Consider the following 129,739-nt stretch of genomic DNA (forward strand, 5'->3'; position numbering starts at 1 on the left):
TTTACTGAAAACTGGACTGTCAGCTGAAAGCTGAAAGTTAAAGTCAATTTTTACTAAAAACTTATTTTGCATAGACTGCTTAAAAATGTGCAAGACTGCTTGAACTTTTGTTCGTTTCAAGTTTAAACTTCGCTCTTTACTTCCGTAAAAAAACTTGATTTTCTAAACCGATTTTCGCAGGTTTTTAGGTTTTTGAAAACTATACACGTTTTTACACCATAAACCTTACAACCAAATTCTTGCTTAACTTAAGCGGAGAAACTAAAGAAATTAACATAAGTTTATTTTTTAATTAGGCGTTAAATGTATTCTTTTTCTTTACACCTCTCTTGAACTTTTTAACAACAAAATGTGAAAAATTGTTCACATAAAAGAGTCCAAGGGGACTATTGAATATTATTAAAAAAAAAAAAAATGTCAGTATATCATCATTGGTATTTTGAAGAATTGTACATAAGAAAATTTACTTATTTACGAAATATTGTCCCATCCGAAATATATATATATCGAGACTTTAGAAAGCTGAAGAATATTAAAGGAATCTTTCATAAAAACAATATAATTTACATGTGTTCGTTTTATAATTGTTGCTGTTTCTCTGTCACAATGCTGCAAAGAATTTTGCAATCGTCATAAGAAAGTATACTTTTGCTAATTTTGCTTCTTGGACTAAAAAACGCAGCGCTACCTCGTGATTTTCCCTGCTTAAGTGATTTTCCTTTTTGTTCAAGGTGGGGGGGGGGTTCATTTCCCTGTATAGGATATTCAGTCATTATGATTTTAATTGTGCATTTTCTTGTTTGTGTTTTCAAAATCCTCGTATTGTTTTTGCAGTAAACACTTACTGCAATGATTCAGTGAAATAGTAGTTAACATTTCTGAATCAATATCAAATGCCAATTTTTCTCACTAGACACATTGTTGCAAAACCTTTTTTTTTTATTTTGGTTACCATGGGCTGTGATTCGCTATTTACTAGGGTGTAGCCATCACTGTAACCATTATGGGTCGATTTCCCATTTGGAAGCTAGATTTGAAGTCCTTGATAATGCGAATGTCGCCAGAGGGGTGAGCAACGGGTTTGCTTCTGGTTTACATCGGAGTAGGTAAAACTACTTCCCCCCCCCCTCATATATTTCTGCCCCTCCACCCTCGATCCTGGATAATACTTATTGTGGGATATTTTCATTTATACTTTCCTTTTTTGATACGAATATAAAAAATTTTTTAACAAAATAAATTTTACATAAAAAATTAAAGAGCTGCATTAAACCAAAGACGAGCGGAAATTAATGCAACAATCATTCAAGCCTTAGATGAACATAAATCACTATTAACTAATAAATGAAATCCGAAACGAGCAAAAAATAAAATGATAAGTTATGTCAAACCTAAAGGAACACTACTACAAACAGGAGTTGGGTTAAACTGTCCCCCCCCCTCCTATAAATAGCCCAAATTATATATTTCCCATCTATTCTGTCAATTATCTTTGTCTTTTCTCACGCTAAGTTGAAATAAACAAGCGAAAGAAACCGATTTACAGTACGTCAATGCATGAACAACTTGAGCTACAAGGGGTATATCATACAAGTACCGATCTAACAGCTATGTCTTTAAAAATGACTTGACCCTCCCAAAGCCCCTGGGGGAAGGGCTGCAAGCTATGAACTTTGCCAATTATTGACGTATAGGAAGTATACAGATATTTTTCGGAGAGAGGAGATTATTCTGGTGGGGGGAGGGGCATTTACGTTGAAGGATCTTTCCATGGACCGATTTTTCCAGAAGTGAAAGGAATTTTCCGTAGAGGGGGAGCTAGATTTCCCGATAATATTTAACAAAAGATCAGAAATTAAATTTTTAAAAACAAGTGTTTTTCCAACTGAAAGTGAGGAGTAACACAAGAATTAATACTAGCAGAAATTATTACGTATATGAAGGGAGGTCACCCCTGCTTATTACATCGCTCTTTACAATAATTTTTTTTCTAACTTTTAAAAAAGCTAATGATTTTAACTAAAACTTCCCTTGTGTTTCAAGAGTCATTCTTAAATAATTGGAACAAAAAATAAAATTTTAGTGTAAATATTGAGGTATTGAGGAGGGGGCAATCCCACTCACTTGCGTATTAATTGCTGTTTACTTTAAGTTTTATTTTGATCCTTGCTTTTGGTTGAAAAAGCACGTTTTTTTTATAAAAAGATCTAAATTGTGTAGTCTATATGAATGCTTTTCGGTGTATCACGGCAGTTTTAAAATGTAGATATAGAGATTGCTTTGTTTCTCACACTTTTTTTTCAATGTTAGTTTTAGATTTTATTTTAATTTCATAGATTGTTTTAGATTTTATCTTTACTTTTTTAATTAGTTTCTTCCTAATTTAGCGTTGAAGACAGTTATATAAGCGAAATATCTGTCGGTTAGTTTGTCTTTTGCTTTCCTTTCTACTGGCCGTAGACCCGTTGTTTTTTCTTTATTCTGAAATTTTTCTCTCCTTGTTTCCTATACAATAGTACAAAAACGGTACAACGCTTTTAATATGGACAGTCAAGTATGAATGCATAGCGGCTTAGCAAATTTTTTTGAAAAAAATTCAAATATTCACTATCTATTACCCTTTTATCACGGTAGTTTGGATCAAAATATGCGTGGCCATGGGGCTATTTGCATCTTATTTTGCAAAAACTATCTTTCAGAGTAAGAATTTTTTCAAGGATCTCTGTTTGGAGCTAGCAGTGTGGCCCAGGCTAGAGGATTTGGAATAGAATTTTTGCCAGGAGAAAATTAGCTCACACAGGAAGATTTTAAAGCAGACTGTTTAATGCCATCTATTTGATTTTTTTCGAAATTACTTTGATGTCCTAAGAGGACTCACGGGAATGAGTCGTACATGGTTATTTGGGGTTGGTTTGGACATTTCTATGTCTGTCCGGACAAGCACTCGTCAGTACTGCTTGGCAGCAAGTAATTTACACTAAGTAGAAAGGAAACAAGTTCCCTTTTAACATCATTGCACCTGTGCAACATGATTGCATACTGTTTCTTTTGTGCAATCACATATATCCCACTCAGCTATGGCTATTTTTTTTACTGAGAATACATAAAGTCACATCATATAATTTTTTATCTGTTGCTGGAACATCAAGCGTTACCCACGGAAAAAGAAATCCTATTTTTTTTAGTTCAAAAGTTGATTTCTGGTTGTGATGCTATGAAATATTGAAGTTTAAGAGACTCCAATAAGATAAAATATATTTCAACCCAGAAATAACAAGGATCATTCAATAATACGAACAGAAATCCCCACAAAGGCTCCATGGTCTGTAAAGGAGGGGAGGCTGCAACAAAACTTTTAAATATTAAACTATTAATCATTTAAACACATAATACGTAAAATATTCACTCGTAAAAATAGTGAAAAGAAAAAAAAGAAGAAAAAAAGAAATAAAGGAAGAAAAACAATAAATAAAACAATTCCTCTTTCGGTCTAAATCCTTACTGAAGATTTAATATACAACAAAATAAGCTGTTTAAACTATAACGAAGGAGCGAAATCAAAACTTAAAATGAACAGAAATTATTCGTTATATAAAGCCCACCCCCTCCCTCATCTCTCACTCTTTACGCTACAGTCTTAAAGTACTTTAAAAATTCTTCTCATTCAAATTCAAAGTCCCTTGTACTTCAGGAGTCAGTAAAACCTTAACTTAAAGAGGGGGGATGATAGACAGGCAGCAAAAGATTCCCCCAGAAAAACTTCTGCATATTCCCCAATAACAAATACTATACGTAAACAACGGACGAATTTCGTAACTTACAGCCCTTTCCCCAAGGACCGTGAGGGCTCTTGTCTTGTCGTTCCCAGATGCATAGATATTGGACTTTTCAACTATGCTGAATCAAATTGTTATAATGAGATGTATTTCAAGAAGAAGGGATGTGGGTGAGGTATTTCGAGAAAAAGGAACGTGGGAGAGAGGGCTACTTGCCCTTCAATATTTTAGGTCACTTAAAAAAGGCACTAGTTCTTTTTATTTTCCTTCGAATGTGTCCTCTCCCAATCCAGGACTATTGATCACCCCTGGGGAAAACAAAAAATAAACAGATATCCATGATCTTTCTTCTGGCAGAAAATACAAAATTCCCCATTTTGTAAAAAAAAGGAACCTGAAATAAGTACAGTAGGCTTCATGTGTTGAATCTTACAAATCGGTTCTAGCTCTTGTATTTTCTTCTTTTAATCTCGTTTTTTTTTAATATTACATTCACAATTTGTACCAAAAGACCAAATTTACCCAAAAAATAATTGCTTAGTCAAACAGTGTCAATTTAGGAGAGTTTGCGGAAGGAAGCTGAGCGTAATTCAACTTTTACTTTCCTCCAATTGCATATTTGACACGTAAGGCGTCATTGTTTGACAAATAATATTACGTATTAAAAGACGTAAAAGGAATATGATTAATATTTACGCGTATTTGCAAACAATTGGAGCTTCACAAAATAAAAAAATGTACTTCTTCTTATAACAAAATTGTTCAAATGTCTTAAAAAGAAATAGATTTCAAAAGTTGGGAATTTATGGGGCTCTTCTACTTGAATATTGCACAAAAAAGAACTAACACACCCACACGCAAAAACATACAGCTACTCTGCTAGACTAACAACGCGAAAAAAGGATAATGTGTGGCAAAAGAAACAACAATTTTGGAGATCCAGTCCGAAATGAGTGGACTAGGGAGCTAGTTTGACCTTTAAGTAGCTCCTGTCAGGTAACGAACAACGAACTGTAAGTAAGGAGTGACTCGACTCAATAGTAACAGAAAATAGATATCAATAGATACATAGAAAAAAATTCAGCTTATTCAGCTGAATCCAAATGTATAAAATTTATCAAGTTTTTTGAATTATGAAATTTACCTGATTTTTTAAAATAGGGGGGAAACCTCCCCTAAAAGTCAAGGAATCCTAATGAAAATCACACTACCAGAATCAGTGTATCAGAGAACCGAACTGTAGCAGTTTCAAAATCCTATATACAAAAATGTGGAATTTTGCATTTTTTGCCAGAAGAAAAATCACGGATGCGTGTTTAAGCTATTTATTTTTTTTTTCCCAAGAGTGATCGTATCCATATAATGATCCTAGAAGATCGAGAGAGGTTGCATTCAAACATAAATTAAAAATTCTAGTGGCCTTTTTAAGTGACCGAAAAGATTGGAGGGTATCTAGCCCCCCCCCCCCCCACGTCACTTTTCCCCCTGAAGTTATCCAATCAAAATTTGAAGATAGTCACTTTGTTCAGTATAGTTGAAAGATCCAGCAACTATGGCTTTAGGGGTGAAATGACTCCCCACAGTCCGTGGGGAGAGGCCTGTAAGTTAATTATCTAATTTGCTCATTGTTTACGTACAGTATTTGTTATCGGGAAGTATACAAACCTTTTTTTTGGGGGGGGGGGGGTATTTTGTGCTCTGGGTGGGTTTCCATAGGGAGAATTTTTCTTGGGGAGGGAAATTTCTAGGGGGGGGGGCAAATTTTTCAGGAAAAATTTTACATTCTGGGGGATTTGATAAAATTCCTACACGAAATGCTTTTTAATTGTCTTACTTTCTCTTTGCCAACTCAATTCTGCATGTGAAGAGGCTCTGGGGGTGTTATCCCTGGAAAAGATATCCTCTCAAGGGGGAGATTTTCGGAGTGATCGAGAAAAAGATTACAAATTAAAGTATTTTTAAATGAAAATAAGCTAAGGAGAACTTTTCAGGCTGAATCGACCTCAAGAAAGTTTACAGGGGAGGGAGGGGGGAGATTTTCGGTGAGGATAGAACGGTCTGAAGGGAATTTTAAGAGGGGTTGTATTCTACGTGGGAGTGGTGGTGGATCCAGGGAGGTGAGGGGGTCGCGGACCATCCTAACGTAGTCTAAAGTAGTGTAATTTACTTAATTAACGCAAGATTCCGTTAATTAAAGTTGCTCCTAACGCAAGTTTGTCGGATCAACCCTATTTTCCACCCCCCCCCCCTAAAAAATCCTGGATCCACCCCTGCGTGGTAGGACATTTCCACGGAGGAGTTTCCCATGAGGAACATATTTCAGGGAGGATGAGCCACATTTACCGGCGTTATTTGAAAAACGATCAGAAAATAAATTAAGAAAACAAGTTTTTTTTAACTGAAAGTAACGTCAAATGAACATCAAATTAAACCTAAAAATGAACATAAATTATTCCGTATACGAAGGTGTTACCCCCCTCCTCAATACGCTGCTCTTTATGCTAAAGTTTGACTGTTTATCCCAATGTTTTAAAGAACGGCTAGTGAAACACAGTACTTATACCGAAAAGTACTTATGCCATATGTTTACCTTTCCACTTTGACACTTGGCGTTGATTGTGTGCCATAAAGTAATTTATGCAAGGATTGATACTGTTAATGGTCAGTCTATCATTACCTTCAGGCTGAACCTGGTTACTTCAGTTTCAATTCCAAACAATTGAATTTTGTTTTAACATATTTTTGGAAAAGACAACAGTTCTGACAGTATTGTCTTACTAAATTAATATTCGGCTTTGATCAAGCAGTTCGTTGTAGCGAACTGTAAGTAAGTACCGACTCGGCCCAGTAGTGACCGAAACTGTAAAAAAAAAGAATTTTGATAACAACTAATACATCATTAGAATTGGCTTCTATACTGATTCCAAATATATAAAATATATTAAGTTTAATGAGTTGCATGAAAAAAGTCACCGGAATTCCCAAAAAAGTGGCAAACAACTCCAAAAATGCCTTTAGGGATGACATGACCCTCCATAGTCAATGGGAAAAGGGCTTTATGCTACGCAATTTCCCATGTTCCGCATATAGTTGCCTATTCGTTATTGAGAAACATATTGAAATTTTTTGGGGGAATTTTCTGCGGGAGGAGGAATTCTCTGATAGGAGAATTTTCCTTGGAGAAAAAGTCTCATAGGGAAACTTTCGAGGGAAAATTTTAAGTACTATGATTTCCTGGGACAATTTGAATAACGGCCACAAAATAAATGAAGAAAACATGGTTTTCCAACTGTAAGTAAGGAGTGCATTAAAGTTTAAAATGAACAGAATAATTTCGTGAATGAGGGGGCTGTCTCTTCCTCAATCCTTACTCTTTAAGCAAAGGTTTAACTTTATGTCACTTTATGTTCATATACGGAATAATTCTGTTCTTTTTAAATTTTAATTTAAACGACCTCCGGAAAGGAGGTCGCCCTCTTCTGGGGTGGGAGGACGTCATAAAGAAAGATATAAAGGAAATCAGTACTTCGTGGGAGGGTGTAAAAAGGGAGGCTTTGAATAGATTGGGATGGAGGAGGAGCGTCGGTGGCTGTGTTGGCCTCAGGCGGCTTGGTGCTGCGGTGAGTTGTTAGTAGTAGTAGATTAAATCTTAATTTTTTCCTTACTTTCAGTTGAAACAAAAACTTGTTTGTTTTTTATTTGATATCAGAAAAGAATTAAAATTTGTGTTCGTATCTTCCAAAAACATAAAATTTGTGGGAGTATTTTAAAAGTCAAAAAATATGTATCCAGCAAATGCCCCTCCCATGAAAATTTTTATTTTGTCAATTGTTGCAAACATATTGCTATCTATTCTGGGAGTGTAGAAATTCAACTAAGTGAATTTTTCAAATATTTCAAGAAAAAGACTTTTTTGCATCAATAATTTCCTTTTTGACGATGTTTATTAAATATTCACACAGGAAACACTTCACTTTGAATTATTATATCTTGATGAATTTAGATGTTAAAAAATAATAAAAAGGAAGAAGATATGGTTTTGACAGCATATTTCACAGTTTATTAAAATGTTGCGAAGGCTACGTCAACAGGGGTTGAAGATTTGTACATCCACTAGTCTAATTATTTATGTTGGAACATAACCCCGCATTACCTTGCTATACCTACAGAGACACAATACCACCGCTTTAGATTAACTGACCTTCAAGGTAAGCTTGCATCCAGGGCTGGGGCCTTGACCCCATATCTTCCCCCATAAATACCATAAAGATTTGTGCTAAACATTTCTTGACTGATTCTGTTATTCACTGATATCTGTTTTTTTTTCTAATTATTCCCCCTCACCAGTTTAATTCGAAACAAAATCATACGTGCAAGTATGCTGTAAGGTCCTCTAAAGAGGAAAAAAAGTAACTACAGTGATGGATACTAATTACTGGGAAATAGAAGCGTCACTTGCCAAAACGTTTGGGGTGGGGAGTCAATGGATTTTGCGACTGATTTGAGTGCTATTGCTGTCTTTTTTTTTGTACCAAATAAGATCGATCTTTTTTCACTTATCTTACGACATTTATTTACATAAGCCCATTTACTAAGCATAAAAATGAGTGAGTAAAATAGCGGAGCTTTGCACCGCTGTTTTACTCTTTCAGTTTTTTTACAAACAGGCTAAAAACATTGTGGGACGTCTCCCTCCCCCCACGCGTGGCGCCGCAGTAAGATGAGTAGTTTTTCTAAGATTAGAATCGAAACCTAGTTTTTGTGCAACCTTGTTACTACCCAAAATACAATCCAAACTATTATGCTGGTCGGTTGCATCAGTTCGAATTTTTTTTTTTTGGGGGGGGGGGGGTGTATTTTCCAAATGTAAGGCTTTTCTGGTCGATTTTTTCCACAGAAAACACGAAAAAGGATATTTTCAAATGAAAACACGAAAAAAGCTTTTTTCAAACTAGGAGGACTGTCCCATCCCAATTTGTATCATTGCTGTTGGTTTTATTGCTAAGAAAACGTAGCCACAGCATTGGGGGGGGGGGAGAGTTTTGTTAGTAGGATACTAAATCCAAATGAAGGAAATTCCCGGCTTTTCCTTCTTTTCTCTTTTAGCGAGGGCAAGGCCGTACCAAGGGGAAGGGGGTTTAGCCCCCCGGTACTTATGTGTTATATGGTACACAACGCTATATACTGTATAGGGAAATGCTACAGGAAACCAGTCAAATGGGTATTTGTAATAGAAAAATGGAACGCAAAGCGTGGTTTGTCATACCGTTTACAATATCTAATTGAAACTATTGTTTTTGAGGGCTTAGGGGGAAAAAGGCACCTAGGCTAGGTATTTGATATATGCTATGATTTACCCCCCCCCCCCAACGTGCAAATATAGAGGCCAAATTAGTTTCTAAACTACTATATTTTCATCCTATTTTATTTTTTTGTTAGCATTAACCAAACTTGAATTCTTTTGTGTGTACCATATAATGCATAAGTACCCCCCCCCCCGAAATGTTTGTCTGACTCGCAAAAACGTGACAGAAATGGATATAAACAAATGGTACTCCTATGTTAAACGCAGTCTTTTATATATTACTAGTTTGGTTAATGCTAATGAAATAAAATAAAATAGGATGAATATATAATAGTTTAGAAACAAATTTGGGCTATATATTTGTACATTAGAAGGAGAGTAAGGGGATAAAGTACAGTAGATATTATTACGTAACCTAACCTAACCTAGGTACCTCCCCCCCCCTAAACCCCAAAAAACAACAGTTTAAATATCGTATACGCAATGAAAACCACGCCATACATTGTATTACCCTATAGTGGTGTCTTAAATTAACCCGTCAAAAACACGTTTTTGGTGACTGGTTTCCATTGCAGTATACAAAAGAGTGCGTTTAACATAGGAGTACCAAACAAATTTTTTATGCTTTTTTTTGTGTAGCCCCCTCCCCTCCCCCGAAAAAATCCCTGCGTAGAACACCGCCCCCCCCAAAAAAAAAAAAAAAAAATTCTGGATATGGCCCTCAGTGAGGGATTGGTTTAAAAGATCAAAAGTGCACTTATAAGTACAAAAAAAAGAAACAACCTCAATTCCTGCTGCCTCATCCAATCCTATCCAACTCTCTAAGATTAGCGTTATTTATCTAAGTTTTTTGTTGTAAAGCTGGTTTTTAAGCTCGATTCCATAAAGAACAAAGGGCGAACGAAGTATATGGTCAGGCCTGGGGTCCTTGCATTTCTTCCTAAGGTGACTTCTTCAATTAAATGTCGGCATATTTCTTGATAGCCAGGAAAGGCACAAGCCCCCCTACAATCACGCACCTGTTTTATCTAAATCAACATAGTTAACATTGACTCATTTTTCAAGGAAATTTAGGCTCCCGCGTATTTTATTAACATGGGGTAGCATTGCCATCAAGGTGAAGTTTGAACAAATGAGTCATCACGACCCTGTTTTTGATATCCCATGAGACCTTCCCAATATAAAACTTGAGAGCCTAACTTAATGTTCGGTAGACCCATTGCAGGATAAATTATAAAACAGTATGAGACAAAAAAGTGGGTAGCTACCAACAACTTTTTGACTTTCAAATTGTTTCTCAATTGGTGATTGGTTCCTTTTATAGTTGTGTCCCGCCCTCTGCCTAAAACCACAAACCCGCATAGGAAAACCTTTGAAGAATATGGATAAAACTAAGCACAGTTGTGCTGATAAGTGTTTGTAGATAAGTTACGAATCAATTATCGATAAAAAGTGTTATCAATCAATTATGGCCGAGGTTAATGAAACCACTTGTACGCCACTACCAAGTCTCAATAGGTATGAATTTAATGTAAACAAACATGGTTAATGAAGGGCAATTGCTATTATCTTACTAACCATATAAATGATATCAATAAGTACACAAAGCAGTATTTGGTTATCAATGTTGTAATTTATTTAAATGAATGCTGTTATTGAATTTAGCTACGAAATATATGTTAAGTTAAGGGAAAGACCTAGTACTCAATACGTGGGCTTTCGAATTGTGAATCGCAAGTTTTGGTATATCTTTTTGGAGATTTGATCAGCTTATTAGTAAACAGATACCATGTAATTCATCTTTGAATGTTCTTGCAGAATATGACGTATGCCACCATGGCAATCGAGTCACATCTCCCTCCCTCTCTCCTGTATAGGGGTCTAAGTCTATACTAAACGGGCCAATAAGTTTACTTCTTGTTTTGGATTGCATATTCCATCGTTTTAACTTGTTTTAACTAGTTTTCACATGAAAATGTAAAGAGTGAAACCAAAACTTAAAAAGAACGAAAACATGTTGCTTCCAATTCTAGGCAACATAGGCCTATATATACACAACTAGCTAAAATAAGCTGACTCGTTATGTTTCCCAATATCTGTGAAACTATAAAAGATACTTGTCTGTTAAACGAAACACACCCAAGAAGTAAAGTTGGATTAATCTTAATTAAATATACCAAAATATGATGATAACATGATACTGTGGAAACAAAATTATAGCAACTACAACAAAGAATTGTGGAAAGCAGGCCGCACAACACGCATTATATTAAATATCTAACTTAACCTAACCCCTAACCACCTTTAAATTTTAGATATTTAATTAAGATATACCCATATCCTAGTTTTCTCACTCAGAATAAGCAAACCGTAACCGATTCCAGAGAGGCAAACCGTCAAATCTTAGACAGCGTAATTCTTAAGTGTGTTTTGTTTAACAGACAAATGGCTAATAAAAAACTGGCTCTTCACTGAAAACCCAAACCCCCATCCACTGAAAAACTGTTAATTTGACTGGGAATTCAGCTGTTCAACAATTGGACAAACAGATGTTTGTCCAATGGTTTGTTTTTTTATCATTATTAGCTGAGTACCGGTACACCATGGACAGCAATTCTAAAGCCCATTTGAAAGAAAATTTTTGTATCTACATGCTTTATAAAATTTTACTTGATAACGCCAAGATAAGCACCTGAAAAGTGCACTTTTGCTGCCATTTCTGGCATAGAAAGGCTTCAAAGAATAAAAAGCTACCACCTCCACCATAGTCGCATGGTTGAAATCCCTGCTCTTGTATACTCCACCTCCCAGCCCTCCTAATTTTTTTCATGAATTTCCAGGTGACTAGGTAAAACTACGCTAGTTCTAGTGTCTAAACTAGGCTACTGGTCTTAATTAGCGAAATGTTAGTAGGGGAGAAACAATTTATTTGTAATATCGTGATGGGTCAAATTTGTTGTTTGCAAGTTAAATATTGAAAACAATTTTCAAATAAACTATCTTGTAATATTTCCCTATATTTGTAGAATTTTTAAAAACTAGTGTTTTACTGAAAATACAAAACTGACGCAGCAAAATAGGATTAGAAGCATAAAAATCCGTAAGTGACTTGAAGAAAGTAAAATAACAATTACAATTTTAGTTCTCTAAAAAAATTCAAGTAAGCGTAGTTTTCAGTAAAGTGTCAGTTTTTCAGTATTCTACAAAGACAGTGAAATATTCGCAAGGCAGTTAATTTTAAACAGTTTTAAAGAAATATGTGGTCCAAACGGCGAAGCCGTAATTCTTGTTCATTTTAATTTTCAATTTCGCTCTTTACTTTCATTGGAAAAATGTTTTTTCTTTTTAATAAATCCTTTTAAAGCTCCTTCAGAGGGTCTCCTAATCCAATCTTTTGCTACAAAAAATAACGCAGCTCATACGTATGAATTTGAATGCAAAGACTATAGTGATAATTTTATGTGGTTTAAGTTTCCTTTGTGCCAGAAATGTCATTTGGCTAACAAGTTTTATTATGATTTAATTATAATTAATCTACAAATACTACGTTCATTTAAAGATGTAACCACCCGATTTCGTTATTTTTGAAAAGTGGATTTGAAGCAGTGTTGCCATATTGATTTTTTAAAGTCAAACTAGCTTATTGTGATGGCAACTGGCTTGAACTTTTTTATAACTGGGTTGCGGCTTAAAACTTGGTTTAAATTTGCGAAAATTTGCTGTGAAAGTAGTTTTATCAACTAAGCAGGGTTAATTTTTATTGTAGGCATATTGTAAGATATATGGGCGCGCATAAGCTGAATTTTAGGGGATGGGGGGCTATGAAAAGTACTGTTAGTCCTTGAATATCCATGGTCGTGTTTTCAGGCACCGGGTTTGAAGTGTGTTTTGAGTATTTTCCACAAATATCGTTTTCAGGTTCTCCGTGTTCAACCCAGCAAAACTTCCAAGCGTGTTGGACATGGGTTCTTAAAAATTGTAATGCACTAGAATAGCATAGTTGAACATGGGTTCTGAGAAGACATTTGCCGTGTTGAATACCGAACTCAAAACGATAATCTGCAAAACCTGTGTCGAAATCCGTGTTGGGGCCTGAAATCATTCACACGATTTTCCCTTTAAAAATGTAAATGGCAGGGGGCTGGGGCCACCCTGCACCCCTCTTATGGACGCCCATGATGAGATAGCTAAGAAATAAACATAGGCTACCATTTGGTGCATAATTCAATCATCTAATGGACTGTTCTGATCAAACAGTTCGTGGTAACGAACTGTAAGTAAGGAGCGACCCGGCTCAATAGTAACCGAAACTCTAAAAACCGGAATTTTGATACCCATAGATACATCAATAGAATCAGATTTTTATGCTGATTTCAACTATATAAGTTTCATTAAGTTTAGTTTTACCCATCAAAAGCTACGCGCCTGAGAAAATTTGCCTTATTTTTGAAAAAATGGGGAAACACTCCCAAAAAGTTATAAGAATTTAATGAAAATCACACCATCGGATTCAGCGTATCAGAAAACCCTATTGCGGAAGTTTCAAGCTCCTATCTGCAAAAATGTGGAATTTTGAATTTTTATTTTTTGTCAGAAGAAAGATCACGGATGCGTGTTTAGTTGTTTTTTTTTTTTTTTTTGATTTCCCCAGGGGTGATCCCCATAATTCCCGAGGGAAGGGCTGGAAGTTATGAACTTTGCCCATTGTTTACATATAGTATTGGTTAATGGGAAGTATAAAGACGTTTCAGGAGGAATTTTTCTGATGGGCGGGGGGTTACGGGGGAGGAGGCTTCCTTGGGGGAAGGGACATTTCTATGGAGGTGGCGCCGGATTTCCCAGCATTATTCAAAAAACGATCAGAAATTAAATAAAAAAAAACTAGCTTTTCGAACTGAAAGTAAGGAGCAACATTAAACCTTAAGACAAACAAAAATTATTACGTATGTTAGGGGGTTCGTTCCTTGTCAATACCTCGCCCTTTTTGCTAAAGTTTTTTTTAGTAGTTTCAAAAGAGATATCTATTCTAATTAACCGGCCTTTGTGATTCCTGGGTTTGTGATTCGAACAAAACTCGAACTTTAGCGTAAAGAGCAAGGTATCGACTAGGGGGCAAACTCCCTAATAATTTTTTTTAACTGAAAGTAAGGAGCGACATTAAAAATTAAAATGAACAGAAATTATTCTGTAGATGAAAGGGGCTGTCCCCTCCTCAATACCTCGCTCTTTACGCTAAAGTTTGAATCTGTCACACAACTTTATTTTTTAAAACAATAAAAAACTTTAGCGTAAAGAGCGAGGTATTGAGGTGGCGACAGCCCTTTTCATATACGCAATAATTTCTGTTCGTTTTAACTTTAAATGTCGCTCCTTACTTTCAGTTAAAAATGCAAAAAGGAACCAATACATTAGGGTAATCACGAAAAGTTAAAGTTGTGTTGGATTTGGAACTAAAGATTGTCTTATTTTTGGCTTATTTTCTGGGTTACTTTTTAGTTCCTAATCTGGCAACACTGGCCTAAGCACTGTGAAAATTTCGGAAACTGTACCAAAAGTCTCAAATCTGAGCCGACTATGCCATGGAATCCTGATTCTCTTTTTGGCGGGGGGGGGGTATGCTTTTTCTTATGTTTCTCTTAAAATATTTATAATCTTCAATGGGGCGTCATATTTTTAGATAAAACAAAAACTTGGCATTTCATACATGTACTAATTTTGACTACAAGTTTAGCCATTTCTCTGTTAAGAAGGACCGGGAATATACAGCCTGTATAATACAGGTACATTTACATGTGAGTTACACAAACATACTGTTTCTAATTTTCTCGTCAAGTTCTTCATAATAAATAAAATGAAAGCCGAGATTTTCCTAACATAGGAAGGCTATTTGAAAGAAGTAGTTCAATTTTAATCAGCTAAATTAAAATTGAATCGTGGTTGCAGGCCTGTATAAGTGGTAAATGAAAGATTACACTACATAAAACATAAAATATAGTTTGTAGTATGTAACTCTGGTACAATTCTCAGCAAATAAGACCTCGTTCCGCCACTGGGTGTGATTGTGAGAGGGTTTGCAGGGAATAATTGCCCCATCTAGCTGTTCTAACACCTTTTGGTTTTGAATAATGCCTGTTTTCGACATTTTCGGAGAACAATATCTCTTTCATCTATTTTCGTAGAAGAAATAAAGTAATCGCAAGTGGCACATTTTAAAATTTTTATAAATATATTTTGATCCCCTCTCCAAATTCCCATGAATTGGTATCTTTACTTTCCGATATGGCTTTCGCCATGTAAAATTGAATATGTAGTTACTACAGAAACTATGATTTACTTATTGTAATTTTCTGAGCATTTGTTATTGTCATAGACTGTAATATAATTTTTGTTTTAGCATAAAACTTTAAATCCGGCCTGTACAAAAGATCATGATAAAGTTCTCAGCAAATAAAGCCTTTTCCGCTGTGGTTTTCTAATCTAAATTGAACTTCCTCACCATTCCTAAGGATGTGGAAAGTAGATAAAGGTTTTTGTACATAATTCAGACAACCCAGGGTTGAGTCTAATCTATAGTTTGTTCCTGACCAAATAGAAAGATGATAAAGTACGTATTATCAGAAACAAATAAGAACTAAATTCTAATAAAGGTTATCAGTTGTATATCCTTCCTTTCTCTGTTCTGTTGTTCCATTTCTCTTCTAGAAAATTGTTCTTGGGATTCTAATATATACGTATTTATACTTTTAGAAATGTGAGGAATATGTAAACTTGAAATGCATCAGGTATACTATTCTAATTCAAGTTATGTATGAAGGATATGTTCGAAAGTTTGAATTACACTAGTCATGTTATTCTTATTGAAACTCTATATATAAATAAAAAACATGTTTTGTAAAGCTTTAAATTAGTCAGGTGTATTACGTTTCTTCAAGTTTTGTGTCAAAAACAGCCTGTAATGTTTAAAATAAATCAGGCAGGCTGTTTTAAGCTACGTATCAAAACTATTTTCTAAAGTTTGAAATATCTTAAGATTTAAAGCCTGTTTTGAGCCACCGAAGCTCTGTTTTGAGCCACCGAAGCTGTTTTGAGCCACGCTCCTCAACGCCTCGCTCTTTACGCTAAAGTTTTTTTATTGTTTAAAAAAAATAGAGTTGTGAGAAAGTTAAACTTTAGCGTAAAGAGTGAGGGGTTGAGGAGGGGACAGCCCCCTTCATAAACGGAATAATTTCTGTTCGTTTTAAGTTTTAACGTTGTTCCTTACATTCAGTTTAAAAATCTTGTTTTTTTATTTAATTTTTGAACGTTTTTGAATTTATGCAGGTTTTGATTTTGGCTCACCGTACATGAATAATTAAAACAAAATTTGCATATTAATTTTACTTTTATTTGGTTAAATGGCTTTCTCAAAACTTGTTTAATTTTATTTACGAACGTTTTTATTAATAATATATATACATAACTTACGAATTAACTTACGTAACGAACTTCTATATTCATAGATTTTTAATACGTATATTAGGAGGTTCGCCTCTGAGTCAATACCTTGCTCTTTAAGCTAAAGTTCGAATTTTATTCCAATTCTTTAAAAATGACCCCTTAATCACAATCAGTTGAAATCAGTTGAAAAACTTGTTGTTTTTTTACTTAATTTCTGATCTTTTTCTTTAATAATGCTGGGAATCCGTTGCCCCCTTCATAGCTATGTCCCTTGCCCCATGAAAACTTCCTTCATGGAAAGGTCCTCCCATATAGCCCCCCCCCAACACCTAACAGAAAAAATCCCCCCTGAAAACGTCTGTATAGTTCCCAATAACCAATACTATATGTTAACACTGGGTCAAGTTCATAACTTTCAACCCTCCCCCCAGGGACTTCGGGGGATTAAGTCATCCTAAAAGACATTTTTACCATATTTTTGACCATGCTGAACGAAATGACTATCTCAAAATTTTGATCGGGTGACTTTGGGAAAAAAATGAGCGCGGGAGGGGGCGTAGTTGCGCTCCATTTTTTTGGTCACTTAAAAAGGCCACTAAAACTTTCAATTTCCCTTACAATGAGCCCTCCCACGATATTCTAGGACCATTGGGTCAATACGATCACCCCTGGGAAAAAAAAAACAAACAAACACGCATCCGTGATCTTTCTTCTGGCAAAAAATGCAATATTCCAAATTTTTGTAGATAGGAGCTTGAAACCTCTACAGTAGGGTTCTCTGATACGCTGAATATAATGGTGTGATTTTCATTAAGGTTCTATAGCTTTTAGAGGGTCTTTTCCCCTTTTTTCTAAAATCAGCAAAATTTTCTCAGGCGCGTAACTTTTGATGGGTAAGACTAAACTTGATGAAATCTATGTATTTGAAATCAGCATTAAAATCTGACTCTTTTGATGTATCTATTGGTATCAAAGTCGCGTTTTTTAGAGTTTCGGTTACCATTGAGCCGGGTCGCTCCTTACTTACAGTTCGTTACCACGAACTGTTTGATAGGTTATTACTCGTATATCCCTGATTTTTGATTAAGCGGCACATTAAAAAATATAACTTGCTTTTTCAAACCCAAGGAAAGGGCGAGACTAAAAACCTAAATAGGCAAAAATTATCTTGGACAGGAGGGAGGGCAACACTGAACAAGAAGGGGTTGTTTCCTTCCTCAAACACAACTCGTAACTTCTTAGTGTTAGCTTGTGCTTTACTAAGACAAAACACATCCGATGTTTTCATTGAAATCAGGTACCTCTATTTCTTTTAAAAATTCATTGAATATTTTTGTAGTTTCGAACTGGACATTAATTTTCTTACAGTAAGTTTTCAGTAAACCCTTATCATCCACTTGATTATTATTGATAGGAATTGAGGGCGGCAAGAGTCCCGATCCCGTTACGAGTAGATTTTACCCGTTGTAAAATATATCATTTTTATTGCATTAAAAAATTGTTTTATTTTTATTTTTCATAAAAACATAGTTTTTTGTTGCTTTCATAAGGGAAGGGGCAGCTGTTCAATTTTAATGCTAAAACATCATTTTTCCTGAAGTGAAATCAAGAAATAATAGCAATAATATTAATTTTATTATTAGTTTCTAATGTTAGAAGAAAACAAGGGAATGCTGCTGCACAATAAAAATTCAGATAAAAGAAATAATTCAGGTTTCACACACTTTACTCACTTATTCACATATTAAAAAAGCAATTTTGAACTTGCAGAGTTCAAAATAAAGGTCCCCAAAACAGCAATTGCACCTTTGTAAAACTGCCCCAAGGTCTAAGTGCAAGAGGGTTTTCTGCCTCCTGGCTCCACCACCGATGCTACTATTAAATATTTTTATTGACATTCAAAAGCTTAAGTAACAACGTTCGAGAAGTGGAATTGTCCCAAGTAAAGGATGGGATATGATTAAATCATGGTTGCAGCGACAGCTGCAAGCAAGGAAAGAGCTAACCACGAAGTCCATGGCCCATACTAACCAAAAGTTTAAAGATGCATTTGATAAAAAAAAATTGCCTGGTGAGAAGAAATTGTTATTCAAAGCTTAGTTAGAGATGGCAACTGTTATTTCTATTAGTCTTAATAATAGAATATTGTTTAGAAAGCAAATTTACAGGCATTTTGAAAAAGAGTCCAAAATCCCTCCAAAATGACATCGGATTGAAATTAATTTACAGAAAATTAGTTTTCTTTTTTTGTCGCCGCTAGCGAAGCTCTATAACATCGTAGAAAGCTCTTTAGGGGATCATCTAAAAGCTAGTTTTTATATATAATGTTTTTGTTTTAAATTCAACTTGATAAATCCATTGCAAAGTGCCATCTGACACTCAAAAAGTGCACTTCAGGAGCCATTTCTGGAATCAAAGCTCGGAAGAATAGAAAAGGGTCTGGCCATAATCTCCATGAGTTGCTGAAGGCATTTAAAAACTAATTTTTACATCTATGTGTATTTCTATAAATTTATTTTCATAACGCCGTCGTAGACTACCACATGCCACGAAAAAGACAATTTTTGGTGCCATATCCTGTTCGGAAAGGTTAGGAAGTATGAAGTGGGTACCGACATATTCTTCATGAAAAAAAACTTAAGCCTTTTTACAGTCCTCACTCTTGTACATTTTCCCTCATCCCCCCAGTGAGTTTTCTATATTGTGGGCTCACTAGCAGAAGTAATAGGCTTTTGATCATATATACGTACTCTTTGTAAATTCGTCTAGGTAAATCTATCATGTCCCACATGGCTTCAGAAGTGGTGTTTTTTGGTGCAACTTCTGGAGTAGAAATACTGGGAAGAATGAAAAGAGTACCACACAAATCTGCATGGCCGAAAACCAATAATCAGAATACCGAAAAACCAATATATATATATATATATATATATATATATATATATATATATATATATATATATATATATATATATATATATATATATATATATATATATATATATATATATATATATATATATATATATATTTGAGTTTCTTTAATTTGAAGGAGTATCCTTTAAGTAACTATGTGTTAAGCATAGTATAAATATATAAATTTAATATTTATACTGTGGTAATAACCAGAGGCTCCATGGCCGCAGAGTTTTGAGGCGTTTAGAGGAAATTGAAAGGAGTATACCCAAGGCCGTATCCAGGGGGGGGGCTTAGGGAATTTGGACCCACCCCATCCCCGAAACGTTTGTCTGACTCGTAAAAACGTAACAAAAATGGACATAAACAAGTTTTGTATGCGTTTTTTGTTGTTTTTTTGTGTAACCCCCCGCCCCCCCAAACAAAAATTCGTAAAACCCCCTCCGAAACAAAATCCTGGGTTTGGCCTTGAGTATACTTTAAGTAACTATATGTTAACCAGAGGCTCCATGGTTACAGAGTTTCAAGGCTGTTTTGACAATATTTACAGAAGTATAATTTAGGTAACTATATGTGTTATCTAGAGGCTCCATGGCCAAAGAGTTTCAAGGCCGCCCCAATATTAAACTCTATCGAAAAACTCCTTTTCCTAAAATATAAGGAGCAGCAAAATAAAAAAGGGGATATATCCAACTGGCCATTCCCGATAAAAAAAAAAAAAAAAAAAAAAAAAAAAAAAAAAAATTAGAGATTTAATGACTAGGCTAGAAGAGCAAGAGATCCAAAATTGGGGTGATAGCGCAAGTGCATCGACTGGTTTATTTTTCAATAAAAGTGTTAGAAAGAGTTTACATGAAGAATATCATTTCAAATTAAATTTATCAATTAAATATACAAAGAATTTGGATTCCGATGCAAGGTAATCTACCACTTCTAAAAAATTGGAGGGACCTTACTTTTCCAAATAGATAACGAATTTGCCAACTATGCGATATTTTGGGTAGACTGTGACATTTTCTTTCTAGGTTCAATGACTTGGCAAATCTAAGGGAAGATTTATTTAATAGTAAAAAAAGTAAGTAAGTATGACGGGACTAGACCCTTAAGGTCCAAACCAGCGGTGCTGATCTCCGTTTCGTAGCCCTTCAGCCAGGAAGTGCAATAGGTGGCTGGGGGCCAGCCATCCTGTGCTTACGCACACCCTTCCTGCTTACCTTCCCCAGACTTCTTCAGTGTAAATGATATTTATTAAATAGTGGAAATGATGAGCTGCTACAAGGGTTCCTTAAATCAACGTCTCCTAGATATATAGTGGCAATAGATAATTTTAATTTAAAATTATCATATTTTAAAATTATTTTACGTTTTTTAATAATTAATAATTAAATTTATATTTTTAGATTATTTAAAATTATTTAAATTACTTAAATATATCTTATTAAAAATTGTAAATTTATATTAAATTAAATTATTATTTAAATTTATATTATTAAAAATAATAAATTTATATTAAATTAAATTATTTATGATTAAATTTATTAATAATTTATTAATGTTTTAGTAATTTTATTTTAAATTATTTAAAATTTTTAAATTTTATTTAAAAATTTTAAAATATTTATTTAAAGGCTCGAAAAAAGGATTTTCTTGCATAAGCAAGCTGTATGGTTTCTAGATTCCTAGAATTATTCTAGAGCTGAATAAGTTTCTAGAATTATTCTATAATTATTTTCCCTTTGATCTCAGTATCTGGAAATATTAGGATTACCAATGTGAAACGTGGAATGTTTTATTTCTATTTACCACATATAATTTATTTCAAGGCTTAGTTATTGTTTTCAAGCATTCAAGCTTCATGTTTAGTGGGCAATAAAATTTATCTACATCTCAAGAAGGTCGAAACTTGAAATACGGCTGCAAAAGCAGTGTAGTATGCAGAGTTTTAATTTCTGTCAAACATGTCCACATTATTTGCAGGGAGTAAGGTGGAGCCCCCCCCCCCCCTGTGAATTTTCTCATTCCAGCTTGCTGATCACTAACGTTAATGAATTATTTTCCCTAAGTCATCTCTAAGGATTCTTGTATTTATTCTCTCGTTTCATAGTTTCTTGAATTTTTGGTGTTCAACTAAAATTAACATAAAAATGTTTTTCTTGTGGAAACAAAGAACGAAGTTGAAACTTAAAATGGATAAAAGATATTGCCTTGCAGATTAAATAAAAGATACCTACAAAACGAAATTAATTAAACTGACTCGCGACATTTCCCTAGTATTTGTAGTTTGCTGTTTCTAACAATTTTTCTTGGAACTAAACTTATCTTTAGACGCGTGGAAATATATATCGACAAAATCATAGTCTTTCAAAACCAGTGGTAATTGAATGATATATTAAGTACTACTTTATATTCATCTCTTTATCCTGTCGGCATTTTCTCAGATTACGATCTATTATTTTACCGCAAATTCATCTATGTAGGCTATTCTGTCATAAAATATAACTGACATTGATGAAAACATTAATTTAATTGTTATCGGAAATTACAACACATACACTTCTCTAAAAGAAGGGGGTGTTACACAATAAATCGTGCAAGGGCGAATGGTAAATCATGGTCACACATCATACGTTGGATTTTACATCAAATAGCATCCAATGTGACTAGCACGAATAACATATAAAAAGACTAGTAGACACATAAGGTCTTGGTCTATAGATGTCGATTTATCTTATATTTAATTCTCAAGCTTTATTTCTTCTCTTAGAGTGGTTCGACCAACTGAAAATATTTAGCTCTATCTGTAAAACATATCCGAAAGTTTACTTAATTACCTTTCGACAGCCTTCATTCATTATTATGAATAATAACTTTTATTCTCTGAAACATTGTATGCAGGGGGGGAGGGGGGTTGTCAACAAATATAAAACAGGAAAAACAAAAGGAATTCGGGCACGATTTTAAAATGTCCTTCCGTACGGACGTGCCTCTTTTTAAGCTTCATAATTACCGTAGCTGCCGTTTTACTCAAGCACTAAGTTTTTTATTGTAATATGTATATTTATATATTTTTTTTTAGCATACCCGGAAATTGGAACAGAAACACACCTTACTTGAATCACGAAAGCTTACCTTCAATACAATGTACATTACCATCACAAAAGCTACCTCCTTGGGAAGATCCAATATTGCAAGCCGCTTGGGGCTCCATCCAAACTTCAATGTGTAAGTCTTATTTTCGTTGGGAGACTGCAGGGAAAGAGGGATAAGCTGTCTTTTTGCTCTTACGGCAAAAAGACAGTATAAGACTATATACAATTAATTTACCTTATTTTAATTTAGTTATATATTAATTTAGTTTCTTTTTTAAAATTTAATTTTCCAGGAGTTTTTTTTAATGGGTGAAACAAAGGGTAAAGTGCCTTCCAATACAGAGCAGGCAAAGGTATTTAGAGAAATATTATGATTCCTAAAGGGTGTATGCTTGTCCCCTCTGTAACGAGGAGGAAGTAGATATGGAAGAACTCTTAGAGTGCCTGGTGTTTTCTGATTTTAGCGAAGACATATAGATGGCATTGATTTTTTATTTCCTGACATTCTTCAAAATAGAAAATAGTCGATACTAGCTCGAGTTGGTACATACGAGCATATAGATAAATACCTGGAAAGAATGAAAAGTTTAGGCGATTAGGTCATTTTGTTTGTATATGATGTATTTTTCGCTTTGCATTTTGTTTTTGTAACTTGTTTTTTGATGTATTACTGTTTTGTATAAATTTTTTTGTGAACATAGCCCCTGGGCTTTTGAAATACACATCTATACATCGATTTGCAGGATTGACAGTCCGACATTTTGTATTATTGAAACGAAATGTGACACTCTTCTGGTAAACAGTTCCTTTCCGGCGCTCCCCCCCCCCCAAGAAAGAATTTATGGGTTTGTATGTACCTCTGGGAACCTTAGAAGGATACCCATGTTTATTATAGGTTGTGAATGTCTTATTACCTTGTTATATATTTGTAAGTCTTGATATTGACTAATTACTGCAGTTTCAGAAAGATATTTTTTTCGGTTTTACTTTTAATCCTTGTTTTAACAGCCTTTCTAAACCTCTTAGTATATTCATTTCTCTGACCATTTGAATTATGCCATTCCAATAAGGAAAGAAATGGGGACTAGCAGAATTCTTTCTACTGGAACTCAAAGACTAAGGCACGATGCCATGGCAGGCATGCATAAAGTTACGGGGGCTATTTTCCTCAAAAGTTTGAAATGTCTACGGCTACGATAAAGGGAGTATCAAGCGGCGATATTTGTGTATAATTGTGTGCATAATGTAGTGCCAGAAACTTTTAGAGTTTTACAGTTTCAGAAGTATAGTTTATGATCATGATGCAAAAAGATCCGATAACTTGGTTGTGCAGATTGATCATAAAAAATTTTATACTGAAAGTAAGGAGCAATATTAAAGCTCAAAACGAACAGAAATTATTCTGTATATGAGGGGGCTTGCCTGCTCCTCAATACCTCGCTCTTTACGCAAAACTTTTTTTAGAACTTTAAAAAAAAGCTTGTTGTTCTCAGTAAACGGCACTTGTGCTTCAGGACTCGTTTTTAAGGAATTGGGACAAAAAGTCAAGCTTTAGCGTAAAGAGCGAGGTATTGAGGAGGGGGCAACCCCCCTCATGCACGGAATAGTTTCTGTTCGTTTTGAGTTTTAATGTTGCTCCTTACTTCCAGTTGAAAAAACTTTTCTTTTATTTAATTTCTGATCGTTTTTCAAATAGTGCCGGTAAATCTAGCTCACCCCCATGAAAAATCCCTTCCCCTCACAGGAAATTCCTCCGTTCCTAACGCGTAAAACACAACACCCCCCCCCCCATAAAATTCCCTCCGGGCAATTTCCTTTTAAAATCCCCTCTGGACAATTCCGCCCTCGCTTAAAATCCCCTCTTCCGCCTTAAAAATTCTTTTGGACGATTCAGCCTGAAGAATTCTCCTTGACATACTTTTTTTCCTGTAAATCCAAACACGCTAAAAATAGCCTCCTGATAATTCCCCCGGAACTTCTCCAAATGCAAAATTGAGTTAGCAAAGAGAAAGTAAAACAAATAAAATTAATTTCGAATAGGAATTCTGTCAATCCCCCCAGCGTAAAATTTCCTCTGGAAAGTCCTCCCCCCCCCGCGGAAACTTGCGTCCTCACGAAAAATGTTCCCTATGGAAACCTACCCCAAACAAAAAATCCCCCCCCCCAAAATGTCTGTATACTTCCCAATAACAAATATTATACGTAAACAATGGGTAAATTTAATAACTTACAGGCCTCTCCCCACGGGCTTTGAGGGGTCATGTTACCCCTAAAAAAATGGTTATTGGATGTTTCAACCATGCTGAACAAAATGACTATCTCAAAATTTTCATCGGACAACTTTGAGGAAAAAAAAGATATGAAAGGGGGGATATTTGCCCTCCAATCTTTTTGGTCACTTAATAAGGGCTCTAGAACTACTAATTTCCGTTCAAATGGACCCTCTCCTGATGTTCTAGGACCACTGTTTTGATACGGTCACCTCAAGGGGAGGGGACAAATAAAGACGCATCCATGATATTTCTTCTGGCAGAAATAGAAAATTTCACATTTTTGTATATAGGAGCTTGAAACGTCTGCAGTAGGGTTCTCTGACACGCTGAATCTGATAATGTGATTTTGATTTTTTATGAATTTTAGGGTCGTTTCTGCCTTTTTCAAAAATGAGGCAAATTTTTAAGACTCGTAACTTTTAATGAGCAACACGAAAGTTGATAAATCTTATATATTTTGAATCAGCATAATAAGCTGACTCTTTTGATGCATCTACTGATTTCAAAATTTTCCATTTTTTACATTTCGTTACCAAGAATTGTTTGATACAAGAAGCTGTGATAACTTGGGGGGATGGGAGGGGTTCCTTCTTATTTTTTTTTTCAAACCTGCTCTCATCCATCCCCCCTAAAAGATTATTTTAGGTGACTGTATCCTGGGCATCTAAAGTATTGAGCAGCCCTCCTCATTTTGAGGCACTTGTCCAACCCAAGGTCATATATGCTGCTTTCAAACTTCTGAAATAGTTACCTAAAACAGTTTGCTAAGTTGCTTTCGAGGGGACGGTCAGAGGGGCAATGTTCGACAGGAGGATGAAAATTTGATTGAACATAAATTGCCGAGCTGGTTCTCCCCTTAGGAACAGCTTAGAAAACTGTTTTTGACAAATATATCAGAAATGTGAAAATTCAGATATAATCTTTAGGTATGAAAATGATATTGTGCTATTTACAGCACCTCGACGGTTTTTGTTCGACGCAGCAGCCCAAATCGTTATAAAATTGAATTTTTATTTTAAACACCTGGTATTGATTGACGGGGGGCGGCTGTTTTAGCTGAATGAACTTTAGTTCTATGCTGATTTTACTTTTCGTGGATCCACTGGTAGTTTCTCTACTGAGATGTCAAGTGGGTCTTAAAATTCACAAATACGTCTAAAGCTCGCATTTTCCTTAGCAGCCTTTAAGCTTAATAAAACTTAGACAATTTCATTTTCGACGCGGTCACAGTAGAGCAGACTAAGAAAAATACCAAAGCCTGAAATAGAGTAACTTCAAAAATCTTCGACAATTTGCATTATCAAAACAATATTTCCAAATCTTGGGATGTTACGATGTGATCCAACCGAAATTACTTTAAGGAGAGCCTCATGGTCCTAGGAAATAAATATCCCCTGTCACCAGCCCCTTCTATCATCTATGTGTAGATATATACAAATACGTGAGGTGTCGGACAATCTGTAATATATGCATTCTGTCTTACAAGAAGGCTTATTTAAGTTTTTTGTAGCATATCCAATGTCAAATGAAGCAGCCAATTTCAGTTCTTCTTTTCTCCGTCAAAGAGGGTCTCAACCTCTTTCAAATATAGAACAGCTTTCAAAGCCAGAAATGATACAGCCAACGTGGAGTGCCACTACGGGTTGGTCTTCTCCTCAGCTATCAGCAATGTATTCGGGAAAATTCCACGCCGGAATCACCCCAGGTATGTGCGTGTTCTTTATGGGTTCATTACGACCATCCTGGGTAAACTATGAATGATTCCGTAAAGTCCTGACCTATTTAGATCGTTCTTTTGACCTGAAATGTCAAAGATGTAATATATATTATAATTATTAATCGTTTAATTAATTTTAAAAAAAGAACTATCACTCTAACAATAAGACGTTTCGTTGGTAGTTGTCAGGGCTTCCTTTCACACTCTGTTATATGTTCTTCGTTCATTTTCAGGTGGTAGCAGAACTTTTAAGCTACGTTGTCTTTTCACACGAGAAAATGCAACGTATAACACTCCATGATTAACAAATTGGAGCTTTTAAGGTCGGCGCCAATAAATTCAAAAGTTTGCCCTTGCGACTTATGTATTATCATGGCAAATTCGGGTTGAAGTGGAAATTGATGTCGTTGAACAGTATACCCAAGTTAACCTTTACTAGAATCCACTGTAATTTCAGGATATGTGATCTTATTTTCCTGATTTTTCCCCAGTAATTATATTCGTCTTACTTATGTTGTTACATAATTTAGTAACAATAAGGCGGTCCTATTACACATCCATTCTGAATAGCTAAGTTACGCAAAAGCGAAACTATATATTTTCTTAATTTTTAAGTCATGCGGTGGTAAATCTGCTGTCTCAATTGAATTGAGGAATTTTGGAGGGAATTGAATTCCTCTTATTTCTTTATCTTTTACAGAATCGTAGCTTTTATACGATTTTTGTTCTTCCGGAGAGCGTTTGACAATTTTCGCATTTATTTTACTAGCTTCTTTCTTGATTGAAGCTCAGATAACTCGATCCTTCATTAAACGGAAGATATCTTAGACAAAGATTCTCTAAATACTTCCTCAATTAAATTGCCACTGGAAATTATGTCTTCCGGTAATTTAATTTTATTAAGTTCATTTTTAGGAAGATTTCCATTTCCCAGTTCGAGGATGTAGAAAAAATACATACATACCTACATTCCAAGGCCGTATCCAGGCGGGGGGGGTTACCCGGTTTAACCCCCCCCCCCCCAAATTTTTGACCGACTCGAAAATAAGTCGAAAATTAGTAAAACCTAGGTAAAAATCAGTAAAATTAGTCGAAAACTGAGTCAAAAATTAGTAACCCCCCCCCCAAAAAAAAAGTCAAAAATTAGTACCCCCCCCCCCTGAACAAAAATCCTGGATACGGCCCTGCTAAATTCCCTTGTATATTTTTTCTAACAAAAAAAAATTAATTTTCAAATTTTCAGGCATATTTTTAGCTTGAATTAAAACATTAAAACCTTTGCTCAAGCACCGTAAATGTTTTTGCGGTTTATATAATCAATCAATCAATTTATTCAACCAATAAATTTACGACAAAACACCTCAACATAGAATCCCCCGTAAAGCTCTATGCCCAGGAAAAAAAACAGGGAAAAACAGAAATGGCAGAAATACTAAAAAAAAAGAGAAGAAAAGTATTTTCAATATAATGCGTTTCAACCTTTCCAAGACTCAACATACACACACAAAACAAAACAAAGAAGAAAAAATATTTAAAAGATATAAACAAAATATAATTTTAAGAGACCCCCCCCCCAAATAAAAATGAAGATGTAGGACAATTCAATAAATTAAACCAAATTCCAAATATATATTTGAAACCAAGCCACAAAGAAAATTAGACAAACTGAGTATCCCTCAAAACAAACGTTTCTAACTCAGGCTAGGGTCACCCCCCTAAACAATAATAATAAAATTAAAAGAAATATATATATAAACATAAAAAATCAAGGCATTAAAAAATTTCTTAAAATTCTTGTGAAACTACCAAACGAGTGACATTCTTGAGCTGACTCAGGTATGCTATTCCAAACGATATGACAAGCAGTTAATGGATTGAAGTCAGACCTCAGCGATCGAGTAAATACAATAATAATATTCCTTGAATTGCGGGAATGATGCGAAGACCTATCAGTGACGAAAGAAGGAGTAGTTTGAAGGGCTGTGGGAACGTCACCATGAATTTGATGAAAGACCCACACGAAAGAATCTAGAGAGACTGCAAATAAAGTAATAGGCTAGTTGGGTTAGTTGTAGAACAATTTGTTTCCTGTATAAGCCTTCTTGCCTTATCATATAACTTAGAAAGCGGTTTAAAAAAAGACGAGAAAGTTGACATCCATATTGTAGGGTAATAAGTGACGTAAGACTGAACTAATCAATGGAACAGAATTTTTAAAATTGATCCAGGAAAAATGTGTTTAGCTTCCTCAAAATTCCAAGACTCTTTGAGATCTTCATATTTAATTAGTCCAATATGATGCTTGAATGAAAGGTTTTCATCAAGAAGAATACATAGAAATCGGACATATCGTTCCTTAGGTCTACTGAGAGAGCCCCTTGATAGCTGGATATTAGTTAACTCAGGGCACGCCAGAGAAACACGGGGAAAAAAAAATAAAAAACTTGACTTAGCGACATTTAGGGCAAGGCAATTTGCATCAAACCAAAGAACGACTCTCTCAAAAAGGTCGACTAATTTGGGAATCATCTCAGACTCAGTTCCTACTGAGAAATAATCTCAGACTCAGTACCTCGGACTCAGTACTCAGACTCAGTACCATAGTTGGAATAGTCAGGGCCAGACGGCGAAGAACCCTTCAAGCTATTTACAATCCTGGCTACTTCAACATCAGAAGCAGGATATAACACCATCGATTCGAGACAAGGTGGGTCAGGATAAGATTTGTAATCTGGTTGTGACTGTGAAGACCTGACTGAAGAAGCAGTGGTTTTCCCAATATTGGCAAAATATGATGTAAATGCTTCTTGAACAGATGGAATTCCCTCAACAACCACATCACCAACTACAAGACTTGGAGGGATAGAAGGAGCCGGAGAAGAACGTTTGAGGACGGAATTGATCACTTGCCAAATTTTTCGAATGTCTTTCCCAAAATCCGAGAATTTTCTGGAATAATAAAGGAATTTAGTCTTCCGGAATAAAGAACTGAAAACATTCCTGTAGAGTTTGAATTGCTGAAGACGTGCAGCGTTCAAAAATGGCTTTGCTGGCTTAAAAGCTTTCCAAAGATTGTTTTTTCTTCTCCAACTCTTTAGAAGGCCAGGGGTCATCCATGGGTTAAGAGGAATAGATCTTTTTGACCTTGAAGTAGAGGGGGACAGAGCACATACGTCAAAAATAGACTCCTTCACTGACTCATAAAAGGAATCGAACTTTGAACAAAAATCATTATCCTCATCAAAAATGTTCCTTGTCTTCTCAGCTAAATGGAATCTAAGGCGGATCAATTCATTCAAACCAAACCTAAAAGAAGCTGAAGCAGGTGCTAGAGTGTCCCTACTCAATATTTTTCAAGAATAAAACTGGAAAATACAGGAAAATGGTCTGAAATATCACTCACTACAACAGAATTCCGAAACAAATTCAGAGACGAAAAAATTTTATCAATTAAAGACGCTGATGTATCAGTTACACGTATCGGAGTACAGGTTGTTGGTAGAACCCCAGCAGCGAGCATATCTGAGAGAAACTTCACCGTAGTAGAGGAAACCATGAGAATTAGATTCAAGTTAAAGTTTCCCATTATTACAAGTTCACATGGACGTCTGCCTATTAAATCCAAAACCTCAGTAAGCACCTGAAGAAAAGAAGGGACAGATCCACTGGAAGATATATAAACATTACCAATTATCAAAGCCTTATTTTTTAATTTGATTTCAAATAAACTGGGATTCAAAAACCCCTTCGTTGTTCCTTGACAGATCGCTTCAAATAGTATATGGAAAAACATCAGAAATATACATTACTAGACCACCCTTTGCCATCCTTCTGAGATTTAGTCACTCCATTTTGTAACCGGGTATGTCTAAAAGCATTTCATTGCTAGAATTAAGAAAAGTCTAACATAATCCGATAACATCGGGTCGCCCACCATACACCATCTGCCTCAACTGATCAATCGATGAACATAGACCCTGAATATTGGGTTGAAGGACCGAAAAGTGATCATTTCGTCTAGTATCCCAATTTAAATCGGAAACATGCCTACTAGTAATTGATTTTTTATAAATCAATTATAATTGAAGTAATTGATACAAATATTTTGGGAATTTCTTTTAATTTGACCAATAGAATTAGTAATAATACTCAAAACATCTAATGGGTTACTTTGCAATTAAAGTAAACGCCCATCAAGGGATTAAACATCCGCAGAGCCTGAGATAGAAAAATTCATAAAACTTAAGGAGACTGTGTATCAAACCTGCGCCACAACACACACAAAGAAAATAAATAAAAAAATAACTAAGAGGCTATAAATGACAACAAAAAATAGAAATAAATAGATAAATAAAATCACAATAATCATACCAATAAGTAAGAGACATATACATTTTGTATTATTGAACAAATTAATAATAATAATTTAAGATAGATTTAAGTGACTTCCTTAAATCATTAATCATACTACTCAGTTCCTGAAACCAAAAAAAAAAAATATATATATATATAACGCTTAAGCTCCAGTGCATTAATATACCCATGAGACCAATACAAGTAAAATCAGGTTCAAGATAACAAAGGATTAAAATCCCAAACTGACGCCATGTCAGGTGAGAAGAACAGGCATGTAACAAAAAAGAATAATTATTGAAATCCATAAATTTCATTGAAGTTACTTGGAACAAAAGTAAATCATTAGACAGATACGCACAAAGAAAAAAAATAAGCAAAAGTTCTGAAGTTCTGATATCTACAACAACACTAGGATATCGAGAGAAATTGTATAAATATCTATAGTAAAAATAAATGTCTATAAACATCTATATGTCGTAAATATATATATTGATGTGTCGGCCCTCGTGAGTTTTTTTTTTTTTTTTTTTTTTTTTTTTTTAGGGACCTAGTGTAAGGGACTGAGTGTAACAAACCCACATTTCTATTTTAATAATAAACGTATTAATATTTTGGTGGCTAATTAAAGCGAATTTTATCAGACCAATCCTCCCCGCAATAATATCCTGTTTGCTTCATCTGTTAAAAAGAGATAAGAACGTGTCTCATGGAAGGTCCTTATCTTAGTTTACCAAACAACGAAGTTTACCGCAAACCAATTTCACCCTGCAGCAGGTGAGCTTTCCAGGATCAACTAGAAGGATCCTGATAACATATAGGTTGTTAAAAGTCAAAACGTTTTTTACGCGTATGTATTGTGTTTTGATTTGGGACAGCCTATGGAAGAAGGTGAAAATCTAATCAATAGTGTAAATTTTCCCTACTAAAAGAAAAGAAATACTGGAAAAGCTGTAAAGATATGGACTTATTTGGATGGGGCAGAATGAAAAAAAGAAATGGTCTTTCTTTTCGAGCCATTCGAGGTGCCGTTTCTCGCGATAAGTAGTTTCGTTATTGCTAATGAAATAAAACAAAATAGGATAAAAATATTATAGTTTATTAACAAAATTGGGCTATATATTTACACATTAGGCGGTGGGGGGGGGGGAGGTTAAAGCATAGCATATATTAAATACGTAACCTAACCCAACCTAGGTAGCTTTTATTCTCCCTAAACCCCAAAAAACTAAAGTTTAAATATAATTCCCGGAGTGAGAAACCCTTTGTTTATACAGCATCTAGGCATTGCCCGGTAAAATGCCTATCTGATCTTCAATACAATTGTCTCATACTTACCGGATTCTAGACAACTACCGATTATTTTTTTGAAATAAAGAAATGTTTTTATACTTAAAAACGTTATAAAACTTAAATCTTCTGTTAACAAAAGAACTAAAAAAGCACAAATAAAATCATTGTCTTGGCAAACGATTTTTTTCTGGTTAGTGATATCCAAAAATGCTTTTCAATGAGAGGAGGGGGGATCAGTCGATTGCGCAGTCAATACCCTAATTTATCCTTCTTTTTTCCGAATTATTTATGTCAAACATGACTTTCAAAATTATTTTAAGGATTCTCTAGAGTCTAGAATGTTGGAAGGGTTTAGCCCGTCCACCACCCTTTCAGGAGGCCCATGTCTCCGGAATGAAGATGGTATTTAGTTCAAAAATGTTTGTATCTGTGTTTTTTCTGCAATTCTTAGGTAAATTTTAAAGGACGCGATTAGAGGCCAGGCCAATATTGTTCAATCCCTTCGACAAGGCCTTCAAACTTCATCAAATCTTAATTATCTTGTCAATGTACAGATACAGGGGCAGATCCAGGAGTTTTTTAGGGGGGGGGGGGGCCAAAATAGGTTGATCCAACAAACTTGCGTTAGGAGCAAGTTTAATTAACGCAAACTTGCGTTAATTAAGTAAATTACACTACTTTAGACTAACGTTAGGGGCCCCCTGGATCTGCCACTGTACAGATATGCCTTCACATTGCAGGAGGATAGTGGAAGTCCTCCTGAGATCGGTCTGAACTGTTGAAAGAGACTCCTTGTAAAAGATTCCCTGTAAAACATGTAAAGATTCTGCAATTTTAGGTCCAGATATTGGCAATTATGCATGTTTAAGAAATTTAGTCTGGGAAATTAAAAAGAACTTGACCGAATAGTGCTTTTTTGCCATATCAGAGGATGGACGTAAAAAAGGGTTTTTGGGGCCAGAGCCCCTCCCCTGAGATCTTTCCTGGATTTGCGGGCATTTTTTCTTTAAATTACCAAATATAATTTTTTTTTTCTTTTTATTGGACCCTTCCAAAAAAAAAACAAAAAAAACAGCGTACTCCTCTGCGACAGATCCCAAACTCAAGGATTGGCTAATCTTCTAATCTCTTAAAAAGGTAGACCTGAGTGTATTAGTGTAGATATAGAGTCTAGTCTAGTGGTACAGACTGGCAAACTGCTGGAAGAGGGCCCTGTTGCGGTCTGATTCTGCAATTTTAAGTCCAGATATTGGAATTTATTCATGTTTAAGAAATTTCACCTGAATTTACTAGGGGTGGATTCATCCAAAGTTTTGAGGCCCTGCTTCTTGTAGGTTATTTACTTGTGCCTAATTTTGGTTTAAGTTACAAGAGAAGACCATATTTTTTTATTTCGTGGGCCAATACCCAACTATGTTCTTAATCGGGCAAGACCCAAGTAAACTATTTCCTGCCAACAAATGGCATGCCTAGTTACAATGCCAGGTGAAATAACTCTTCTTTGCTCTGAATTGCAAGAAAATGTGTTAGCCATTGTGTAATAGATCAGTTGATATAAAATGTTTTCTTGGAAATCTTACACTCTTGAGAAACTTGGTCTTAAAGGTCGTCCAAATCTTCTCTCCGTTAGAAGAAATTTCTTCACTATTTACAATTGTTGTCAAAGCTAAAGTAAATCTGACATGCATTACATCTAAAGTAAATAAAACATTTTGAGAAGAACAAAATAAGCAATTAGACAATTCATCCAGGCGTCGTCAGGTCGCACTCGTTTGAATGTCATTCATTTTTTGTTCAATGTGGGTCAACACAGCATGTCATCTTAGTTGACGCTTTCATATGTCAAAACTTGAGTTAATATACTTTGTTGCCGGGCACGTAAAGCAAGTGAACAAGTGGTTAATTTTAATGCTTAGATAATAATGAAATTGATCGTTTTCCCAGAATTTCCATAGCTACTCGAATTCAGCTATAGGGTACTGAAAAGCTGCCTTGCCGCACTCTTATCATGGATTAAGTCAAGGCCGTACCTACGATTTTTTTTTCGGATGGGGTTTTACTCAAAGATTTTTTCGGGGGGGGGGTTTACACGCAAAAACGCATACAAAATTTGTTTATATTCATTTTTGTTACGTTTTTATGAGTTAAAAAACATTTCGCGAGGGGCTCAACCCCCCCCCCCCCCTAACCCACCCCTGGGAATGGCCTTGAATTAAGTAAAGCATTAATAAATTCATTAGTCGTTATCAATATCAAGCATTGATTAGTTCAACAGAGTTTGTTTGAAATTTAATAAAGATGTGTTAACCTTTAGGCACATGGTTATTTGATATTAGGGTAAATTTAGAAAGATTTCAGTTGTCGTTTTTAAGCGTATATTAGGCCTTGATAATAAGTTTAATGGGTTTATGCTGAGAGGGGATATACAAATAAAGTGTATGAGACATAGTAGGCTAATTAGTATGATTAAACATTGTGAAACGGGATAATAGGCTAGGTAAGCAAGCTTTTTTAATGATGCTTCAGGATAGGATAGGAAGGATTCGTGGCCAAACCAGGTGAAACATATATTAGACGTGCAGGGTGAGGTAATTGTTGAAATGAGTGGAAGGGGATCATACGAGGGTTGGTAAGGACTGTATTTAGGTTAGTTGCTACTAGGCTAGAGTCTCAAGAAGTTCAGTTTTGGCAATCTGAGAAGGCCGCCTCGCCGTCCCTAGGGCTATTATTGGAGATCAGGGAGAACTGGAACGAAGTTTAAAGTGGGCAATGTCTGTAAGCGGAATTTCATACCTCTTAGAAAAGGAAGGAAATATTTAGGGAGGGCTATAATGAGGGATGGTCCTTATAGTTACCCTATGTGTGGAGGGATGGATGAGTCTTTGTTTCATTTTTAGGGGAATGTAAGGAATTGGGGCTGAACATTTGTGGCAGGAGGTCGGGGGAGAGATTGGGATTTGGAAATTAAGAAAAGTAGGTTTTATTTAGATATAAATAATATTGGAAGATTCGCCTGACTAGATATGAAGTATCATGAAGATTTTCTTGAATATTTAGTTCTAGTGTTTTGCCAGTTTAGTTTTGATGTTGTATTTTTTGCTTTTTTTGGTATCACCATGGCCCAATAGGGCTTTAGTGTGAATAAATCTGTCTATCTATTGTTAATACCCGGTGAAAACATGCTGTGCATAATATTTTCTAAGTATGAAGATTTAAACATGGTCCCGATATAAGGGAAACAGTAATCATTAGAAGCCACATTTTAACAGGAGACATAACACCAATTTAATCTGTTATCTATTAGTCAGAAATCTTGGTGTAGATTTATGAAGTTATTCCTTTCAGCATGTTCTTGGTATTACTCTCAGAAAATACTTTCATTCAGACACCGTTTACGAGTTTGGCTGACTCTATTCCAATCCAGCATGATTTGAAGCTTAAATATTTGAAGGGGCCTTAAGAAAGAGCATTAAAAACTACCCTTTCCTCGCTATGTATTAGGCTCCAAGGCAGGGATTGATTCATGCATAGGGAACGGGGAGCACATTTAGTTTTGACGAAGTTTTTGGCCCGACAAAGTGCAATTTCAATTGCATGGATCCGTAATTTCTACCAGATTTATCATTAAAGTACCCTTTAGGCATTTTTTCCTAAAAAAAACCTAAAAAGTTGAATGTGTCACATAAAGAAAAACTTATTTGAAATAAGAAAAAGCATCATGCAAATATTTTCGAACATTTCAGTTAAATACCAGGACTTGGAATATCCACAAGAGGAAATAGCGTTTCCTTTTAAGGACTAAATGAACCTAATAAGGTCAATTTTTACTTTTGAGATATCATTGATGCTTAATTCTCCCCTCCTCCAACTGAAAAAAGTACTACAAGCCTGCCTCTCGTCCAGGAATATTATCGCCAGGTTATCACAAATATCCAGGCACAATCTGGGTTATTTGCATTATTTGGAACTAGATCTTATGACATCAACGGTATTTTTTGGATCCTAGATGTTAAATTATTCGTTCAGTGCAAGGATTTGCGTCATATCCTTGTATTTTAGACTGGACGAAATAGCAAATATATCGTTATAGGAAATATATTTTTCAAAACTACGTAAGAAGAAAACACCAGCCGATACTTTTTTCGTGGGGAGGGGGGATACATCGAGAATGGCAGAGCTTTTGAATTGTAAACTTAATTAGTTTTTCAGTTGCGTAATATATATATATATATATATATATATATATATATATATATATATATATATATATATATATATATATATATATATATATATATATATATATATATATATATATATATATATATATATATATATATATATATATATATATATATACATACAGGAGCGGATCCAGGATTATTTTTTCGGGGGGGGGGGGTTACTAATTTTTGACTCAGTTTTCGACTAATTTTACTGATTTATACCAAGGTTTTACTAATTTTCGACTTATTTTCGACTCGGTCAAAAATTTCCGGGGGGGGGGGTTCAAACCGGGTCACCCCCCTGGATACGGCCTTGCGTATATATATATATATATATATATATATATATATATATATATATATATATATATATATATATATATATATATATATATATATATATATATACTGTCTATTAAAAAGGATTTTATCCCTGTTTTGAACTTTTATTTTATAGCTCAAATTATATATTTCCCGCCTATTCTGTTACTTTTCGCTGTCTTCTCTCACGCTAAGCTGAAAGAAAGGAACTAAGAAACCGGTTTGTCCTTGAGTTTTACACAGCATAAACTTGAGTGATTGGCGTATAATGCATAACTAGCAAAATTCCTTCCCCCTTCGGAAAAAACTCAAATAAAATTCTCAAATTTGGAAAGCCTTATTCTCCACGGAAGAGGGGCGTGTTTTCCGCGAGGTTGTTTTTCGGGGGGTAAACGCTGGGGGGAGGGGGTTTCCCGGGGGAAACGCCGGCCACCATATATGTGATATATCTCTTGCATGAAGGAATAAAAGAAAACTAATTGTTCATTTCTTACGGAAAAAATTAACTGCTAACACCATCTGCAATGACCAGTAAAACAAAAATCAACCATAAAAAAAAGAATTTTTTCTGTAATTTTTGTTTTCTACTGTCTAAATTTAGGTCACATTAATTTAAAAATAAAAGAACCACTTTTGTCAGAAAAGGTGAAATAGGTTTATCTGTATACATTTAAAAAGAAAACTCGCCTGCTAGATGGGTTTTATCCATGGGGATGGGGGGGTAGGGATGGCCAGTTTGAACACCCGCCTCCTACAAAATATTTTTTCAGCTCGTGAACTGGCCTTAAAATTCCAGCTAGAAAATATATCTTCTTCTTAAAAATCTCTGACTCGTAATTTGGTCTTAAACATGCACGTACAAAAGGCCCTCATATGAGACACTTAGACAAAGTACACCGGATATAAACCCCTTTTTCTTTGTTCTTTTTGTATACCCATCCCCGAAATTTTTTGGTAGCCCCCCCCCCCCCAGGAAATCCTGGACACGGTTCATCCTTGTAGATACGCTCTGCACAATTTCTAATTTTAATGCCAAAATAACTCATATTTTAGTCGCTTATAAGTTAATGTATTAGTATTATAAGAAATTTGAAACTCTATATGATTTAGAGATTAAAATATATTATTTTCAGTTTAATATCAACATGTCTTAAAAAAAATCTATCGTACACTGTTTCTCAGTAGCTTTTAAATCATAATAGTTTTTCCAGGGCACGTTCACTTTCAAGGGATTCCAAAGTTTTTACAAACTGAAGAACATCTATAAAAAAAAAAGGTGCGACAATGTAAATCTTTTATAATTTATACATAGTATTGACAAAAAATATCTAAGATTTTAAGAAACATATAGAACATTTAGAACAGCTGTGTGTTGTCAAGTACTTTTTTGGAGTTCTGTTGTAATATTTTCTTGCTTCTGAATAAGTCAACATAGGTCACAAGAGCAAGGGTTATAAATTTCAGAGCGTCAAGCCGTCCACTGAAGAAAAATGGATATAATTACATTATTGGGATGAAACCATTTACCTCCATAGAAGTTTTGAATTTAAGAATACATTTATTGCTTGTGTTGTTGTATATGGGTCGTAAATTCTCAATGGATTGTTGTACTTGAGCATATGGAATATTTCTAGTACGCATGAATCAATTGGAAATTATTGAAATCCCCATGTGATCAATTAAGTAATGCAATTTCTGTAGTTTTATGGGCTTTTATGATTTTAATTGCTTTGATCTCAATCCTATAAGAAAATAAAACTTTAAAGGGTTGTTTCAACTCTCAATCATAACGGTTAAACAGAGTGATTGAAGAGGTTTGTACATTTGGTCAGGCTTGTGGATGGGCTAAAAAGTGGCAGATAAAACTTCTGAAGTATTGATACATTTTTATGGGCTCCCGGATAACTCAACGCAAACCTCTCTGCCCCATTCAACTCAACTTCTGTCAACTCAAGTCCGATTGATCTCAACCCCCAGGCAACTCAACCATTATTCAGATCATCCCCCCCCCCCATGCAAATCTATCCTCGTTTAGTTAAATCATTTAACTCAAACCCCATGCAGCACAACCCCAATTCAATTCAAGTCCTGCATCAGGTTAGATTTAGTTGAATGGGGCAGAGTCGAATGTGGTTTAGCACTGTCGGATCCAGGGAAGCCGGGGAACCCACCCCTTCTAAAGAAAGATTTTTTTCTGTTACCCTCTTATCCTGTTTTTTTACTCCTTTTTTTAGAATAAATTTGTCAATTCGGTCAATTATTAGCCCCCCTTCCCCCAAGATTTTGCTAAATGGTGCCTTTGTCACATTATGCCTTCCCCAAGATTTTGCTTTAGACCCGTTCATGTGGTTTAGGTTGCATGGGGTTGAATTGAATGGAGGTTGACTTGTATGAGGGTTGAGACCTGAGTTAAATGAGTAGATTTTATTGGTTTTGAATTAGCCGCACACTTTTATGGTTCATTTCAGGCCATTGATTTCTTTTGTGATAGGGGGAGTAATTTGCCCTTCTCTTTAGCGCTCGTCTGCAAATACGGCCTTAAAAATTTTACAGCTATCTTCATAATATGAAATTAATATTGACTGGAAAACCAAAAAAAAGGAAACCAAGGTTTTGCTTTACCCAGGGGCGTTGTTTGGGGGTGGCAAGGGGGCATTTGCCCACCTATAATGTGGAGGGAAAAATATTATACATCCCATGCCCTTTGACTATCCAGACATGGACCCATATTCCCCCCCCCCCCCCAATAAAATGCTGATGATTCTCCCCTGGCTTTGCCCATCAAGATATGAAGACCAGACTTCTGGTTTTCAACTATGAGTAAACATATTGTGTGGGACGTTTACTTATTGACTTACACACTATTTGCTTGTTAATTGGAATATTTGATTCAAACAGATCCAAACATGCATGGTGTGGTGTTTTATCACGCCATTCTGTTAGATCCTAATTCTTTCACTAACAGTTTTATTTTTTTTACATTTAATTTAGAAGCAAACATAGTTGTATTATAATTATAAGTAGGTGTAGTAGCACATGTACTAATATTCATTTTGTTTATTTTTTAATTATTAGCTCACATGAGACTGAGTAATAAAGACAATTCCGAACATAAATGTTTCTTTATACTACATGCAGCAAACTCTTTTATTTTAACCATAATACATTCCAAAATCAAAATTAGGCCTTACTATTTTTGAATAAGTAACGTATAAAATTACGCTTAGAGTAAGTAATAACAACAGAATCAAAATACAGAGCCATCAGTTGTACTATCGCAAGCCAAAATGCGGTCATAAATCAAATTAAAAAAATTACATATCACACGATTTCTGCGTAGGCGAAATAATCTAACGCTGGACCCCTTTGATGCTAGAGTTGGGGGGGATATTGTAATTGGGGATGTGATCAGTATTTTGTTTCAGGACGGATCTGAACTGCTACGGGAGGAAGAGCAACCACAATAAAATATGTATTTTCATATACTAAGTTTTATATTACTTTTTACTTTTGTGGGGAGGGGTGTCTGAACCTTCTTTGGGATTTTTATCCTGTTACTAGCATTTTTTTTTATCCTGTTACTGAAAGCGATGGCCAAATGAACAAATTCATACCTTTGAGGCTATTAAATATAAAAACAAGTTTTTTCAACTGAAATTAAGGAACAACATTAAGCTTGAAAATGAACAGATACTATTCTGTATATGAGGGGGTTTGCCCCCTCATCAGTCCCTTGCTCTTTACACAGTACTTTTCAAAAAGCTTCTTACTCTAATTAAACGGCCGTTGTCTTTCAGGGGTCGTCTTAAAAAATTGGGACACAAAGTCAAGCTTTAGTGTAAAGAGCGAGGTATTGAGGATGGGGCCACCATTCATATATTAAGAATAATTTATATTTGTTTTAAGTTCTGGTCGTGTTTCAAATAATCTCCAGGAATCCAATTTCCCTTCCATGGAAAATTCCCTCTCCCTCACGGAAAATTAATCCTTGGAAATGTCCTCCCACGTAAAATGCTCCCCCGGGAAATTCCATCCTCCTGATTCCTGAAAATTCCCCCCAGAAAGTTTCTTGTGTGCCATTCCTCCTTAAAAATTCTCCTTAGCATAATTTCATTTGAAAAAAAAAATCATGCAGGAAATCCCCCTTCCGTGGAAAATTGTTTCCGAAAATCTCCTCTTCCCCTGCAGAAAAATTCGGAATGCTACCATTTTGACTAACCGTCACAAGCACTAAACGTCATAACATCTAAAAGGAAAATCCGTCACAACCACTAACCGTCATAACATATAAAAAAATTATAAGTTATAGTCATAAATATACAATAGTTTAGAAACAAATTTCGGCTATATATTTGCACATCAGGGGGGTTGGAGTAAAGCATAGCATGTATTAAATACGTATTCTAATCTGGCCTAGGTACCTTTTCCCCCTAAACCCCAAAAAACTCAAGTTTTAAAATTTTTGATGTTATGACGTTCTGACGGATTTTTTTTTGTCGATGTTATGATGGATTTTGTAGACGAAATGACGTTGGTGCTCCGGACGGTTAGATGTTACGACGCCTTCCTGAAAAATTCTCCATACAGGTTCCAACCCTGCTAACAATTTCCCCGGGCAATTGCCCGGGACAATTCCCAAATATATATCTCCATATGTAAAATTGAGTCGGCAGAGAGAAAGCAAGATAAATTAAAGAATTTCGTATCGGTATTCTGACAAATTTCCCAGTAAAAAATTTCCCCTGGAAAGTTCACCCCCGGAAACCTCCCTCTCCAAGGAAATTTCTCCCCTCGAAAAATGTCTCTATACTTCACAATAAAAAATGCTATTCGTAAACCATGGACAAATTTCGTAACTTAAATCCCTTTCCCCAGGAAATGGGAGGGGGGATGTTGTTATCCCAAAAAGTATAGTTAGTGGACTTCGATTTATGCTGAACAAAATGGCTATCTCAAAATTATGATTGAACGACTTTTGAGGAAAAAGGGTAATGTCAGGGGGGCTAGTTGTCCTCCAATCTTTTTTGTCACTTAAAAAGGACATTAGTGGTTTCAGTTTGCGTTCGAATGGACCCTCTCCAATTCTTCCAGGACTATTGGTTCGAAAAGATCACCCCTGAGAGAAAAAAACAACAAATAAACCCGCTTCCATGATCTTTCTTCTGGCAAAAAAAAAAAATACAAACTTCCTCATTTTAGGAGATGGGACCTTGCAGCCTTTTTCAGTAGGGTTCGCTATTACATTGAATCTGATATTGCGATTTTCATTAAGATTCCTTGACTTGTTTGGGGTATTTCCCCTCTTTTCGAAAATCAGGCAAATTTTCTCAGGCTTTTCGCTTTTGATGGGCAACACTAAACTTAATGAATCTTATATATTTGGAATCAACATAAAAAGCCAATTGATGTATCTATTGATATCACAGTTCCGTTTTTTAAACTCTCGGTTATTATTAAGCTTTCCTTACATACAGTTCGTTGTCAAGAACTGTTTGATTATAACGGGCATCGATTCTTGAAACATGCTAAATAAAAAAAAAAACAAGTTTTTTTTACTGAAAGTAAGGAGCGACATTAAAACTTAAAACGAACAGAAATTACTCCGTATATGAAAGGGGCTGTCCCCTCCTCAACGCCTTGCTCTTTATGCTAAAGTTTTTTATTGTTTAAAAAAATAAAGTTGAGACAGAGTCAAACTTAGCGTAATGAGCGAGGCGTTGAGGAGGGAACAGCCCCTTTCATATACGGAGTAACTTCTGTTCGTTTTAAGTTTTAATATCGCTCCTTACTTTCAGTTTTTTTTTCTGAACGTTTTTGAATTAATGCAGCTTTGATTTTGGCTCACCGTACATGAATAATTACAAGAAAATTTGCATATTAATTTTACATTTTTGGCTAAATAGCTTCCTCGAAATTTTGTTCTGACGTAACTTGGGAATTAACTTACGTAACGAACTTCTATATTCGTCTATTTTTATTACGTATATTAGGGGATTTGCCCCCTAGTCAATACCACACTCTTTACGCTTAAGTTTAAATTTTGTTCCAGTTCTGTAAGAATTACCCCTTACTCACAAAGGCCGCTAATTAGCATAAATAGATCTGATGAAAGCACAAAAAAAAAACTTTAGCGTAAAGAGCGAGGTAATGACTAGGGAGCGAACCCGATCATATACGTAATAATTTCTGATCGTTTTGAGTTTTAATGTTGCTCCTTACTTTCAGTTGAATTTTTTTTTATATTTAATTTCTGATTTTTTTTTTAATAATGCTGGAAAATCCGGCGCCCCCTTCATAGCAGTGTCCCTTCCCCCATGAAAACTTCCTTCATGGAAAGATATTCCCGCATAGGCCCAGCCCCTCCCCCCGAAACTACCAGAAAAATCCCCGTGAAAACTTCTGTATACTTCCCAATAACCAATACTATATGTAAACATTGGGCAAAGTTCATAACTTGCAGCCCTTCCCTTGGGGAATGTGGGGGATTAAGTTGTCCTCAGAGGCATAGCTATTGTATTTTTCGACCATGCTGAACAAAACGGCTATCTCAAAATTTTAAACAGGTGACTTTGGGAGAAAATGAGCGTGAGAGGGGGCCTAGTTACCCTCCATTTTTTGTTCACTTAAAAAGGGCACTAGAACCTTTAATTTCCGTTCGAATCAGCCCTCCCACAATTTTCTAGGACGACTGGGTTGATATGATCACCCCTGGGGAAAAAAGGAAAAAAAACAAATAAACACGCATCCCTGATCTTTCTTCTGGCAAAAAATACAAAATTCCACATTTTTGCAAATAGGAGCTTGAAACTTCATGAAACTTATATATTTGCTCCTTACTTACAGTTCGTTACCACGAACTGATTGATTTCCTTAAGAGAAAGCTAAGTAAAATTTATTGTATATTTTTATTGAGCCATTTTGCACCGATTAAAACGCATTAGAAATCACTAGACAGCTTCTATAAGGTTTATTTTTGTTTAAAACATAATATTTACTATTGGCTCCTTTGAAGGTTAGTAACTTTGAAATGTAATTATTCAAGTCTAGATTTTTGCAGAGAATGGATTTTTACTTTTACGGTTGCTGCCCTCTTCTAGATTTTTAGTGATAGAAGCAATAGTAAGTTATGATACTGAGTAAAACTGTCGAGGATTGTGTTACTAAGTTGAATCAAAGCAAAAATCAATTCAAGGTCAAGCACCTGTTCATACTGTGGACCCGTGTTAGACAAAAGCAAGTTCATAAGAGTTTTTCTCAGTTTGATTGGTAAATACTCAAAAGGGGATCAGAAACTGTCAACATTACTAGTTTGTTTGGAGGCACACTGACCCCCCACCAAAATGTTTGTTTAGGGATTTTTAGTGGTGATTTTTCGGTTTGTGATTGATCGTGTGACATTATTTTTGCGCTAAAAATAAAGAGATCAAGCATTTAGGTCTCTATTGCAACAAAAGCTAGAGTGATAAATACTTAGCTGTCATATTTGAAACTTAGGATGTAAAAGAGTAGAAAAAAAAACAGGGTTTTCTTTTACAATAGCAAAAACAGTAGCAAGACATATTTTAAAGTATATTATTTGTTGAACTCGTTTCAGAGTTTTTATAGACTAGAAGAGGGGCTCGTTTGACATCTTGGCCAAGTCCACAGAGATACAATCGTAATATAGTTCGATTTAAATTCGTAAGTTTTAAAACGTCTTCAAACTACAATTGTCTGTGCAAAAGATCTGTATTCACATGTAATTTGCTAGAATTTGGGGGGATGGCCCTTGACACAAGAAGTTGGCAAAACGAAGTATTTAGGTCGAGACCCCTGCTTAACCCTCCTCAGTGCAGGAATAAGAATAATGTAGTTAAAAGTCCACAAGAGAATATAAAAAGACAAACAAGGTTATCAAACAGTTCGTAGTAACGAACTGTAAGTAAGGAGCAACCAGGCTCAATAGTAACCGAAACTCTAAAAAAACGAAATTTTGATATCAGTAGATACATCAAAAGAATCAGATTTTTATTCTGATTTCAAATGTGTAATTTTCATCAAGTTTAGTGTTACCATACCCATTAAAAGTTGCGCGCCTGAGAAAATTTGCCTTTTTTTCGAAAACTGGGGGAGCTATCCCCTAAAAGCGACATCAGGGAAATACACAGGAAGCATCTTTTTGGTATTCCCCCCCCCCCCTTCCCAAATAAAACTAAAGATACAGCCCTATCTGGCATGTAGTCAAATTAAAAAAAAAAACCTGCTGTAATGTTTATCTTTATGCTCTGTTTGAGCATTCAGTATCAAACAGTTCATGGTAACGAACTGTACGTAAGGAGCGGCCCGGCTCAATGGTAGCCGAAACTGTAGAAAACGGAATTTTGATACCAATAGATACATCAAAAGAATCAGATTTTAATGCTGATTTCAAATATATAAGTTTTATCAAGTTTAGTCCTCCCTATCAAGTTACGCGCCTGAAAAAATGTGGCTGATTTTCAAAAAAAGGGAGAAAGGCCCCCTAAAAGTTATAGAACCTTAATAAAAATCACACCATCATATTCAGCGTATCAGAGAACCCCACTGCAGAGGTTTCAAGCTCCTATCTACAAAAATGTGGAATTTTGCATTTTTGCCAGAAGAAAGATCACGGATGCGTATTTATTTGTTTTTTTGTTGTTTTTTTTCAGGGCTGATTATATCGAACCAATAATCGTACAAAATCGCGGGAGGGCTCATTCAAACAGAAATTAAAAGTTCTAGTGCCCTTTTTAAGTGACCAAAAAAATGGAGAGCAACTAGGCCCCCTCCCACGCTCATTTTTTCCCAAAGTCATCCTATCAAAATTTTAAGATAGCCAATTCGTTCAGCATGGTCGATAAATACAATAACTATGTCTTTGAGAATGACTTAATCCCCCCATATTCCCAGGGGGAAGGTCTGCAAGTTATGAACTTTGCCCAATGTTTACGTATAGTATTGGTTATTGGGAAGTATACATAAGTTTTCAGGTGTTTTTTTTTGGTAGTTGGGGGGTGGGAAGGGGGGGGGTCGTGTGTTACGTGGGAAAATCTTTCCATATAGGAATTTTTCGTGGGAGACGGGACATTGCTATGAAGGGGGCGCCGTACTTCCCAGCATTATTTTAAAAAAAGATCAGAAATTAAATAAATAATAAAAAAAATATTTTTTTCAACTGAAAGTAAGGAGCAACATCAAAATTTAAAACAAACAGAAATTAATTTCTTAAACCACATTGGCCTGACATCACATAAAGAAAGAAAAACGAGCAAAAATGGGGTTTTTATAGGCCAAATGAAAATACTGAAAAAACAAAGCAAATATTTTGAGAGGACAAACGCCTCTCTTCTTCAGCGTGAAACGAAACGATGTATCAATAAAAGCCAAAAATTAAAAGAATTAAAACCAAATACCTAACAACCATAAAAGCGAGTTATTCGCCAATATCCGCGATTTGCACAAAATCCAAAAAATATAAACTGCCATTAACAGATACTAGCGAACAACTGAACAAAGGAAAGGAATCAATTCATTCACTCGAAAAACAAAACGAACCAGCAATTACATAAGTTCGAAAACTATGTCATTTGATTTTGGATTTTAATTAAGGCATTTCTTGCAGACACCCTTTGAGACCTAAGGGGTTGTTCACGTGTTTGATTAGATGAGCGGGAAAGTGGTTCAAGGCTTATTTCAGGGATCACTAAAGTATCGACTTCTCTTTTCAGAAAACTGAAATATGACTCGTTTATTCTTAAATAACCGGAATCTCTGTTTAAAGCTAGACCTAAATGTTGGAATTTATAAATTTAAACAGCTTCTCTGTAGTGCTGGACAATACCTTTATCATTCGAAATAAGACTAGCTTGATTAAACAAAATAGTATGGTCTGGTTTTTCAAAAATGTGCTCTGCAAGGGCAGAGTCAAAATTTTCTGTTTTTTTCCGCTTTTTAAGTGTATTATTAATTGAACTAGAGTGCTGTGTTAATCTATCTGTTAGTCGCTGATTAGTTCTTCCAATATACCAAAGACCACACGAACAAGGAATTCTGTAGACACCGGAGTTTTCACCTATCGGGATAGGGTCTTTTCCTTGATAAATTTGGGACCTGATAGTTTTTCTGGGTCTATAATAAGTGTAAATGTTATTTTTTCTTAGATTTTTTGAAATGTGGTCTGAAATCCCTTTAATGTATGGGAGACCAAGATAAACTGAATTTTCCCTTTGATTTGTGTTTTCTGTGGAACTATCTGATAATCTTTTAATGCGTTTTGTAATTACAGAATTGATTAAACTAATTGGATAACCATTCCCAAATAAAATATCTCTAAGGTGGTTGAGTTCTAAATCCAAGAAACGTGTTGAAGAAACTTTCAATGCTCTATCAACTAGAGAAGTGACAACTCCTCTTTTCACAGCAGGAGAATGATTAGAGGAATAACTTAAGTAACGGTCATTATGTGTGGGTTTTCTATAGACACTAAACTCGAAACATGAATCATTTCGGTGCACCAGAACATCTAAGAAAGGAAGACGCCTCTCTATCTCTGATTCTTGAGTAAATTTCAGTTTTGGATCAAAGGAGTTGAGCAAGTGAAGAAAAGAACCCAGAGACTCGTCACCATGCTCCCATAAATAAAAAATGTCATCTTTAAAACGAACCCAAAGCTCAGGCTTACAAGAACTTTGCAAAATAGCCCTTTCTTCAAGGTCTTCCATAAAGATATCAGCCTGTATTGGAGAAAGGGGGCACCCATGGAAAGCCCATATTTCTGTCTATAAAAAATGCCTCTATAATGGAAGTAAAAAGAAGTTCTGTTACAAAGGGCTGTAAGCGAAAGAAATTTCTGATTCAAAAGAGTCGATTTATCTGATATAGATGGGCTAGAATTAAGTTTATTCTACAAAAACAGTTCAGCCATTTGAGGATCACAATTTGTATACAATTAATATGCATCAAAACTGCCAATTCTTGAATTTGGTTTAACCGAAACTTGCTTTACCTTGTCAACAAAATCAGCGGAATTTTTAATATAGGATTTTTGAGCCTGAATTAGTGGGCGAAATATCACTGATAAGAATTTCCCTATTTTTGCTGTAGGAGAATTAAAAGAAGAAACAATGGTTTTCCAACTTATTTAATTGCTGGTTCGTTTTGTTTTTCGAGTGAATGAATTGATTCCTTTCCTTTGTTCAGTTGTTCGCTAGTATCTGTTGATGGCAGTTTATATTTTTTGGATTTTGTGCAAATCGCGGATATTGGCGAATAACTCGCTTTTATGGTTGTTAGGTAGTTGTTTTTAATTCTTTTAATTTTTGACTTTTATTGATACATCGTTTCGTTTCGCGCTGAAGAAGAGAGGCGTTTGTCCTCTCGAAATATTCGCTTCGTTTTTTCAGTATCTTCATTTGGCCTATAAAAACCCCATTTTTGCTCGTTTTTCTTTCTTTATGAAACAGAAATTAATACGTATATGCAGGAGCGTCCAGAGAGGGAAGGGGCGCTCCCCAACTTTGTGGGCATTCGGTATAATTTTCGCCTTCGGTGAAAATTTCGGCAGAAATTTAGCAAAATTCTTGATTTCTGCAGAAAATTCGGCATAAATCAGGTAGCGATTCGGTAAACCCTACGAAGACCGCCCCTCCTCCCAATAAAATGAGCCTCAGGACGCCCCTGCGTATGTGATTGGGCTAGCCCCCTAATCATTACCTCGCTGTTTACACTAATTTTTTTGTACTTTCACCAGAGCTATTTATTCTAACTAACGGCCTTTGTGATTAAGGGGTCAGTCACTCTTAAAGAATTGAAACGAAATTTGAAGTTAGCGTAAAGAGCGAGGTATTAAATAGGGGGCGAACCTCCTAATGCATGTAATAAAAATACCCGAACGTATAAGCTCGTTACCTAAATTAATACGCAAGTTAATGCAGATCAAAATTTCGAGAAAGTCATTTAGCCAAAAAAAAAGTAAAATCAATGCGCAAATTTTGTTTTGATTATTCATGTACGGTGAGCCAAAATAAAATCTGTATTGATTTAAAAACGTTCAGAAATTAAATAAAAAAAATAAGTTTGTTTAACTGAAAGTAAGGAGCGACATTAAAAGTTAAAACGAACAGAAATTACTCCGTACATGAATTGGGCTGCCCTCTCCTCAATCCCTCGCTCTTTGCGCTAAATTTTGACTCTGTATCACATTTTTATTTTTTAAAACAATAAAAAAATTTAGCGTAAAGAGCGTGGCGTTGAGGAGGGGACAGCCCCTTTCATATACGGAATAATCTTTGTTCGTGTTAAGTTTTAATGTCGCTCCTTACTTTCAGTTAAAAAAACTTGTTTTTTATTTAATATAAAAAGAAACCAAAACTGAACTATAGATGAGGTGCTTCCTTAAGCAGCTGTGTAAAGGCAGTTAAAGGCCTATGGCGTTACACGTTTTTGTTGCTACAAAAAGAAACTTGAGCTAAGAATTTTAATATTTCGTATTAAATATGTCATTTTGATGGTCCGATATTAGGTATCAAGCCCCGTATGTTAATATTTAATACTTTTCAAGACAAGAACACAACTGTTGTCATATCTATGCATAGGCACACCCATCGTTTAGGGTAATGGGGATGCATCGTCCCTAGAAGAACAAATTTGCTTTGACCTTAAATACAGGTATTTTGACTTTATTTTCTATTGAAATTACAAAAACTGTATAGGCTTCCATTCTGAAGTTGCCTTCACTGGCAATTTTGAAAGTTCACGATTTACCACCTAATTTTTAATTTATCCGAAGTAGATGTTCTCATTGAACCCCCTACAGGCCAAAAACCAAAAGAAAAACAAAACAAAAATAACTGGTGAAGAGGTAGTCATCCGATATTAGACACTTTACCTTGTAGAGCGTAAAAATACTACTAGCGCCATAGAAGTATAACGGCAGGTGAGTTCCTTGAAAAATGAGAAAATTCAAAACATAGTTGGATATTTGCAAGGGGGTGCCCACTTCTTACCATCTGGTGTACGTATTGGAACGCCAAAGCTCTACCACGCTTGGTACAGCCCCATCACCCAGTGTGCCCCCATCTTGGCACACTTTCGTTGCGCTTGGTGTGTGCCACCGGGTGTACACAATTTCGAAAAGCGAGCGCCACCTTGGATATTTGATATGATTAATCTACAATGCAATAGTGTTTAAAAGCTGAAAATTCTCTGTATTTGATAATCAATCGCCTTTTTTATTTCAAGAATTATTTTAAGTCAAAATCCAGTCGGCAATTTGCCTGGGGAAAGCTTAGCAGGTGGAAAAATGCTTGTCATGCATTTTGAAATTTCTAAAGAGACAAATATGTAGCAGAATTTGGTCGAACAAAGTTGCTAAACGCTAGATGGCGTTACTAGTTTTTTTTCTTAGACTCCAGTGCCAGTTTCCACTCTCAAAAGTTTCCTATATCCTTTGCTCTGGTTTATGGTTTTTTCTCGTATTCTTCGAAAAGTGAAAAGAATTAAATTGACTTTATAGCGAAAACTGAGAAAACTTTATGACAGTTTCTATATTAATTATAAAAAAATGAATAATCTAGATATGAAATCAACAATTAAATTAGCTCTGATAAAATAAATAGGAAAACATTGCAAGTTCGAAAAAAAGTCCTGTCATCATAAACTGCACATGAAATATAAACTGCGCTTTAACCTTTTGAGGGGTCACCGAAATTTGTTTTCAGTCCAGCGCACACTTGGCAAAATAGCACATGAAAAATATGCAACGGATAAAGTGTTGTGTTTGTACATTGGAAACAAAAGCGTAAAAATCAGATTCATGAGCCTATAAACACCTCTTCTGATCCCCTTCTTATATTTGAAAACAAGTTAAAAAACATTATTTTGGAAAAATTTCCAAAATAAATCTTCAGAGGTTCAATAAAAGTTATGTTTTCTCAAAAAAAGACTTTTCAGGCTCAGGAAGGCGGAAAAAGAGAAAAGTGGCACCGAAATTGGATAGGATCTGAGAATTATTCTTGTTTTTGAAATACATACCTTTTGCTATTTTTAAGAAGTGCTTCATTAAAATTCTAATTATGGAAAATTAGTATTTATGCCTGAAAAAGACGTAGGAATTTAACTACAGGATCTGGTATTTCCAGGGGGGAGTGTACTAATCAAAGTATCAAGAAAAAGGCGAATTATGTTAATTTTTGGGAAAAATTGTAAGCATTTGCAAAATTAACACGGTTAAAGGATGGGGGCTGAGAATGGAAATTAATCTCCCCTCCCCCTAAGATCCTGGCCCTGCATACCAGACTGAGCCATATTCACGGTCTTTAGTGAGCATTCTAAAGAGCTCTAAATCGTAACACCACTCTATCTCCCAACTCCAAACCCACTGGATGTTCTCAGTTTCAACTTGAAATTTTATCTTGTTCTAAATTGTACTACAAAGGTTCATAGCCAGGGAACTATTAATATATTTTTAAAATTTCTACGAAATTTGGTTGTTTTATTAACAGAACCGGAATCAGACTTGCAGACGACATTCCACTTGCAGACGACATGGGTCACCCACATTCCACTACCAAGTGGTGTCGACTGCCACGTGGGTCATACAGTTCAGCCACTCTTGGCACAGTCCCCACAACACTGGACCCACCAACGCCACCTGGTGTAAGGGACTTTTGAAAGTTGGCTCTTTAAGGAGGCCACTCATATATAGACATAAGTTTGTTTGATGGGGATGTATTTCAGGAAACCCTAAGGGTGGAAAACGACAAAACACAGGAGAGTTATACAACAACCGTTGGACATTTATTAAAATAATCATAAAGCCAAAATTTGTTGTTGAGACTGGTTTAAGTGTTTATCCCCTGTGTGTACATTATTTTTCTGTAATCATTTAAAGATCTATCATATTCACTCTAAAATCACATTGAAAACAAAGGGTTTCCTCAATCTAAGGTCAAAGTAACCTAGTTACTACAACCTTAGATCTTTCTCGGAATTTTGTTTTGAGATTATTCCAGTATTTATGTCCATTATACAATATCAATCATATTATGATTAAATTGATTTTTATTTGCAGAAGAATTTGAAGCAATGGATGGCCGCGAGTGTGTAAACTGTGGCTCTATTGAAACGCCTCTTTGGCGTAGGGACGGTACTGGTCATTACTTGTGCAACGCCTGTGGCCTCTACCACCGCATGAACGGAATAAATCGCCCACTGGTGAGGCCGAAAAGAAATCTGGTAAGTGTCTGGAGAATTTACTTTTTTTTATCAGTGCAGACTTGAGATTTTCTTCTTTTTTTGCATATCAAAATGCGGTTACATTCAGCAAAATTTTATTTTCAAACAGTTCGTGGTAACGAACTGTAAGTAAGGAGCGACCCAGCTCAATAGTAACCGAGACTCTAAAAAACGGAATATTGATACCAATAGATAAATCAAAAGGATCAAATTTTTATTCTGAGTTCAAGTATATAAATTTCATCAAATTTAGTCTTACCCGTCAAAAGATACGAGCCTGAGAATATTTGCCTTATTTTCGAAAAAAGGGGGAAACGCCTCCTAAAAGTCATTGAACTTTAATGAAAACCACATCATCAGATTCTGCGTATCAGTAATCCCTACTATAGAAGTTTCAAGCTCCTATCTGCAAAAATGTGGAATTTCGTTGTTTTTTTTGCCAGAAGAAATTTTAAGATAGCCATTTTGTTCAACATGGTCGAAAAATACAATAACTATGTCTTTGAGGATGACTTATCTCCCACAGTCCCCTGGGAAAGGTCTGCAACTTATGAACTTTGCCCAATGTTTACATATAGTATTGGCTACTAGGAAGTATACAGAAGTTTTCAGGGGTGATTTTTTCTGGTAGTTGGGAGGGGGTGGGTCGGGGGTTACGTGGGAGGATCTTTCCATAGAGGAAGTTTTCGTGGGGGAAGGAATATTGCTATGAAGGGGGCAATAGATTTCCCACCAGTATTTAAAAAAACGATTAGAAATTAAATAATAAAAAAAACAATTTTTTCGCCTGGAATTGAAGAGCAACAGCGAATCTTTAGGCAAAGAAAAAGGAATACGTGTATGTACGGGCTTGCCTCCTAGCTAGTGATTTATACGTAGCGCTAAAGTTTTTTTTTGTGCTTACGGCAGAGGCGTTTATTGTAATTAGTGACTTTTGTCAGTGTGAGGCCATTCTTACATTACCTGAACAAAATCGTTACTGAATCATAAAGAACATGGCACTAAATAAGAGGCGAACCCCCTAATATACGTAATAAAAATATACGAATATAGAAGTTCGGTACGTAAGTTAATTCGTAAGTTACGTCAGAACAAAATTTTGAGAAAGCCATTTAGCCAAATATAAGGAAATTAATATGCAAATTTTGTTTTAATTATTCATGTACGGTGAGCCAAAATCAAAGCTGCATTAATTCAAAAACGTTTAGAAATTAAATGAAAAAACAAGTTTTTTTGACTGAAAGTAAGGAGCGATCTTAAAACTTAAAACGAACAGAAATTATTCCGTATATGAAAGGGGCTGTCCCCTCCTCAACCCATCGCTCTTTACGCTAAAGTTTGACTCTTTCTCAGAACTTTATTTTTAAAACAATAAAGAACTTTAGCGTAAAGAGCGAGGCGTTGAGGAGGGAACAGCCCATTTCATGTACGGAATAATTTCTGTTCGTTCTGAGTTTTAATATCGCTCCTTACTTTCTGTTAAAAAAAACATGTTTTTTTTATTTAATCAGTCAAAAGAATGTGTTGGAATCTAATAAGCTTATAGAGCTTACAAAACGAACCAAATTTTATCAATCCTTCTTAATGCAAGATTGACAAACACCATTGTCAACAACATACATATTGATAATGTATTTCGCTTTCAGAAAACAAGGACTGGTTCTCTAGCCTTTTAGGGGGGTAGAGGGGGAGTAGTTCCCCCTCTATTTGTAAGCCCCAATTAGCATTCTGATGTATTGTTCTTATGACAAATGAAAAAACTTTGAAATGTAACTCGTTTCCAGTAAAGCTAAAACCACGTTCCAGCCGCCAGAAAGTTTCAGGGGACAGTAGCCCCATGTCTAATTGTGGTAGACTATGTTGGTTATTTCAAGTTGGTTATTTGTTAGTTCACTTGGTTATTTCTTTTAATATATTTTTGGCTTCAGGTATTCATTCATAGCAACCTCTGTTCGTTTTACTCGTAAGTTTGACTTATTGTAGGACTATTTCTACTCGTTTTAGGTGTTAATACAGCTGTTTACTTTTTTCTGTTAAAACATTTTCTCTTTTTGTAAACTAATGATCTAAGACGGGAGATGTTTCCCTTGTGCTGAGGGCTGTGGGGGGGGGGGGTAATTTCATCCTCAAAGACATAGCTTCAGACCTTTCAACTCCGTTGAACAAAATGGATATCTCAAAATTTTGATTAGATGTGTTTTTGGAATTAATGGGCGCGGGGGAGAAGGGGATATTGTTGCCCTCTAACCACTTTTGACTATTAAAAAAGGTCCTTTTAGTTTCCAATCGAATGAGTCTTTTTTGAAGTTTCTACGACAACAAATGGCCATCTCAAAATTTCTATCAGATGCATTTCGGGAAAATAAGGTTCGGGGAGGTTATCCGCCTTCCGATCACTTTGAATCTTAAAAGAGTAATCAGGGGGAATTCTGATTACCAATCCAATGAGCCCTCTCCAAAGTTTATACGATCACCCTTTCTATATGAACCTTATATGTCCCCAGTGCATGACTTACAACCCTTGCCCTGAGGGCTCTGAGGGGAGGGATGTCATCCTCAAAGGCACAATTTTTGGACTTTTCAACTACGTTGAACAAAATGGCTATCTCAAAATTTTGATTGGATGCGTTTGAGGAAATAGTCGGCATGGGAGGGGATGAGTTGCCATCAAATCACTTTCGACTATTAAAAAGGGCACTAACGCTTTCAATTTCCAATCGAATGAGCCCTTTTCGAAGTTTCTACGACGACTCCTTCTATACAAAGTGCCCTGGCTTAAAACAAATAAAAATAAATAATACATTGTGCCCATATCCCTCTTTACTTAGGCAGCGCTGTTGCAGCCTGTGATAAATAATTTTTAATACTTTTTTTCCTTTTCTTCTACTCTAACTTCAAAATTTGTCGTGTAACATAACATCTTCCGTTCCAAAACATTACAGCAATGAATTTTAAGGAGCTCCAAGCTCAGAGACGGTTTTGCAGAGGGGGGCAGAGGGGGCTTGCCTCGGGTGCAGAAAATTTAGGGGCGCAAATTTTCAAATAGATAGTATACCCGTTATAGTTATTTTGTAAAAAAAATCTATTAAAATAAAGTAGAGGGTGTTATTGGCAGTAAGTATAAGCAAATTGAATGCGAAGTTTTCCTGTTTCCCACATCTTTTCCAATGTAAGTTTTGTTAATCTTAAAATTTTGTTAATGAATGAAACTATTATTAAAATTTGGCCTGAAAATTTTTAGGAGACAGGAGGGTTGGGGGGCTGATCAAGACATTGCCACGGGCACAAGAGGCCAGTACCGCCACTGTCCAAGCCCGGTACTCTAAACGGCATACCGCTTGTTTGGGGAAGTTAATATAATTTTCATAGAATTTACCGGTTTTTGTTGTTCTGAAAAATCCCCCCCCCAAAAAAAAAAATAATCCCAGAAAATAGATTCTTGTATACGTGCGTTAAAACTCTGGCTATATTTTATATGTCAGGTTGTCAAAATTTAAGAGTAATGCCTTGGTTCTGTTGTCATAAAGCCAGGCTCAAATTTTGTCACCTTTGGTACGCAACAAGGAAAAGCAGGAGACGTTAAAGGCGTTATCATATGAACAACCTTTCTTTTTTCTCTTTTGTCTGGTTTAGTCTCATCTTCTTATCTGTTTTCGTTGCGACCTTAGAACTCCAAAACAGAAACAGCCCATAAAACTCCCGTCACATAGAAGGCTTATCTACGCAATTGAACGTATTTTTATGATGCATAAATATTAAAGTTGAATTGGTGAAATGAGTTATCTAAGGGAATTACGATAAAATGGCATGCGCCATCATGTTAATTCATTTTAATCAAGTGTAATTTCTATTCCGTCCGATATAGTTTTGGACAAATTTCTCAGGTTAAAAAGGAAGGCAATAAAAAGTATTTTTAGTCTCGGACTAAAATCAACATTTCAATCTTTGAGTTGAATAAGTTTGTTTATAAAGGCATCATCTACGCTTATGAGTTTTTTGTAGGTAGCTTTAAACTTAATTACTTTAAATTGTTTTTAGAATCATCATAAAAAGCCGATTTCTTTTGACGTATATATTGTTATTATCAAACTCCAATGTTATATATTATATATGCTATCAAAACTCCTTTTGTAGAGTTTTTGTCACTATTAGAACAAGCCATTCCTTATTTACAGTTTATTACCACAAACTATGTGACTATTTTTACCCGTTTTATGTTTGACATCGCTGCTTACTTTTCTTCTGAAGTATATTTTGGAAAACACGTTTTTCTAAATCAATTATCTAGAAGAGTTTTTTTTATTGAAAAAAGGGAGCTCTGCCTAGGTATTTTACTTCTTTTTTCTGACTGTTATATTAAGAAAAACGTGATTCCGCCTAAGAATCTAAATTGGTACATGTGCATTTTATGGTACACACCGCTATATACTGTACAAGGAACTACTAATGGAAACCCGTCAAACGGGTATTTGCAAGAGAAAAATGAATGGCAAAGCGTGACTTAAAATTGCGTTTACAATATGATTTAAAACTGTTGTTTTTTGGGGGTTTAGGGGGAGGAAAGGTACCTAGATTAGGTTACCTATTTAATATATGCTAGTCTATACCCCCCACCCCCACCCCTAATGTGCAAATATATAGCCCAAATTTATTTCTAAACTGTTATATATTCATCCTATTTTATTTTATTTCATTAGCATTAACCAAACTTGACTTCTTTCGCGTGTACCATAAAATTCATAAGTACCTCTAACATTCTACTAAATAATTTTCTTTCTTGTATTGGGGGGGGGAGGGTGTTAGATCTATATTGAAGGGTCCGTGTTGGGATAAAGCTTTGAAATTTACGGTTTCTGATAAGACACCATGGATCAGAAACTGTTTTTCTAGTTCTAATTGCATTCAAGGGTGGATCCAGGACTTTTTAGGGGGTGGGGCAAAATAGGTTGATCCGATAGACTTGTGTTATGTGCAAGTTTAATTAACGCAAATTGCGTTAATTAAGTAAATTACACTACTTTAAACTACGTTGGGGGGCGCCCCTCCCCCTGGATCCACCACTGATTGCATTCAGTTGTATCTCTGTCATATTTGATAATTACCCTTTGGAATGGTTTTGGTAATTGAAATAAGCATTTAATGGCAGGAACTATAGCCTAATCAACGTAACTATCTTTGGTTTAATGGTTACCTATCCATTCACCAACCCAGAATCATGTATTTTTATACTTTTTATTAGAGAGCAGGACTATATCCATTTCAGGTTACGGGGTTTAACCCCCCCCCCCCCCCTGAAATTTTTGTTCGATCAGTAAAAACGTAAAAAAATTGCATATAAACAAGTTTTTTATGTGTTTTTCAAATTTTGTTCCATGTATCCCCCCCCCCTCCGAACAAAACCCTTGATACGACCTTGTTGTAGAGTGATTTAAATTTTCTTGGAAGTATTCCATTTTTATCTGATATATTTTTCAACTTATTTCTCAATCAAAAAGAAACAATTTTCGAAAATAATTATGTTCGGTAATTTAATGAAGCTACTTCTCAGCTACCGCATGGTAGCAAAATCTCGCCTTACAATGAAACATTAAAACCGCAGAAAGGTAGAAAAATCACATACAAAAGTAAACCGAACACAAGAAAATTAAACGTTAAAAAGGCTATTTATAAAGGCATATACGCATATAAACTGAAGTGTTTTGTGTGCCATCGCTTTTTGCGTGCACTCAAAAATAAGCTGTACTAACCAAGCTATTAAATAAAAAAAACAAGTTTTTTTAACTGAAAGTAAGGAACGACGTTAACACTTAAAGAAATTATTCCGTATATGAAAGGGCCCTCCTCAACGCCTCGCTCTTTACGCTAAAGTTTTTTATTGTTTAAAAAAATAGAATTGTGAGAAAGTAAAACTTTAACGTAAAGAGCGAGGCGTTGAGGAGGGGACAGCCCCTTTCATATACGAAATGATTTCTGTTCGTTACGTCGTCCCTTACTTTCAGTTAAAAAAATTGTTTTTTTTTATTTAATTTTTGAAGGTTTTTGAATTAATGCAGGTTTTGATTTTGCCTCACCGTACATAAATAATTAAAACAAAATTTACATATTAATTTTAGTTTTATTTGGTTAAATGGCTTTCTCGAAACTTGTTTAATTTTATTTATTTTATTAGTAATATATATACATAACTTACGAATTAACTTACGTAACGAACTTCTATAATCATAGATTTTTAATATGTATATTAGGGGGTTCGCCCCCTAGTCAATACTATGCTGTTTAAGCTAAATTTCGAATTTTGTTCCAATTCTATAAAAATGACCTCTTAATCACAAAGGCCGTTAATTAGAATAAATAGCTCTTATGAAAGTACTAAAAAATCTTTGGCTTAAAGAGCGAGGTATTGACTAGGGGGTGAACCCAATCATATACGTTATAATTTCTATTAGTTTTAAGTTTTGATGTTGCTCCTTACTTTCAGCTAAAAAACTTGTTTTTTTATTTAATTTCTGATCTTTTTTTAAATAATGCTGGGAAATCCGGTGCCCCCTTTATAACAAAGTCCCTTTCTCCATGAAAACTTCCTTCGTGGAAAGATCCTCCCACATAACCCCGACCCACCCACCCCCCACTACCAGAAAAAATCCCCCCTGAAAATATCTGTATATTTCTCAGTTTAAAATACTATGAGTAAGTATTTGGTAAAATTCATAACTATCAGTCCCTTCCCCCGAGACTATGGGGGATTAAGTCATCCTAAAAGATATAGTTCTCATATTTTCGACTATGCTGAAGAAAATGGCTATCTCAAAATTTCGATCTGATGACTTTGGGAAAAAATTAGCGTTGGAGGGGGCCTAGTTGCCCTCCATTTTTTTGGTCACTTAAAAAGGGCACTAGAATTTTTAATTTCCGTTCGAATGATCCCTCTCACGATATTCTAGGGCCACTGGGTCGATACGATCACCCCTGGGAAAAAAAACAAAACAAATAAACACGCATCCGTGATCTTTCTTCTGGCAAAAAATGCAAAATTCCACATTTTTGTAGATAGGAGTTTGAAACCTCTACAGTAGGGTTCTCTGATACGCTGATTATGATGGTGTGATTTTCATTAAGGTTCTATAACTTTTAGGAGGTCTTTTCCCTTTTTTCAAAAATCAGCCAAATTTTCTCAGACGCGTAACTTTTGATGGGGAAACTTGATGAAACTTATATATTTGAAATCAGCATTAAAATCGAATTCTTTTGATGTATCTATTGGTATCAAAATCCCGTTTTCTAGAGTTTCGGTTACCATTGAGCCGGGTGGCTCCTTACTTACAGTTCGTTACCACGAACTGTTTGATAAACATGAAAGGTTAGGCAGGATAATCCTGGGACAATGAATATGAACATAAGATACGAAAAGAAAAATATAAAGAAGTGCAAATATTGAGTCGTGACTACAAGCGAGGAAAAGTTTAAGCTGCTAATAACAAGGGAAGGGAGGCAGAGGTAGGCACATTTTAAAAGTAGACGCCTTGTATTTCTCAAGGAAGGTTTAAAAAAAGAACTTCCAGCTAGACATTGATAAGGTAGAGCTAGAACTGACATAAATACTCCCATATACTGTCAAAACAATAACTTAATATAAATAACTTCCAAATTGGAAACTTTGCTGTCAATTTGAAGATTTAACACTGAGAATAAACGTGCTTTCAAAATTTCGGCGGCCACTTTCTATTTTGCTCTTATTTCAGAACAATCCTCGGAAGCCTCCTTTAACTTGTACAAACTGTGGAACGGCAAATACTACTCTTTGGAGAAGAAGTAGCACAGGAGAGCCTCTGTGCAATGCATGTGGATTGTACTTCAAACTTCACGGGGTACCGAGACCACAAGCCATGAAAAAAGACACAATACAGGTACTTGGTTTTTTAGTTTGTATCTTAAAAGCTATTTTGTTTGTCGAAACTGTAAACTGTTTGTGTTTAGTATAAATATTTAGTGGCAGAAAAAGAAATTGTTGGATGACAGGCATGAACAAAAAACGCACCACACATTCTTGTATGGTTCTGAGAAAAATTCATTTGCACCCTTCCCCAAAAGACAAATTAACAAGTCCCTTAACCCCTCTCTCCTAAAACAAAAACTTTTAAAAGGTTCAGGTTAATACGTCAACCATAAACCCAACATTAACATTCGTTTTAATGGTCTGAACCAACTTGACTTTAATTTTCAAAGTATTCATCAGAAATATTGGTTTCAGCTACCCCTTTTGTAACGTCACGTCATTATCTAGACGTTACAGATAACCACCAATAATAGAAAGCAAAATATGGCAGTCTTGTCCCAAATATATGAAAATTTTGACAGGTTTTAACAGTAATTGACCCTTGCTTCGGCAGTCTAATTTTCCTGTCGCCCGATAGAAAAAAAAGTCTTCTGGGTGAATGCTCGGACTTTATTAAGACTTTATTTTTACTGAATTAAGTAAAAAAAAATAGGTTTTTATAACTGAAAGTAGTAAGGAGCAATATTAAAAATCAAAAATAAAAAAATTAAATTAGCTGGTACCCGCGTGAGAAGTCAAGTTTGGTCAATCCTAATGAAATAACACAAAATATGGTGAAAATATAATAGTTTATAAAAAATTTGGGCTGTATATTTGCACATAAGGGGGGTTGGAGTGAAGCATAGCATTTGTTAAATACGTAACCGGTAGTCCTTTAGTATACTGGAGATGCGTTGAAAACTGGAGACGCCTTGAAAAACCCGTTTTTACGGGATGATACAAGACACCGCTGTATAGAAATACAATGTATAGCGTGGTTTTAATTTCTTATACGTTTTTTTTTTGGGGGGGGGGAGGTACCTAGGTCAGGTTAGGACATGTATTTAATATATGTTATGCTTTGCCCCCCCCCCCCGAATGTGCAAATATATAGCCCAAATTTGTTTCTAAACTATTATATAGTCATCCTATTTTATTTTATTTCATTAGGATTAACCAAACTAGCAGTATATAAAAGAGTAGGTATACTAAAGGAATACCACGTAACCTAACCTAGGTAGCTTTTCCCCCCTAAACCCAAAAAACAATAGTTTAAATATTGTGAACGCAATAACAAACCACGGTTAGCGATACAATTCTCTATTGACAGATATCCGTTTGACTATTTTCCTTTAGCATCTTCCCTATACAATATAATGCGTGGGTACCAGCTAATTGAAAAGTACCCGAAATAATATAGTCTTCAAAGAAAACTTCAGGAAAATATTCTCCTAATTTTCAGCTGAAAATGGCAATTACATATTTTACCCCGTGTGGTAGGGGAAATAATTTATTTATTCTAAGCTCAATTCTTCTGGCCAGGAAAATATTGTTTCCCATTTTTTGTTCAAAATGGAATGGAATTGAATATTCAGCCAGAGAAAGATGTACGGTATTTTCCAGCCATTGACAAGCAATTCGGCTACCGAAGTGAAATTTTACTCTTTTTAGACCTTGCATGGAAAAAAATCAATTGATGAAGAAACAAACTTTTACCTTAAACATTCAATAATTAAGGCCCCTTGATGTCATTATTGCTCATTCTAGGTAAAAAAAAGGACTTGTTTTCCTTTAAAAATAAATTTGTTAATTCCTATAAATTAGTAATAATATTTGATATTTGCTATTGTTAGCAGTTTTGGCTATCTACCTTCCTAGAAGGTTAGTTGATATAACTGTCTGTTTCCAAACTATAACTGTCTGTTTCATAACTATCCAAACTATTATTAAATTTGTGTTGAAGTTCAAAAGGCAAAAAGATGCCAAGTGACTTTCTTTTTTAAAGAGATGAAGAATACTGCCAAACTGTTGTCAAATTTCTTGGACTCGGAGTAAATAGAAAACCATGTCTTATCTTCTGTGAGCTGTATCTGCTTGCTTTCAGTTAATTTACAATTTAGAAATACCTATTCGCAATTTGAAAAGAAGCTTTCCAGAAATCACGACTTCGGAGTTCTTCTGTCTCTACAGGGCGTGAATTTGGATTTTGGCACTGTCTTTTTTCTTGTTTTGAAATTTTAACATAAGTGTCCACAGAATGTAATAATTTTCTGCCTAACTTTCATCATTATTCTTGATGATAACTTGCACATATCAAATAACCTTAGAAACCGGTCTTTCAACGTGTGTCTACAGAAACGTCAACGTATCAGGGAATATGTGATCTGTGGATACTGAATGGATTCCGGAATGGATTACTGAATAGATTCCGGCGGGATACTAGCATGGATTCCGGCCAAACCGACTAGGCGCTGATCTTGTATTTACTCTTAGAATGCTGCTAGAAGAAGCGAATGAATGGTGCAATAAGCTTTACTTGGTCTTTATAGACTTCGAGAAAGCTTTCGACTCGGTTCATTTCCAAACGCTTTGGAATGTTCTCCAATACTACCGTATTCCTGATAAGCTCATTCGAACTATTGAAGCCTTCTAGAAAGACACAGAATGCTGCGTGAAGACAAGTGACGTGAGTACCCGGTACTTTCGTATTATTACAGGGGTGAAACAAGGCTGTGTGCTATCACCACTGCTATTTATTCTTATCATTATTTATATTCTCCGGACCTGCGATGGACATGGGATCCAGTTGGATAATAAGAGATTCGGAGATGTTGATTTCGCTGACGATGTTAGCCTCCTAGAATCCTGCAAAAAAAGCTCCAGCATTACCTTAACCAAGTCAGGGATGCTACCGAACCTTTTGGGCTTAAGATAAGTACAAACAAAACAAAAAGTATGGTGAACACTGGATCTCCACTCAACCTACGATGCAATAACCAGACGATAGAACAAGTCGTAAAGTTCAAAAACTTAGTAAGTACCATCCACAATTCAGGATCGTGTCAGCGAGAAGTCAAGCTAAGAATCGGCCAGTCTAACACATCTTTCGGGATACTGTCTAAAATTTGGCGCAGCTAGAAGCACTCTCTCCGACTCAAACTGAGGCTGTTCAACAGCAACGTCCTCTCAACGCCTTGCTATCGTTCTGAAACTTGGCACATAGATCAAATACTTTAAAAGAAACTTCTCGCCTTCGAAAACATTTGAATAAGGCGTATTCTAAATATCCACTGGTCCCAGATAGTGACAAACGCTACTATACAACAGAAGACTTCTCAGCCACTGGTAACCAAAGTGATAAAATAAAGGAAGTGGAGATACCTTGGTCATGTGATCCGCATATCCGAAACTTGACTACCGAAGGTCGTCCTTCAGTGGCAGTCATGTGGTACCAGAAGAAGAGGACACCCCAAAATACCCTATGACGCAGCTACTGGGCTGACCTCACAAACCTCAATGCCTCAATCCAACCTAAATGGGAAGATGTCTGGGCAGCCATTCAATGAGAGATAACTGGCGACTATTCTTTGATGCCCTAAGTGCCTCTGGAGGCACAGGAGGATCTAAGGTCTAAGGTAAGGATACTGAATCTACTTTCTGCTGAACGCCAATAAAGTTCTTCCTCTTCAAGGTGCAACAAAAGAGATTTTGACGTGTCAGTAGAAACACAATCTGTGCCTTAAACGCTGATCTTGTGGAGTCGTAACGTCTTAGCGCTAACTATTTGGAGCAAGAGTAAGCTGTAGTTAGGCTTAAAATTTATTAAAAACAAAAATTTATTTCACAATTGAAATTGTTCACGTTTCCGGGGTTGTGTTTCCAACCGTAATCAAATTTTTGTTTTTTTTTCAGAAATAAAGTTTTTGAAATTCCTGCTAAAATAGGACTGTTCAGGAATTTGCATAATATATCTTACCCATCGTGCAAAAAAAATTCTATTTTTAGCCAATATATTTCATTTTTGCTTCATCGTTTCATGCATTTAAAAAGGATATATGTGTATAAATTCAATTTACCTCTTAAAAGCCAATATTGTTTTCGTGTGTCCGCCTTACAACATAATCAAAACTAGGGTGCAGACTTCCAAATTCCTCCATCGTTGGTTCCTCTTATACTTGTAATATTTCATTATTTGATTAGTCGATAGACAGTGTCGCTAAAAATCCAAGATGCCTTCATTTTATAGAGGAGACTTTATTTCATTGTATAATTTTTCAGACACGAAAAAGGAAGCCTAAATCACCCTCGAAAGCCGAGAAGAAGCCCAAAGCTCCAAGAATCAATATACAACAAGAACTATTTTTTGACCACCGACAAATATCCTCCATATCAAATGAAACAGCGTCATTGAGTGCTCACGAAGATAAAATTCCTGGAATACTCCATCGTGGTACGTTATATTCAAGCATTTTTATTTTATAAAAACAAGTCATGAATGTGAAGGAACGATAGAAAATAAGGGAGTATATTCTTGGGATTAGCCATTTAGCTATTAAAAGAGAGACAGCCTCCTGTAAGCCTCCAGGGAGTCTTCCAGTAAGCCTCATCCAATTTTTTCAGGCTTACGTAAAACCGACAAACCTGAAAGTACGCCTCACATAGCAAATAATTCTGACAAAGCTCAGTTAAAAGTACGAGATATGACTGGAAAGTTTTAAGAGTTGACTTATGATTTAAAATGGCAGCAATTACAGGCTATTTAAATTGATTTCTCTAGTTATATACTAAATGAACACACTGATTCAAATGGTGTCACGACATGTAAAAGCTTTCCTGAACATTGTTTACCCCAGGGTGCAAAGAACTCTCGGCTCATTTGCTTGGATGTCGTCAATTGAGTCAAACCTGTCCCCTTTCAGTGACGGTTTCAATTTACGAAAAAATAGCTAAGAGTTGGCGAATATGAGCTGAGGAAGCACAAGAATGTTTAATTTGGCCAGAATTCCTCAAATGAGAACACACAGTGCACATGTTCGCTGTCAGTGTGGAAAACCTGTTATTCTCAATCTGTAGGGAAGGCCTTTTCCCCGACACGTAAAATCTAGAGGCTCGACGAGTATTCCGGTGTTCATCGTATATCCACAAGGGACAAGGTTATGATGCTAGATACCCATAAAAAAACCCTGAACATTGTCTTCCCACCCGACAAAATCTGTCGCGCTTTCTATAGTCTTGATGAATCGGCTCGCTTCCGCTGAGAAAATCGGGCCTTTGACTCTGCGTCATACCTTAAAATCCATTATCCATCACTTGGTGATAGCCTATTCAATAATTCTGGATATATTTTGACTTGATCAAAAAGTTCAATAGGCACTTTAATCTGAGCCTCTGACAACAATTTCGGATAGAATTTAGAGGATACTCGACGCGTGTTCAAACCATTTGTTAAAATTTCTAAACTGCAAATCCTCTACTATAAATCCAGTTTTAGGTCTTCAGCCACCTCCCTGGTTTTAGATCTACGGTTTGACTATACTACATCAAGAAATTTTACAATGTTTTCGTTTTTTTGTGCGGAAAGATGGCCAGACCGCTGGTCATCTTCGACTGACTCTTGACTATCTTTCAATCCGTTAAACTGGGTAAGTACGTTTGAAAGGGTTATTCATTTTCTCGAACAGCTTTTTTTAAAGAGTTCTTTTTTTTAATCTATCTTACCTCTTACTCGACGTTCCATAGCTTTCCGCTTTTATAATTCCTCACATACATAATTTTTTCTCTCCTAGTACAGTTTATCTACCTTTTTCCTAAAAACTCTTTTTTCATTCATACGATACTCCATCCATTAATTTACCATACAACAATTTCAAAATTCTCATTCTAGCTACCCACGACGGCAAGGGGCTGCTTCCATTCATTATGCCTATAACATAAAATATTAAAATACAAATTTACAGTGCATATACGTTTTTGTACTTTAAAATACATTCACTTTTCTTATAACACTTTAAAACACTTTTCACTATATTTACATAAATAAAAATTTTTTTAAAATATAACACCATTTTTTTCTAATACATCACATTTCAACACACTCTACTCTCGCTGGGCCTTGCGTTGTTTGGTAGCTACAACAATCCTAAAAAAAAAATTCCCAAAAATCAAATATTTCACAATCCAGGTGAATCGTATCCCCCTCAACATATAAAATAAATTCCACTAGTTTAACTAAATTCCAAAAAGTAATTAAAAAAAAATGACCAAATCTAAAATCTAAAAATTTATAAAATTCTATAAAGATTTCTTAAGTCCCCTAAATATTTATCACGGTTTGAAACAAAATATCACCCGAGCATGATGTACCAGTTTTCCATCCATTTTACTCAACTGATAGTCCGCCAAGCTACGCGTACTCACCTGCACTCGGACAGAGTGCTGCGCTGTATTGGAAAATTACATATCTGTACTTGTTCCAAAATATATAGAGAACACACCAAGTCATCGCTTCCAGGCAAGGGGCAACATATCAACCTTTCCTGAGGTGCAGGGGTGCCATCATTTTTGAAATTTTCCTATTACATCCTATTTGTATAAAAAAAAGAAACAGCTTAATAGTCTCTTAGTGTTGCACGTAAACATTCATTGAGTCTAAAAGTTATTCTATTTTTTGGCCCTACTTGTTCTCATAAAAATAGGATTACTACTATTAGGATTGAATATTTTTTTATTCCTGGTAAGACGAAACAGCATCAAAGTGAGGGGTAGAAACACAGGAGCATGCTAACTCCTTCTGGAAATCTTCCTCACTCCTTGCAAATCAGGAGAGAGCCATCCTCTTTTGTATTCAGTTTCCATCACCATCCCGAATAGCTCTTCACCCCCATTATCCCCCTCTTCTATGTTTGCGAAGTCAAAAATACAAAACATTTTACAAATTGTACCTCATCGTTGATGATGATTCTGATAATAAGATTACGACACAACTGTCCCTGAGCAAAAATAATAAATGTGACTTTCACAATTTGTGTTTGAATTCCACGAAAGATGGTAACCAAGTACCATTTGAGAAATAATGTATTTACTGTGTTCCGTATTCAGACAGTCGTATTAAAACTAAATCTCAAAATGGTTATCAACAACCTGAAAAAACAGTCAATTTCTACTTTGGTGGGATTTTGAAATTAGTTTATAACTTTTGCTAGGAATTTGTGTAGATAGGAGATTTTTTTTAAATGGTGGTTATCCTCGCATCTTCCATATTAAAGATATTCTGAAGCTTTTAAAAAACTGGGAATGTATGCAAACTAACCTCTTTAACGACCTAGGTAGACCTAGCGTAGTAGTAAACCTATATTATCCTACGTCAGTCGAGTGAAAAAAAGGCAAAGAATATAGGGTTTGGTTTTGCAATCGCTACCGGCCGTGCTTACCTTCGGCCAGGAAGTGCGATGGGGGTTTGAGGGTAGCCATCCTGTGCTTTCACACACCCTTTCTGTTTAACTTCCCCAGATTTCTCCAGGTACCCATTTAAAGGTGGGTTGACTCTGGCTGGGCCAAAAGAGCCACACCACTGGCCCCCGCTTCAAGCCAAATAACCAGTGACACCAGGAATCGAACCCCCTATTTTCACTGACACAGTATCCATGATAGTCTATATAATCAGCCGCCTATCTCTGTAAAGTCGGTGTAGACAAATTTAAAAAAAAATTAAATCTAGCTTGTTGCACTGATCAACTAAGAAATAGGTCATTAGCATAAATATAATTGAGCATCATCTCCATTGGGGACGTATTATTTTGTCAGAATATTGCCTTGTATTAAGTTGAGTGAGTTTTTGAGAAAAGGTTTGCGGGGAAGGGGATTTAATAAAAAAAAACTTTAAAAACAAATCAAAAATTTGTTTATATTCACTTTTTATTATGTTATTACGAGCCGGACAAACATTTCAGGGATGGTCCAAATTGTTCTTTTTATGTAACTTAGCGTCTTAAAAATAACGTCTTAAAAACATTTGAAAATATCGACGTATTAAAGCCTTAAAAATAACCACAGTCTTATCTTGCTTATCTTTAATTAGCCTACTATTAAAACCATCTTTTTTGACTAGAAGCGTATTCTCAAGTGCCTTTTATGACTAAAATGCCCGTTTTAACAGCTCTTGTTCTGTCAATTATAATCATGAATGTATGCCAAGTCCAAACTCAGAACTCCAGCTCCAAAAGCTTACCTTTAGCTTTAGCATAAATTATAATTGTATTAAGTTGAGTAAGTAAAATCATTCATTTATTCAAGCAATGGAGGGAAGGAGTGGGAGAAAATGAAATCAAATTTTAATTCTAAAGGATTAAGTCAAATGCATTAAGTTTCTCAACATATTCAACGATTTCTACGCGGAAAAGTACCTTGGCAGATGGGCATAAGATATTTGAAACACTATACCGATTTTAATACTTTTTTCCGCTTTGCTTTCAATCAAATTTATAATTTTTTGTCGAAAAGAAAGCTTCAGAGATTGTAATCATGCACAAGAAAATATCCAGGGGGATACCCAGTCCCATTTCTTATTCTTTTTGTACCTCCCCCCCCCTGCAAACATGTCAGATGTTCAGTAAATGTATACAAAATTTTATAACTGACAAAGGGAAAGGTGAACACACTACTCAATTTTTTTACGCTCTTTCCAATTATAATAATCAATACACTCCAAAATGCTCTTCCCCCCTGGTCGACTCATATATAGCTCAATAAACATTTAAAATAAAATAAAAAGACACAGAAACTATGAAATTCTCACTTTATAATATGCTGGATATTTTTATTAATCAGATTGTCTTGTTTCCTTTCATAACTATACAGTTTTTAAAATCATTTTAAGTAATGTTTTGGTAAATTACACACTCATTCATATACAGAGATAAATTCCAGACTGAGAAGATGGCCGGTTTGATATAGGAGCTATAACGTGTGACTAAATTGATGCAATGGAGAAACATATTATTAGGGCTATATTTGCATATTATTAGAGCTACACATATACAGTTTTATTACAAATATTTTTGGGATTTTTGCTCTAAAAGTGCAACACCCTAACACCCCAGATACGCCCATACTTAATAACCTTTTTTTAATTTAATATCACTGTTTAATTGTCCATTGGACTTAACTTACTCATGTTATTCGATTTGCTTTTTCAGACGTCAACTCTAACGAAGACACCTACGTTCAATCAACTACTACTGACTGCTTTGAGAAGCAAGAGAATACTAGCCAGTTTACAATAAACGCACCTTTAATTCAAAGACATAATTATGTTTATCCTGATTCTGTCTCAACATATGAGAATAATCATGTGTACGAGGCTAGTGACATCTATAGAACAGTAAGTAATGTGCAAGATGTCAGTGACAATTATAGATATGAACAATTTCAAAGCCAGTATGATTCTCCATATATTAACGCAGAATTTTCGTCTCAATATGATCACACCCGTTTTGACGGAAAATCAGAATGTGCAGAAGTATCCCACTTCTATGAACACCAGCAACATAACTATGAGAATACAATTGTAAAGCCAGAAATGGGCTACGACGATCATTCATCAAGTAATGATATAAGTACGAGCAATTCACCGTAAAACAGGTTTTGAGCTGGAACTATTTAGATTTGTTACTCAGCTTGACCAAATCCGTTTTTATGGTTTCTCCAGTGTTTTTGACGTTTTTACACTTGTCAAGTTAGTTCCATCTTTAAGTTCGGCAGGAAGTCAAAAACTCTTTATACTCTCCAATAATGATCCATGAAATGGAACTGTAGAATTCAGGAATGGCTTATGATGATCAACATCAGTTAATTACGTAATTATAGGTTGTGAGTCAGTACGGTACTAGGTTGTGTAAAATAAGCTATATGTGAAGCTGAGTAGAATTTTCCAGTTTTTTTAGTGGTTTTAAGTTCTCTTGTGATTCACTTCCTCGTAAATTGTAAATAAGATTAACTGCGTAGTATATTCCTTAATTTTGTGAAAAAGGGCTTTCACTTTTAGCTTTCACTCTGATTTCACTCTGTAAAAGAGTGAGACCTATGTTCGGGGTATCATTCTCCTTCATTAGCTATTCTGATAACTCAGAATTTAAGTTCACGAGGCTGAGTCAATCGGGTACGTCAATTTTCGTATGGGCCCTCCCTTATCTCGGAAAGATTTATAGCTTGTAGCAAATTTTTATAGATTCACCTGTTTTGTTTGTAACCGAACACATTTCTATCATCATTTAATCAAAAATGATATGTTTTTTTTAATCATGGGGAGCAAAAGCGGGAGTAATTTCCTTGTTTTGCGAGGTGTTTATGTCAACAGAAAATAATATATTTCTTACTCACTTTGGGTTCCGTTTTTTTCTTAAGTCCAGGCTACGCTAGGTATACTATATTGTTTAAAGCCTCTTTTAACTAAAGGTTTTTGGTTAAAACTGGAAAGTTGGAAAATAGTTTATCTAGCCTGTCACAAACCACTAGAAAAGGGCCAAGAAAAACATTGTGATTTTTTGCCGATTTTTTCCCATTGTGCTGCCTTTTCAAAAGCTTCTCAGTGGGTATGGAAAGGTTAAAAATAATTCAAATAAATTGCTATGAACTCTTATTTTATTGCTATTAATTAAGTGGCAGATTTATTGCTAATAATTAAGAGGCTATAATTTTATGTGTTGTACTTACATAGATATTTGATAATATTTGACTGTGTTTGTTATAGATTACGGCCAGCTCAATCACGACACTAAAGCTATGTTTGGATTTTTTTACGATTAGGAATAACGGGTATGTACATAGAGAGGAGGGAGGGCAAAATTTGCAGGACTTAACTCCTGAGTTCAAGACTTATACGAAAAACAGAATATTGAAGTGTTAAATATTTTTTTTTAGTTTTTGGATCCTCTGAAAGCTAAAATGAACTAAATATGTAAAATACGCATGCCTTCGTCATTGTCTCTACCCAAGACACTACTTACGACACGTCCTTGTTGAAACTAGCTAACATAGATTGAGCCTGGAGTTTCAGTATTGGGATTCTAATATCTTTTTATATGGTAGGACATTCATGATAATAGAGCTAAGGGGGCGGGGTGGGTTAAGGTGTAGAAATTTTTTGAAAAATATGTTGTTCCAAAATTCTATATCAAAACCAGGGCTTATATCTCAAAGTGAAATGTCAAACTTCGCTCCCTTTTTCCACTTCTTAAACTAAAATTTTATGTCGTTTCATGTCACTGTGTGTCATGTGTGTCATGATATGTCATGTCATGCCATGTTACTTCGCAAATTTTGTTACTCTAGACAATTCAGTTTGTAAATGGTTGATCTGGCCCTTAGTTATTAGAAGAAATCCTTGGAAAAAGAGGAGGATGTGAGTGTGGTTTCTAGTTCAAATTCACAAATTCAATCTCAGGTTGAAGTTTCGAATCTCCTAATTTGATTAATTTTATTTTTGTTTTGTTGTGTTACTACAAATAAACGAGGGCGTATAATCCACAACCTATATAATTTACAGCTAATGCCAAAGATAGATTTAGGAACTTATAGACATTTTAAGATTAATTCGAGAGTTTATAGAATTTCAGTAGTTCTATATTTAGAAGTTGGAGTTCAACTGGTAGCAAAGGTAGTATACCAAGCTCTTGAAGTTCGTCAAAAAATATTGTGCTTCTATTTTTTTTTTGTGCGTGAAAATTAAATTTAAGAGTATGAGAAGATTTGAGTTCAAAGGCTATTGACTGGATTGTACCCAGAATAAAATTGGTATGTTTGTAATTAATAATTAGCTCATAGTGGTTTGCTTGTTATGTAATTTTTGGTAATGTTTGAAGTAGTTTGATTTGTAGTTTCTGTTTTTAATTGAATTTTGTATTTGCTTGTAATTGCTTTTACCATTGCCAGTTATTTATTTGATTTTTAGGAGCTTAATTCATAGTTCGTATTTATTTGTGCTTTATGGTTCTCTCTTTAACAAATAATAAGTATTTTTGACGTTGTTGGCGGACAAAATATATTCATTTTTATAGTTTTACAAGTTTTATATTTACGGTGGAATATGCACAACAATGTACATATAATAATTTTGCTTTAATTGATTATATTCCAGTTCAGCACTTCATTGTTCATTAACCTCCATTTATCACCCTTTTCCTCACCATCGTTACTGGTTAATCAACGTTACTGTAAATTCACTAGCAGTGACGCCTTCCAGATGACAAGTATAAAATTAGCATAGTGTATACTCTTGTCTTGGGGGGAAGGTCAGAGAAACTTTTGCTTCTCCCCCCTGAAGTTGTCTTTACCATCCCTTTCACCAATAAGAATGCCACTGATATCTTCAACTCGATATCCACGTTCGTGAGAAAAACATGGTAGACTTGAATTTGACCCCCAAGAATTTCAGAATTTGACCCCCCTGCCCTTTGTTGGAATTCCTACTCCACCTGAACGTGCAAATATTCGAATAATAATTTTTCCTCCACAAAGGAGACTTTAAACCCAAAGGGAATATATTATCAAAGTTTAAATTTTTACCACCGTAAAAAAAAAACAAAGAAACACGGAATCCCAACCCTGACTCCAAGAGTAAGAATCTGAAGCTCTGAATTTACCATCTGAACTAGCCGAGCCTCTTAATTAGTTTTTGTACATTTGTTTTATATACGAAACAATGGGTTTCCTAAAAACACATTATCTCTAGAGATACAGACATTTAATATGTATATACGAAGCCAATATATGAACGTGGGTAAATGTTGTGCAATGAACTTTTATTAGAAGTCTTTTTTTAGCAACTGATGACCTTTGTCATTATCATGGCTACAATACTTAAAGAAAAATATTGTGATATTATTTAGAAAATTGGGTTTTCATCCCATTTCTATAAACCAAAAAGTACTACGAATTATTTCGATGTGCTTTTTCTTATATTAATTCTATCTCAAGGTATTCAAACTTTATTTTCAAAACAAGCTTTGTCCTATCTTTTGGGTCGCAGAAATAGCTGAAAATCAGTGGTATTTAATCCTAGTTATATTTTTTTTGTATCTATGATTCCTTAGAAAAAATATTTATACTTCTTACAAGATGCTGCTTCATTAAGTAGTCAAGAAACTCTAAATTTATTTTTCAACTTTTCCAGGCCAACAAATTCGTGTTTAAAATTTATTTTGTCATTTCACTGGTATTTTATTTCACGGTAATTTCATTCTAGGGTGGTTTTGATAATTGATGATGGTAAGGCGATAAGGGGGATGGATCTCAACTAATCTGCAAGAGGTGCTTATCTCTTCTAGAGTCAATATTTTATGATAGCCCTTATAACCTTGTGGGTGACTATGTAAAAAATGAAAAAAAAAGCTTATGGAAGAAAACAAATGCACATTAAAGGCTGACTGATGAAAGGCTGAATGATGGCGAAATGATGATTCCCTAATTAACAGTAGTTTGATGATAACCCCCCCCCTACCACACCCCTATGTCCCATAGTTTCAAGATTTTGCGATATGTGAATTAATTCTTTGTATCTTTCATATAATTTGCCGAGTTTGGTGGTGTTCTTCCTTCTGGAATTATTAAGGGAAAAGGTTTTTACGTATTTTCCCAATGGCTTGTACAAACTTTCATAAATATTTAGTAATATTTTATTAAAATACTTTTTTTGATACGAGCTTATTATTCAGTTGAAGAAATTTAGTATTTCTTTCAAAAATAAGAGGAATCACTAGAATTCTAGTCTGTTGTGAAGTTCGCCTCTATCGCAAATTAAATTTTTTTGAATAGCAAATAGAATGAGTTACGAGAATTATTAAAAGGCTTTAAACGCGTATTTAGTTATTTCACGATATGTGCCTCGTTTTATAATTGACTCTTAAACAAGAGCGGTCCAATTTTTTTATTTAAATTGAGAAATCTTCGTTTGAAAGCAGGTATATATGAAAATAAACAGCCATTGGGGGTTTAGTTTCAATGGGTTCCCCAATTTCGTTATTATAATCAGTAATTGCGAAGTGTTTAAGACTTCTAAAACGTCATACGTTTCGACAATGAGATGAGAAACTATTTTCTTTAAGGAAAAACCACACAGAAATAGGAGTACGCTTGTAATATATTTCGTGATATATATTGTCATATATGACAAGAAGTGATTTTTTTTTAAAGAGAAACCACATAGAAACAGAGAGTATACTTGTAATATGTATCGTGACTGAAAGATTTTTTTTATTTTTACTTCAAATTTTCCGCAAAAGAACCAATCATGTTTTAAAAAGGCGGAGTTTTTTGTCTCCATAAATTGCATTTCCCTGTTAGTCTAGATTTGTCGCTAAGAATTAGTTACTCGAAACATTAGTTCATCAAGTTTTAAAGAGGCGCGATACTCTTCTGTTCAGAGATAAGAAATGTTGCGATTTAATCGCGAAAATATTTTGCAAAAATAAACCAATGAAATTCACGAGCATTTTTACACAGAAATACAGGGCAGAATTTTTTTCCATTTGGAAATACCCTTTGTTGTACGTGGAATTTTCTATGGTCACACAAACTAGTCACAAAACTTAGCTATTGATGATGGTGGTGAAAGAGTGAATTAATAGTGTTTAGTCTGTTAATAGTGCTCAATTGGAATTTAGCTTTGAAAAGATTTTGGTATTTTGTTGATAAATTAGTTAGATACTGAGCGTATTTTTGCACCTGTTGGTTGATAACTCACTAGGTTGTGAGCTTTGTATAAGCCTTTTAGAGTGTTTTTCTTATTAAATTATTCTCAGTAAAACTATCCAGAATTTTCTTCTTTTTTGTCGCTTTTTTTCTTTCAAGTTCCTTTCGAAATAGACACGTATACAGGGATACAGGGATCAATGGGCCTCTCCCTTTTCCAAAATTTGTAGGTTCTTACAATCCACCAGTATTTTTCTAGTATTTACACCTCTCCCCATCCTCCCCCCCCCACCAGAAAAAAAAGAGAAAAAACTGTTTCCTGCGTCTGCTCAAACACGGCGAAGATTAGTAATTAGAAATGTAATTATAAACCCTTTAGCCATTACTGAGAAGGGTTTATCCCCTCTAAAAACGCCTTAGCTGAAAGAAAAAATACATTTGCTTCTTTCAGCCCTTTTTGGAGTTAGGTGGCTATTACTTCCTTCAGGATAAACTTAGCTAAGTAAGTCCTCAAAGTAAATAATTATGATTGCGACGGTGGCCGGCGTTCACCCAACCAGGCGATTACCCCCCGGTAAATCCTCCCGGAAAATCTCCCCGCGGAAAATCCCCCACGGAAAATACTCCCCCCTGAGTAAAATACCCACCTGTGGAAAATAAGGCTTCCAAATTTAAGAATTTTATTTGAGTTTTGTTTTTTTTATTTTCCATAGGGAGAAAGAATTTCGCACTTATATATTATTGCCACTCACTCAAGCTGACGCTGTGTAAAACTCGAGAACAAACCGGGTTCTTCGTTAATTTCTTTCAGCCTAGCGCGAGACAACAAGTGACAGACTAGATGGGAAATATATATTTTGGGCTATATATTTGCACATAAGGGGGGGGGTAAAGTATTTGGACAGTTTGAAGTCAGAAAACCATTATTACTTAATAATATACAGAATAATTGTACCAGCAAATTTTGCATGTAGACCCGCTATACTTTCTGCCCCCCCCCTAATGTGCAAAAATATATCCCAAATTTGCTACTAAAGTAACCGGTTTGTTCTCAAGTTTTACACATCGTAAACTTGTGAGTGGCGTATAATACATAAATACCGGAATTTTTCATGGAGCGAGAGCCGGATTTCCCAATATTATTATTTAAAAACGATCTGAAATTAAATTTTAAAAACAGGTATTTCCAAGTGAAAGTAAGGAGCAACATCTAAACTTAAAACGAACAGAAATTATTACGTATATGAAAGGAGTTTCCCCGTTCACAAGACCTTGGTCTTTACGCTAAAGTTTTAACTTTTAGTCCTAATTTTTTAAGAACGATTCCTGTAACACAATGTCCGTTTAATTAGAACAATAAGCTTTGTTCTAAAATTCAATTAAAAAAAAACTTTAGCGTAAAGAGCGAGGTCTTGAGGAGGAGCCAACTTTTTACAAGATGTTTAAATGTTTCTCAAAATTGTTGCTGTCAATTCCACAAGATGAGAAGGTGGCAAACCTGAACCATATTTGGTTCAGGTATCCTTAGATTGTATTTGGAATGTATTTTTAAATAACAAATGCACACATGAGAAGGCAAACTGAGAACATCCCTCCTTCTCTAACATTCATGCAAGAAAACAGTAAAATTTTAACAAAATACCAACAATTTAAGGCAGTACTGAGTGAAAGTTCACTGCCTTCCAGTTGCAAAGAAAAATCGAAGACAAAAAAAAATTTGTTTTCACAAAAGAAAACTTTTTGTGAAGACAGTGGACCATAGAAGCAAAATTAGGCACAAACTCGGGGATTCTAAGTCTATTCTTCTTCAGGAAATAATCTGAAACAAGACAATTAAAAAATCAAGCATTTTATACCTTCCGTTTATTCAATCGATTTCATTGCAAAACGTTGAAAATAATTAATACCATCTCCCTAGATTGACGATTTAAAATTCATAAGAAGTAGGATGCAGTACATCATATTTGTGCAATCAATCAATCATTTTATTCAACCAATATATTCACAACAAAAATACTTCAATATAGACTCCCCTGTAAGGTTTCTATGGCCAAGAAAGAAAAACAGGGGAAAAACAGAAATGAAACAAATGCATTAAAAAAAACACGTTTTCAACATAATACATTTCCATCTTATAGAGACTCAACACAAGAGAGAGAAAAAAAAACAAAAAAGAAAAAAACATAATGTTTAAGAGACTCAAACTTTAAATGACCCCTCCCCCCAAAAAAATATAAAAATAAAGATTTATGTCTCCAACTTAAAAAGACTGGATTCATCCCCAAACACAAGCTTTTAATTTGCATAATAAATTAATTTAGCTGTAAGTGGAAGTTGCTCAAAATTAAATCACATACAAGTCCAGACATACAAGTCTGGCGTAGGAGGAGGCGTACCCCTCCCCCTACCTTCTGCATTTGTCACTGCTTTTAGTTCTGCTTTTGATCCTGTGTGTTTTCAATGCGAATGAGGCAACCAGTGTTCAGCTCCTTGGGCATGGGCAAATAGTTTATTGAATAGAGAAATGGAGTCTATATAACTGATTGGATCTAGTGGTGCCCAGGGGATTTCCCTACCCTCAGAAAATACCCCCCTTCCTGTGGGGGGTATAGGATGGGGACTTATGACTAATTGACGGCACCAAGATTTTTTACCCATTTTTTCTATACTCACCGACATGTTTGTACTTTTTTCACATAAATTTGTGAGCCATTTTTCGACCACTTTCAAATCTTTAACTACTTCCAAATTTTGATAGTATATGTACTTATGATGATTGAGCAATACTTCATCATCCCAATTCCCCCTTTCTTGTATACACCCCCTTGCACAAATAAACCAACATAAGCGCGTGATTGAACACAGCAAAAAGTATAAAACAAGCGCTATTATGTCAGAATTGGCAGCGCAGCGGTAAGACATATTTTTGTCTTAGAGATTAAAAAGTTTTCAGTCTTAGAAAAGAGTAAAATGTCAAAAATAATAAATTTGACTTTTTTTCAAACTCATTTTTACAATGGAGTAAAAAGCAGAAAATTATTTTTTCTCCACAATCTGTGAATATAAATGAAAACATGAAGCGCAAGACGGATTGGGCTTTAGATAACATGATCTTCTTAACTCGTTTTCCTCAATTCACCGATTTTTACTTTATCAAATAGTTCGTGGTAAGGACCGACGCGGCTCAATAGTAACAGAAACTCTAAAAAACGGACTTATGATACCAATAGATACATCAAAAGAATCGGATTTTTATGTTGATTTCAAATATATAAATTTCATCGAGTATTGTCTTACCCATCAAAAGTCACGAGCCTGAAAAAATTGCCTTATTTTAGAAAAAGGGGGAAACACCCCTATAAGTGACGGAATCTTAATGGAAAATTACACCATCAGATTACAACCTAACCTAACCTAACCTGTTCAGAGATAAGAAATGTTGTGATTTAATCGCGAAAATATTTTGCGAAAATAAACCAACGAAATTCACGAGCATTTTTACACAGAAATACAGGACAGAATTTTTTTCCATTTGGAAATACCCTTTGTTGTACGTGGAATTTTCTATGGTCACACAAACTAGTCACAAAACTTAGCTATTGATGATGGTGGTGAAAGAGTGAACTAATAGTGTTTAGTCTGTTAATAGTGCTCAATTGGAATTTAGCTTTGAAAAGATTTTGGTATTTTGTTGATAAATTAGTTAGATACTGAGCGTATTTTTGCACCTTTTGGTTGATAACTCACTAGGTTGTGAGCTTTGTATAAGCCTTTTAGAGTGTTTTTCTTATTAAATTATTCTCAGTAAGACTCTATCCAGAATTTTCTTCTTTTTTGTCGCTATTTTTCTTTCAAGTTCCTTTCGAAATAGACACGTATACAGGGATACAGGGATCAATGGGCATCTCCCTTTTCCAAAATTTGTAGGTTCTTACAATCCACCAGTATTTTTCTAGTATTTACACCTCTCCCCATCCTCCCCCCCCCCCCACCAAAAAAAAGAGAAAAAACTGTTTCCTGCGTCTGCTCAAACACGGCGAAGATTAGTAATTAGAAATGTAATTATAAACCCTTTAGCCATTACTGAGAAGGGTTTATCCCCTCTAAAAAAGCCTTAGCTGAAAGAAAAAAATACATTTGCTTCTTTCAGCCCTTTTTGGAGTTAGGTGGCTATTACTTCCTTCAGGATAAACTTAGCTAAGTAAGTCCTCAAAGTAAATAATTATGATTGCGACGGTGGCCGGCGTTCACCCAACCAGGCGATTACCCCCCGGTAAATCCTCCCGGAAAATCTCCCCCCGCGGAATCTTAGTGATGGAATCTTAATGAAAATTACACCATCAGATTACAACCTAACCTAACCTAACCTGTTCAGAGATAAGAAATGTTGCGATTTAATCGCGAAAATATTTTGCGAAAATAAACCAATGAAATTCACGAGCATTTTTACACAGAAATACAGGACAGAATTTTTTTCCATTTGGAAATACCCTTTGTTGTACGTGGAATTTTCTATGGTCACACAAACTAGTCACAAAACTTAGCTATTGATGATGGTGGTGAAAGAGTGAACTAATAGTGTTTAGTCTGTTAATAGTGCTCAATTGGAATTTAGCTTTGAAAAGATTTTGGTATTTTGTTGATAAATTAGTTAGATACTGAGCGTATTTTTGCACCTGTTGGTTGATAACTCACTAGGTTGTGAGCTTTGTATAAGCCTTTTAGAGTGTTTTTCTTATTAAATTATTCTCAGTAAGACTCTATCCAGAATTTTCTTCTTTTTTGTCGCTATTTTTCTTTCAAGTTCCTTTCGAAATAGACACGTATACAGGGATACAGGGATCAATGGGCCTCTCCCTTTTCCAAAATTTGTAGGTTCTTACAATCCACCAGTATTTTTCTAGTATTTACACCTCTCCCCATCCTCCCCCCCCCCCACCAAAAAAAAGAGAAAAAACTGTTTCCTGCGTCTGCTCAAACACGGCGAAGATTAGTAATTAGAAATGTAATTATAAACCCTTTAGCCATTACTGAGAAGGGTTTATCCCCTCTAAAAACGCCTTAGCTGAAAGAGAAAAATACATTTGCTTCTTTCAGCCCTTTTTGGAGTTAGGTGGCTATTACTTCCTTCAGGATAAACTTAGCTAAGTAAGTCCTCAAAGTAAATAATTATGATTGCGACGGTGGCCGGCGTTCACCCAACCAGGCGATTACCCCCCGGTAAATCCTCCCGGAAAATCTCCCCCGCGGAAAATCCCCCACGGAAAATACTCCCCCCTTAGTAAAATACCCCCCTGTGGAAAATAAGGCTTCCAAATTTAAGAATTTTATTTGAGTTTTGTTTTTTTTATTTTCCATAGGGAGAAAGAATTTCGCACTTATGTATTATTGCCACTCACTCAAGCTGACGCTGCTAAAAACTCGAGAACAAACCGGTGTCTTCGTTAATTTCTTTCAGCCTAGCGCGAGACAACAAGTGACAGACTAGATGGGAAATATATATTTTGGGCTATATATTTGCACATAAGGGGGGGGGTAAAGTATTCGGACAGTTTGAAGTCAGAAAACCATTCTTACTTAATAATATACAGAATAATTGTACCAGCAAATTTTGCCTGTAGACCCGCTATACTTTATCCCCCCCCCCTAATGTGCAAAAATATATCCGAAATTTGCTACTAAAGTAACCGGTTTGTTCTCAAGTTTTACACATCGTAAACTTGAGTGAGTGGCGTATAATACATAAATACCGGAATTTTTCATGGAGCGAGAGCCGGATTTCCCAATATTATTATTTAAAAACGATCTGAAATTAAATTTTAAAAACAGGTTTTTCCAAGTGAAAGTAAGGAGCAACATCTAAACTTAAAACGAACAGAAATTATTACGTATATGAAAGGAGTTTCCCCGTTCACAAGACCTTGGTCTTTACGCTAAAGTTTTAACTTTTAGTCCTAATTTTTTAAGAACGATTCCTGAAACACAATGTCCGTTTAATTAGAACAATAAGCTTTGTTCTAAAATTCAATAAAAAAAAACTTTAGCGTAAAGAGCGAGGTCTTGAGGAGGAAGCAACTTATTACAAGATGTTTAAATGTTTCTCAAAATTGTTGCTGTCAATTCCACAAGATGAGAAGGTGGCAAACCTGAACCATATTTGGTTCAGGTATCCTTAGATTGTATTTGGAATGTATTTTAAAATAACAAATGCACACATGAGAAGGCAAACTGAGAACATCCCTCCTTCTCTAACATTCATGCAAGAAAACAGTAAAATTTTAACAAAATACCAACAATTTAAGGCAGTACTGAGTGAAAGTTCACTGCCTTCCAGTTGCAAAGAAAAATCGAAGACAAAAAAAAATTTGTTTTCACAAAAGAAAACTTTTTGTGAAGACAGTGGACCATAGAAGCAAAATTAGGCACAAACTCGGGGATTCTAAGTCTATTCTTCTTCAGGAAATAATCTGAAACAAGACAATTAAAAAATCAAGCATTTTATACCTTCCGTTTATTCAATCGATTTCATTGCAAAACGTTGAAAATAATTAATACCATCTCCCTAGATTGACGATTTAAAATTCATAAGAAGTAGGATGCAGTACATCATATTTGTGCAATCAATCAATCATTTTATTCAACCAATATATTCACAACAAAAATACTTCAATATAGACTCCCCTGTAAGGTTTCTATGGCCAAGAAAGAAAAACAGGGGAAAAACAGAAATGAAACAAATGCATTAAAAAAAAACACGTTTTCAACATAATACATTTCCATCTTATAGAGACTCAACACAAGAGAGAGAAAAAAAAACAAAAAAGAAAAAAACATAATGTTTAAGAGACTCAAACTTTAAATGACCCCTCCCCCCCAAAAAAAATATAAAAATAAAGATTTATGTCTCCAACTTAAAAAGACTGGATTCATCCCCAAACACAAGCTTTTAATTTGCATAATAAATTAATTTAGCTGTAAGTGGAAGTTGCTCAAAATTAAATCACATACAAGTCCAGACATACAAGTCTGGCGTAGGAGGAGGCGTACCCCTCCCCCTACCTTCTGCATTTGTCACTGCTTTTAGTTCTGCTTTTGATCCGGTGTGTTTTCAATGCGAATGAGGCAACCAGTGTTCAGCTCCTTGGGCATGGGCAAATAGTTTATTGAATAGAGAAATGGAGTCTATATAACTGATTGGATCTAGTGGTGCCCAGGGGATTTCCCTACCCTCAGAAAATACCCCCCTTCCTGTGGGGGGTATAGGATGGGGACTTATGACTAATTGACGGCACCAAGATTTTTTACCCATTTTTTCTATACTCACCGACATGTTTGTACTTTTTTCACATAAATTTGTGAGCCATTTTTCGACCACTTTCAAATCTTTAACTACTTCCAAATTTTGATAGTATATGTACTTATGATGATTGAGCAATACTTCATCATCCCAATTCCCCCTTTCTTGTATACACCCCCTTGCACAAATAAACCAACATAAGCGCGTGATTGAACACAGCAAAAAGTATAAAACAAGCGCTATTATGTCAGAATTGGCAGCGCAGCGGTAAGACATATTTTTGTCTTAGAGATTAAAAAGTTTTCAGTCTTAGAAAAGAGTAAAATGTCAAAAATAATAAATTTGACTTTTTTTCAAACTCATTTTTACAATGGAGTAAAAAGCAGAAAATTATTTTTTCTCCACAATCTGTGAATATAAATGAAAACATGAAGCGCAAGACGGATTGGGCTTTAGATAACATGATCTTCTTAACTCGTTTTCCTCAATTCACCGATTTTTACTTTATCAAATAGTTCGTGGTAAGGACCGACGCGGCTCAATAGTAACAGAAACTCTAAAAAACGGACTTATGATACCAATAGATACATCAAAAGAATCGGATTTTTATGTTGATTTCAAATATATAAATTTCATCGAGTATTGTCTTACCCATCAAAAGTCACGAGCCTGAAAAAATTGCCTTATTTTAGAAAAAGGGGGAAACACCCCCTATAAGTGACGGAATCTTAATGAAAATTACACCATCAGATTCAGCGTATCAGAAAATTCTATTGTAGAGGTTTCAAGCTCCTATCTGCCAAAATATGGAATTTTGTATTTTTTGCCAGAAGAAATATCACAGATCCTGTTTATTTGTTTTTTGGTTTTATTTTTTTTTTTCAGGGGAGGTCGTATCGATCCAGTGGTCCTAGAATATCTTGAGAGGGCTCATTCGAACGGAAATTAAAAGTTCCAGTGCCCTTTTTAAGTGACTAAGAAACTTGGAGGGCACCTAGGCCCCCTCCCACGCCCATTTTTGTCTCTAAGTCAGCCAATCAAAATTTAGAGATAGACATTTTGTTCAGCATAGTCAAAAATCTAATAAATATGCCTTAGAAGATGACTTAATCCCCCACAGTCTCCGGGGAAAGAGATGCAAGTTATGGACTATGCCCTTTGTGGGCGAAGTTATGAACTTTACCCATTGTGGGCATTGTGGGTGAGGTTTTAAGGAGGGGACAGTCAGTTTCATATAAGGAATAATTTCTGTTTGTTTTAAATTTTAATGTCGCTCCTTACTTTCAGTTAAAAAAAACTTGTCTTTTTTATTTAATGTATTAAGAACTTAGCTGAATTTGACATCTATGCTATGGAAAGCCCAATTTGTTTTGTGCCCCACGTTTTCACTGCTATTCTCAGATTCTGGAAAAACCCTGCTTTTTAATCCATTTTGAAATCTTGTTAATTTTTCATATTTGCTATTGAAAGACAAAAAGAACTAAGATGTATAACAAGAGACCCTTCTTCACAAGATCTGAGCCAGGTATCCTTATCAATCAAAAGCAAAATCTTAGGAGTGGGGAAGTTTGTAGGATCGCTTAATAAGACTACTGAAAGGTGGAGGTAATCTGAGAAGGCTCTATCTATAAACTTTTTAAGCATCCTTTCAGCAAAATTTATAGGAAAAACACGCTAAAGTTTGAGGATATTAAAACAACGAATTTTTCTAGCATTTCTATGTTCCATATGTAAAATTAAATTAAAAAACAAGTTTTTTTAATTGAAAGTAAGGAGCAACATTAAAAATTAAAACGAACAGAAATTATTACGTATATAAAGGTGGTTGCCCATTCCTTAACACCTCGCTCTTTACGCTAAAGTTTGTCAGTACTTTTTAAAAAGCATCTTATTGATCTAAGTAAACGGCCCTTGTATTTCAGGAGTCATTCTTAAAGAATTGGGACAAAATTCAAACTTTAGCGTAAAGAGCTTAGACTTTCTTATACTCTTTAGCGTCACAGATGCAGACAAATTACGTAAGAAACAAATGATTGACAAGAAAAATCATGCGATTGACGTCATATCTATGAGCACATTTCAAGAGAATAGATTACATCATTTTTGCCATTTTTTCCCTAGGAGTGAACGTATCGCTTTTATGTCTATGACCTGTGCAATATTACAAAAGCAAAACAACTAAGTATAAAATACCAAGTTTAATTAGTCAACTTACAAAAGGCGTTTTAACCACTTTCATAATGCCTATAGGACGAATGAACAACTTAGACCATCAAACGTGACAAGACCTGTCAGGGCAGCTAAGGCAAAGGTTATTGACAAAATTTCTAAACTGACGATAAGTACTAAGAAATATACAGTTAGAATACATGAGCCAGTGACAATTCCAACGAGTCAAAAACAAAAGGGAAGAACAAAGAAACATCTGGTTCGAAAATAAGCACCAGCAAGAATTAAACTTGTCAAAAAAGAGAAAAAATATGCGGTTACAAGACAAGCGACAACGAGGAGTAGAACGAATTAAAAATGAAATTGAAGAGCAAAGACATATACTGTTAAAATATATGTCACAGCGAGAACAAAGAAATACGCGGTTAGAAGCTAAGTGACAGCGAGAATTACAAGCGGTAAGCGAGAAAGCAAGTATAAGAACCTATAGATACATTAATATCTTTCGTACGAAAAAAAGACCTAGATACGTCGTGACTTTGGGAAAACTCATTTCCCCACCGAGCGCCTATAACATAATTTCAAAAGTACAAAGAATATCGTCATTGAAATACTATCAGGTATCTTTTTTGCTCTTTAAATGTTTTGAATATGACATCATTCACATGAAAAATGTTTTTGTTTTCAAAATTAAGGCTTTAAAGTATAGTCCAGGGTCAGATCTAAGGGGGGGGGCTATAAAGGGCAATTGCCCTAGGTGACACGCCCAGGGGTCACAGAACAAGCTTATATTGTAATATTTTTGGACAAAAATTGTAATAATTACAGTGTTGATGGCGCTGCTGGGGGCGGCAAAGTCTTCATTTACCCACCCCATCCCCCCTGAGAAAAAACCTAATTACGGCTCCGGTATAGTCAGCCATAAGTTGCACGTCCTGCTCCTGACCCACCAAAATATTGTCATGCCCCTCCTGTGACTTCTGCACCCTACGGTGGGAATCACGGATCTAAAGAATGAACTTTTTATTTTTGGGCTTCTAAACCTTCCAAATAAAATTGGTTGTTACCACTATGCATCTAAGAGCCGTTGATTTAAAGATCCCATCAGAAACTCTACTATTAAACAAGTTCTCCCCTGTAAATTCATCAGCCCATTACACTTAGAAAGAAAATATCCCATTCCAACTCCCAAAGTACCACATGTGTGTTCAAGGTCAAATGTGTAAGTTCAAGGTCTATTTGGAAAATTGAAGTCTCTCCAATTTTTTGCTAGTGGCAGATAGTTTGCACGCACCTGGATCCTAATTACGATTAATGTGCTTAACTGTTAATTCTAACTCAAAATGATATTCACCCCCCAAACATTTTCTATGATATTTTTAAAGAAAATAAAACTAGTCGAAGTACTTGTATCCACAGCCTTACGCTGGATCTCTCGTACTCCTAACCTAGTTTCTAGATCCATGAGAAAAAAAAATGCTAACTTTCTGTAGGGCCTTGGCTATTATTCCGTATACAAGAGACGCCGCTCTTATCTCATCCAGAAGTTTTTTTTCTGTTTCTTTTTTTTTGAACGGCCAGAAAAATGTCTGCATCAGCCCTCTGATCACTTCATAGCCAGCTTTGTTTAACCTATGTTTCTGATAGGCTATACAACTGTGTTATCTAAATGGAAATTAGCCAAATTCCAAAAGCGGTATTTAAAAAAAAGCTCAGACGCAAAAACGCTAAATTTTAGGGGAAATATATTTCCTGTCGGAGTGTGACCTGTCAAAATATCATTATCATGATGGCATAAAGCCCCAATTTGTTCAAATAAGTGTACAATAAACCATGTTACACTTAAAAGTCGCCAGATAAGAATTTCCAGTGTGTCCACAGATAAGTAGTATTTACTCTTCTCTGATTGGTCGAGATAAGCAGTATGTTTGTATGAGTAAGGATAATAACGACAAATTAGTAAATATAAGTTCTACATTTCTTGCGAAGGACTTTGGCCCAGGAGGCAATAATACGACGTGACCATATTCATTTTCCTTTTTACTTGGAAAATCAAGAGAAATTTGGCTCTCTCCCCTATGAATAGGCACCTACGGAGCTTTTTCAGCGTGAGAAGGCTTTAATATTTTGGAAAAGTAATGTTTACGAGCAAATTATAATTTTTAAATTTAATATACTTTTTGTCTTCCCCTTAGGGTGTCCCCATCCCTAATTCCCCTGGCTGCCTCTGTCTTTACTATTAAGGCTTGGCAGGTCAATATAGTATATGTAGTCACATTAATGATGAATAACCCTCTCGATCTGTTTGAGGATCAAGGCACACACCAGGAAATACTTTCAGGGGGGATGTATGCTGTAGAACCAAATTATAAGCTAATTTGTTAAAGAAAAGGAAACTAAACCATGACTTTCGGTCTAGAGGTATGGACGAGGATCCGGAAATTAAGTGCCATCCACCTTTATTGAACATCATCTTCGGTTATTCGGGTCTAAGCGTTGTAGCCATGTAGATCTGCAACACAATCAAGCTATTAAAAAGTAAATTTGTCAGCTGATCTAAAAATTTGGCTGCCAAATTCAAAAGGTACTATGTTATGCAACATAAATCAAACAGTTCGTGGTGACGAACCGTAAGTAAGGAACAACCCGGCTCAATAGTAATCGAAACTCTAAAAAACGGAGCTTTGATACCAATAGATAAATCAAAAAATTGGATTTTTATGCTGATTTTAAATATATAAGTTTCATCAAGTTTAGTTTTACTAATCAAAAGTTACGAGCCTGAGAAAATTTGTCTTATTTTTGAAAAAGGGGGAAACACCCCGTAAAGTCATAGAATATTAATGAAAATCACATCATCAGATTCAGCGCATCAAAGAACGCTACTGTAGAGGTTTCAAGCTCCTGTATCTGAAAAAAAAAATGCGGAATTTTATATTTTTTACCCTAAGTTCTAGTCCCACGCTAATTTTTTTCCCAGGGTCACCGGATCAAAATTTGGGATAGCCATTTTGTTCTGCATAGTCGAAAAATTTAATAATTATGTCTTTGAGGACGACTTAATCTCCCACAGTCCCAGTGGGAAGGGCTGCTATTTATAAACTTTGCCCATTGTTTACATATATTATTGGTTATTGGGAAGTATGCAGAATTTTCAGGAGGGATTTTTTCGGGTGGGGGGAGGGAGGTCGGTGGGAGAGGGTTACGTGGGAGCATCTTTCTGTGGAGGAATTTTTCATCGGGGAAAATAATTTAAATGAAGGGGGTGAAGGAGGGACTCGGCTCAATAGTACCCGAAACTCTTAAAAAAGGGAATTTTGATACCAATAGATACATAAAAAGAATTAGATTTTTATGCTGATTTTAAATGTATAAGTTTCATAAAGTTTAGTTTTACCCATCAAGTTACGAGCTTGAGAATATTTGCCTTATATTCAAAAAAAGGGAGAAATACCCCTAAAAGTCATAGAATCTTAAAGAAAATCCCACCATCAGATTCAGTGTATCAGAGAAGCAGAGAACTCTACGATGGAGGTTTCAAGCTCATCTGCCAAAATGCGGAATTTTCTAATTTTTGCCTGAAGAAAGATTTCGGATGCTCGTTTACTCCCCCGCCCCTTTTTTTCTCAAAATCGTCCGATTAAAATTTTGAGATAGCCTTTTAGCCAAAAAAGTAAAACTAACATGAAAAATTTCATTTTAATTATTCATGTACAGTGAGCCAAATTCAAAATCTGCATTAATTCATAAACTTTCAGAAATTAAACAAAAAATAAGTGTTTTTAACTGAAAGTAAGATGCGACATTAAAGCTTAAAACGAATACAAGTTATTCCGTATATGAAAGAGGCTGCCCCCTTTTCAGTGCCTCGTTCTTTATGCTAAAGTTTGACTCTTTCTTACAACTCTACTTTTTAAAACAATAAAAAATTTAGCGTAAAAAGCGAGGCGTTGAGGAGGGGGCAGCCCCATTCATATACGGAATGATTTCTGTCCGTTTTATGTTTTAATGTCGCTCCTTCCTTTCAGTTAAAAAAAAAGTTTTTATTATTTAATTACCCTCAATCTCAAACATAGAATTGCCAAAGCAAAAGCAAAAAGTATTCTGACAAAATAAATACAATGCGTTAAAATAAATAGCACTAAAGCGCTAAATAATGCGTTAAAATGAATAGTGCTATAGCGTTAAAATAAATTGAATACTACTGAAACTTTCACGATTTTGTTTTAATGTTGGAATCATTTGTTTATTTATTGTAGTTTTATTAGCCTAGTATCAATAATTATCGCTTGTTTTAAGTTTTGACAGTTTGATTGAATCTAAGCTCAAATTGTACCACTAACCACTACAGATCGGTCCCAGGAGACAAGTTTAGTGACTCTTTACCAAATACTTCTTCTGTCTACTTCGTAAAGTTGTGTCAGCTGCTAACACACCACCCTCCTTCTTACCCGATGGACATTTTTGTCTAGTAAAGCTCAAGATCTCAAACGCAGATATACGAGAAACCGACCAAAACTTAAAAATTTCCCCCCATGCTATGCCCTGTGAGGCCAAGGTTTCAGGGAATTATTCTCCTTGTATTATTCTCAGGGATTTTATTTTGCACTTATAACAGGTCTGAATAAATTATCGTTCGTTGGAAATTAGGTCGAGACGTCTTGCAATACAATTGAAAAAAAAAAAAACGGGAAAGAAAAAAAAATAGACCAGTCATAACACTTCATAAGTATTAAAAACCACTAAAACTAGTAAAGTTTATAAAAAAAAACAAATCAAAAAGGTCAGTAAAAAAACAAAAAAGGAGGAAATGGGGGTAGTGACAGCTTAATTTTGTATAAAATATTGTGACAGTTCTCCTTGACGCACAAATACTATCTCCCCTGTTTTGTCGATTCATAAGCAACACATTATGGTAAAATGTAAAGAAGATATTCAGGGAACAAGGGCCGTCATAGGAAACGGGAGGAGTGGGTACTCTATCAGGGGCCTGAAAAGCTTAGCAGCCCAAGAAGTAAGGACGTTCAGGTCACTGGTGATTGAAAGCCCATATGGAGGGAGATTCCTATACTCAGTGGCCTACTTTGTCTGGCAGACAAAATACCAAAACAACAGCTGATTCGGTAACCTGGATATACATGGTGTTTTAGGAACTACCTTCTCCTCCAAGTCATAATTTTGACTCACTGGATCTACCACCGGCTCCCCCTCCAAAAAAAGTTTCGACTACATTTTTCAAGACGTACCTGAGGTTTTTGCAAATGTCCTATTTGGGGCTTATCCTTGATTCAATGACCTCCAGATATAGAATTTCAAGCCATTAAAAAAATGATTTTGGGGATATTTTTTGCCTCCAACAGAGATGGGAGGAACTTTTAGTCAGGAAAGTTTTCTTTGCCTGGGTGCTTACGGATGCAAGTTTCATGATATTGGAGGCAAAATAGCTTTTTGGTCAGTTTTGGCCTTCTTTCAGGTCTCATTTCTAGATAAACAGATATTTTATACCATTTTTCCGCCATGCACTAGTGTCCTCTTGGCCTAGAAAACTTAAAAACAGAAGTTTTCGCATCGCTTTAAAAAATAATATTTGAACTTTTTTGGCCCTTTGCCTGGTTCTTTTTTCGGTGTAATCAATAACTTTCTTCCTTGTGCACTGGGAGTCCCTTAGCCCAAAGACTTAAGGAGGTAAGTGTCAAGCCAACTGTAAAATAAATTCTTATTCGCCCAATTCTGGGTCCCATTTCTAGGGAGCCTGTGCCTCCCCCAATCTTTTTTTGTGCGTTAGGGTCCGGCTGGTCTAAGGACTTCTGGCTAAAGTTTCAAACTAATCACGAATATAAAAGTATTTGGGCCAATTTCTGGGCCTCCTTCCTACAAAGCGCGTCTTTTTGGTTCAAATGACGATCAATGAAAGATTTGAGCTAACCAGTCAACCAGACTCAAACACGCCCTCCTCTCTCGACTTAAAAATCAAACTGCAGATAATTGACAATAGGTGTAACTTACAGCCCTTGCATCGAGGCCTGTAAGGATCAAGAGGTCCCTACAGGTATATCATATTTTACCTCAATATTATATCATATTTTACCTCAATATTTGAACAAATTCTATATTTCAATATTATCTCAATATCATATCATATTTTACCTCAATATTTGAACAAATTGTATATTTCAAAATCTTGATCCGATATTATGGAGAGAGTCGTGAAGTAAAAAGGCCATAGGACGGGGCTGGATGTCCTCCAATCACTTTGACTCATAAAAAGGGTACTCTCGAGCCCTCTTCCCCATTAAAATACACCAATCACCTCTCCTAAAAATACACGATTCTGGAATTGTTGCCACCTAGCCTTCTTTTATTTGGAGGAATATTTGTACTAAGCTTGCAATGTGGGTACAAAGAGAGGAGAAGGGTAAAACTCCCCTATTGTTGCAGAAACTATGTTTCTGATGTGAAAATTAGTTGGGCTTACAGGCAAAGAAACTTCTGATTTAGAAACAGTCTAAATTATTGCGTAAAGCAAGCACATTTAAACAAGCCCTTATTGTTGAAACATTATAACACAAAATATGAGATTTAGCATATAGAATTGGGTCTACAGCCCCCTTCTCTCCAATATTTTTATAACCCTGAATATGATGTTAATATGAAACAAATTATTTTTATAAGAAAATCAAATGAAAAAAGATACTTTTTATTTAAAAACAACAAGTCGAAACTGCCCTAAACATTAGGGGTCTACTGCCTCTTCAAACCCCCACTTCTTACGCTAAAATATGACATTATTCTTAATATTTCACGAATGAATGCTCTTGCAGAAATCTAAGAGCAGAAATCTTTATCACACTGCTTTTATCACACGATTTCGAGAAACAAAGGGGTTGTTAATTTACATTTGCCCTAAACTATAAAATATTCAGTCAAAGGTTTTGTAAACACATGGTAAATAAAACAATTGAAACTGTAAAAAAGTGATGCAAACTTACAGACTTTTAAGAAACCACTACTCAAACTTTAGCATGAAGAAAGAGTAAGCGGGGACTACAGCCCCCTCAGTGATAGGACAACTTCTGTTTGTTTTCAGCTTTAGTATCGCTCTTTACTTTTATTTGAGAAAGCTTATTTTTAAAAATATTTAATCTAGGTTAAAGGTACTAATCCTGTCAGGTAGATGTGTATATGAAATGATGCAGATTGATGCATCTTTTTGAAATCAGAGCTAATGAGTTTTTTCTTTTCAAAAATTCACGAAAACCAAGATATGTGATTTTTGCTTGTAGTCCAGGACTTTTAGCTCAAAAAAGTGTCGAACCCGGACAAAATTGCAATATAAACGAAAATGGTACCAAAATGATCAGAAAAAAATTCTGTACAACATACTAAAAGTCCCCATAAATCTGAGTTGGGCGAGTACCCGAAAAACAGGGGAAAAGGGGGAAATGCGGGGGAAAATGGAAAAAATGCCGAACATGCCCAGAAAATATTTTAAAGTGAGTTTTCTGAGGTTTTCATATACGCTGATTACGAAATTGACATCTAAAATTCAGTATAGAAAAAGAGTACTACGGAAAACGGGAGAACAGGGGAAAGAGGGGAGAAAAGAGAAGAATACAGGGTAGGGGTAGAAAGCTGTTTGAAAGATATTTTCTGGGGTATTCCTATCTGGTGATTACGAAATTGAGAACTAAAATGATATAAAAAATTGATTAACATAAAACGGGGAAATGGGGGGGGGGAGGGAGGGGAAAAGGGAATTATACAGGGTAGGGGTAGAAAGCATGTGGAAATGTTTACAAATGTTAATACAGGAGATCTATTGAGGTTCAGCTACCCCATAGGCTCGGAAAAGGCAAAAAAAAATCTCGAGAAAGAAATACGGAAAGATACTGAAACTACTTTATTCCGTATTCCTCGCCGTTATCAACAAGCGCGTGGGTTCGTCAACATAATCCTGTTCTAATTCGACATTCAGTAAGAGAAGCAAGGTAGACTAGTCACCGCGGAGTTCCAGTGCCGACGACAAAACCTATCCTGACGGAATGACATCTAGCGGATCCAATAGTCCCCAGTCTGCGTGGATGCTTACACATGTGACATGGTAGCAGGATAAATCAAGGTACAACGAGATTTTTTTGTTAAGTCAAGCATAATTTTGCGCCAGTACCCGCTTCAGTGAATGATCTAATGCAGAAACTGACGGGCCTAGAGTACAGTTCTAGTGAACAGCACGTTACTGCAACCGCAGCACGAATAAAGAGAGAAACTAAGGATCTACTGACGTTTCTTGAATTCCTTCTAGAGAACTGTCCTTTCACTAGTTCCACAGAGCTTAGAAGTATAGGTTCCGCGCTGATTGCCCAAAAAGGCGTCAATGCAGAGGATTCTAAAGTTGTAGGTGAGCTGATCCTCCAGCGCATGGATGGCCAATCCGTCGAAAGTTTTTCATTCAGGAAGAAAGACTAAGTCGTTACACTGGCATCCAATGGGACCATACGGATAGATGGCGACATTTTGCATATCGACCCTGCACTGCTTTTTCAACGTCTTTCGACTGCTGCCCATACATCTGAAAATGACATGGCAGAAACTCTATGTTACGAATTGTGCAGTTATCCGCCCGCTTTGTTTGAGAATTCTGGCATAATGCGTTAGCCAGACAAACATGCACTAGCGAAAGCAATATGGAAAGAAGCGGAAACGGACTCGATTCACCACCTTCCAGCGTCAGATCGTGTCACTATAGTTGACGGAGGTTGGCTGCTTCAGCAAGTACCTTGGAAGATTGGTGATACTTATGATTCAATCTGTGACAGCTATGTTAGTTTTGTTACTCGACGCTGTACCTCCCCTACTGTTGTCTTCGATGGATACAGCGCTGGTCCAACCGCGAAAGATGCTACCCACAACCGACGGTGTAAGGGAAGCCAGCATCAAGTGATCGATTTCAGTTTAGGGATGAAGCTCCAGAAAAAGAAGGAAGAGTTTTTGAGCAACTCTCAGAACAAACAGCGAAGTATAAGCTACATCGGGAAAAAACTCAGAGCCAAAGGATTTGAAGTCGTCCATGCGAAGGACGATGCTGACTATCTAATCGTGAAGACTGCCGTAACGAAAGCAGAAAACTCTGAAACAATAGTTCTTGGCAACGACACTGACCTTCTGATTCTACTCTTGTATTACCTCCCGCCTAATACAAAAACACTTTACTTCGAATCGTCAACGAACGCAAAAGAAGTTATAACACGGTTCTGGTGCCTCAGCGAAGTTAAAAAAAAAATGAGGGAAGTATCCAGGCTACTTCTGGTAGGGCACGCACTCTTGGTATGTGACACGACCTCACGAGTTTTCGGACTTGGAAAGCAAGCTGTGCTACTTCTTTTGAAGAAGAGCGAAGTGTTCAGAAAAAAATTCGAAGTGTTTCTGGATGAATCATCGTCTAAAGATGAAATTGTGAAAGCGGATGAATATCTTCTCCTCAGCTTGCATAAAGCACGACCAAACGAAGATCTCACTAAGCTGCAACATCGAATTTTCTTGGAAAAAGTTTCTTCGTCAAATACTACGGCGTTTGTTAAGCCTGAAAGGCTTCCGCCAACCGAAGCTGCAGCTTCATTCCACTCCCAGCGAGTGCGCCTCCAGGTATCCCGTTGGAAAGGGGAACCAGCTTACCTCGACCCGGCTGACTGGGGTTGGGTCCTCAGAGACCATAAATACTCACCTGTGATGACCGATTTGTTGCCCGCACCTCAGACTCTTTTGAGTGTCGTGAGGTGCAACTGTAAGACAGGCTGCGAGAACTCGCGATGCAGCTGCAAGAAAAATGGATTAGCGTGTACGTTCGCGTGCGGAGAATGTCAGGGTATCAACTGTTTGAACAGGGACAACAAGATTGTCGAAGACGAGGAGCTCGACTAGTGACATCAATGCTGTGTTTTTCAAGTCAATCTACTGCCTTAAAAAGTGCAGATTTTACCTATAGTTACTGAAGTTCTTTTTTTAGTTTTTTATTAAACGATATTGCCTTCGAAAGTACAAATTTTAAGTATGATAGCTGAAGTTTTATAATGTGATAACTGCCAAGCTGTTTTTTTATTTATTTTTATTAATTAAATTTTTTGTAAGAAATGTCTGTGATTCAAGAAAGTAAAAGTTTGATACTTAAGCGAGTTATTTTGTCCATAGGCCTACTTATTATCCATTAGCAGCTGGCTCAGGAGTCAAGCTTCCCTTCCCCTTTTCCATTATTTCCTCCAGTTTTGTTCGGTTTTCATGGTTCTCGTTTTCTTTCCTTCATTTTAGGTGTCAGTTTCGTGATCAGCAGATAGGAAAACCCCAGAAAACACATTTCAAACTGATTTCTACCCCTGACTTCAATTGTCCCTTTTCTTCCCCTCTTTCCCACTTTTCCCCTGTTATGGTGGGGCTCATGTTCTTTATTTCATTTTAGATGTCAGTTTCGGGATAGCAGATAGAAAGACCCCAGAAAACATATTTCAAAGTGTTTTGTACCCCTACCCTGTATTTTTAAATTTTTTCCCCTCTTCCCCCTGTTCCCCCCATTTTCCGTTGTACGTTTATTCTATAATGTATTTTAGATGGCAGTTTCGTGTTCAGCGTATGGGAAAGCCCCAGAAAACTCACTTTGAACTATTTTCTGGGCCTGTTCGGCATTTTTCCCAATTTCCCCCGCATTTCCCCCTTTTCCCCTGTTTTTCGGGCCCACTCGGATTTATGGGGACTTTTAGTATGTTGTACAGAATTTTTTTCTGATCATTTTGGTACCATTTTCGTTTATATTGCAATTTTGTCCGGGTCAAACCCTAAAAGTCCTGGACTATTGTTCCTAGCGATATACTCTTTAAGTATATTCTCTTTGCCGTTAAGAATAAGATTTTATATTTTAATATACACGTGCAAGACGTGCAATATATACGTGCAAGACCATATTAACTAGGAGGTTAGCACAGGCCTCAATATAGGGGACGGTGAGCTCCATGGCGTACTTATCTTCTATTTTTCAAGAAAAAACGAAACATTCTTACACTTTGCAATATTCAATCCTTAGCTTAAAAAAGCTCTAAGTTTCAAATAACGTGAACGATATGGGAGAATGAAATATTTTGATAATGTTGACAAACTTAATTTAAATTGAGAAAACATGTATACCCTTAATGTGGGTAGAGTATCAAAACCTAAATAAAAAAATTCTGCGTAATGGGTGAGACCCCTTGCTTTTAACTGCGATTTCAATGTAATAGAATTGAATAAGGTGCTGATCAAGGTTATGACTTTTAGCAAATTATTTGGATTTGCTGACAGAAGTCAACGTGAAAGGAGTATTCCACTTTAAGTAAAGAAACATGGGAATATGAATACCCAATAAAAGAGAAGTCTTATATTTGGATATATATTGTATTCTGGCTTCGACATTGCATTAGAATGTGTCCTTGCCGTGAGAACTTTTCCATGCACTGGCATTTAAATATTATAGGTCTTAGTCCCACTCTACAGATATGGATATACCTTAAACCAAAACGATTTCAGTCAGCCGAATAACACAAACCTAGGTATCATAGGGCTAATTTTAGTGAGAATCCAGTTATTTGCTTGGATATTTATTACAAATTAAATAAAAAAAACAAGTTTTTTTAACTGAAAGTAAGGAGCGACATTAAAACTTAAACCGAACAGAAATTATTCCGTATATGAAAGAGGCTGTCCCCTCCTCAACGCCTCGCTCAGTTTTTCATTGTTAAAAAAAAAAAAATAGAGTTGTGAAAAAGTCAAACTTTAGCGTAAACAGCGAGGTGTTGAGGAGGGTACAGCCTCTTTCATATACGGAATAATTTGTGATCGTTTTAAGTTTTAATGTCGCTCCTTACTTTCAGTTAAAAAAAACTTGGTTTTTTATTTAGTTTTTGAACGTTTTTGATAAATTGCACGTTTTGATCTTGGCTCACCGTACATGAATAATTAAAACAAAATTTGCATATTAATTTACTTTTACTTGGTTAAATGGCTTTCTCGAAAGTTGTTTAATTTTATTTACGAACGTTTTTATTAGTAATCAATATACGTAACTTACGAATTAACACACGTAACGAACTTCTATATTCATATATTTTTAATACGTATATTAGTGGGTTCTCCCCCTAGTCAATACCTCGCTGTTTACGCTAAATTTCGAATTTTGCTCCAATTCTTTAAAAATGACCGCTTAATCACAAAGTCCGTTAGTTAGAATAAATAGCTCTTATGAAAGTACTACAAAAAAATCTTTGGCTTAAAGAGTGAGGTATTGACTAGGGGGTGAACCCAATCATATATGTAATATTTTCTGTTCGTTTTAAGTTTTGATGTTGCAGTTGAAAAACTTATTTTTTTTATATTTAATTTCTGATCTTTTTTTAAATAATGCTGGGAAGTCCGGCGTCCCCTTCATAGCAATTTTCCTTCCCCCATGAAAACTTCCTTCATGGAAAGATCCTCCCACATAGCCCCCGATCCAGCCCCCCCCCACTACCAGCCCAAATCTCCCCTGAAAACGTCTGTATACTTCCCAATAACCAATACTATATGTGTATTTTAATTCTTTTATCAAAATAACCCATCAGGAAAGCTGAATGTTAATCTGACAGGTATTATTTGAATTTTAATCGCTCGCTACAAAGTGGGGTTTCAAATAACTGGAAGTTATGAATTAACTTACGAACTATGCCTGGACTGGGCACTTTAATTGTTACGAACTGGGCCCTTTTAATTGTTGATATGGCAGGAGAAAAAAAGTTCTTCGCTTACAATGATTTATTTAGTCCAGGTTAACTGCTTGTGTCAATTTTTTTCAACTTTTGGGAGTTTAGTACTGTGATATTCTTAATTTAGATATATAAGTTTTAAAAAGCTTTGCAAAAAAAAATATATAATTGTCAACTTTTCGTGTTTGATACTATGGAATTAAATGCCTAACGCCCTTCGTTAATATTCTGAATAAGTAAGAATTGAGCTAGCTAATTAAATTGCGTCATTTTTTCAACTTTTGGGGGTTTGATATTAAAGGGGTAGTACCCTCCCGTAAGCTAAATAGTTTGAAAACTGAAAATGATTTTTATATTTTAGAACGCTGTTGATCAATCATCGCAGCAAAAACGTGCAAAATTGAATGAAACCCATGACAATGCCGAGACAGGAGTAATCAAGCCAAGTGCCAGCTCTGCACAACCCACTAAGCAGCCTGGCAGGAAATTCAAGAGGGAATGGATGCTTTCATATAATGCTTCAGCTTCATCTAATCAAGATGGAGGGGACAATCCTTTTCATGCTTTACCAGGGACTTCAGGTGTATAAGTGCAGTCAGAATTTGTAAGTATATATAATTTTTTTTTTCTTTCCGTATTTTTCAAAAATAAGGCACATTTTCTCAAGCGCATAACTTTTGATGAGTAAAACTTAAATTTGTTTCTAAACTATTCTATAATAATGCTATTTCATTTTCTTTCATTAACCGCATTAGTAGTATATAAAAGAGTGCTTATAACACGGAAGTAGCAAATAGCTTATCATACTTTTCTAAAGATTTATACATTTTACCCATAATTTCTCTTTTAAGCAAGATGTTTTCTAATGCAAAGATCCAATTATTTCATTAAACAAACTCTATATAAACAAATCACTATTTCACAGTTGACAATTGAACAATCATTCTTAAACTGGGATATGTTTTTGCACTTAGCTTTGCGCGTATTCGGTTCTTATCAAAATAACCCACCAGGACAGGCTGAATATTAATCCGACAGGTATAATTTGACTGTTAAACGTTCGTTAAATAGTGAGTTTCAAATAACAGGATGTTTATCTTAGATAAGCTATTCACGCAGGAAAAAAGGTTCTGAATAATTTCCAAATATGTCATTGCAGCTATGTCAAAAACATTAATTAGCTGAAACCAGTTTTGGACATTTCAAGAAATTACTTTGATAAAACAGTAAGAGACGTTTTAAAAGATGTTTTCTGAAAGAATATGGGACTGAAACTCTAAGGGTCATGATAAAACACAGGTTATATTTGAACAGCGTTGTGAAGTCTGATACTCCAACTCGAAAGGGCTTCGATCCTCCTACCTCGAAGGAAGCTCCCGGTTCCCGAAGGTCCTCCCCGGGGCTCTAAAAAGGATCATCCAGCTCTCATTCAGGTAAACATACAACTAAAATGAACATAATTTTTCAACTTTATGAAATAATGCTTATTTCACATAGAAAATAAAACCTTTTTAACATTGGGTAAAGTTCATAACGTTCAGCCCTCCCTCCGGGAACTTCGGGGGATTAAGTTATTCTAAAAGATATACTTACAATATCTTCAATCATTCTGAACAAAATGGCTGTCTCAAAATTTTGATCGGGTGACTTTGGGAAAAAAATGAGCGTGGAAAGGGGTGTAGTTGCCCTTCATTTTTGGTCACTTAAAAAGGGTACTAGAACTTTTACATTTCAATTCCAATGAGCCCTCCCACGACATTCTAGGATCATTGGGTCGATACGATCACCCCTGAAAAAAGAAAAGAGAAACAAATAAACACGCACCCGTGATCTTTCTTCTGGCAAAAAATGCAAAATTCCACATTTTTGTAGATAGGAGCTTGAAACCTCTACAGTAGGGTTCTCTGATACGCGGAATATGATGGTATGATTTTCATTAAGGTTCTTTAGCTTTTAGAGGTTCTTTCCCCCTTTTTTCGAAAATCAGCCAAATTTTCTCAGGCGCGTAACTTTTGATGGGTAACATCAACTTGATGAAACTTATATATTTGAAGTCAGCATTAAAATCTGATTCTTTTGGTGTATCTATTTGTATCAAATTACCGTTTTCTGGAGTTTCGGTTACCATTGAGCCGGGTCGCTCCTTACTTACAGTTCGTTACCACGAACTGTTTGATTAGCGGATCACAAGCTTAGGTAGCATCAGATAGAGTTAGGAAAAAATTCCCCCTCCTTCCTGGGAGAAAAATTTAAATAAAAAAATCACTATATTGAAAAATGGTGTGATGATAGCTATACCAGTGCTTTAGTTACATTGTTCTAAAAGAAAAACTGAAAGCTTCTTAATTACTACTTAAAAATGTGTTATTGTTTTTGGATATAATATAGAATAGCCTAAATGATTCTGAAAGGAAATGTTGAAGATAAGGAGACATCTTCCGGGCACGGCGTCGAATGCACTCTATCTGCATTTTTTTAAAGGCCGTTTTGTTATTTAAACTGTCAAAAATTTTCGATGAAGACTGAGATAATTAAAGGAAAAACTTAGAGGAAGTTTTGATTTTCGAGTTTTGGCTGCTTCTAAATTGTTTAAAAGTTGCCACAGCCTTGTTTATTTTAAACTGCAAAATTCTCGATTGCACAGCTTTAAATCTAAGCTTACCATATCAAACAGTTCGTGGTAACGAACTGTAAGTAAGGAGCGACCCGGCTCAATGGTAACCGAAACTCTAGAAAACGGGATTTTGATACCAATAGATACATCAAAAGAATTAGATTTTAATACTGATTTCAAATATGTAAGTTTCATCAAGTTTAGTCCTACCCATCTAAAGTTACGCGCCTGAGAAAATTTGGCTGATTTCCGAAAAAAGGGAAAGACCCTTTAAAAGTCATAGAACCTTGATGAAAATAACACCATCATATTCAGCACATCAGAGAACCCTACTGCAGAGGTTTCAAGCTCCTATCTACAAAAATGTGGAATTTTGCCTTTTTTGCCAGAAGAAAGATCACGGATGTGTGTTTATTTCTTTTTTTGCTGTTTTTTCCCTAAGGTTAATAGTATCGACCCAGTGGTCCTAGAATATCGTGGGAGGGCTCATTGGAACAGAAATTAAAAGTTCTAGTGCCCTTTTTAAGTGACCAAAAAAATGGAGGCCAGCTAGACCTCCTCCCACGCTCATTTTTTTCCCAAAGTCACCCTATCAAAAATTTGAGATAGCCATTTTGTTCAGCATGGTCGAAAACATGATAACTATATCTTTTAGGATTACTTAATCCCCCAAAGTCCCCGGGGGAAGGGCTGAAAGTTATGAACTTTACCCAATGTTAATATAGTATTGGTTATTGGGAAGTATACTGACGTTTTCAGTGGGGATCTCTTCTGGTAGTGGGGGGGGGTCGGGGGTTATGTGGGAGGATCTTTCCATGGAGAAAGTTTTCATGAGGGAAGAAACAATGCTATGAAGAGGGCGCCGGATTTCCCAGCATTATTTAAAAAAGATCAGAAATTAAATTAAAAAAAAACAAGTTTTTCAACTGAAAGTAAGGAGCAACATCAAAACTCAAAAATTTCAGAAAATATTACGTATGTGATTGGGTTCACCCCCTAGTTAATACCTCGTTCTTTAAGCCAAAGATTTCTTAGTACTTTCATAAGAGCTATTTATTCTAACTAACGGCCTTTGTTATTAAGGGGTCATTTTTAAATAATTGCAACACAATTCGAACTTTCGCTTAGAGAGCAAGGTATTAACTAGGGGGCGAACCCACTAATATACGTATTAAAAATATATGAATATAGAAGTTCGTTACGTAAGTTAATTCGTAAGTTACGTATATTTATTACTAATAAAAACGTTCGTAAATAAAATTAAATAAGCTTCGAGAAAGCCATTTAACCAAATAAAAGTAAAATTAATATGCAAATTTTGTTTTAATTATTCATGTACTCTGACCCAAAATAAAAACCTGCATTAATTCAAAAACGTTCAAAAATTAAATAAAAAACAAGTTTTTTTTAACTGAAAGTAAGAAACGACGTTAAAACTTAAAAAACGAACAGAAATTATTCCGTATATGAAAGGGGTTGTCCCCTCCTCAACGCCTCGCTCTTTACGGTAAAGTTTGACTTTCTCACAACTTTATTTTTTTAAACAATAAAATACTTTAGCGAAAAGAGCGAGGCTTTGAGGAGGGGACAGCCCCTTTAATATACGGAATAATTTCTGTTCTTTTTAAGTTTTAATGTCGTTCCTTACTTTCAGTTAAAAAACTTGTTTTTTTATTTAATTTAGGGTAAAGGAAACAAGTTTAATTATAACGCTTTTTTACACAAGTTTTCTAAATTTGCAAAATCTAATTTTTTAAATACATGTGAGTAGAGGGGAGGAAATATTATTTAGGAATGTTCTGATGTCTTAAAACTAATCGCTACGCCTTATCCCTACTTTTGTTTTCAGATAAAATACAAAAAGAATGACAAAATAATCAACCTTTTAAAAATTACAAAAATAACGAGAACTTAAACAAATTGTCTGCTTGAATATGAGACGAAACTGTAAAACTGAGCTTACCATATTGGCTAAAAAAAAGGAGGTGAATTACGACACTTTTTTATGCGAAAGTTTCTAATATCCTATGTACAAAATTAAATAAAAATGGACGAGACCTTATTTGGAAATGTTCTGATATCTTTTGCCTAATCTTTATGCCTTATCCCTAGTTTTGCTTTAAGATAAAACACAAAAAAGTGCGACAAAATTATCAATCCTAAAGAGTAGCTTATCACCGCTTTCTGGAATAATGTTGCTTTAACTGAAAATTACATAACAAGTCATAGAGGAACTTATAGATTCGCATTGAATAAATATACGAAAAGAAAGGTGGCATCAATCAGGAAGGGGGGGGGGGGGGGATTCTAGGTATGTAGAGAGAGGTGGAATTTACCTCCTATGCCCCCCTCCCAGAATTAAAACAATTCGGTAGTTGCATTGAAAAAATATGCCCTTAGATATTAAAAATACATTTTAATATATCCATTTCAATATCTGTCTTAACATTTTTTATTTTAATACCCTTCCTTTCTCCTCATAAATTTTTTGTGAATTGACGCCACTGAAAGAGCGGCCAAGTCACCAGAAAAGTGGACTGAAGAAAAGGTGAGAAACACAAGAATATTTACTCAAATTTACCCTTGTTCCATAATTTGTGGTAATTTAACCACGTTTTTATTAATTTTTTTGTAACTCATTATTTTATTTTTCAACTGAAAGTAAGGAGCAACATTAAAACTTAAGACGAACAGAAATTATTTAGAACATGAGGAGGTTGCCCCTCCTCAGCACCTTTCTCTTTATACTAAAGTTTGACTTTGTGTTCCAATTATTTAAGAATGACTCCTGATACACAAGGACTGTTTAATTAGAATAATAAGCTTTTTACAAATTCAGAAAAACTTTCGCGTAAAGAGCGAAGTACTGAGGAGGGTGCAACTTTCTTACATACGTAATAATTTCTCTTCATTTTAAGTTTTAATGTTGTTCCTAACTTTCAGTTGAAAAAACCTGGTTTTTTAAAATTTAATTTCTGATAGGTTTTTGATTAATGCTGGGGAATCCAGCTCCCCCTCCCATGGTAAATTTTCTTCCCCCACGAACACTTCTCCATGGAAGGATCCTCCCACGTAAGTTACTCCCCACCAGAAAATCCCCCGCCCCTGAAAATATCTTCATACTTCCCAATAGCCAATACTGTATGTAGGCAATGGGCAAAGTTTATAACTTGCATCCCTTCCCCCGGGGGCTGTGGGTGGTCAAGTCATCCTCAAAGACATAGTTATTAGATCTATCGACCATGCTGAAGAAAATGGCTAGCTCAAAAGTTTTATTGGACAATTTTGGGTAAAAGGGGGTGGGAGAGGGCTATCCGCCCTCCAATATTTTTCGTCCCTTAAAAAGGGCACTAGAAATTTTCATTTTCGATCAGACGAGCCCTTTCTCAAACTTCTAGGATCACTGGTTCGATACGATCACCCCTGGAAAAAAAAAAAATAAGTACACACACACATCGGTGATCTTGGTTCTGGCAAAAAAATTCAAAATTCCACATTTTTGCAAACAGGAGCTTGAAACCTCTACAGTAGGGTTCTCTGATATTCTGAATCTCATGGTGTGATTTTCATTAAGATCAGTTGATTCCTTAGGGGGGTTTCCTCCCTGTTTCAAAATTTAAGCAAATTTTCCCAGGCTCGTAACTTTTGATGGGTAACATCAATTTTTGTGAATTTTATTTATTTTGAATAAGCATAAAAATTCGTTTCTTTTGATGTATCTATAATTATTAAGGCTCTGCTTCTTACAGTTTCGGTTACTATTTAACCACAACGCTCCTTACTTACAGTTCATGACCAGGAACTGTTTGAAAAATTCCTCTTTATTATTAGAATGCTGACCAGTTGGGTAACAGGATTGCTAGACTTAGGCACTTCGAGAGGAGGGCATTCAACCGAATGTCAACAATTATTTCAAGATTTTTCTATGTTTTTTTTTACATTTTCCCTTTCATTTGAATAACTTTTGCGTTTCTCCTCGAAGCTATACCCTCCTTAAGAGAGTCTGGTTCTCTATAAATAATTTTTTGCGTTACTTACTGTGAAGAATCGGCATAAAGATCCTCGTGATTGACATAGTTGAATGTGCCGTAACAGAAAGTTGGCCTTTCAGAAAGCTGGAGCACCCACACTTGCACATTAAAAGAAGACTTTGGAAAAGCCAGTCGTTTGAAAAAAAATAAAAAATATGTGCGGTACTTTGAGACTAAACTGTCTTTATTTGAGAATTTTAGGCAAGGTATGTAAGGATTTCAACTTGAAAAGGGTGTTCCATACAGTATGTGGTAAACATCAGTAAGGTTTCAAACAGCTTGTGGTTTCAAACAGTAAGGAGTGACCCGGTTTAACAGTAGCCGAAACTCTAAAAAAAAATTTCATAGCAACACATACATCAGAAGAGTAAACCTTTTACGGTGAATCAAATATATAAAACTCATCAATATTATTGTTACCGATCAAAAGCAACGAGCTTGAGCAAATTTACCGGATTTTTTAAAAAGGGGGAAACACCCCTAAAAAAAAAATCTGGATGAGATTTGCATAATCAAACTCAGCGCATCAGAGAACCCTATTCAAGAGGTTTCAAGTTTCTGTCTAAAAAATTTAACATTTTCTTTTTTTAGAAAGAAGATCACGAACATATGTTTATTTATTTCTTTTCCAAGGGTTATCGGGTTCAACCAGTAGTCCTAGAAATTCAAGAGGAGGCTCATTAAAAAAAAAACAAAAAGTAAAAGTTCTTGTGCCCTTTTTAAGTAGCCAAAAGATTGTACCAAAGCAACGTAGAATTATTTTGCTATTTTGTCACACAAAACAACAATTTTGACCCAATAAGGGCCAGGTTGCCATCAATTAGAAATTCAAATATATGAAGTCGATCTAAAATTATTGAAAAGCTTTATATTGACTTTCCTTGTTTCAGAAGTAATAACGCCTTATGATGGTGCATTCGCTCCTAAAGAGTCACGTAGTCCAGACATATTAACGGTCAGTATACAAATTTATTTGAAAGCTTTATTTAACCAATTTCATTCATTTGATGTTTTATAATATTATATGCAGTGATGTAAAATTGCGCATCAGCTAGGAGGGCTAGTGGCTGATTGTGTCGGTTGAAGCGGGGATTTGTATCTCATCCTTCAAAGTACATTTTTGTCCAAATTATATATTTCTTCTTAAATCTTTAGATAAATATAAAAGAGGGTCTGCGAGGGGGGGGGGGCTTCTAGAAATTAATTTCTGATATTCCTTCATTTGGACTAAACTTGGATAAATGCTGTGGGGTGAGAGCCCCCTCTAATTGCAGAAACAAAAATGTTTTTTATTTGTAAAATTAAAGTCTACATTCATATTATTACTGGCACAGACTATCAGGAGGGGGGGGGGATAACGAGAGCGGTCAGGAATTTCCAATGGGGAGAGGCAATTTTTTCCGTAAAATATGTCTTCATTGACATTTAAAAGGTAATATTGGATATATGATTTTTTGAAATGCTGAACAGTTCGTGGCTATGTACTGCAGGCTAGGTAAGGAGCGACTCGTACTAGTATTAATCAAAATTCTTCACAAAGGAGTTTTGACGACAATATATACATTAAAAGAATAAGTATTTTATGATGATTCCAGTTAATAATTTTCATAACGTTTAAAGTACCTACAAAAAGTTGAGAGCCTGAGAGAATTCGCCCTGTTTTCGAAATAGAGGGAAAGCACCACTTCCCCACTGGAGAGAATAATTTTGATTTTAGTTCACACAATTAAATTTGGCATGTCAGATAGCATATCAGAATATAAAATTTTGTATTTTTTCCGAGAAGAATGATCAGTGATGGTCATTCGTTTGTTTATTTTTTTGTTTTTCCAGGGAGGACCAAACCAATGGCATAAAAATATCGAAAAAAGGATTATTAGAAAGAAAGTTGAAAGTTCTATTGACCTTTTTAAGTGGCAAATAAGATCGCTCTACACCCAAGTTAGATTTTTTGCCATTTTGGGGCACAAAACGGCAGTTTTAGCACGAAAGGTGCCAAAAAGCCATCAAGTGTCAGTTCTAAGGTAGCCAGTGGATTTCAAATTATTGAATAGCTATGTTTTGAGCTTTTTAGTTTCAGAGACAATAATGCCACGTGCTGGAAGAATTATTTTTAAAAACGCATTTAGTACATATATATATATATATATATATATATATATATATATATATATATATATATATACTTTCTTTGTGTGTGAGTAATGATTGTATATGTACATATTTATTCTATTTCTCGAAAATGGCTCCATATTTTTACGGGAAAATTGGTATCTAGGGATATTTTCGTATAAAAAGACAATCTAAATAGGCAAAAAGTCTGAGAAAAATCGTTAAGAGCCTAAATTTTGGTTTTGACAAATGACGTCACGTACTATGTTTGTACGTCATATAAGCATTTCTTATGACATCATTCATGCCATCATATAAGTATTTTCTTATTTTATGTCATGTATAGCATAAATAAGTTTCCGAGACAACAGGTATTTATATAATATTAATTAAAAAAAATACTTTTCCCACAAAACAAGTTTTTCAACGAAAAGTAAAGAACTCCATTAAACAAAAAAAGAGCAAAAATAAAAATCAAATAATCTACCAAGCGTGAAACTACCACAAATCAGCATTGATAAAGAAAAGAAACCCAAAAGTAACAGAAATTACAATAAATAACCGAGTCAAATTCAAAACGAGCAGATATTAACATAAGTTGGGCACAATACCCCTAGGCCTTCCCAAGGCAAGTACAAAATTTGCACTTTACTGAGAAAATATAAATGTTTTTACTTTTATAACTTTGATAAATCAGATAATATTAACATTTTGATTACTAAATATTAATATATGTATATTAAACTGACAATGCCCATTCATTTAAGAAATGCTTATATGATGTGCAAACATAGTACGTGACGTCATTTACCAAAACCAAAATTCAGGCTCTTAACGATTTTTCTCAGACTTTTTGCCTATCTATATTGTCTTTTTACTTTTCTTTTGTCTTTTTCACTAGTTCTTTACTTTTCTTTGAAAAACTTATTCACTACAGATCTTGCTATTTGTATGCTGGAGAAAAAATTTCAGCAATTTTGAAAAACATACACCCTTTAAAAATCTGGACACAAATAGTAGTGTTGAATTTAGTTTCATACCTCCTCTAGTTGACCTGAAATGGAAAACTTGAAACCATTCGCAAAAAAATGTTTACTTTCTTTGATAGCACGGATACACTTACGCTATTTTGATTTGGTTACATTTTAAGAGCAGAAGCAGCCCCAAAAGTTTGAACATAATACCCTCAGTTATTCTTGGGATACTGCTGAGATGCCTTATTGGGAATTAGCATTAACACCAAGCATCTTGATTTAATCTTAAGGCAACATTTAGTTTTTAAAAATAACGGGAAAATGGGAGGGTGGGCATGGGAGGAGGATTAGTTGCCCTCCAGTCACTTTTGACTATTAAAAAGGGCATCAGCCCTTTCTATTTTCAATCTACAGAGCCCTTTTCGACGTTACCACGACAACTCCATCGATACGAAGTGCCCTAGTCTAAGCAACAGCAACAACAAAATAATAAATTATACCCATATCGATCTTTACTATAAAAATGTCAAGCCTTCCAATCAATTTCGACTATTAAAAAGAGCACTAGGCCTTTCAATTTCCAATCGAATCAGCCCTTTTTGAAATGAAAACGCTTTCTATAAGTACCTTATATGCCCCCAGGGCATAAATTACAACCCTTACCCTAAGGGCTGTTAGAGTGGTTGTCATCCTCTAAGACCTGATTTCTAAAACTTTCAACTACGTTAAACAAAATGGCTATCTCAAACTTTTGATTGGACGTGTTTGGGGAAATGGTGGGCGTGATAGGGGCGTTAGTCACTCTCCAATTACTTTCAACTATTAAAAATGGCACTAGCCCTTTAAATTTCCAATCAAATGAGCCCCTTTGAAGTTTCTACGCCAACATTTTCAGTAAAAACCTTATATGCTCCCAGGACATAACTTACAACCCTCGCCCTGAAGACTGGGAGGGGAGGGGTATCATTCTCAAAGACCTAATTTCCAGACTTTTCGACTATGTTGAACAAAAGAGCTATCCGAAAATTTTGCTTGGATATGTTTGGAGGAATGGTGAGCGTGAGAGGGGGGTTAGTTACCCTCCAATCACTTTCTATTTTCGTGTAGTTTCTTCAGTGTCATGATGGCAACTAATAGCCCTTTCTATTGTTCACCGGAATATATAGAGTAATTTCTTTGTTGAAAATATCTGTGACTACACGCAAATCATCGGGTGTATTCTGATTAAGATCCAGGAAAAGGTACCCGTAGGGCTTCTTTGTCACCTGACTGTACGCTTAAAGTAGAAATTTGGCAGCACCTGGATATATTTGTTTATTGAGAGTTATTAGAGAACTTAAATCACGAACAACTCGGTAGACAATATAGATGGTCCAGTTCAAAACAAAGGATCCTTATTCACTTACTCTGATGAAACAGATTGTGTAGAACTAGGGCTATGGAAACGTGTTCATGATGAGAGCGAACAGCAAACAGCTGTAGCATTTCCTGCGCGAACTGTTCAATGGATTCAGGTAAATCATCAATAATCAACCATGAGTATTGCTCAATGCTAATGAAAACGTCAAGTCCTCGCATGAATTGTATTGGCATAGATGTAGCATTGGCAATAGCTTTTATTTGGTCATAGGACTGTTGCCAAATACTAGAGCAATGGTAAATTTTCTTTGGTTTTTCCAAAAATGTTTTATTACAATTTTTAATTATTTTAGCTAAAAGTGTCGTTTTCCCCGACATTGACGGATCACAGAGAAACGATTTGAATGGTGTTTTAACTTTAAAAATACTGCTGTTGACAGCACTTGGACTACAACTAACTGTAACCCATACTTGTCTAATGAATAAATAATAATAATTTTCCTTAGAGTAGCTGCATCTACCTAGTACGATATTCAATAGCAACAAGAACATAAAAAACATCTTTTTTCTTTTATTAGCAACACTTTTTGTACAACAATAATAGCAAAAGAACAATTTGATATTTTCATTTATTGACAACAGCAAGAACAGCAATAGCAGCACAGTTGAACACATTGTAGACTAAAAGAATATAAAACACTATTTACAACATTTAAAAGATAAGAATCCCCCGCCAGGCTGGGACCCCCTCCGTGGCTGAAGGCCGGACCAGGGCCGACGTTTGGGACGGGCCAGGACCCTTCCCCCCGCCCGGGGCCGGAAGGCCAAAGTACACTTGAACTTCCCCCTCCCTTGGCCCTTGTACCTTACACACATTATAAAAGAATGACAACATGAGGTTCTTGGAAATTTTTAGTACTGAACTCCCTCCCGCAATATTATTATTCAGAACAGCATTTCTCTTTTTTCTGTGTAGGAGAACCATACTCGGGTCTATGACCGTAATTATTACGAAGTTGAGATCGGCGACGATACTAGCACATTTTCTGGGACAGGTAAAGACGTTAGATTGAGATCTATTTCGTTCGCTTTCACACATTTTCCCAAAAGCAGAATTTAAAATAAGTTTATACATTTCTATTTTAACTTTACTTTTTGCCTGTGAACGTTTACTGACAAATGTGTCAACAAACGTTTTCAAGCAGGGTTTCTGGTCAAATTGCAGGGCTCTGTGTATCTTTTTAACCCTGAAACCATTGTTCACCATTCGCCGCAATAGCACATAATGAACAACTGTATTCTGTTTCGGGTCCAGATCTTCAATCACTTTTTTCTTAGAGGGGGTCCAATGTGTGCCCATATCCTCGACCAAAGACCCATTGTATGGACTCTAAGAGTTTTTGGTCACCGGTCTATTTACACTAGGAAAAACAAAATCTTTGACAGAGTCGTGGAGCTAGATTGATATATGACCTTCAAATTCAAAAAACCATCAATGGGAACAATTTTACTTGACAGTGTGAAAGTCGGGGAAATCTATGGCACAAGGATTTTCAAGCTTTTTGTAAATGCCACACGTTAAACTATAGTGAGACATTAACGAGGGGTGTAGTGAGTTCATGTCCAGAAAAACAACATTGGACTTTACACCATCAACAGAGTTCTGCCCACTGGGATCAGTTGTTAAGGCGCGATCCCCATGAAAAACATATCCCCATTTCATAGATCTTTCTACAAATAAGTGTTGATCCACATCAGTAATGAAAGCTATTTCCTCCTTATTGATTTTGAGAATTAAGTCCATCGCGAGGAGTGGTGTTGAAAAATAATAGCCAATGTCTAGCCCGAATTCCGAATAAATTTGGTCTGTGTTCTTGCAGACAATATCTAAAAGAGTGAACACATCGTTTGCCAAGTACATTCTATAATAATCCCAACCGTTTTTACAGTCCCCCTTAGCCCATAACCTTTTGGCAAATTCATAGTCATCGGCAGTGCATTCAAAACCGCTAAGTGAATTATATAATGCTTCAAACGGGGGGGGGGGGGTTGAGTTTTTCCTGCACCAGAGTTGTAATAATCATATGTATATAGGCCTTTACAAGTCAATAAGTCATATATTTCATTGTCGGGAAAGCGCTGTTTAAGCAGAGGGAATATATATATATATATATATATATATATATATATATATATATATATATATATATATATATATATATATATATATATATATATATATATATATACTTGAATTAGTTGGCTGAGAGCCTTGCGAAAAACTATAAGAATCTAAAAAACAGATTTTATTCCAACACGTATGCCCATTATCCACTGTTTGCCACTTGAATTCTAAAAGCACAACTTCTCAGCTGATTTGGACATAATATTATAGGTAAATGAGTTATTTACCCAGGAACTATCTGCAACCCCCTCCCTGTTCATGCGTGCCAAAGCCGGTAAAATAAATTTCAAATTGTAATTTGAATTGTGAATGAAAACTGGTATAAAGAACTGCTGGCTCACATTCACATTGCACGATTAATGTGCTACGCCAATAAAACTACTACCCCCTGATGATAAATCCTGCCATAAATGATCATGGTCCCTAATTCCCCCTCCCCTTAGTCTTTTTTCCCTAGCCCCTTTCCCCTTAGTCCCCTCTTCAAATTCCCCCTTACATACCCACCATATTTTCCTATTTTTAATGGCCAGGCGATCCTCTGCTGATAGTATCATTGGGTAGTGCGTGTGTCTCAAACGGGAGATTGCACTATTCGCTGTGACAATTATTTTAGTCAATGCTTTGATCATGAAATCTTCCTTTTCCTATGTCTCGACTATTTCTAACAGTCGCATAGTGTTACTGCTGTCTCATTGCTCATGGGCAAAGGAAACTGCAATAGCTTGATGTTCTTTGATACGATTTGGATATTGTGGGTCGTTCACATCTGTGAGTCTAGCTTCACAATCCAAACTTATTTTATCACTTTGCATAAGTGTATTCTGGAAATTTCTAAATAGTAAAATTGCCTGGTCACCACAAATTGTCTCTACCGATTAATAGCCGTGTCTTTTGCAATGTTTCAGTTGATTTTGTAGCTTTAAATCGCTACGAAATTGAAATAAACACATTGGGCAATAGTAACGTACCCCTAGATCTTTACCCCCTCCCAGAACTCGATTAATATCCGTTATTGCATTGAAATGACAATTTAATTAGGCTCAATAGGTCGTGTGTACAACAGCCAAACCCAATGTTTCACAGATTCAATCGACGGGGCCTTTACTGGGAATATTACCCCCTTTTTATGAGAACGCATACCCTCTTCAAATTCTGTTTCGTACTGTAGCACTGTGACACCAATCTTTAAATGCACGTTTGCCCGTTCAAAAATAACTATTCCTTTTATTGTTATAGGAAATTTACCTGTTAAACAAGTGAAATCCACGTGAGGAAAATCAGACCCCTCCTTCCCATGTTGGGGCCACTGGTCCAAATTTCTCTTTGTAGCTTTATCTTGTAGAGGTCAGAAAGTCGATATGAGAAATGTGTACATGAAACACTTTTGGCCTGTTTCGAAACAGCTTCGTTGGACATCCTTGCATCCTTCTAAATCAGGATTGTATTTTAAAACTATTGCCTTGGGCACTCCTGCCCCCTCCTCTTAAAATAATTTTTTTTTTAATTTACATATATTTACACTTACATTTTTAACAAATAAAACCGCTGAACCACTACTATTCTATATTATGATTGTCCAGATGCGTGACAACATTGTCAACCCATTGCATGAAAACATTCTCATAATTCTCAAAATGAGGGTGCAGCATCAACATTTCATTATGCATGTAATGATCATAGACCTCACCGTGATTTTCATTCAAATAGAATATTTTTAAAGTAATTGAGACCTTAATGATACCCCTTCCCCCCACAATTGAATTCAGTGTAAGAAGTGCTTGAATCTTCTCTATATATGTATGAATAATATTTATGGGGTCGCTTATAACATTCCTAGCCATCAGTGTATTAAACGGATCACCAAAAGTTGAAGTAAAAACGTCTATTGTATTCAGAATTGAATTTGTTTGCGGAAATTCCGATAGCAGTGAGAATTATGTATCATCACTACCTACTTCCCCTCCCCCACTTTGTTCAACAATAGGGTTGATGTGTGGAGTGAAATCTCCCAGTTTGCTTAACATAGCCTCTAATGGGTTAGGACTAGGCGAATCAATCCAAGTGAATTCAATTAAATTCTATAAAAATGGGGTAATATTCATTAAATCTGAGGGGGAAGAGATCTCTTGTAACTCGAGACTAAAATTATCTAAACTTTGAATGGTGTTAGGGCTTAGCCAAGGTAAATCGCTCTCTAACACATCTTGTTCTGAGCTAACTTCATTGCTTTGTTCAACTGTACTAGTGTCTAGAACTAAAGAATTATTACCAACACTAAAATATTCTCCTGTAAATTATTTTCCCATTCCGTGTCGTAAATTATGTCAGCAGGTATACCATCTAAATTATCACCACCATAACACTTCCGTAAAAATTGACCGTACTCTTCACTGATATGTGGTGGTGTTTCAACGGCGATCTGAATATCACGAAATTGCATTGGTGCTTCATTGGAACCGTTTCGTCAATGCGATCACATGATTCATGAGTTGTTTCTTCAGGTGGGGAAGAAGGTACTGATGAATCCGTTCTAACCTATAAAGAAAATAGACACTTATTTTCAAATTTTATAAATCAACCTTTTTTTTAAGTCGAAAATTGGATTAATAGCAACGTATACTTTCAAATCATTAAAAACATATGCATTAAAACAAATAACGCTTAGGAGCAATATCTGTGTTCGTATAGTGACATTTGGTTAATTCACTGCCCCCTCCTAACCAATCTATATATAACCTGAAAGTTTCAATTTAATAGCCACCGCATATGCATTACTATTATATCATATTTACAATCTAAAAGGGATATAACAGGTTCTAATTTTGTTCAACATTACCTGTAAATTTCATATTAATACTTTTTATCCGTTTCGGAAAAATTCGGGGTCTTACTTGATTTGAAAGGGATAGTCTAACCATCTAAAATTGGATTAATAGCAACCTATACTTTCTAATCATTTAAAACATAAATATTAAAATAAATAAAAAAAACACACTTATTGTAGTTGAAACAAGAGCAGTTGCAATAACACACTCTGTGTGAATATAATAATATCGGGATAATTCACTGCCCCCTCCTAACCAATCTATATATAACCTGAAAGTTTCAATTTAATAGCCACCCCATATGTGTTACTGTTATATCATATTTACAATCTAAACAGGATAAATTAGGGTCTGATTTTGTTCAAAATTCCCTGCAAATTTCATATTAATACTCTTCATCTATTTTGTAAAAAACTGGGATCTTATTTGGTTTGAAAGAGTTAGTGTAACCCCTTCGGACCATCTCCTGAAAAAAACTCATTTTCAATGTGTATAAACCATCCTAGTCTTTAAAAAAGTCAAAAAAATCAGTTAATTGCTTGTTGTAGAAGTGAATGGTTGTAAATCTGGAAATACTTTTAGAAATGGTTTTGATTTAGAATTATAGGTTGATGTGATAATTGAAGGGTGATTTTGCCGTTGTTGACTGCTAGTCTATTTACAAAAAATATCGTTAAATTAAAAATTGTATTATTTTTTCCTTGCATGGCCAACATGTCCTTAGTCAATTCGCCTTCTTGCATGTTGGTCCTTGTATTCTTGCCTTGCATATAGGACGTCGAGGTTCCAAAATAGCAAATTACTATAGGACGTGTTTGATCCTCCATTCGAGCCTTTTTGACGGCGGGAGGGGCATATTCTTCAAAATTATCCTTAAAAAGAAATTAAACTACATTTTTTTTAAAAATGAAACTAGCTAAAAAGTTGATAATTTTCATACACAGTTTATAGGCCTAAAATTTATACCAAACGACATTTTCAAAAGCTAGCCTAGTAGAAAATAAATTAAAAGTAATCGGAGAAAAATGTTAGCTTGGTTAAATTTTACATACGCTTTATGTAACCCCCCCCTCTAATGTGTAAATATATACCCTGAATTTGAATATATAGGGGGGGGACTAAAATTCATTTCTGACAAAAAATGATTAATATATTTGGAAAGAGCATAAAAAAGGTATCAAGTATGGAGTGGTATATTCACTTTATTCGTATGTCAATAATATGATTTGGTAAAAATTTACCATACAGATGGGCATATTTTTCAAATTTGTCCTTACAAACAAATTAAATTATAGTTTTTAAACCATTTTAAAACTTTTAGGGGAATTTTATCATTGAAAGTAGCTAAACAAGTTGATAATTCTCATACACAGTTTATAGGCCTAAAATTTATACCCAACGACATTTTCAAAAGCTAGCCTAGTAGAAAATAAATTAATGTGCTCAGAGAATAAATGTTAGCTGGGTTACATTTAACATACACTTTATGCAACCCCCCCTCCCCCTCTAATGTGCAAATATAAACCCAGAATTGGTATATATATGAGGTGGGGGCTAAAATTCATTTCCGACAAAAAAACGATTATTATATTCGGAAAGAGTATAAAAAAACGCATCGAGTGGTATATCCACTTTATACATAAGTCAATAATATGATTTGGTAACAATTTACCATACAGATGGGCATATTCTTCAAAATTGCCCTTAAAAAGAAATTAAATTATAGTTTTTTTAACCATTTTACAACTTTTGGGGAAGTTTTATCATTAAAATTAGCTAAAAGCTAAAAAAGTTGATAATTCTTATATACAGTTTATAGGCCTAAAATTTATACCAAACGAAATTTTAATAAGCTATCCTAGTAGAAAATAAATTAATGTGTTCAGAGAAAAAATGCTAGCTGGGTTACATTTGACATACGCTTTATGCAACCCCCCCCCCCCCTCTAATGTGCAAATATATACCCATAATAGGTATATATAGGGCTGGGGGCTAAAATTCATTTCCGACAAAAAAATGATTATTATATTCGGAAAGAGTATAAAAAAGGCATCGAGTGGTATATCCACTTTATTGGTAAGTCAATAATATTATTTGGTAAAAATGTACCATACAGATGGGCATATTCTTCAAAATTACCCTTAAAAAGAAATTAAATTATAGTTTTTTTAAGGATTTTACAACTTTTGGGGAAGTTTTATCTTTAAAATTAAATAAAAAGTTGATAATTCTCATACACAGTTTATAGGCCTAAAATTTATACCAAACAACATTTTCAATAGCTTGCCTACTAGAAATTAAATTAATGTGTTCAGAGAAAACATATTCTTCAAAATTATCCTTGAAAAGAAATTAAATTATAGTGATTTTTAAACCATTTTACAACTTTTGGGGGAGTTTTATAATTGAAACTAGCTAAAAAGTTGATAATTCTCATAAACAGCTTATAGGCCTAAAATTTATATCAAACAACATTTTCAAAAGCTAGCCTAGTAGAAAATAAATTAATGTGTTCAGAGGAAAAATGTTAGCTGGGTTATATTTAACATACGCTTTATGCAACCCCACCCCTCCACAAATATATACCCTGAATTGGTATATATAGGGGTGGGGGATAAAATTAATTTCCGACAAAAAACGATTATTGTATTCGGAAAGAGCAAAAAAAGGCATCGAGCGGTATATCCACTTTATTCGTAGGTCAATAATATGATTTGGTAAAGATTTACCATGCAAGTATCTCATTTAATTATTTATAAATAAAAACTTACGACATAAATCTGCGTAACAAAATCATCAAAGTTCTCCATGTTATCTGGTGTGTTTTCCTCAATGCATTCAAACGAACGGTTATCTGAGGTTTGAAACAAAATCATTATAAGGAATGTTCACGAGGTGAAATTGTGTCATAGCAGTTACGTAAAATTCAATGCTGAAAATCCAGGGAGTTTGGTGATGTAACACCTGTTAGTATTTCTAGCTCCCTGATTGGTCTAGAAAGAGGCGTGTAATCTTGTACTGGCAGTATTCTAATCCTCTTATTGGTTGTGATCTTGTACTAGTTGTATTAAAGCCCCCTGATCTTGTACTAGCTGGGCTGCCACCCCCTCCCCTACTGATCCAATTATACACCATTGAATATAATCTTATCAAGCTTCAATTAATCTTCGTAGTTAAACGAAGCTTAAAGTAAATATCTATATTTTCGGTAGAAACTATATATTCGATCGTTAGAAATAGAGATAGATGGTATTCTAGCCTAGGTATAGGAAAAGAAAACAGTAATAACTACAGACTGCTGCAATTTTGCAAGTATAACAATCTAGTTGTAACCAATATCGTTTTTGGTCATAGTTAAATAAAAAAACACGTTCTTATTAACTGAAAGTAAGGAACAACATTAAAACTTAAAACAAACAGAAATTATTCCGTATATGAAAGGGGCTGTCCCCTCCTCAAAGCCTCGCTCTTTACGCTAAAGTTTTTTTTATTGTTCTAAAAACAGAGTTGCGAAAAAGTCAATTTTTAGCGTAAAGAGCGAGGCGTTGAGGAGAGGAGAGCCCCTTTTATATACGGAATAATTTCTGTTCGTTTTAAGTTTTAATGTCGCTCCTTATTTTCAGTTAAAAAAACTTGTTTTTTGTACATACTTTTCGAGCGTCTTAAAATTAATGCTGGGTTTTACTTTGGTTGACAACACATGAACGAGGTGAAGGAAATTTGCATATTAAATTTACTTTTTTTGGCCAAATGGCTTTCTCAGCGATTGCTTAGTTTTTTTTACGACCTTTTATATAAGTAATCAATATACGTAACTTACGAATTAACTTAAGTAACGAAATTTTATATTCGTATATTTTTATTACGTATATTAGGGGGATTCGCCCTCCCCTAGTAAATACCTAGCTCTTTACGCTATAGTTCGAATTTTGTTCCAATGTTTAAAATGACCCCTTAATCATAAAGGCTGTTAATTAGAATAAATAGCTCTTATGAAAGTGCTAAAAACACTTTAGCGTAAAGAGCGGGGTATTGAATAGGGGCGAACTCAACCAAATACGTAATAATTTATGTTCGTTTTAAGTTTTGATGTTGCTCCTTACTTTCAGCTGAAAAACTTGTTTTTTTTTAATCAGATCGTTTTTTAAATAATGCTGGGAAATCTGGCGTCCCCTTCATAGCAATGTCCCTTCCCGCATGAAAACTTCCTCAATGGAAAGATCCTCCCATGTAGCCCCGAACCCACCCACCCCCCATTACCAGAAAAAATCCCCCATGAAAACGTCTGTATACTTCCCAATAACCAATACTATATGTAAACATTGGGCAAAGTTCATAATTTGCAACTCTTTCTCCGGGGACTGTGGGGGATTAAGTCATCCTCAAAGACATAGAGATTATATTTGTCGACCATGCTGAACAAAATGGCTATTTCAAAATTTTGATCGGGTGACTTTGTGGGAGGGGGCATAGTTGCCCTCCCTTTTTTAGTCACTTAAAAGGGCACTAGAACTTTTAATTTCCGTTCGAGTGAGCCCTCCCGCGATTTACTAAGATCACTGGGTTGATACAATTACCACTGGGGAAAAGAAAAAAAAACAAATAAATAAACACGCATCCGTGATCTTTCTTCTGGCAAAAAATGCGAAATTCCACATTTTTGCAGATAGGAACTTGAAACCTCTACAGTAGGGTTCTTTGATATGCTGAATCTGATTGTGTGATTTGCATTAAGGTTCTATAACTTTTAAGGTTTTTTTCCTTTTTTCAAAAATAAGGCAAATTTCCTCAGGTGCTTAACTTTTGATGGGGAGGACTAATCTTGAAGAGACTTATATATTTGAAATCAGCATGAAAATATGATTATTTTGATGCATCTACTGGTATCAAAATCCCGTTTTTTAGAGTTTCGGTTACTATTTAGCCGAGTCGCTTCTTACTTACAGTTCATTACCACGAACTGTTTGAAATGGCTCAAAAGTTAACATGGTATTCACCTGACGAATACAGCTAAACTTATTAATTATGTTAATGAAAACCAAAGACTGGCAGGATCAATACAAGATGCTAGGGTATATAGAAGTGCTTTCATTGATTTTAAAAGTAAGGATCATCATCAAGCAGTGTCTATGGTTAATTTAAAGCAAACATTTTGGAAGGGTAACTACCTTCCGGGGAACGTTGATAGACTCCGGAACGTTGATACCTTCCGGGGAACGTTGATTGACGTTGATAGACTCCGGGTTTGAGAGAAACTCTCCATGAACAGTTGATGCCAAGATAAACAAAAAAAAATTAATAAAGCAACAATCTAAAAATGCTTTACTTTTATGCTAGTAAAATTGCCCTTAAAAGATTTACTTTTACCGTACCAAAACTCCTGTATTGTTTTATGTTTTCAGTAAAGCGCTAGTTCTCTGTAACCCTACAAACATAGGGAAATATCACCAGTTGATTTATTTGCATTAGCTTTATTGATATATGTTAGATAGGCTGTGAAGTAATGATTTTGTTCGTTTCAAGCTTCAACTTCGCTCTTTACTTCCCTCGGAAAAACTTTGTTTTTTTTTAAATTAATCTATGCTCGTCTTTGATTAAAATTTAATTTAGAAAAAACACTGCTATGACCTCTTTTATTTATACGGAATAATTTCTGTTCGTTTTTAGTTTTAATGTTGGTCCATAGTTTCAGTTGAAAACTCATTTTTATATGATTTCTAATCCCCTCCAATCTAGGGGAGATAAGATACCTCAACCCTTATTAAGAAGCTGAACTAAGAAGCCATGTAAGAATTGAAGGAAAAAATAGACTCAGAGTGAAAAAAAAATCAAAACATAAAGTCGTTTCTTTTTGTAAAAAAGAATTAAGAAATAAGAAATAGATCTTTAATTCTTTGTTTTAAAAAATTATATTTAGTAGTACTTAAGAAAGTAGCTCCAAGTGAATAGCTACGACACAAAAGGTTAACTGAGCGGACAAGTTTGTGCATCGACATACTTGTGGAAAATTTTGCTAGCTCAACAAAAATGTGCCTTTAGGCTTAGGGATTTATTTGACCTGTCCCTAAATAAACAGCACTCATTAATCAGAAATGAATGGAAAATTAAAAAAAAAATCATTTCTTGTATAAATACGATATATGGTATTATATATTATAACTTTGTTTTCATTTCCAAATTTTTGGGAAGAATTACCTGAATTCTCCTGGAGAACTATTTTCATTTGTCTTTCTTCTTCTTTAGATGCACAATCTTACTTATGGAGATAATATTAAGGTGGAGTTGTCAAGTAAATAGTTTGAATAAGAAAGTATAACCATAAGTGATCCTTTTTTAAATATACAACTTTGAGTGGTTTCAGAACCAAATACCTACACTTCTCCAACCAATAAGTGGCAGGGAGATGGGGTCAGGGGCATAATTTGCTATTGGGCAGAGGAGGCAACCTCCTCTCCCAGACCTCAGTTTCCTTCAGACCCCAGTTTATCCCCCCCTCCCAGATGAAATTTAGTTTCTCCAAAAATTTTGTCAAAACTAAGATGAGCCTGCGTAATTCAAGCATCCACTGAAACAGTTCATTTTCCTTTATTACACCTTTACCTTTGTTATTACTATACGGCTCGTTTTATTTTTCTCTGTCATTTTAACTTGATTTGGGGAAATTGGATCCAACGTTGACCCCCCCCCTCAGAGGATTCTGACAAAATTACGAGTAGTATATGGGGTACTATAATACGTGCTGCTATACACGTTTGCTAGGGAGTCCGAAGTCCTTGAACCCTGAGGTCAAGGTCACAGGGGAAAACCCAGAAATGTTTTTGTCAACAGAGACCTTGGGAAAAACCCTAGTTACATAACATGTTTTTGTGAACAATTTTGGGAAAACCTAATTAGTTTCTCAACAAGGGAAAACCTAGTTACTTAACTGATTTGTCAACAGGATTTGGGGAAAAACCCCATAGCCTTGGAAAATACTCTATATAAAGGGGGAAAGAGTTAGTTAGTGTCACAGTTCTGTAATGGATTTTGTTCGATAGTTTTATTGTGAATATTATTTTGTTTTCTTTGGAGTATTACAAAAATGAGTAATTTCACTGTATTGAACATTAAGAGACAGGAGGAAGAGAATAGTGATGAAGTGAAGATAAGAGCTGCAAATGTTGCAAAGTAGAAATAGCACCAGGGAGCTGATTAACTTTCGACTGGGATGAGATGTTTGGTAGATATGTAATATCTCTGAGTCGATTCAAGATGGATGAACAGTTATGTTTTGCGGCCAAAGTGAATATAATGAATATATCTACCTTACAAACAGGTTTGAATGCAGTTGTTGAGCATATAGAGAAAATCGACTGGTTCATTTACTGAAAAAGCCATAATATTGTTTTATATATTTATATATAAATTGGTTGAATAAATATATTGATGATCATTTTCTTTTGTAATTAAACATTATTGAGAGTTGTTTACTCATTTCAGAAGAACCAATAGCTGATGAAATATTTGAAATAGACTATTTTCTTTCTTCAATATTTGTTAGTTAGTATGTATTCAGCAGTGTAAACATCAACAGTAAAAAAAATGAATGTATTTGAGAAAAAAACAATCATGCAGAATCTTGTCACTTTGGAAAAATGTTCAAATCTAAATGATCAGTTTAAAAAATTGTCGGTGCAGAGGAGAATCTTTAGTCAAAGAATGGTTGACGAAATCATGAAACGGGACTCTCCAACCTTGGATTATTGTATGAGGCTTTTACATCGTGGTCCCAAAGTATTCACTCAATTTATTGACATACTAATTGAAACCAAACAAAATAGTATTGTAGATTTGCTTTTGAATATTACACAGATTTTCCAAAAAAAACAATAGGAACAGTTTGTATGGAAAATCTAAAACCTCACATTCCAATGAAGCGAATAGAACGGGAAATAAATTCCGCTCAAACATGTTTAAAGTGTGACGTCACCTGTTTACTCCTCCTCCTATTCTGTCTTTAGGAAATCTGAAGCGAGTACTCGAAGTAAAAGAAAGAAGAACACTCTTTCTAGGAGAGTAGTTAGTTTGTAATCTGCAGTCTGAGTGTCAATAGTGAAAAAAATGTAGTACACATGTCCTCTTATATACATTGGTTAGTTGGTCATCCTGTGAGAATTGCACTACTGTCAGTGAATATGATGAAAAGTGTAGATTGTGCAATCCATGTAAACTTCACCAAGGATATGCCATTAAAATTAAAGATTGTAATTCATGCCTTGAAGAAGTTTGCGATTCTCATGTCAGAGGATTCCTATGTTCAAACTGTCACTATGATAAATGTAATCAGTGGGAAAATACTTATCCTGGTATGATTAGAAAAAATTCGAAACGATCATTTAGTCTATTCTTGAGAGACTGATATCGTCGTGGATTTAAATTATATTGGGAAGAAGAATTTGGACCACGCTTCAAGTGTCAAAATAACAAAAGAGTGTGGTTTATACGGCATCGATGTGAAGATACTGGATGTTATGATTATAAACCTACGGAATTTTATTTGGCAGTTACGGAGAGTGATTCTTCATTTAAGAATTCTGTTTGTGACATTGCATCAAATACACAAATTGAAACACATGAATTTTACAATATAAATGAAAAAAGTATCATTGACTACACAAAGAGATACGATAAGAGTGAAATTACATTGTATTGTACTAAATCTGATCCTGACTTTTCCCTACTTGATCAACACAAAGTGAATGTAAATGATCTACCACCTCTAGTTGTCATCGACAATGATGATCATCTACATGTAGAAGAAGAAGAAATCTAAACAAAAAAACATTTTTTGTTATGTTTATACATGTTTTATTAATAAACAAATTTACATACATTTTTAAAACACTTTACTCGTGGGGCACTAAAATCAATATTATACAATTCTGAGACAAATTCTGAGACAATTCTGAGACAATTCTGAGACAATTCCACCACAAAGTCTTTCAGACGTGGATTGTCTACATAAATGTTGAGAAACTGCTTGTAAGTATAGCCACGACATCTGAAAACGAAATAGAGTAGCGCATGAAAACCACAGCTTTTAGTCGATAAATCCTGCACTCTCTTCCTGTTTTGAAAATCCCACTGCTTTCAATATAGGTTTTAATATGGTAACCATAGAATGTATATGGGAATCCGAGAGGATTGCAAAATTCAATAGTTTTCGTTGTTTGAAAGATGCACAACCAGTGACCAGTATTTCTTATATTCGATGGACTGCTATTAACAATGATAATGGTATGAGTATCACCTTGAATTTTGTCAAGGAAATCCGAGGGTAGACAATAGGATTTGTATTTGGACATGAATTGATCCAAGTTAAATGCATCAATTATTTGATTCGTGTTCATGCTGCCAAGTCTAGTAGAACACTACCATCGGGAGTGATCTCCCAATAGGTTTCAAATTGACATAGTGATATTAACGTAATGCTTTCAGTCAAGGCATCGGCGAATGTGCACTCTAAACGTACATTCCCTGTTCTAACAACAGTCAAATCCTGAGTGCCAGACAAGTCTAAAATAATTACACCATGAGTTTTTGAAAACATTGAATCAGTTATTCCATTTTCAAATAGTTGTGAATCATGATCCAGTGATTTTATTATCAATTCATAGAGAGTTCTCTAGGATTTATTATCAAATGATAAATTGAACAGAGGAACTCTCTTCACTTTGCATACAAGAATGGACAAACCAAAAAAATTAAAATCATGAGGGGATGTGGTCCAGGACCCAACGGCGCTAGCACTCTTCACAGAGGCCAATGCGAGTTTCGAGGGGATTTCCCCACTGATAAATGACGAATCAGTATAGCTACGAGAACCTGTAGCAATGTGACGTTGGTTGGTAACTGTATGAGGAACGAGCAGTTTGATGTTGTTACCGTTGGCTCTCAGTTTTTCCACTGTCAATGCAACAGAGCTCATGACCTGTTGTTTTCGCACATGAAGTACTGCTGAAGTGAGATTGACCGTTGCATCAGGTGCTCCAGCAATTGTTTTTCTCAAAATAAAATTACCTGGAGCAAGTTGTAACTTTATGTCAATCTTAACGTTGGGTGGTAACCACTGGGAAATATTAAATATTTCATGATTTAATTTACCAACCAAATGATACTCCTTGGTCACGGCTGTAGTCAGCTCACCATCAGTGTCGACATTTAATCTATATTCATAGCCCATTGCTTGACCTCTCAATTCCTTGTATGATTTTGGTGTCATCAACATAAATTGTATATAGCTTGCATAGTATTGACAAATTATTGCTATTGCTCACCAATGTTCCATTAATGTACACATTAATTTGTCTGAACAAGTTGTGTAGAATACAGTTTTCATAGGATAGACCATCAACAGCACTAGCAGTTTGATTGTCAGACTTTTTCTTCGCCACAACATTTAAATCAATAAATGTGGATGACAAATCAATGAAATAATCTTCATTGGAGAATATTTGAAAGTGTATATTTTCGGACAGGGGCTGCTGGGGGTGAAATTGTTCATAGTAACCATGTTTGACACTGACATCAACATTTTCAGCATTGAATAGATTTAATGATGAAGTAATCGATGGTTGTGATTCTTTATGAGGGCGATAAGTCATCTTATGAGAAAAAATCTTGTTTTGATCTAACAATATTTTTCTTCTTCTTTATCTCGATGCTTTTTCTTTTCAAAGTTGTTGTTGTTGATGGCTTACGCTTCTCACCTGGATGGAGACTGATGAATGAATGACTACCACGCATCCTTTTTAAACCTTTCCCATTTTTTTGAGATTTCAATTGTTCGCCAACAGCTCTTGCTGAAGATCTAAGATTTTCCTTAAGACTCTCCTTGAAATTTTTACCCGAACTCCAGTCCTGTAGTGTTGAGCCAGCAAAATTTGTTGCAGCTGGTACAATATATTTCTTGGCAAGGGGTAGTGCAGAACGAAATAGCCTAGCAAACCAACTACCAAGACCATATCCAGACATTGTAGTACGCCCTTTGTAGTAGTCCAATCCATGACCTATTTGATGAGGACTCAGAGCAGCAGCATAATAATTAATGTCAGGACAAACAAATGGGATTCTTCTACTATTCATCTTGAATGACAGGTCGAAAATGACATGTAATAACACATAAACCCTTTGTTACAGCTAAAAGATCACCGAGTTCAGTTCTTAGTGTTAACTGACAGAGTTCCAAATATGAAGTGTTTACAGGAACATACTGGAGGTGTCTTATATTTTAGTGATGTACATTATTTTCTGTACTTTTTCTTTCTAGAACACGTAAAAGGGGGACATTGGAATTACCAACTCTGGAGGATTCCACAAACGAACTGTAAATGAGTATACAACTATTCGGGGAGAAGCTGAGCGCATAGTATGCATAGACAACATGGTCACTGCCACTGAAATTTTCTGTCTTAATAATACGGTTTTTAAAACCAAGAACCTCACTTACATTCTCTTTGAGGAAAATTGTTTCATTCTGAAATCGATTGGTAATATAAATTCTCCTTTGTTCCGTCGAATAATTGAAAGTGAAACCATCTTTTTTCGAATTGCAATTTTTTGTTGATAACTCGACACACCTCATGCACATTATTGTATTCCCTGTAGGGGATGTTAGCAATAGGGTACTCATTAGAGTCAAAAGTTGCCATTGCACCTTCATCACCGAATTCAAACGGTCGTATTTTAATATCATATGAGATCTCCTTTCTTAGAACATCATATGTATTCTTGATGCTACAATCGACGAGAGCAACTTCATATCTACCTTGAAATTTAATGGTAGGCTACAGTTTAGTCCAAAAATCACTTGTTCTATTCAAATCGTCATAAAGAGGGTCGGAAACATTGGACATGAATGTTACATAGAAATCATGGGACATTGTGTAAGTCTTCAACACCTATCCAAGCATCAAATTCAGAGTTGTACCCAAGCCAGCGAACCAACAACTGTTTCTTACCACCCCGCGTTCGAGTTTTTAATACTTTTTCAATTTGATAAATACCACTATCTTTAACGTTTTGCAATTCATAGTCATAAAATCCCCCCAAAATCTCATCATCTTTGCTATCTCGTAGTTGATAGGTCACGGGACTAGTCTCTAGAACTTTTGACACTTTAAAAAGTTCAGTAGAGCATAGGTAAGTTCTTTTTTCAAAAATATTACTTGACCGATTGATTCGAACCATATCACCCACAATCAATTTGCTTTTTATTCCATTTTCATTGTTAGAAGCATATTATTTGACAAAAATGTCAAGTGTATTGTTATCATTGTGATGAGCTTCAAAAGGACTAAGATTGGACAGGGAACGATGAGGACATTGATTGTAAACTTGCATAATTTTATCGAAATCATGAATAAAGACAGCAGTGTTTTTGAGTGTACAATATCTAGAAATGAGATGACGAATGGTTCTAATCAATCGTTTAGCCAATGCAGCCTTGAGTGGACTGTGAATATAATATAACTGTGTATCAAATTTTAGTAGAACTTTCCTCACATGTGGATTGACAAATTCACTTCCTCGATCCGTTTGTATTTTTTTTATAGAAATCTCGATCAAGTATTGTTTCTAGAGCAATTGCAATCTCCTCTCCGCGCTTAGATTTCAGTAGAATGGCATAGGAGTAGCGACTAAAAATACTGATTGCAAATAAAATGTACTTGTATGGTTTATTGTTTTGTCGTTGCCATTCATCCAAAGTCATAAGATCAGCTTGCATGATTTGTAGAAGGTAGAATGCCTTAGTTTTCCGATATTGATTAGTGCGAAGTTTGCGATTTCGATGAAGCGTGTAGCTAGGTTCATTTTGAAGATATTCTTTTGCTACACTCTGTTGAACATTGGAGACTTGAGCAAGTGTACTGGGAGCACTAAGACTCCCCATCTCACCAACATTTGTATAAATACGTTTTTGAGTTTCATCCATTTTGTATATAAATGTATATCACCACCACCTCGTCCACCGCTACCGTTTTGTATACTAACAGAGGTGCTGGCTGTTGTCAGAGAAAAGTGCCTTTTTCTACTGACTAAAGTTGAATCATTGCTTCTGCTGCTTTTGTAATTGGATTTAGGTGTACTTGTTAGCATTAGGGTCTTGAAATCATCTTTTTCAGAATAATCATCATCCTCATTCTTTTCATTATTGAATGATGTCAAATCTTCTAAAATTTTTCTATTGATCACAAGTGCTTTGGGAAAGTTTGATGCGTGTAAATATCTCAAAAGATTTGTGTCAATGGATAGAGTTTTCTTTTGATTTGAGACAAAATCAGTTATTAGATCAATGAAATTGTAACGTGTTGCTACCTAGAGTGATTTGATGATTTGTAGCATCAATTTTAATATCACTGCTTCCATTCAAATAGTTAACAGTCTTTTGCCCTGTTCCCGATAGGAAACTGGTAATAGATCTAATATTCTTGATATGTGATCTTCGAGTGGCAGTAGTTGATGTTGATGCAGATGATTGTGTAATATTTTTCTCTTGTATCTTATCCGCAACATTCAAGACACTAATGGGTTTCATTTCATATGGTTTCTGTTTGTCAACACGACAAAGTGCCATTTGAAAAATTAAAAGTTTCTGATCATCAGGTATGCAGTTATCATTAAGGAAATCTGTAAGATTACCCTCAAAAGTTTGCAATGGAGATAGAGCTTCATCAATTTCGGTCAATTTGTAGGATTTTGCCTTATTTTTTTTTTGCAATGCAGTTACGATTGAGACGGAGAAAGAAGAAGATTGCTAACAAGACCGGCAATAATTGGCAATAAAACTGTGAAAAAACCTTCCCCTGCCTGAACTAAATGATTTCTTTTTTGTTTTTGACTGGTCTTTCTCTTGAACAGTGCCCAAAAAATGGATTGATGTTGTCTAGTCTGCTTCTTAATAGCATCTGGTAGTTGAACATTGCCTGCAGTTAAATTTAAACACAGCTCGGAAATGAGTTTAATAAACTCTCGATCTATATTGTTCAATATGACTTTCCTAAGTCGAGGTTTTGAAGTACTCAAAACAGAGAACAAGTGTCTATTGTGATGTAACTTCTTCAACGTCATAGTTTCAACTAAGATCTTTTCCTATCACTCACCGGCAGATATACTATTATCTCACGATCGAATATATTACTAATAACACGTAGTTCTTAAGGTGTGTTTTGATTAAGGTCAATTACAATGTACCCATATGGTTTACTTGTAGCCTGATTGTAAGCTGACAACAAGAATTTTGGTTGACCCGGATAAATTTGTTTGTTTAATGTTATGAGGAAACTTGAGTCACGAACAACTTTGTACACAATGTAATGAGTACAGTTCAATGCAAGAGTTCGCATACATTTACTCTGATGAAAAAAATTGTGTAAAACAATGGTGACGAAAATTTTTTCATGATGAGAACATAATTTGAACAATTGGATCATTTCCTCAGACCATTACTCTATTGATTCGGCTAAATCATCAATAATAAGCCAAGAATTTGGTTCAATTGAATTGAACGCAACATCCAATCCCTTGATAAATTTAATTTGAGGTTCAATAGTCCTTATCATATCATTGTCCTTACCTTATCATATCATATGATTGTTCCCAAACACTATGGCAATAGTATATATTTTTATGGTAGTTTGATGATCTCCTGCTGCCAACATTTCACCTCGATTCTGAATTATTTTCATCAAAAGTGTTGTTTTCCCACTCATTGATGGCCCACAGAGAAAATCTCTGAAAGGTGTTATAAACTGATACATAATCTATGTTTCTCTGCTATTTGTATCTAACTCAATTAACAACAAAAACTGAAGTAAAATCAAAGTGTTTATTATATTCAATAGTCAATACATAAAAAAAACATTAGAAATACAACAATTTTTTTTTACATTGTGCAATGAAAAATAGTAAATGTATGTACATATATATATAAAAAAATTTTTAATAATACAACACTGGAATAAAAAATCTGCTCTAAATCATTAAACGATTCTACCGGTAGCGCCCCCCCTCGGGCCGAAGCCCCCCCCCCCCTCCCGCTGGCGGCAGGCCGGGTGGCCGAAGGCCCCCCTCCCAAGGTTTTAGGAATTTTTAAATAAGTTTACGCACACCGAGACTTTCCCCATGACGAACGCACTCGTCTTGGTTGGATGATAAGTGGTGCCCAAGGGAAAGGGTACTTACACAATCTCTACAAACATAAACCTTGTCAGAAATGGTACTCATGGCAATCTTTTCAACGTTTACAGTAACATTTTTATATTTTACCGAGCGAATTGCGAACAGTTTTGCTCGTGGAATTGCATTTTCAACAATACAATTCCTATAGACGTCCGTGTCGAAATTCTTTTCTACATAGTGCGTGGGCCCTCCTTTGCAACGTTTTCTGATTTCATCGGTGTGTGTCAGCATAAAGTACACCTTCTTAGAAACATAACCCCGAGAAATCATGTCACTTCCCGTTTTTGATTTTAAAAATAAAAGTCGGTTTTGAGCTTGACGTTTGACTAATTTCAGATAGACTTCCCCCTCCCAGTTTGTAATTTCCATCCGAGAACTGATGATTTCAGCGTTAGATAAATCTTCACCTAGGTTTTCTGTTTTGACCTTTAACAATAGAGAATCTGTATCCCCGTAGCAGACCTCTACTTGTTCCTTCCCCGGCCATTGTACTCTAGCCACATTGTAGTAGAATTCCAACATGAGCTTTTTTGAAATTTCGAAGATGGCACTGCCTGCTGCAATATTTTTTTTCAATACTATGTTTCTTTTTTTTCTATTTAATAGTACCATGTCTGGAGCAATGATTGTAAAGGAAGTGTAATTGGGATCGGCAATAATTCGAGAACATTGGTCGGGATCGGTTACAACTTCACAACGACTCCTATTGCGAACACTTTCGCACATTTTACCAAAGGCCGAATTTAAAATGAGTTTATAGATTTCTTTTTCAACCTTTGTTTTTGCTTCAGAACGTTTCTTGGCAAAAGTGTCAACAAACGTTTTCAAATAAAGTTTTTGACTGAATTGGAGGGCTCTATGGATATTTTTGACTTTGAAATCATTGTCAAACACCCATTTCAATGCTAAGTGTTGTACTATAATATTTTTTTTCGGCTGGAGATCGGCAATAAGCTTTGGTTTTGAAGGTGACCAATATATTCCCTCCTCCTCCACCAAAGATCTGTTGCAAGGACTCAAAGAGTCCCTAGAAACAGATCTAGTAATGCATGGAAAAGCAAAATCTTTTACCGTATCATGAAGCTCCACTGGTATCTCCCCATCAATTTCAAAAAACCATCCCACCAGCTTATTCTCCTCAACACTGGAAATTTTGGGAAAATTATAGGTAAAAGGGTCATTGAGCCACTTATAGTCACTGCGTGGTAGAGCATAATGAGACATACCCAAGGGGTATAGCGAATTCCTATCAAGGAAAACTGCATCCAAATTTCTCCTTGCCTTTTTTCCAGTTGGATCAGTTTCCAAGATACGATTCCCATGGAAAACGTAGCCACCTCTCATTGATCTCTCGATAAACAAGTGTTGATCAATGTCGGTGATGAGTCCAATTTTTTTACCGACTAATTTTCAGCAAGAGGTCCATTACCATATGTGGACTGGAAAGATAATACCCTAGATCAAGATTAAATTCCTTATAAATTTGATCCGTATTTTTACAGACAATATCCAACAGAGTTAGCACATCACTTGACAAATACAATTTGCAGTAGTCAAATCCATTTTTACACCCTCCCTCTGCCCACACCTTTTTGGCAAAGTTGTATTCATCAGGGGTGCACCTACGATCGTGCAGAGTGTCGTAAAACGATTCAATTGATTGAGTTTTCTCCTCGGCAAATCTCTACATGGAGTTAAAATGATCATAAGCGTAAACTCCTTTGACCGTTAACAAATCATATAAAGCATTTGGAAATT

The 129,739-nt window shown here is 35.3% G+C and overlaps 1 protein-coding gene across 2 annotated transcripts; it reads left to right on the plus strand.

Annotated features, from left to right (window-relative positions):
• Positions 1–10,496: 10,496 nt before the first annotated feature.
• On the plus strand, positions 10,497–74,561 carry LOC148948193 (uncharacterized). 2 transcript variants are annotated; one of them, XM_089094191.1, is made up of 7 exons: positions 10,497–10,599; positions 22,511–22,656; positions 26,307–26,501; positions 51,777–51,940; positions 59,680–59,844; positions 64,032–64,203; positions 68,948–74,561. In XM_089094191.1, the coding sequence occupies exons 1-7, from the start codon at positions 10,550–10,552 to the stop codon at positions 69,385–69,387; spliced, it is 1,332 nt and encodes a 443-aa protein (XP_088950317.1). In that variant the 5' UTR covers positions 10,497–10,549; the 3' UTR covers positions 69,388–74,561. The 2 variants fall into 2 exon arrangements, with proteins under 2 accessions (XP_088950317.1, XP_088950318.1); XM_089094192.1 differs by lacking the exon at positions 10,497–10,599 and adding an exon at positions 15,761–15,863.
• Positions 74,562–129,739: the final 55,178 nt, after the last annotated feature.

Source organism: Artemia sp. Qi Xiang Cuo, chromosome 9 (assembly GCF_049724085.1).
Source record: "Artemia sp. Qi Xiang Cuo chromosome 9, ASM4972408v1, whole genome shotgun sequence".
NCBI classification, from domain to species: Eukaryota; Metazoa; Arthropoda; class Branchiopoda; order Anostraca; family Artemiidae; genus Artemia; species Artemia sp. Qi Xiang Cuo.

Excerpts from the sequence above, each read along its gene's own strand:
- LOC148948193 (XM_089094191.1), top strand. The coding sequence starts at position 10,550 with ATGGCCGAGGTTAATGAAACCACTTGTACGCCACTACCAAGTCTCAAT. Across the intron at positions 51,941-59,679 it reads TGAGGCCGAAAAGAAATCTG|AACAATCCTCGGAAGCCTCC; the intron begins GTAAGTGTCTGG and ends CTCTTATTTCAG. Across the intron at positions 59,845-64,031 it reads TGAAAAAAGACACAATACAG|ACACGAAAAAGGAAGCCTAA; the intron begins GTACTTGGTTTT and ends ATAATTTTTCAG.